This window comes from Coenobita brevimanus, chromosome 89 (assembly GCF_032717465.1).
Source record: "Coenobita brevimanus isolate Jiangsu-jjx chromosome 89, ASM3271746v2, whole genome shotgun sequence".
Lineage (NCBI taxonomy): Eukaryota > Metazoa > Arthropoda > Malacostraca > Decapoda > Coenobitidae > Coenobita > Coenobita brevimanus.
The window spans coordinates 31,129,279-31,244,278 of NC_137042.1; the positions used below are offsets into that span (position 1 = coordinate 31,129,279).

Consider the following 115,000-nt stretch of genomic DNA (forward strand, 5'->3'; position numbering starts at 1 on the left):
GTCCTGCCAGCCCTGTCCTGCCCTGCCATGCCTTACCTGCACTGCCATGCCTTACCTGCCCTGCTGTTCCTGCCATCTGTCCTGTCCTGTCACCCCTGCCCTGTCCTACCATCTCTTATGTTCCTTGCTGTCCCTCTCCTGTCCTTCCATCACTGTCCTGCCAATCCCATCAAGCCATCTCTTACTTTCCGTGCACCCTTGCTATGCCCTGTCCTGTCCTGCACATTTACTTTGCCCTGCTATTCTTGCCTTGCTGTGTCCTGCCCTGCCATCTTTGGTCTGCTCTGCTGCTGTTGCCTTGCTGTGACCTTCGCTGCCATCTCTGCTATGTTCTGTTCTTCCCTTGTGTCCTTCCCTGCCCTCTCTGCTATGTTCTTCTGTTCTTGCCTTGCTGTGTCCTGCCCTGTCATCTCTGTTATATACTGCTGTTCTTGCCTTGCTGTGTCCTGCCCTGTCATCTGTGCTGTGTACTGCTGTTCTTGCCCTGCTGTGTCCTGCCCTGCCATACTCACCTTCATCTGCTGTGTTCTTCCTGTTAAGTTTTGTTTCATGTTTTTCAAAGTCTAGTTAGTGTAAAAATTTTTTTATTTGCATAGCTTTATATATCTATATAAATATATTATGTAGTACAAAGTAATGTGTATAATGTAATGTGTACAAAATGTGGACTTTGAAAAAATATCAAAGAATAATACCAAGACATATATGAATAGTACTCCTTTGTACTATTCATATGTGTCTTGGTATTATTCTTTGATATTTTTTCAAAGTCCACATTTTAATATATAAGTAAAAAAAATGTATATGTGAAGAAAAGGTATACTAAAGGTATATAGTAAAGACATAGTAATAATACATTGGTTTTATTTCCACTGGATGTACACAAGAGTGGTGGAGGAGTAGCAAAAAGAACCTATCTCGATAAATCGGCCAAGAAAATACGCATTGGTAACCGAAAGGGTTGCCAGTCCGTATTTTCGTGGCCGATTTATCGAGATAGGTTCTGTGCCCAACCCCAAGATGCTTCCAAGAGCGTGCCCTTCAAATCACTGTGTAGATGCCATGTCTTGTATTGCTCTGCCCAGCTAATGCCAGGCAGAGCTATACAAGAACACATGGCATACAACAGAGTGATCAAAAGGGCTACTTAACATGCATTGCTAAACACTGTGTGCACCACGCAACGTGTGTTTGCTAAGGCATGTTAAACAGGAAGCAATGCACCATTAGTCAACATGGCATACAGTATACCAAAGACATGAGCCAATTAACCCCTTCAGTATGAGGACATTTTATTCCTGCTGATGCCACACGATTTTATTCAGCTTGGGTGACATACTGGACGAGACAAGGCAAGAACAGTAGTTATAGGAGGGCAGTGACATACTGGTTAGGCAGGGTAGGTATGGGAGAGCATGGCTGGGTATAACAAGGGGGCAGGGGTGGTACGTAAAATCCTTTCTTAGCTGAATAAAATAGTATGGCAGCAGCAATAAGAAACCTGATTAAAATCTGGGATGTGGCAACAATAAACTGAGAACAGTCATCACCGTACTAAAGGGGTTTAAAGATACTAACATGTACTGGTTGTGATGCATGTTAAAAATCCGTCAACAAAATCACATTGCACTGTAGGTAACAATTTTATACCCTTCACTAACTTGGCCCAATTTTTCGTTTTTCTCCAGCTGGTTCACAAAGAAACTCAAGGCGTAGAAAGACAATGCAATAGCTAAAAATCCGTTTCATAGCATGTGACTATCATCATTTTTTAATAATCTACTGTTACAACTAATTCAGGCTGGAAAAATTAATATTTTAGGCCAAGCTCAAGTTCAAAGTATAATCACAGAGCACAGAGCAAACAACTAAAACTTAAAATGTTTTACTCGTGGCCATATTAATGAGGAAAAGGTGTGGACAGGCTATCTGCCTAAAATGAGACCCCTTAATCCTGTAGGGGTACAAATCGCCTCCCTGTCCCCTGTTAATCTGCTGCTCGACTTCCACCCACCTCTCATATACCTCTTCACTCCATCTCGTCTTCGGCCTCCCACCCCGCCACCTCAATCATAATACTTTCCTAGTTAGTCTCTTACTCTCCATTCCCCCTGCTTACATCCCCCAACTATCATATACCTCCCCACTTCATCCCTCTCTCACCCCCTGCCTCTCCCCCATCCTCACATACACTTTCCTAATTAGTCACTCACCATCCCCCCTCCTCCCAACTTACACCCTCGTCTCTCATATACTTTTCCACTCACACTCGCCTAATCTAAATTCCGTTCACCCACCTTACACCCCCCCTCTCTAATGTACCTCTCCACTCCATTCCTCAGTCTCCCCCTGCCTCTTCTCTCCCTTTCACCTCACTCTACATACACTCCAAGTTAGTCTCATTCTCCATCCCCCTCCCCCAGCTTACATCATCCTCTCCTAAACCTCTACTACATCCCTCCATCTCATCCTCGGTCTCCTCCTCCACCTCACTCACTCACTCCTAGTTAATTCTCTCACTCTCCGTAATCTCCATGCTTCCATCTCATCCTTTATCTCCCAGTTCTAATTTTTGGAGTGAAAGACAACAGAATGGCCTATTTCTGACTGGACTAAGAAGTGGAATGCCGGCATAACATATCTAACAGACCTTCCTTAAACAAACACCTTCACTCCGGTTTTAATATGGCCACAAGTTATGGAGCAACATTTCTCACCTTTAAGACTTCGTTCCCTAAAAAAATAAAATGGCTTATTAACAGCCTCCAACAGCTTACATCACTTATTTTCGTGATCTAAATCGAAGCGGGCTGAAGTTTAAATTTATCACTCATGGTCTGGTGCAAGTAGGCAACTAATAAAGTATATTATAAAAGTATGCTGTTCCTGGCCTACCCAGCCATTTCATATCCATGCAACTGGTCTTTGATTAAGTCCAACGTGATAGATGAACATTATAGTAGCTAATTTTTAGGCAATGTTGTTCCAAGAACGATTTAAACAAAATTTTTAGTGCAAGGAAGAAGGAACCAACTGCTAGAAGCCTGAAAGATTTTTCCCTCCAACAAAAAATTTAAAGTTAAGAGCTAAAGTCAAGATCCGTTAATTTCGAGATGCCTGGACACAAAGTGTTTAAAAGACTGGAGGGTCATAGACAATAGGAAATGAAGAGGAAAGCAGCTCCAGAGTCGACTTGTTGCATAATTGAAGGACTGGGAATAATGATCAAGTCTTGCACTAGACAGTCGGATAGAAAAGGTACGAGAGTTTCCTACTAAACAGGTGCTATGCACATGCTGTATTGGAGGGATGCAAGCATACAGTTAAGAGGGGCAGTGATCATTGGCGCAGCAATGAAAATGAGAAAAAGATGCAACAGTTGTAGTCAGAGGGAGTAAAAAATGGCAAACTGCATCACTGCGACAAAAATGTTTAGTTTAAAATATTTTTGTGCACCAGGAGCATGAATTTTAAGCTGCAGTTCTCGGGTTACGTGTTTTGAATTTTAAGATTCGCAAAAATACTTCGCCCATGAGCAAAACAACTGATGTAAGATTTTAAAAAGCAACATTAGACTACCTCCAATATATCAGATTTCTGCGACTAGTTTGTCAAAAGCTGTTTTTCATATTCCGATAGTCTTAAAGGAGAAAAAATTGTGTACTACACTAGATAAATTATTCAAACATTTATAATAAAAATAAATAATTTATTGGAATAGACAAAATATTTCATGGTCAGCACATAAATGTTTAAGTGATGGATGTGAGATCATGAGGGCCGCAATATACTGAATTCTACAAGAGTGAAGAACTGATGTAAAATCAAAGGGTCTAACTGACTGACTGGCCTCCTCATGAGATGTTCGCACATCCACTAATACATAAGCAGTGCATATACAGATGTCCTCGTTTAAAGTCACAGATATGGCCTAAATACATTATTCCTTCCATACAGCTGGTTATGAAAATTTTCCAACCTACTTAACAAGCTCTATAGGTACAGCCTCCTAACAAAACTGGAAAAAAAAATAAAAATAAAACGTGGTTGCAGTTAATAATCCCTACTTCAGGTATGAATTAGTCTCCTTGGTTACTTAGTTTCATTTGTAAAGGTTCCAGTATGCTTGCACGAGTCGGCCTTGGTCATCTAATGGCTGCTTTCCAACAGCCTCCCTGTTCAGGCCCTCATCCCTATGACTTAATCTTTGATCTTTTTTGGTCTGCCTCTCAACTGTTCCCTCAACATTCACACCCAGCTGTCATCTTCCATCCTCTCCACATACCCATACCATCTCAGTCTATCCCTCCTCATCACTACACCAATACATTCAAGTCCCATCCTTCCTCACCCTATGACTTCAACTGATTTTTTTTTTTTTCTGACTCTCAACTGTACCCTCAACATTTACGCCTCCCACCCTCCACACCCAGCTGTCATCTTCCATCCTCTCCATATACCCAAACCATCTCAGTCTATCCCTCCTCATAAATACACCAATACATTCAAATCCCATCCTTCCTCTGAACTTTTCAATCGCAGTCCTAACACCTTCCCAGGCCTGTCATTCAAGGATGCACCACACAATTATCTATCAGTCATTTCTGTACTTTTGAGCCTACGAAGATCCTCTTCCTTTACACTCCTAACAAATGCTGCATACAAAGATCCCTTAGCACAGCGGAAAGCCCTCTCAGTGGCAGGATGCAACAGCTCCCTGAACTTCCTCCAACCACTCCTTACCCTAGCCAAAGACCTAGCTCCAGCCCCACCTCCAGCATATAACTTGTCCCACCCAAAACAAAACTCCTCCACACACTCAAACTCTTAAGCATGTCCAATCCTTCCTTTCACGCCTGACAGTCTCCACATGCTCTCCCCTAAACACCACACACACGAAACCAGCATTCTCTCTCAGTCTACCTCTAATACATCTCTTATGTACACACGTTGCAGTCACTGCACAAGATGGAGTTACTTCCCACATCCATGTGGTAAACCGCACACGGCCACACTCCCTGTACTTTGACAGTACAGCCACCATCCCTAGATACCATCACTTTTGTTCGCCAGTCATAACTCTCCAGTCTGACTACACACTGCCATCAAATAAGAGAAGAGGGAACGGGGATCTGTCAGATATGAAAACATGTTACAACCATGGGACTTTATGGGCTATGAAGAGGGCTGCCTTCATGAGGTGGTAGTGTCTTTTGTTACCAGGCATTATCAATGTGGTATAGCAGCAAGACTTTACAGGCACAGGAGACTGGCTTTCACTAGTCGTCTTGGTTACTAGTCCCTCAGGTGGTAGGTGGTTGTGACTATCATCCGCTCACTTTATGAAGTACTGCCTACTTCTTTCTTCACCTCTATAATTCTGTTTCTTTGTCTGTCCTCCCATCTTCCTACTTCTCCCTTTCCTTCTTGTCACCTTTTATAACTGTTCGTTTAACTTCAGGTGGCTATACACTATGTGCCAAGCCTGAAGTTTTTTGCAACCCACGAAACCATTTAGAAATTGCTGGGTGGTAACCATATAATCAAATAACGGAGTGATGTGGAGCCCCAGGTGGTGGTACCCCCGTTAAATAGGTGGACAGACGCAAATGCAGCATCCATCCGGGAAACAAACCTCCACACATTGCCCCATATCTAGCTGCTGCGGGGCGCTGTAAGCAGCAGGGGAACATTCGATCCATGTGTTGGGATGGCCCTGCAAAGGACTGTCGTTTGCCTGTGATTCATGGGTCTGTTTTGCCGGACAGACTGGGGCTGACCAACAGCTAGTCCCTCAATTCAAAATTCCATTAAACAAAACGGCCCTCAATTCCCTCCCTATCTTCCCTACGGATAGTGGTGGACTACAGAAGTCTCATACATTGGGGTGGCCCTGCAAGGGGCTGGTGCTTGGCTGACGTTGATGAGTCTACTTTGCCAGACAGGCTGGGTCTAATCAATAACTACTGTAGTTCAATTCAAAATCCCATTATACGAAACTTCCCTTAATTCCCTCCCTATCCTCCCTGAGGATACTGGCGAACCACAAGAGTCTCATTGTTACTTGTCATAACCCAATTTATAGGCACTGGGGAGGGTTGCCTTAAGTCTCCTTGATTACTAGTCTCATGTTTTCCTGTCCTCTCAAAGGATAATGGTGGACTGCAGGTAAAGGTCAACTTCAGCCTCCAGATCACCGTGTTCATGCTCAGATAAGCCTGGTGACAATTTCGCATGTCATGTCTAGCATGTAAACAAGCCCGCTGACAAAAAAAAAAAAAAAAAAAAAAAAAAAAAAAAACAGGTAAACGAGGACTTTCTGTACATACAGCTGCAATTCCTTCGCCCTAACTTTTCACAGCACTTCATGATTAGCACAAACGACTTTCTGTATATACATCTACAGTTCTTTCGCTTTAACCTGGCCAAAATTTATCCTTTAACAGCTCAGTTCAGTAGACAATGACAGCAACGACACTACATCCTTTCCACAGTACTTCTTTGTGACTAGCATGATAATTTTAATCTGTCATAGCCAAATGCTTAAGATTCGAGGACAGTGATTTTTGGTCAGTTAAATTATCTCAACAGCACTTCTTCGTGACTAGCATAATCATTTTAGGCCAAGTTAAAGCAAAAATAGAGATACATTTAACACATTACCAATCTTCTTGGAATCTATGGGATTTTCCTTTACACAGCTGGGTTGATCTTGCTATCTTGCTGTGATCTTCAGCCATCTTCCTGGAAGTCAGTTCGCCCCCTGCAAATATAGATATTAACATTAATTGGGGTGGTAGATGGTGGCGACTCACTTGATGTAGTGCCGCCTACTTCTTCACCTTTATCATTCTCTTTCTGTGTCTGCCCTCCTCTCTTCCTATTTCTCTCATCCCTCCTGTCACATTTTATTAATCTTGACCTTTTCGGGTGGGTTTACACTGAATGACAAGCCTAATGGTTTCCTGTAAGCCAGGAAACCATTTACAACGCTGGGTGGTAACCATATAACACATACGCTTTCCCTACGTGTCAACAAGTTGGCTGGTGTTGTGTTAATGTCCATCCCCGTAAAACTAACTCAAAGACAAACGGCCACCCCTTACGGGATTATGGCATCTGGCTATACATAGACAGACACTGATTTGTTTGTTTTCATCTGATGGAACTGAAGCACTCTCAAAACAAATACTTAGCTGTGGTTGCTGAAGCACCAGTCACCCAAACCCACTAGGCCACCAGGTACCCTACCACCACCACCAATCACCTAAACTGACTAGGCCACCAGGGACAACCCACTGGACCTCCAGGCATCCAAACCCTCAAGGCCACCAGGCACCCAGACACACTAAAATAATCTAAACACACACCAACCCACTGAACATTCAAACACCTGCCAACTGGATCATCTGAAGATCAGAAGTTTTAATTTCATACCTAAAAAAACACTAAATATTCCAAAGTAAATCTAGCCTTGACCACCAGGCATCTACAGTAAATAAGACACAAGCAAACATACCCACTTTAATTCCAAACATCAGCCAATTGGAGCACCTTAACCCACTAAACGACGACGACATGGCCACATTTTAAACGGTAATACATCTAAGGTGATCCACCATACTACCTATGTGCTTTATGTATGTATGTATGTATCTATCTATCTACCTATATATATATGTCGAAGTAATCCTGGGACAGTTTGTATTACACGAGATAGCTAGATCAGTAAAAAAAAACAAATCTAAGTCAAGTTCCATTCACTGAAACATGCCTGGACATCGCATTTAAAGAGAGTCACAGCAAGAAGGAGAAAGTCACAGACAGTAGGAGAAACAGTCACAGACAGCAAGAGAAACAGTCACAGACAGCAAGAGAAACAGTCACAGACAGTAAGAGAAACAGTCACAGACAGTAAGAGAAACAGTCACAGACAGTAAGAGAAACGAAAACCATACGTTAAACTCCACTAAGCCCATCAATGGTTATTTCAACAAACTGGCCTCTAGAAGATTAAGTACCTATTACACATTTATGAGTACTCATCATTTAGTATTCAGCTGAGCTGCTCCCCCATATCAATCGTGGTGGTGGTGACACTTGTGAAAGTCTACCACCAGACACCATACCAGCAGGGGTGGCCTCTGCTACCAAGCTGCCCCTGCCCTCCAACTGTCCTTAAGTACAAATGCTCTAGAACTCATTAACCTTTTAACTATAATAAAGTGCTACCTCAACGCTAGTTACATTTTACGAAGGACAATTGAAGGCTATATCTAACCCATCGATCTCAAGGAGTCTCTCTGTTAATATTCTTGCTATGCATGTGCTTATCTATCCCTCAAAAGGAGGATGGCGGACTGCAGAAGAGAAATTTCAGCCTCAAGTCCCCCAGATTCATGTGCCGATAAACATGAACCCACAACTGAGTTATGGGCTCTAGAAAACAAGTTTTCAGTCAAAAGTAAAAAAAAAAACTTGCATAGTAACCAATGGAACTTTTCTTACATAGTATACTGTAATGCTACTTTTCTATTAAAGTTAATGCAAAAATAAATGAACTATCTAGTGACAATCTTAATTTTCTTTCATCTCGATCTTTTCCATCTAAGGATGGGGTGAGGCAGGGTATAAAAGCAAGAACAGAGAAAATACAATAAGGGGAGTAGTTATATCTATATCATCTCAGCCTCTTTACTCACCTATGAATGTGATGAGGCACGATTCAGAAAAAAGGGGAGAATTAGCCAACATTTCCTTCATTTGTTCATTCATAAAGGCTCCAAGATCCTTGAATATATCGGCCTAAGTCACCTAATGGCAGCTCTCCATGTTGCATGATCTCTAGCATTTTCACTATTCAGCCCCTTATCCCTGAGGTCACACTATGAACATCCCAAGCGTTTTTCAATCTCCCTATCAACTCTACCCTCAGCATTCAAACATCTCACCTTTTGCACCCAGGCCACCTAATGTTGCATGATCTCTAGCACCTTTATTTAGCCCCTTATCCCTGAGGTCACACTATGAACATTCCAAGTTTTTTCCGATCTCCCTCTCACAACTCTGCCCTCAGCATTCACACACACCACGCTCTGCACCCACCTATCCTCCATCACCTCCACATTCCCAAACCATCTCAATCTATCCCTTCTCATCACAGCAATACTTTCAAGTCCCATCGTTCCTCCCAAACCAACGCAATCTACCCCTTCCTATCAGCTCTACCTTCAACTTTCACACCTCTCACCATCCATTGTTATCCTCCATCCTCTTCACATACCCAGTGAAACTGACCACATTTTCTATTACTGCATCTATATTTTACCTCTGCTCTCATCCATATTGGATAAAACAGTTAGGTCTCAAAGTTTCAATCAACCTTCTTACATGGTCTACTGTATGTTAACTTTTAACATCAGCACCTAAATAAATGATGAGATTAAAAATTATGCTATTCAAAGAAGTGCCATGGCAAAGGTATATAGCCAAGGCAGTGACATTTTGGCATTAAGCTATATTAATCAACAAAAAACAAAAATCTACAACAAAAATCTAGCTCAATCTCATTTTGATTTCTCAGCCGCATGAAAAATTCTTACCATTAGAAAATTCATACCTTATGGAACTGGTCCACCCCCACAACTTTAATACACAATAGACTGCACAAAATTTCATTAACTTCATAGTTAGGGAGATGGGAATGAGTCTCCTTGGTTATTATAACCAGTTCGTTTTCACTGGCCTGAACTGATCCTATTTCAGTACAGTGTGATTGCTTGATTTCAGGTATCTGTCTAACGCCTGACACCTTAATCAGATATGGCGTGGCTACAAACAACTTGCCTCCACATTACCCTGTCCTTTGCCATTTGGCTGCGCTTCCTCAAACTCAAACCCTCCTCTCCCATCTCTCTCCACTCCATCCTTCCATATCATCCTTGGTTATAATGTAGGAGTGAGAGTCCTGGGTCAATTCAGTCTTCCATAATTACCCAACTAAACTAACAGCTGAAAATGCTAAGGGAAGTTATCAGGTTAAAACAACTGCGTTACAGTACTGTACTTATCCGAACAGTCTTCTGCCCCTCTCCTCTTAGCAGTCAAGGCCCCTCGCTACTTTAGTTCTCCAGGGAGTCTCCCATCGCTACTCCTGAACAAGAATCAGGCTGCCCTCTCTGGAACCAGGATATGTTGATACTCTTCGTTTTCATCCACAGGAACGCAGGTCCGCCAGAGGAACACCACTGCAATGATTGCAGAAATATAGTACAAATTTCTTACATTCAGAGTAGGCAATCATATAGCAGATACTACTACTACTACCTTCTATTTGCTCTTAATTTTGCCTTACACAGACCAATTCGCACAGTTCACTGGCAGAACACGATAATGCTACAACTAGTTTTCCTTTTCACAGCATCTATTCGTGACCATTTTCTAGTATTCATCTACTGTTACAACTCATAATTCAAGTTAGTCATTTTACACCAAGTTATAGTGACGAACATAGATTCACATTCTAGTAAGTTTTTGTTACAGCTAAGTATTCAAAGTTGGGGGTAATTGCTCAGATCTACACCCGGTATTTCTGACAATGGGTCACTCCCACAAAAAATACGATGTTGCATGGACTTTGATAAGCCGTAGTTCTGAGTTAGGAATGAGTGATTACCATACTGCTTTTACTCTAGCTTGGCCTAACATAGTCTCTCTATCTTCAGTGCCAAGTTTTAATACTTGATTAATACAAGAATACATTAGTCATGAAGTGTTAAGGGAAGAATGTAGAGACATTCCATTGCCTTCCTGCCTATGAGCTAAGAGAAATGTTACGTATGAATGAAAATCAGAGTCAAATTATTGTGAAAGACCTGTAGTCAAAATTACCCTCCCAGTCTGACTACTACTGGCCATGAACGAACTGAAAAGGAGCTGAGGATCTTTACGAAGTCTTGGTCATGTTACGAATGCCTTCCTGGTTAATCAAAACCATCCCATTATGACTACATTTGGCCAAACTGACAAAACGGATTAGGGATCACAGACGAGAGACTTCACATACTTTACGATTTTTAGACTGTGAAAATTAATGCCCTAATCCTCCAGAAAAGCCACGTGGAAGTAGCAAGCATAATAATGACCTGAAAAAGCTTTAGAGTACTCACCAAATCAGTATCCAATGAAAAGCTCCCTCCAAAGTAATGGTTGTGGCTGCGCTAATAGTGGTTGTGGTATCTGTGGTAGCCCTGAACACTGAAATGACTTGAAATCCGAAAGGCTGGCCACATTGTTCACCTCCATGACATGCTGTTTTTCGACATGCTGAAAAAAAAAAAATCGTTATAAGTCATCACACCAATAACCCCGTAAAAACATCAACACTAAAATATCCATTAACACTGAAAACTAAAATTCCACACTCACAACCTGAACTTCACACCGACCCCAAACTCCACACACATTCCTCTCCACACAGCTCTGTTGCCAGCTATTACTATTTCAATTACCTAAGCAAGCTTTAAAACTACTCAGGAGTGTTTACAATACATAATAAAATCAATATCATTACCGTAAAAGCAATTAATGGGATGAAAATGGAGGAAAATCTTACCAAAATCGTTGGAACCTTCACCAGCCAGAGTTCAGGGCAGAATGACCAAAAGCCGGCGAATTCCACCCCGTCCCTCCCTCCCTCCCTCCCCCCCCACTAGTTATCCCCCCCTCTTCACTGGCCTGCCTGTTTCCACCACCTCCCTCCCTCCTCCTCCCCTCCTTTCCTCTAACCCCTTTCCTCCTCTCTCTTTTTTTTTCCTCTTTTCCCTCAATTTCCTTTCCTCCCTTTAACATTTTTGTCCCTCCACCTCCTGTCTTTCTCCTTCTCTCTACCTCTTCCTCCTCCCTCAACAGCACGCTTTCTCCATACCCTCCTCCCCCTCCATTCCCTCGCTCTTCTCCATCCCCCTTACCCCATCCCTCTTTTCTATATCCCCCTCCTCCCTCCCCTCCATATCCACTCCTCGGTCCTCTCTCCCCTGCATCCCTCGTCTCTTCCTCCCTCCCCTCCAACCCCTCAATTCTCTCCCCCTCTCGTCCTTCCAATCTCTATGGCTTTCTATAACATTCGATATTATAATGACTTGTAAATTTGCACACACACACACACACACACACACACACACACACACACACACACACACACACCGACACACACACACACACACACACACACACACACACACACACACACACACACACACACACACACACGGCAGTATTCCAAAACATTTCCTTCCCTTGTAGAAGCATGGGAAGGAAATCCGTAGATGAACTGGTATTCTTTAACAATTCCTTCCCTTCGTGCGGTCTCAAATTAATGATATTAATGACTTTTCCTTCGTGCAGTATCAGAAAATTATTGGAACTTCAAGGATTTTTTGGCCTGTCTCCGAAAAATTCCTTCCCAATTTTTCTGCGTTGTGTTGTGGCTCAATGTCTACTAAAATCTTGAAAAAATGAAAGGAAGTTACTGTATAACTGTATTAATGCAATTTACAAAACTATACAGCAGTAATATTTAAAAGAGGTTACCCATGACTCACACCTAGCTCAGTAAAATCATTTGACGTTAAATTAACTGAATGTTAGAGTAGTAACTATTAATTTTATCAGGTAGGTAGGCAGGAAGGTAGGTAGGTAGGTAGGTAAGTAGACAGGTAGGCAATGTGGCAGACAAGTAGGTATGAAGGTAGGGAAGTAGGCACTCTAGCGGCTAGGTAGGTAGGAAGGAAAGTATGTAGGTACAACACTGTGCTAGCAAGGTAGGTAAGTATAACACTGTGGTAGGTAGGCAGGTAGGAAGCCACTGTAGTAGGTAATTAGGCACTGTGGGAGATAGGTGAGTAGGCACTGTGGGAAATGGGTAGGTAGGTGGGTAAGGACTGTGGGAGGGAGGTAGGTAGTTAGGTATTTTGGTAGGTAAGTAGGTAAGCACTGTGGGAGACTGGTGGGGAAGCAGGTAGGCACTGTGGTGGGCAGGTGGACAGGTAGGTGGGTAGACAGATACATGGGCACTATGGTAGGTGGGTAGGTAGCTACGTGGGCACAGTGGTATGTTAGTAGCTATGTAGTAGGCAGGTAGGTAGGGTGGTAGATAGCAGGGCACTACATAAGACTGGTGTAGAGTACCCTCCTTACGAGGTGTAGGGGCCTGAGGGTAGGCTAGGCTACTGTGGTCCAGTACATTTATGGGTAGCTGACCAACCTCCTCCCCTTTGTGACATTCACCACCACCACTAGGTGTGCCCTCTTTACCTGTTCTAAGCACAGTTCTTTGCAACATAACCTCTAAACAGTTCAAAGAACATAACCTACATAAATGCCCGAGTTTATCCCAGACATCAAGAAATGGCCCTGTGGCCGCACTACTGACCTAAATATAACCCAAAGAACACAAGCCGCAAATCATAAAAATTTTATACTGGAAAATAAATACGGATAATTACCAAAAATGTGCCTGCCGATATATTATTTATATTGTCAATCAATATTTATGAAAAATAGAAGTCTGTCAAGGTTGGCTGGTGATCTAAATGCGAATTTCCATTAACTTTAGCAGGTTTTAGCTCTGAATCCTGATTTTTTAAATTACTAGTTAATTTAATTTTTTTTAAACCAGATTTCTGGTAATTCGGTAACTCGTCGCACGTACTGTACATACCGTACATTGCCTGTCTAGGCTATACCTCAGACTATAATTCAAAGTAAGCCCACTATTACCTGTTTAGCATCACGAGTCACGAACTTTGCACTTTCTTTTTATACGTGACAGCAGTTTCGAAAACGTCCATTCTGTGTCATTAAGATACAAAGATCATTAGAGGGACGGAAGGAATACTGTGCCAGTTACCCAACGTATCAAAGTAACTCCGAAAAGCGTAAGAGAAAATGACTACCCGAGAAGGATCACTATTGCAATCTTCATTTTCTGTCTTCGAGAGAAGTGATGTCTGTGAATGTACGGTGAGACTGGATGAGGAGGAAATGGAAAATGTGAGTACGTTTAAGTACTTAGGTAGTGTGATGAGTAAGGTTGGATGTTTGGAGGGTGAAGTGCTTGAAAGGGTACGACAAGGAAGAAAGGTTGCTGGTTCCTTGAAAGCAGTGATAAGAAACGGGGAAGTGTGCATGGAAGTGCAAAGGTTACTACATGACAGTACTGTGATACCAAATTTAAAGTATGGAAGTGAAGCTTGGACTTTGTTGGAGGGACACAAGTCAAGAGTGAGTGTGGAAATAAGCCATTTGAGAGGAGCATGTGGAGTCAAATGGAGAGACAGACTGACAAATGATGATGTGAAGGAGCGTTGTGGTGTGGATGTGGATGCGATAGGAAGCGTTAGGAGAAACACACTGAGGTGGTTTGGCCATGTGGAGAGGATGGAGAGTGAGGGACTGACGAGGAGAGTGTATGTGAGTGAGATGGAGGGGGAGAGGGGGAGGCGGAGGCCAAGGATGAGATGGAGGGATGGAGTGGAGAGGTATAAGAGAGAGGGGGTTATGAGCTGGGAGCGGGGCAGTGAAATGGCGGGAGACAGGGCGACATGGAGACGATCTGTTTGTGGCCACCCCTATGGGATTAAGACATCTGGCAATAGATAGATAGATTTTCTGTCTATCAAGAGGCATTTAACATTTTATGCTTGATACAGTCTAGCCATTCTTGCTGAACGGCATCGACATCGTTCCACAAAGTAATGGGTTCCAGCCAGATCGAGAATTATTACTAATTTGGTTCTGATACATTACCTTCATGCTTCTTTTACTTCTATTGTATGATGACGGCTTATATGTATTATCATCATGCTATCACAAGATGATTATATTTTGCCCAGGAGAAACTTTCTAAACTGCAGGTGCTCCTATCCTTTTTACCACAAGAGGTCTATCCTAAGCTGACGTATAACTGTTCGTGAGTCGAATGAATATAGGAGAAATATCGTCTTCGCTGTGAAGGGACTGAATCTGACTTATTCACAGGTAAAAATCTTTTTCCAGCGTCATTATGTTCTTTTCCCTTTTCGTCTGCGTAAATGGCGGAAGATCACGCATAGTGCTTATTCTATCCTGATGTTATTACGATTTTAGGCTTGAGTAACCAAAAGGGCTTTTCCTGTTAAAGCCTACAACACCCTGGGCAATACTAGTCTTAGTCATCTTATATTTTTCTTTATTCTCTCTCTCTCTCTCTCCCTCTCATTGTTCGTGCATTCCCAGACCATATTAATCCCAGCCCATGCAGCCGGGCCTCATTAATTATACCGGCAAAAGAAAAGGAGAGCCTTCCGAAATATATTTAAAAATTATTCGACATTAAGGAAAACGGGGCGCATTCTTCCAGGCAAAAAAGAGAATTATTAAATGAGGCTTCTCATGGTAGGGGTAACTCTAGTATTCGTTATTCGGCTGAGAGTGAGTCACAGGAGCCTGAAAGTGTAAATACCGTCACCATTAACCCCTCTAAGATCGGAATAACTTTAGCGATCATTTCCAGCTGACACCAGACAACCTTCTTCAGCTGAGAGTCATAGGAGCCTGTGTTAAAAATCAAACGCTATATGAAACAATATTTATACTCTAAAGACCATACATGTATCCGCTGACGAAGCTCCATGAACGCCCCCATTTTCCTCTGGTTTGACAACACCGCTGAAACCAAAGCTATCTGTCTATCTATCTGTCTCTAACCAGAAGCCTTCATCGCGGAATGGGTGGTCAGTTGGTCACACACGATCAGCTTTCATGTCACCCTGTCCTTTGACATCAGGCTGCCTTCTTTCCAACTCACACCCCCTCCCTCACATACCAATTAACTTCTGATAATCAATGGGGAATATTAACCGTGGGGTATCTAGCGAGACGTCGAGGGAGACAGGACCCGCCTCCCCCTCCTTTATTTAATATGTAGTGACTGTTTTTCCTGCAACAAGTTCACAGAATTATTGAATCAAAATTGTAATACATGTTTGAAAGTTCCAAGTAGTAGATTACGACTCTGTTGAGGAACTCACGTAATTCATGGTTATAACTGAACTGTGATAATGCAGGTTGTTCCATGTTGATACTCTAAGTTAGAAATACATGACTGAAGTACAGGGGCAAAAGAGAGAGAGGTTTGAGCCTCAGCTTTAAACAACTTTTGGATCCGTCCCTTATAACACTCTATTTAGTGTTTTCCATGAATGGGAATAAATGAACAAAGTTCTATCATTTCCAAATGATCTGCATTAAAAAAAGCCTGTTTTTGCTTTCCACTGGGTTGTAAACAAACGTGTAAAACCGATATTTAATTGTCTGAGGTCAGAGCAACTTTAAGAGCTTGGGTAAGGTTATGGAAAATGATTAATATTCTGTTTTAACTATTATGATTTACTGGAAAGCTAACCAGGTTCCATGAATTAATTATTGAAATGAAACTCTGGCTACCGACACACGATTTAATTCAGTTTATGCGATACCAATGCTGGTGAATGGGGTAAGGTCAGAGAGCAATATTCACTCGTATACACGTCAACCGATGTCAAAAACATGTATTACTACTGACAGTTTCACACAAGAAAAGCTAGTCTCTGGTACTGCTATACTAGCTCCTTGAAACCCTTAGTGCCGTATAATATAATAAACACAGGCTACTACTCCCCTTGTGTACCATCGATTAAAAAGAAAATTACGGAAACAAATACTTTAAGGTAAAACGAACCTTCTCTTAACTTTCTAAACCTTAAATAATTTGCTTTTTGATACCGCCAGACGTTACTGTTCAGCAAAGTTATGGACTGTCCTTGTCTAATAACTTAAGAAAAAAAAAAAGATTATATGGAGTAGCGACTGACTGATTATTATTTAAAGTGCTATCGATTTTGCCGGACATCCCTTGATAAACTATGCATCACGTGAATACAAACTTATATTCATTTAGTTATTTTTACATACTAAATTGTTCGAGCACTTGTATTTATCCTGCGTCCATACTCACTGTACAGCATCATTTTAGTAAGCCCCTCAGTGTGAAGGTCTCTGAGCTGAATATATTCCCTGGCAATAGCTAGAATGAAATAAGCAAAACGCCACGTTCACTGATGTGATTTACTAATGCAAACAGCTTCTACCCTCGCCAAAAGGTGAGGTGTCTCCTAAATGCAGAAAATACTCTGGCAACAGAAAGAAAAGAACTTCATCGCAAAGAAATGTGGCATGAATATATTAGCCAGAGAACTAAATCAAAATCACTGTTACGAAAAATACTTCTGTGAGTTAAAATACAAATATTGTTTGACTTGATGTTACCAGCCTTGTTTTACTCATATCAAACTACTTTTTTCTGAGGCGCCTGAGTTTATTTATTCATGGGACAATGAATGAGATGATAAGGTCAGTGTGTTTGTTAACGACTTGGAGAGGAATTGGTTGACATTTCCTTAAAGGTCGTCTGCCTTAAAAGACCGACATGGAATGAGACTCATGATTCAGTACCTGATATGTTTGTTAGTCAATGCACTCGTGATCACAAGAGGCCGGAGGTGCGTGAGGTATGGTGTACAAGGCAGAAATGCTTTTGTGAGTGAAGTGGATGTGATTTTATGGGTGTGGATGGAATGGGTGTCGCTTTGTAGGTGTCGGTGTGGATGAAGTGAGAATGGATGTTCTGGCTGTGGGTGTAATGGATGCATATGAGGTTGGTGTGTTTGTACTTGGTAAGAGCTAAGGTGTACGTGTTGATGTGATCATGTGTGTGTGTGTATGGACAATCAAAACTCAGCACCTGCCATACAAGCACAGTTTCTACCTTGTCACATCACACCGGCCTCAGATCTGTGCCAGGGTCTTACTTCCCGGCCAAGCTGAGGAATCAATACTGCTCAGTTCTCTTCAGCTTAGGCGGTATCGATTTCCCTCCTGAATTTACAGTCTCGTGAAATCGATAACTGTGAAAACATTAAAAGCAGAAAATAAACGTAACTAAATTAAAAACATCTACTCCTTATTTTGAGAAAACTGATGGAAGAAAATGTTGAAATAAACTGTGCTATAAACTGAGGAAGATCTGTGTCCTTGCGTCTGCGTAAAGTAATACTGTAAACTATTGGAAATAAATACTAATATCTCACCTAGCTTCTTGACATAATATACGATTTTTTTTCCAAATTATATATAGCAGTTTGTATTAAAGATGAAAGAAGTACGTGTTGCAATATTTATCAGGCTCCTACTCTACACATTTTTATTTGGATACTCTCTTATGCCCCACAAAGTATTTCACGATTCTATACAACGTTACATCTTCCACTGTCTGCGAGGCGGGAGGGCACCAGTAATAGGCTAGAGCAGTGAGGTGGGGTGGGGGCCGCAGTGAGGTGGTATGGGTACAACAGTGGAGTGTGGAGAGTACAGACGGGGTAAGTACGATAATGAGTTGGGATACAGCAGTGAGGTGGGGTGGGTACAGCAGTGAGGTGGGTGGGTACAGCATTGAAGTAGGGACTGGGTGGGCACAGCAAGAGGTGGAGAGGGTTCAGCACTGCGATGGGGTGGGTGATACAAGATTGATATGGAGAGGATTCAACAGTGAGGTGGAGTGGGAATAACAGTGGGGTGGGGTGGGTACAACAGTGGGGAGGTCAGGGCTTGTCAGAATACAGAGACAACAGAATAATGCGTTTTCTTTATATGCAAACAATTCATATCACTGTGTAAGCTTGACACTAATTTATGGATCACCTGTCAACATCGTAAAGCGGAACTACGCGAGCATACACGATCCTAGTATGATGTGCAATGCAATAGAGATATAAACCTTCGCATCGTTAACTTTACCACCGCTGTCTGTGTGAGAATAATGCTATATGTAAATTCCTAATGCAATTTTACCTTACATGCTTTATCTCGCTTTATTAGTATTGCTTGAAGTTATGATAATACAAACGAATTTATTTTAGGATTTTTATGTAATTTCTGCTACGGTAGTAATAGGTGAATGTACTGGACTATACATGAATTAGGTATACATACTCTCATTCTCCATGAATGTGCATTTACTAAACGGCTACTATAACAACATACGAAATAAGTAGCATGTTTTACTTATACAGAATTAAAGACGATAAATGAGATTTAAGTACGTATCTCATCTAACTCAGGTAATTAATAATAACTAATGAAACAAAGCATAACTATTTTCCTTCCCAAAACATTAGTATGCAAAGAATATTCCTGTAAGTGAAAAAAGTTAAATATATTGTGATCTGGCCATGCAAATAATATGGTCATTCGCCTTGACCTCCGATCGGGCAGAAATACGGTGCATAAACTTGTGAGCCTGCCTCCGTTCGTGAATCCGAGCATTATCATTACAGCACTTAACGGCTTAGGACAATGGAACGGAGAGAGAGCGAGAGCTAGAGTGGGAGAGACAGACTGAGACATACAGACAGACGGACAGCTAGGTAAACAGAAAGATAAAGAATGATAAACAGAGACAGACAGATACAGAGGGGGAGATTAGAAAGACAGACAAAGGAGATAGATAGCGAAAGAGACAGACATAATCAGGAAGATTAATCAGATAGACAGACAGGTAAACAGACAGACAGAGATAGGCAGAGTAATGACATTAAGTATAAGGCTGGTAATTCTCACACATGGTAAGGTTTCCTACAACTGAGTTGTTGTTGCTTTTATTACTTAACTTCGGTCTGTCTAGTCGAGCAGACCCGGCTAGAATTGAGCAAAGTCGTTTGGCGTTAACTAAAACAAATACCTATCTATCATTCTATCTATCTGTCTACCTATGTGTCTATCTATATCTGCCAAAATAAACGGCATTTTCGTTAGTTTGTTTCCTTGAATATAATATTCCCTCACACCCAGACAATTCACCTCATGTGTAAAGTTAAGAATATATTCCACGTGTACCATTTGATTTTTCATTTAATGAAAACAATGAGCACTACATTAGCCATACATACCGCATAACCTACCCTACTCAGTACTTTGATTATCTTCACGGTTGAGAGGAGGGGTAAACACTGCAGTTGATGTGAGATACAGTCCACTGCACTGGAAATCCATGGGGGGTTGTGATGTATGAATGGGGGAGGGATTCGGGGGGAAAATGGGGGGAAGAGAAGGGATTCGGGGTGTAGGGGTGCGTGGGGAGGGACTTCCGGGTGTAACAGGTGTGTGGGGAGGGAGTTCGGGGTATAGAGGTGTGTCGGGAGGGAGTTTGGGGTGTACGGAGGGTGTGGGGAGGGAGTTCAAGGGGGTAGGGTGATTGGTTGAGTGAGCTGGTATAGAGGTAAGATAGCCAAAGCGTAAACACGGCGTTGTGGACATCATTTTGGTACAATATATTCCCGCACTTCTTTAAAACGGGGGAGCAGGCGATGCATGTTTTAAAGGCGGATTGAACCAATGAATATAGGTTCTCTGCAATAATGACCCTTTTGCAATCGACAGGCAAAAAAAGAAAAAACTAAATTTTTCTCTCATTCTAAGATTCATTACTTAGCAATTTTACAATCCGTTCTTGACCCATATACGCTACTTGAAGTTAATATTACACTCGTTCAACCTTTCCCAAACCAGATTTCGAGGATAATGTCCATTCACAACACAGGCTTTCACTGGTCTATTTTTATCGCGGCCTAGCTTACCTCGCATTATTTTAACTGAGGACAGGAAATTGAACTGCCAGCTGCTCTTAGGGCATATAATCGAAAATTGATTAGGGTCCTCGTCCAGCTGTATTTATTCCCTGAGACAACGAATATGTACTTTAGCAACATATAACATATACCACAGAGGAAGCATGTAAATTTTCATAGCAAAGGCCTTGTCATCTTCAGTTACCTCATCCCTGTGATACGGCCGCTCCCTAGCTGCCTAAACTGAATAAATCGTTTGTCTGTATTAAGACTAAAAGACTTTGGTGAGGATTTCTAACCTTCCGAAAAAGCCAGATGAGTAGAAAGTGTCCTATAATGCAATACCTACTGCTTTGAACCAACGTCCTTGATTGATAAAATGCGTTAGGGTTTTGTGCTTGGTTGTATAAAATCTTTTGTTGCTATGGTCGCAGTTTAGTATCATATTCAGGCCAACACGAGATAAGTTTGCTTAGCTCAAGGCAAATCCTGTCACAGTGTTTTATGATACACTGAGCTCGTGTGTGTGTGTGTGTGTGTGTGTGTGTGTGTGTGTGTGTGTGTGTGTGTGTGTGTGTGTGTGTAACATGTCCCTTACAGCTGACAGGATCCGAGGCGAAAATAGGTCAGAAACCAATATTATCCGCGGACAAACGTACCGAATGTCAACTCTCATCTAATAACCAGGGAAGGTAAGATCGGATGGCCATAATGCTGAGCCTGTAATTCCGGTAACGCAAATGCGAATTCCAGTTCAGGCAACCCAGCGTTTTTTTGGGGAATTACTTTTATTGGGCTGTTTTAACTAAGGTCGGTACTTTTACGACTACAGAAACCCATCAGTATGTCCGAATGCTTTCATGGTCAAGATAAAACTAGTATTTTGTATAATCTTACAAAAATATATTTAATCATTATCAATATCAGTCTATATATGTAAGTATGTATGTATGTATGTATGTATATCTACACATTTTGAATGTGTGTGTGTGTGTGTGTGTGTGTGTGTGTGTGTGTGTGTGTGTGTGTGTGTGTGTGTGTGTGTGTGTGTGTGTGTGTGTGTCTTGTAAGTATACTGTATGTACAGTCACTAATGGAAGCTATAAATCCATGTAGCAGTATAAGTAGGTAAAAAAAATTCATGAATTTTTATGGGAAAGCACTAGTATCAGTTGCATGATTTGCTGGTAGAGAAATACATAGTGAGTTACAGTTTTGAAATCTACTTACCTGTTAGAAGACGAGGGAAGATACTGCGTTTGACGCACTTCGAATCCTTGTCACTTAAAAAAACAAATAAATAAATAACTAGCGCTGCAGCCTCTTGGGAGTCTGGGGATATATGGGAGCTAATCACTCATCCCCTCTCAGCGATGCTCTAGTAGTTCAGCACTTCCCGAACCCACCAGCCGTGATGCTCCGACCTGGGCGAAAAGAGACAGCTTCACTATTTGTTTCATCCCCGGCTGGTCTATTTAGCCCATCTCGTCCTGTGTATCTGCCGTTATGATTTTTTTTTTAATGGACAGTAGATCCACTATCTACCAATATATGTAGGTTACGATTGCTCCATAGGTTAAATTACTTGATTAATCTGTCGGTTAATGATGATAGGCTCACGAAAGGATTCTGTTAGGTATCGGAAACTAGTAATATAAGCATATAAGGTAGCATTAGGTTTTTGATTATAAGGATTGTTGCAGCTGAATATTCTGATGAAAAGTTTTCCATTTTGTCATGAACTAATCGGACACCCATACAGATGCTTGTGTCGTGTAAGGTAGCTACTTTACTATGAAAGGTTCCTACTTTTCCCCCTCTGGCGCCTCTTTCTTGTTCACTTCTAGATTCCGAACAAATGAAGCAAAAGTACAACCTGTTTTATTTTTGCTGATAATATTTAGTGAGATGTAACTAACTGGGTTTTGTTATGGTTTTGAAGAAGAACAATAGGAACCTAGTGCCAAAATCCAGCACAAAGCCGGATCATCGGCTACAAGTTGTGTACGTTAGGTGGGGGACGGTCAAGAAAATATCGAACGAAGCTCCGTCTACCAAGAGTCCGCTTTTGAAGAGGAAATGAAGGTGCTTATGGCAGAGCAGTGATGCTGTGGGAGGTTTACGTTCGTTTGTTTTTGTGTGAATTCATATCTTACAGTTTTCCAAAATAACTGTCCAAGTCATTACTTTTAGCATAAAAAAGATGTTTGATTCAACAGTAAATAATACACACGACTGGAAATGCACAGTATAAGTTCAACAGATCCATACACAGTGAGTTAATAAAATACGATTATCAAGTCTATTACTGCCCTGTGGTCTGGCTCTGAGAGATTATTTTATGCATAGCTAATGCAAAACAAATATTCATGGCTAAACTGGTAATATGAATACATTTCGATACGCAGTGCCTTCCTTCCAAATGTGCCCCACTAATAGCGTATAAATATGATAGTAATTATCACAACCTTTTCTTAAATGTTAGAAAGTGGAAAAAAAATGTCTACATTTTAGCGTCTCCAATTCGAATATCATGAAGAATACTTTGTCTGTCTATAGCCAGACGCCATAATCCCTTAAGGGGTGGCCATTTGTCTGAGTTAGTTGTTTTACAGGGATAGGCACTTACCGTTACTCCAGTCCATCATGTATGCAACAGGTCAACTCTGGAATCGTCTTCCTCTGAATTTCCCACTGTCTATGACCTCCAATCTTTCAAATGCAGTGTGTCCAGGCATCTCCAAATGAATGGATCTTGAATTTGGCTCTTTTATCTTGATATTATTTTTTTCTTGGAGGGAACATTCTCGCAGGCTTCTGGTCTTTGATTTCTTCATCCTTGCACAAAAACAAATCCTCCTCCAACCCACTTGCTGACAGGCAGGGAACACGTATGGGTTGGTTATATGGTTACCACCCAGCGTTGGCAATGGTTTCCTGGCTTACAGGAAACCATTAGGCTTGTCACTCAATGTAAAGCCACCTAAAGGGGGATGAAGACCAGTAAAATGTGACAGGAAAGATGAAATAGGAAGAGAGGAGAGCAGACAGAAAAGAATGATAAAGATGGAGTGAGTGAATGAAATCCAAGTGCCAGACAGCGAAGATCATATGGCACTAAGTTATGATCTGATGATATAGTAAGCAGTAGGGAGGACACGGCAGAGGATAATTAGAAACTAAAGGGGGGATTTTAGATTATATGAAGGATATGGAACACCAATGGAAAGTTACTATTCATGTCATGAAACCAAATGTGTAACCTGATAGGAGTAGAGGGAAAATAAAGGCCGGTATAAACACAGAAATATCAAGAAGAGAGGTAGGACAGAAGAAATGAAAAGGGCAGTAAGGAGAGAAAGATGGGAGATTAAAGGGCCCCTTTTAGTCGCCTCTTACGACAAGCAGGGATACTGGGGGAAGTATTCTTTCCCCCCTTCCCCAGGGGGATAAAGGAAAGGTAAAGGAAGAAGTAGGCAGCACTGCACCAAGTGAATGGATGATGGTCGCCACCATCTACCGCCTAGAATTTTGTCATTCAGTGTATAAGCTCTAGAACAAATCTAACTCGGCTTAAAATAATATGAGACTAGATCACAAAGCCAGTGTCAGTGGAGTACAGGATAGGTTTCAAGGAATTACATGGTTAGGATACGTTTCACTCTTGCTTCTCTGTGAAAATAGCTTCTTCACCACCTGCATGTATTGATTTCAGGGGGAATGAAACACAACTAACATCAAAGTATATTATTCATCAGATAAACTTTAGAAAAATACAAAAACTACTCTGGCTCCTCACCTACCGACACTCCCACAGTCCTGGTTGACCCCTTCAGTTCGAGGACCTCATTTTTACTTTTTTTTTTTTTGTCCTTGAAGACAATTATATTCAGTTCAGTAGAGCCTTTTCGAACTGGAAGAACTATACTTTACACTAATACTTCCACTGCTACGTCGCTCGCCTAGACTGACTAAAATCATCTGGGCGCTGCAGGAACACAATAAAAATGACGTCCGCGCGCTGAAGGGGTTAGGTATGGCTTGTTTTGTTATTAATGAATGACCACAATGCTTCTGCCGCGACCTCAGGCCTTTAACCCCTTCCCTACGGTGACCTTTTTTTTTTTAATCTTTAACCGCAACACATTTTATTCAGCTTAGGAGACAGCTTTAGAAATGGAGGGATTAATGAAGGTAAGGAAGGCTATAGCTAACCCCGCAGTTCAAAGTCTCTTATGTGCTGAATAAAATCGTCCGAAGGTAGCAAGGCGTAATCAGACTGAAGGCGTTGAAACCCTGGGCTGTATTCTCTTCAGTTTAGGAGGCTCCCTATTATTTCATTATCATCTTCCTTCTGTATCTGACATGTTGGCATTTTCATGTAATGTTATTACCTTTTATTATGCAAATGACACGTTAACATTGTATTGTATGTTATTAATCCATTCTAACTTGATGACAAGAAGACAGAGATAACCCACAAGAGAGTACTAATCACTGAAATACGACGTCGCCTCCTATACTTCATTCTTGCTATGTCCACACGATTTTATTTACTTTTGTCGAGACGCGTGGAAGTGGACGTGCTTGGTATGGCTTCCATCGATTCCTTCAATACGAGCAGCTCTCCGAAACTGAATATAATCCTCTGGTGTCAACAAGAATGAAACAGCACACGGCGCCATCGCAGTGAAAGGGTTAAAACAATGAACTATTTTCACGTCCTCATTAGGGTGTCACATAATAATCATCCTCGCAACCGAGAGAGTTATAATCAACAGAGGAAGATTTCGTGTTCAGACAGAGGTGAAAGGAAATCATCAGTCACCTTGAATACGAGTGGTCCGTCCTGATTTAAATCGCCTCGGAGTACCCAGAATAAAAAGGAAACTAAGGCATCCCAGTGAAGGAGTCGAGATGTTTACCACTTCAATCAAAAAACGTTTTTTTTAACCTTGCTACTTTCAGACGACGTTATTCAGTTCTCTTGTAGTGAAGGGGTTAATGAGGGCTACGTCTAACCCCCCCAGTTCGAAATTAAAAGCATGAAGGTAGGAAGGGAGAGAGAAGAATAACACGTCGTCAGATTGAAGGACTCGTCATTGCCTGATTGGAAAAATACTTGTGAAAAAAGCAGCATCCCACCCGAAGAGTTTATATACTGGTTACTGTAAAGCTACGGTTGCGGACAAAAATAATGATCCACTCCAGAATAGCAAATAACAAACTTTTTAAAGAATAATTCATAAGAGTTTCATATATTAGACTAAATTCTGGAACGATATTTTTGTCCGGAACTGTACAATGGGAACTCGGAAAAAAAGAAAGAAAATGCTAGGCTTCACTGAGCATGGGAAGTGCGAGTTGAGTATATCAACCTTTTCACTACGATGACTTTTTATTATAATTTTTCTAACTTGCAGAGGCTTTTATTCAGTTAATGGGAGACTTTTCGAGCAGGTGGTGTAGCTTCCATTAACCCCTTCTGTGAGAAAGGCCTTTGTCTAACATGAATTCAATTGCCTGGAGTAGCAAGAAAAAAATAAAAATAGATTCTTTTTATTCTTCTGCCATCCGAAGATCTTACTGAGCTATGGATGAAGCTGTAGTTGTAAAAGGGTTAATGATGGCTGTATCTGACCCCTGGAATTCGAAATATCTCCCATGAACTTAAAATAATCGTCTGGAGATAGTAAGAATATATTAAACGTCATCACAGTAAAAGGGCTAATTTCGGCCATCCTCATTTAAAAAAAAAATCTGAGCATAGAGTATTTTTATCTCATAAGTTTCCTCCAAATTTTAGTTAAGCATAATAGGGTGTTAATTTTATCATGGGAAGTTTGGAATTCAAATTCCATGTCTGAAACTAATATTGAGGTTTTGCAGATAAGACAACCTTACAGTACTCGAAAAATATTCCAATTCTGCGACTTATACAATTTTCATTATATAGCGTCCATGCCAAAACATGGAGAATATTGGTACTGAGACCTTTTTGTGTCGGTGGAATAAAATCCTTGCCTCTTGGAGATCACCATATTGCTACGCTACTTAAGCAAATCACAGAATACACTGGAAAATGGACAGTTTGCTCTGATGGCTGACACCAACAGCAAAACTACTTTTTAAGAAAGGCACTTCGCGACCTTAGCGCTGGGGCTGAAAGTGGTTTGGGGGGAGGAGGCGGTGTGTTGCTGGCTGTTGTGGTAAATGTGGTGGTGAAACTGGTTGCTTCGCTGGGACAAACGCCAGGATGAGCCACTTCCCGCACCACCCCATTGGAGATGTGTACGGTGGTGACGGTGGGCAGGAGGGTGTCGTGGCTGGAGGAGTTGGTTTTAGGGGAGGAAGCAACTGACTCGCCTGATTGCGAGCCCGTTGGATGTCAGGACTCCAGCATGTGTGCCACTTCACGAAACCCACCCAGGAACTTGGCACTCCCGCTGCAGCTCTCTAGGCCTAAGAAGACGGAAAAAAAAAGGAAAAACGTCAATATAGCTACATATCTCTTGGCATCTCATCACATGAAAAGCACGTTTGATAAAAGTAAGTTAAAACAGCCCTATCCCTACTCAGCAAGGGGATACATAGACAGGAAAATGTACAAGAATGTTTTCAATTGTGAAGGGCCACAAAACATTGGGAAATTTGGTTTAGAATCTATGCTGTTCTGCAAATGCATTTAATTATTTCATTCAGGAGAGAAACAGGTGATTTATACAGCAGATGGATAATCTATCCGTCAAAGGGTTAATGAACTGGACGGACACACTGTAATAATAATTTCTTCGGGGCGGGAGGGGCAACTTACATGAAGACAGTGACCCAGGGGAAGAACCTTCACCTTCGTACGCGTAGTTCCTCAAATCATCCGCCGTGGGAGTGGTGCCAGTGCCGCCCTTCGTGCTGCCCCCGACCTTCTGCTTCACTGCCTTCACGGCCGCCCCTATCTTGGTGTCTTTCTCCATGTCCGGCGAGGGTGTGGTTGCCAGCCGAGGACGACGCTGCTGCTCCTCCATGCTGCTCGTCTCGGAGGTGGCGTCCACTTGTAGTACATCCACGTCTGACACAAGGGAATCAGATTTATTGTTATTACTATAATTATTATTATCATTATTATTATTATCAGTATTATCATTCTCATCATCATCATCATCATCACCAACAACACAACAACATAGCCCGGTCGCCACTTTATGAAAAAATGTCTGCCCGGGCTCCATAACAACGTAGCAGCGAATGATGAACACTGCCAGGGATCTTTTGCGCAGAGTAAATCATGACAACAATACAGAGTGACGGTCTCGAGTGCTCAGTGTTGTGACAATAGGCCCAACCCCTTCAATCCGGTAACGTGTTTTGTTTACTTGTTTATGTCATTTCAAGACGTTCTGCTTTAGAGATACTTCTTGCAGTGAATGGGTTACCTGCGATATTTGGGTTCTTGGCCCAGGCAGGCTGACCATTGGCTTTGGGGGGCTTCAGCAGCTGAAGCTCGAGCAGGTTGGGTGTGTGGTTGGGGGGCGGCGACCCCTGGCCCTTGCAGTCCACGGTGCCGCCCTTCACGTCAGCCAGGCTCTTGCGTAATGCGGCGCGGCGATGGTGCTGGTGCAGGAGGAAGGCGCACACCAGCACTGCGAAGGGTAGGGAGAAGGGGGTCACTGTAATGCTTCTAAAGTTAGGTTCGGTTGGGCTAAGTTGTTAGGCTTGATTGGTTGGATTAGGTTTAATTATGTTGGTTTGGCATGGATTGGATTGGGATGAGCTAGGTTGGGATCGGTTTGGTTGGACTCGGTTGGGTTGGGTTGGATTGGGTTGGTTTGGGATGGGCAGGAAAGAACTGGGTTGGGATAGGCTGGAATGGACTGGGATGAGATTGTTTGAGTTACATTATATTAAGGTTAGGCTTGAGGAGGAAAATTAAAATAAGCTAGACGGAAAGAAGACTCAACACACTGACCAAATAAATAATCACGCTTACTCTAACGATAATAATACGCTGGTCAAATTACAGTGTAATAACCAGAAAACAACTTGGCAAATTGTAACATAGCGTCCTCTTCTCGTCAGCTTAAAGAGAATCGTTAATTTGTATCTCCAAATTACCAGCTTATTACTACATATGGAATGTAATTTTGCCCTCTGTACATTATTTATGCTGAGGTAAACTAAAGACAAAAATATAGGAACATATTAAGGTCAATTCTGGAAAATAAACAGCTGTGGAAGATATGCTAGTGTCGTTCCTAGTGATGCAGTTTACCTATTAAAAAAATAGAAGAGAAAATGGCAACTCGTAATATACAAATTGATCTTTGAGGAGGGGTGTTTGGGACCTTCCTATGTATAGTGATTATGTCGATAAGTATATAAAATATCTAAATAGCAGAAAGTTTAACAGAAGGGAGTATGATGCACAAACCGCTAAGGAGGATATGTCAGGAAGTTACCTCTTCCTGCAAACTGTATATACAAGAGGAAAAGGTAGGAAAAAGAGGCAGGATGATGATGATGATGATGATAATGATGTACTGAGTGAAATCGGTGAAGAGGAGGTGTCTGGGAGTCTCCTACGCCAATGAGAATATGGGCCAGGGAAGGTACAGGGAGCGTAGGGAAGACACTGACGCAGGAGGAAGGTGCACCAGACCAGGATGGCGACGAGGGCTGGAAGGGACAGCTTGAGGGATGTTTCGCCCCCGACGGCCGGAAGGTGGCAGTGCTGTCCGCTGAACCCCGCAGGACACCCACACACGTACCCTGCACACCAATACACACACAATACACTAGGCATTAATAATATTTTTTTCATGAAGATTTTATTGTTAACCATTTCATCCCAAAGACGTCATATTGAACTTATTACTATCAAGCTATTTTATGCAGCTTAGGGAAGCATTCTGGTAAGAAGGAAGGTTAATGAAGATTATGTCTAATCACACCATTTCGAAAAATCTCCCCTAGGCTGTATAAAACTGTTCGGAGATAGTAAGATAACTAAAAAGACGTCCTCGTGTTGAGCTGGTATACCATGGTGACTCAAATGGGACTATGATATGTGGATATACGTGCCCACAAAACTATAAGGTACTTACCGAATGCCTGTCATATCAAACAAAGGATCCTGAGGTCTGGGTGAAAACTGATGAAAACGGGTCGAGAATATAGCATACACTCGGATATTTTTGGGACACTCCATACACGCAAGAGAAGACGCACTTTTGGTTTGTGGCATTATAAAACTGGCGCGGGTGTCAATCAGGGAGCATGTCATCGACCATTTATATACCATACTTCGCTCTCTCCCTCTGTCTATCCGCCGGTCTATCTTCTTGCCTACCTATCTACCTGTTTCTTTTCCTTCTGCTTCTATTGTCTGTCGAAACCTTTACCAGGGTGAATGTTTAAGCTGATCCCACATCCATTACTTATCTCGCTTTCTCCCTGTCTACCCACGTGTATACAGTATCTGCTAGCATGCCTACCTACCATTATTTCTTTCTACTGTGCCTATTCTCTGTCGAAGAGTTTATCTGGTTGCCTGATGAAACAGGTTCCACAACAACTACATGCCTCGCCGTCTCCTGTCCACCTGCTTACCTACATCTATCTCTTCCTTCTATTTATGTTCTGCTGAAGTGTTTACCTGGCTGAGTATTGAAGCAGGTTCCTCCGCTGAGACAAGGCTGCCAGGCACACTCGTCCTCATCCTCACACGCTGTTCTACTACCACTCAACACACGACCCTCACCGCACCTGTAGGAGACAGACAGAGCCATCACTAACCTCTTCACTACTAAAAATTTCCTCTCAGCTGCATCAATTCGTCTATTCGGAAGTCACAAGAAAAGCTGCTGTAAAAGTAAAAGGGGAGTGCAGAAAAAGAGACCTACAGCCCAACCCGAAAACGTCCCATACTCCAGTACATCTGTTCTGAGTGTGGAGAGCTATATTTGTGAGTGCAATGAAAGCTGGGACAAACACAGGTGTACTGAGAATACAATATATACCTTCTGTTATACCACCATGTCATTCATCAGTCAGACAGTCTATATTTCTTCTCAGTCCAGAAAAGAATGTTCCAAAGGCAAAAACGGAGGGGAAAACATGCTTAGGAGTAATATGGTGAAGACTGTCGCCTTCTATGGTGTGTTTTTGTAATACAGTTATCTGAGATAGTCCGCCTTTTCCATAATAATCTAATCTACATTTTCTTTATCAACCAGTCTTACGTTTTCTCAATATACCAGTCTATATTTTCCTTTACTCTTCCTTTATATATCAGTCTACATTTTTCTTATACATTAGTCTAGATTTTTTTCCCTATCAGTCAATACCGTATATTTTTAAAATCTATCAGATGGTACTTCCCTTTGTGTAATCCGTCCATGGAAGTAATTCCTTTTTCCTTTGTGCATCAGATCCGGTTTCCTTTTACACACACGGCCTACATTTTCTTTTATCCTGTATGCCCTCCAGCTGTCACGGATGAAAGATTTTGTGCACTATTTTTCAACGAGAGGAAGAGAACGACCTGACCAGCTTTATGGCTCGTGGGGGTTCCCGGCTCAGGGTATTGCTTGTCTGCTTGCTTACTTACCCTGTCACATTCTTTAACCATTTACGCTTTATGAAGTGACTCTTTCATTTTTTCCACTTTATCTGGTAAAAAGTCTCACTTACGGTTTTGGTTACTCAACTGTCGCATTTTCTGATTCAATTAAGGTACTGGGTGCTCTCTTGCTACACTTTATGAAGGAACACTCATTCTTTCATTTCATTTAGTAAAAAAGAAAAAAGTATTGGTTACTCTACTGTCACATATCACGAAGGAAGATTTCCATTTTTTCACTTCATCTGGCAAGAAGGGAAATTAAAGGAATCTGGGCTCTCTATTCCTACATTTTATGAAGGGAGACTTTCATCTTTCCACTTCATCTAGTAAAAGGACTTGTTAATCTCATGAAGAAAGGGGGCAGTGCTACAGTGAAAATCCTGAAATAATTCTGTGTTTGTAACTATATACTTGCGTTCATAATTTAGGTCTTCATACAATTACAGTATCAACAGTGTTTAGTATTAGTGTAAACTGATATAACAGCTAGTAAATAAGAAGTGCAATACTCTCGATAAAAGCCACATAATCATCACTGTAGAGTTTCATAATATAGAACACGACTGTCATATGTTACTAGGGTAGTTTCCTTTGATGCGCTCGTAATGAAACAATTGCTCACTGATTTGTGTTTAGGACCGTTATGAAATGCGACCGAAATGACTGGAGACTGAAGTTATGACGGAAGCATGTTCTGACTCTTTAAAATGTGCTGTCGGATTTATTTTTGATTAGATGCGATCGTAAGTTAGGCAAAGCTTAAGACCACAAGTTACTATTAAGGTATCTTATTACACAAACAACTGGTACCAACTATCATAACTCATTTTCAAGCAAAATAAGCCCATTCTCCTGTCAGGGAACATAATCATCAACATTCATTTATACTACATACTTAACTTCTCGTATAACACTTCTTAATTTACCCAGCGGCTCAAAAATCACTCTTAACACTGTATCTAGATATTTCTGTCACCCCACACCATGAACCATCTCTATCCAAGGTCACCCATGTGGGACGCTCATCAATTTTTAACTAGTTCGCTGTGTCAGGTGGATATTGACGGTAGGAGGAATAACACACAATATTCAGGGCCGTATTGTCAAAACCGAGAGGTAGAAAAATTGTTGGTCTGTCAAATTTAGTTACACACCTGAGGGGCAGAACTATTCCTGTCCTCTGTTCGAGCTGAAAATTTAGACGACTTCATTTAGCTTTAAGTGAGTTAGAGAAGGCTGAGAGTGTTAATCCTACCATTATCACGCTCGGATTAACTGTAGCGTTATATTTCCTCTAACACCAGACGATTTTATTTCGCTAAGGGTGAGTAGGGAGAGTTGAAATTTTTGATAGTTGTTTGCGTCCAGTACCTTTTTTTCTCTTTTACCTTTCTCCATTGTGTCCCCCCCCCCTTTTTTTTTCCTTAATATCTTCAATGTTTTCTTAACTTTCTGTATCAGCTCTAACCTTCATTCGATTTTATTTTCTATTTTATTCTCTCCACCTCCTTTACTGGCCTCTTTTTCACATTCTTCACAATTTCCCGTTTATTTTGCCATCACCCTTTATCTTATTCCCGAGTATTCTGCGCACCACATTTCTGCACCTTGCTCTATTCCTTTCCTTCCTCCTAATTTTCCCCTTTCCGTCTCTCGTGTTCCTTCCAATTGTCTTTTTATTAGCTTCTTGTCGTCCTGGCCTCATCTCGCCGGCTCGTTCTGTTCAGGGCAGTGCGTTTGTTGCCTCTTTGTCGACACTATAACAGTCTCATCAGTACGTCACATCTATCATCAACATACCAGCCCTAGATTAACCTCAGCCTTTTCAGCCTTAACCCTTCAGCATTTCGTACAAAACTAAAAATAGGTGATTTTGTTGTGCTGAAAGAAATCACTGCAGTCACGGCCGTTAATTATGTCGGGCAAGATCTCCCTCAGCTGAATAACATCACCGCAACCAGAATATAAAAGACAGGTGACGTCTTGCCCTAGAAAATGTTAACTGAGATAGCTTGCAAGGCTTTATTTAGCAGGTGTCTCCCTTACCTGAGTGCAACTGCCTGGAGGGAACCATAACTTTAACCATTTGCTGGGAATGACCTATTTTGCCTTTTATTTAGGTTAGCTACTGACGGTTTTCCTAAGTACAAGAGAAGGCTAAGGCACTCAGTATGTTTAGCACTGCCACGATCAAAGCATTAGCAGAGTATTAAGAATTTCGTGTTTTATTCCAACTCAGAACGGACGATTCTCTGTCTCTGTCTGTCTGTCTGTCTCAGAATCTCACCGCAGTCAAAGGAATATTAAAAGGTGATGTCTCGTCGAGTAAAGGTACAAATAACTATCTCTATTATAACTATTCCTGGTAGAGTCACATTTTAGTCTTTCATTCAGGTGAGCACAAGATGAATTTGGCCACTCGGCAAAAATTCAAGCAGCCATAGAATTACAACCAAGATTATTCTATTACATGAGATTAATTCAAGAACGAGCTTTTTATCACTTAGGCTTTTCAGTATAAAGTTGATTAGCGCTTAAAGTTTATCGTAAAATTCTGGTATATTTACATTCCTTCCCTGTTTTTCCCGCCGACAATTTGAATTCCAAATTTAATCAAGGCTACTAAATACGTCTAATATATTCGAATTTAAACAAGTATGGGAGAATTTTCCTCGATGTAAAATCACCCTACAAACTTTAATTACGGGACTATAATAACTCTGGGACTTTTCATTACTTACTGGGAGCTTGGACAAACCTTTTTTTTTTTTTTTTTTTTTTTTTTTTTTGATGTTCAGGTGAGACGGAAACCCTGCTGTCAAATCCATAAACCTTTCATTTCGAGTACTTTTTCTGTAGTCTAATGTTTCTGTTGCCTCTGTGTTTTACTTTATTTACTTATTCTTTAAGCTAGAGAGGATTCACGTAGCCTTTGAAGACCCTTTCACAGCTTGAGGTCCTCAGGTTAAAAACTGCACAGGAGGAAATATGATGGGAGAAAGAGAATACCAAGGCCGAAGTTGGTGGATATAAACGATACAATAGAGAGGTAGGCGTGGACTGGCTAGAGGAAGTGGAGATGATGGGTGATAAAGGAACTCATGGGGATTTTTATCAGGGCCATCATGAATATATTATGGAATGAGAGAGAGAGAGAGAGAGAGAGAGAGAGAGAGAGAGAGAGAGAGAGAGAGAGAGAGAGAGAGAGAGAGATTCAGATATATGTTGATGGGCTGTTTTTCGTATAATTCTTCTACGATTTTTTTTCGCAATGAACCTACATCAAAAGGCCCAATATTGCTTCTATCAACCACTTATTAACCGGGACTAATTGGCTGTAACTAGACTATATTTTATTTCACTCTCTCTCATCTGTAAATAATAACTTCCAAAACTTTCCAGCCATAATATGCTAAGTGACTGAAAATAGGCTAACTCACCTGGCCAAATTCCCGCTAGGTTACATGATTTCCCTTCCATAGCGAATCTGTGTGCTTATTACACCTTAATATTTTCTCGTTTGTTATTTATATATTCTTTGGTACGAGAAATTGCCTCTATAAATAAGTTTTAGCACTGCGAAAATAAGTATTAAAAAGAAAACTGATGTGCCAGTAAAAAAAATAAAAATGGAAGTGGGTGATGTTCGTCTACATGTTTCAGTACGTTTGGAAATTCTGAACAACATCAAAAGTTTGACTCATAGCAAATTATTACGCGTCAATAAAGACACAAAATGCAAAACAATAAATGGACGATGAAAAAGGATATTAATTACGCTCCAGTATTTTGGCACAACTGAATGGGGGAAGTTCTTTTTTTTTTTTTTTTTTATCAGATCTTTCATTCGTAGTTCTTCTTTTTTTATTACATTAAAAATATTAAACAGTAAAGCACAGCCAATCTAACAATGACTTTCTGTCAGTGTTTTGTCTTCCAGGTTTGTCAGTCTTTCTCGTTTGTCTGCCTGTTTGTCTGTCTTTCCTGTGTGTGTGTGTGTGTGTGTGTGTGTGTGTGTGTGTGTGTTTCCTCTCAACTAACCCGCAGTGGTAGGATCTCCATGTGTCGATGCAGGAGAGCGGGGCCTTGCAGGAGACGTTGGTGCAGGCGGAGGGGGCGTCGCACCCCGTCTCCACGCCCTTGAAGGTGCTCGCCTGGCCCCACGCCGTGTTGTTGTCTCCGGGGGGCAGCGGCACACTCCGTCCGGATATCCGTAGGTCGTCAATGCAACCTGGAAGCGTTATATTGAAGTCTTTAAACTCTCCCACCAGAGTGTGTCCACATATACACACACACATCAAAAAAAGATGAAAGTAGTAACAGCTCACCTGCTTACCCGAAACACTTTGTGGACTTTCAGGACTGGCTCTGAGCTTTGACTCCATAAATACATATTTTAATTCAAATATATTACACATGCATACAATAACTGTTCACGTACTTTCCCTAAAATCATTGTGGACTTTCAGCTTGGTGCGGGTGATGTACTCCGGCAGACCCCCGACCCTGACGCCGCCCTGGCCGTCCATCCGCAGCAGCTGACTCCCCTCCAGCACCACCGAGGCGTTGTATAGGTCACCGTCACCTTCGTCCACTGACAGGAATGTTGCTGACCCGTACCTGTCCAGTAACTTCGTGAATTAAACAGTTCGGTGGTTGAAAGAATGAAAAAAAAAAAAAAAAAAAAAAAGGCATCGGACTGAAGAAGCTAAGGTTTTCAAAGCATCTTACTTGCTTTCGCTATAATGGGGTCATTCATTTATTTTTTTTGTTGTATTTTCCTAGGGAAAGGGCTTATGTACTGAACGGTTTATAACTAATGTATCTCACGATGCATATAAAAGAGATGATCAGTATAATGAAAGAGTTTATGAGCAATACCTCTAAGCCCTTCTTTGAGAGAGCTTTATGTAGGCGACAACTGCTTATTTATTGCATTTTTGTCCCAAATGGAAAAAGTGTTAATTTTAACAACAGCCATATCCATACCAGCTGACCTAAAACCCTCGTTTCACAGGGTATAGCATCCTTGTCCTATCCCACCTCCCACCCTCATCCCGGCATTGCCAACCCATCGCCCTCCTCCTACCCCAATTTTTGTATACCCCGCCCCCCCAGTTCAAATTTTAAAGGGAAATTTGTTTTCACTGTCAGTGCTGCTCCTACTATACAGTCCATTTTCACACGGTGTGCTAGAACTGTCCTGTTCCACAATTCATCATCATCCCCGGCCACCCCTCTCCATCCTCCTCGCACTTTTTGCACCAGCATCAAACTTTCAAGAGAGATCTGTCCCCACTACCAACGTCACCCCTCATACAACGTCCATCTTAATACAGTGTGCATTTCCATCCCGCCATCCAACACCATTTTAGCCCATCCAACTCATGACTCACACTCCTTTTCGCCCAGCTAACCCATCTTTTGCTCTTACACCTGACTTGCATCTTACCAGCCTACCTACAATACTCCTCTTTACAGCATAAACTTCCTCGTCATGCCTTGCCACCTCCACCTCAAAATCTTCCTGCTTACATCCGCACGCTCCCCACCCGCTGTTCTGACGCGGTGAATATCAGTATCAATGAATGCCTCAACTACCAACCGATCATAAGTGCCCAATACTCAAAAGGCTATACTTCTCCGGTCACGCCACCCATTTTCAACCTAGACCATCCCATTCACTCGTCTCTGCCCACCTCTCTCAGCCATGGAAAAATCACAGTCGACATATCAGAAACTATCGTATAGATAGGGTGAAAAGATCAAACTGTGAGGTGATAGGGGTCGGTGGAAGTAACAAACAGTGAGCTGAAAGATGACATATAGGAACACACTGTGGGGCAGCAGATGACAGTGTATTGAACTGACAGAGGTGGACGAGAACAGTGAAAAGGAACAGACATTTAAGTGGGGAAAGGCCATCAGAATGAACAGACGGAAAAGGGAGGGAAATGTGAAAGGAACAGACGGTCAGGTGGGAGGGGACAGTGAAATGAATGACTGACTTGGGAGGGGACAGTGAATGAAACAAACAGATAGATGAGAGGAAATAGGGGAAAGAACGGATTCGAGATAGAAGGGGACGGTGGAAGGAAAAAAATGGTGCAGAAATGGAATTCAAGTGAAGGACGCCATTTATTTGGTACCTGGTGACCTATCGAAGGAAGCAGGGAATAGTGGAGTGGAAATTTGAAGAGGAAGCAATATTTCAGGAGAGGGAAGTGAAAGGAACGGAGAGGCAGAGGAAGATGCAAATGGTGAGAAAGTGAAGAGCATGTGAAGGATACCAACTGGATAAGCATACCTAGTGGCCTGTAGGTGGTGCCAGCGACCGTCTGAGAGCGAGATCCGCGTGAGGCAGAGTGAGGACTGTGGCTGAGTGTGTAGGTGCAGAACGGCACAGAGACGCCCACCTACCAGCTGCACCGACCAGCTGTCCCGCCCGTGCTGCGACGACAATACCACCAGCTCCCCGCGCCGCCTCCACGTGCGAAACCTGTCAGATGTGCGTCGTAGGTGCTAAAAAGAACAGGGATCAGGTTCACAAGCAAACTTCCAGACACATCCCTCTAACATGGAAGATTTGTGGTGGCAGGAAAAGACAAGGGAAGGAAAAGGCAGAATCTTCCCGTATAATTCATTCTTCCTGCAACATCGATTAGCTACGAGAGGAAATTATTACCTCCAAGTGCGAGATCTATCAGACGGACATTTTAGAAACCGTCAACGGCTGAGACTCACAAAAGACTGTCTTAGGGTTAGTTCCTTCTGTAAGGAGTTATTAGTTCATCCCTCTGACGCAGTATATTGTATTTTACTCTTGGTACCGCCAGATAATTTTACTTTAGTTTCTGGGAGACCTTTCGAACTGGACGGGTTAGTTGTCACTTTCTTAAAACCCTTTCACTAAGCCACGTCTTCCGTAACTGAATAAAAAGGTTTGGAAGTAGAAAGAAAAAGCTACGTTACTGGATTGAAGAGCCTAAGATTTCAAAACATCTTAATAGCCAATTCCTCGCCGTAACTGAAATTTGTTTTTGCAGCGTTATATTTTTTTCTTCGACCCCTAACGTATGCATCTTAATCATCACCCTAACCCTATTTCTTACTCAAAAATTAACGATTTTCATTTCTGTTAAATTATTTTCCCTAAAGCACACCGTCTATATATTGCAATCCGTCTCTACTCTCACAAAATATAATATGCTACCGGGGTTACGTAAAGGGGCTGCTGGTGACAGAAGCAATTAATTTTTTCTCCATTTTTTTTCGAGTTGGCACATTTTCGCACCTGAGTGTGATGGAGGTGGTGTATGCGAGGGGCGTGAAGGAGAGGGCCAGTTTGATGTAGCTGTTGGACAGGAAGGTGGTGGGCGTGGTGGCCGCGTCACAGCCCGGACCCGCCCACCCCGGCTCACACTCACACCGCAAAGAACCAGGCGAACCTTCACACCTGTAAGTAGACAATGATAATCAGGTGATAGATAAAATATTACCCTTACACTCACCGCAGAGAACTAGGAGAACCTTCACATCTGCAAGTATATTGTGATGATTAAGTGACAGATACAACTTAAGACTTTAAATCGTAGTCCACTCCGGTTCACACTCGCACCGATGAGAACCAGGAGAACCTCCATACCTGCAGAGGTCAGTGATATATAGCTGACAGATACAAAATTATTATATTCTTAATTCCAGGTAGCACTCACACCGCAGCTCACTGGGTGACCTTTAACACCTGTAATTTCCTTGTGGTATTTGGCTAACCAATGCCACTTGACATTTACTTATATCCTGACCACATGGCTCAGAACGACGCACCGCATGTCAGCAGATGACCTTCATTACCTGCACGTGGGCAGTGATATTTAGCTGAAAGATTCACCTAGACCTTAACTCTTAGACACCTAAACAGAGACTTTGTATTTCACTTGGGTAATGTCGGACAGTGTCATTCAGCTCAGAGGAACGCACCGCACATCCTAAGGCGTCCTTGACAAATGAAGTTGGCAGTAAAATTTAGCTGATAGATAAAACAATATTTCCTCCCAAAACATCCAACTCATGGCCATCCTCCTCCTCCTAACCCCTTCCCACTGATGAAAGGAAAGTGTAGAATCCGACAAGAGGAACAGAAAAGCATAACAACAGAACTATCTCCACAACGCCCAGTGAAATAGTCCCTACATTCATTCACCCAATATTCATCTGACATTTCTAGGTACTCATTATCTCTGATTTCATCATGTATATTTTTACGTGATTTATGAAGAATTACATCGTGATCGATGAAGTCATTATTTTTTATTTCCAGTAATTAGGTATAATCAAGGAATGTCGTACGTAAGACAGACGCAATCATGGAACAAAATACTTCATCAGAAAACTGTCTTTTAATCAGACCAAGTTAATTAGAACCACATGATTCCGTGAAACTAATTCCATGTTTTCTCGGGAAAAAAAAAAAAAAACTGAATAAAGGGGAAAATAAAAGTAGTACAGTGTCGCCAGTATTAAAAAAACGAAAATAAAAAGAAGGAAAATGTGGAGAGGGAAAAGAGAAGTACGGGTTGTGCCGCGAGGGTGGAGGCGGCAGTGGGAGTGGGAGGTGACGCCTGAGGAACACGATGGACATAAACAAACCCGGGCAACAACCCAGGCGTGGACCTGCTTAATTTATCTTGAGGGAGAGGCAATTTTGTTCCCAGAGACCACAGCTGGGGTTCTTAAAATTACTTACGATAATTTTCCTCTCGTAGCTATGAAAGATTTATTTTTTCTATACCAGGGAAACAGGAAAATTTCTATGATCTTCCTGCAATACAAATTTTCGTTATCAATGGGAACTAATGTCACGAGGACCTGGTTACCTCACAAAGGGAAGGTCCTGCACTCTATGTCCGTCCTGTAAAAAAAACAACGCATCTTTCATAAAAATAGGGAGTGACAAGGCATGGGCGTGCTTAATTAACAGGGGATGAGGGAAGGATGCATTCGTTCGTGAGGGATCTGGACTGAGATTCATAAAATACCTTACGACGATATTCCTGTTGTCAGTAACTAAATATTTTCTTTCTCTTTTCTTCTGTCTGTCTGTCTATCTCTCTCTTCAAGAACATAGGACATGAGAAGCTTTTGCTTTCCCCCTAAATTTACTTCCTACAAGAGTAAATCTTAGTTATGCCAGAAATGATCGTGCTTTGGTGCTTGAACGTGCTGGCAGAATATGTGTGAATGTGTGTGTGTGGGGGGGGGGGGCGCTTCATTACAGACGAGACTGTTCCTGGCACGCTGAAAGAGCAGGCGACAAGAGGAGGGAAGGGGGTGGAATGAAGTGGAGGGGAGAGCACAGAGTAGAGATGAGTGGAGGGGAGTGAGAGGGCCGAGGAGCAAAACGCGTTCCATAAATTTACTTCCTGGCATATCCGGAGTTGTCTCACTTATGGCCATATTCAGTGACACAGGGGGGCTTCGTAACACTTTTTCTCTTGCGATTTTCTTTATGCATTGCATGGTGCTAATACTGCCACCACTGTCATCAACGTCCCTCTCATGGTTGGAATATTTTAAAATCCATTACAGTGAACGTCAGATGATTTCATTCAACTGACAGTGCGTGCAGGAGTCATTTTTTAAAATATCGACAAAGTCTGCACCAGTAACACACAAGAGGACATTAAGGTGTATTATGCAAAACAATTCGCCAAGGAAAAGTGTTACGAGTTCCCCTGTACCAACGACGGTACATCTCTCTTTGCCTACAGTGTTCTCTTATGTTATTGAATTTCTCCCCCCCGGTTGAGAGGTTAGCTTTCTTTTTCCTTTCTTTTTTTTTTTCTTTTTTTTTCGGCACGACGGTCACGCAGCACCAACTGAGAGTTCTGTCTGGTCGTCACGTCCCTTGGTAATTGCCCGTAGGGTGCCTTACATGACGTGGATCCTGTCCCGATAACATCCCCAAAAAAGACAGCTTGGTTGGGCCGTGGCGTGAATTAATTATACCTTGTGAAGATCGTGAGGGTGTAATAAATCATCCCATATCTGGCCTGGCGAATTCAGATTTTACACTGTCTTTCAAAATCACTTCTTACACGTCATGATAATAGATTTAGTAAAAGATAACACACTAGATGCCAAGGAAGGTAACATGATCTTCCTTTATCAAGAGATGATACAAGGATGACAGCCACCTGGGAAAATTCTCTACCGAATATTCTTTGTGAGGACGGAAAGGGAAGTATTAACCTCGGTATTACCTCCACTGGGCCAGAATCGATAAACTGATATTCATGTGTAGAACATAATATGGCCAATTTGCTGGGCACTGTGATGGACGATGCGCTTATTCAAGTCTCCGATAATATTCTTCCTGGATCCTAACTACCTCAGGGATAATGATGGGGAAATGGGGTGAGGTGATTATGATGATAACGATACTTCGAGGTAATTTGATCTGTGGTATAAAAACATATTCTCTGGGAAGAAGAAATGACCAAGTAATACACAGTACAGCCTATATCCCGAGACAGTTTCATTCCTTTCACAAATGAACAGTCTGTGCTAGGAGAAATATAATCGAAGAGTGTCTGGCATCGATACGAACTTTTTTCAAGGATGTCTTTAAAAATGTGATGTTAATATACATATGTCGCTGGAGCACCTAATCGAAGGCAAGAGGGAATATTTCACGTGCAGGTGTTGAGAGGAAAGTAATCTTAAATTCTAAGTCCAACGTCCCTTTTAGGAAGACGTGCGTGAAAAAGATCATATTGGTTTGCCAGTTCGCGATGTCTTGGGTAGAAATTAACCTCTTATGAAAGATTACTCATTATCATCATCATCATCACCATTATTATTATTATCATTATTATTATTATTATTATTATTATCATCATTACAATTATTATGCTACTTCTAAACAATTTAATTCAGCTTATAATGTCTTTCTTGGTCGCCTACATACATTCATAAAACTCTTCGGTACCTTCGCTAAAAATTTCAGTAGGATGATATTTAAAAACTTGTCTTCTATCGCTAAACAATTTTACAGATCATAGGGAAGTCCTGGGAGGGTGAAAAAAAAAAAAGAATCTCATCTCATTTGCTTTCTCCTCAAATATAAAACATACAGAAACTTTTACACATAATCAAAAAAATGTAGTTTCGAATATTATTTAATTTCTTGAGATGGTTTGCGTAGTTCTGACAAAATTCTGTAATACTGAATCCCGGGAACTTTATCCTGGAAAATTACTCGTTTTTAAGCTGGTGTTCCGTCCTAAATATTAAACGAGAGAGAAGAATAACTCCTCCGCAACGCATCGCCACCACCACTGCCACAATATTAATGCCGATAAAAAGGCGTCGAAAAAGTTAACGCTCTGTCTTTTTCGCTAACTTTTCTCTCTCCCTCTCTCTCTCTCTCTTTTTCTTTCAGAGGGGGGGGGGAGTCGGTGGGGGCGGGTTGTGGTGCAGACTGAAAGGGAGCAAGAGGCGATGGGACATAATACTCTCTCCCCCATCACTGCAAAAAGCCTGTCTTTAATTGAATAACCTGTTTGCTGGTTGGAGGAGGGAAGGAGGCATAGTTCCTCACCCCTTCACCACGAGACATCTTTCCTGCGCTAAGTTTCTGCAGCAAGAGGAAAAAAAATGATAAAAAGACTTTCTCACATTGAAGCTGTTAATAAGATTGTTTTTAATCCCGCAAGAGATCTTTCCAGAACTGAAGGAAATTATCTGGTGGGAGCAAAAACATAACAAGAAATCATGGCACTGACTAGGCTATATTATGGAAACAACACAGAACAGGGATTGGGGTGGAAAAAATGGTAACCAATACTGAAATGGTCTCTGCTGTGTGTGTGTGTGTGTGTGTGTGTGTGTGTGTGAAAGAGCGAGAGCGAGAGAGAGAGAGAGAGAGAGAGAGAGAGAGAGAGAGAGAGAGAGAGAGAGAGAGAGAGAGCAACCTACTAAGCGGACGGTGTTAGTGGGTGAGTGGGGGTGTGAGTGGTGAAATTGAGGCGTGGTGTCGGTGTGGCCGCGTCCGGGTTATTGCCTGGCCCAGTGAAATATAGCCACTTTTCCCTCCTTGCTCCTCTCACCTCAACAGGGCTGGCGTGCGGCTGATACATTTCACCTCCCGAGATATTGTTGCGGCGTGGGATGAGTGAATTAGCACCCTCCCTGACAATACCCCTTCCCCCCAGTACCCTCCCTCCTACCCCCAGTGCCATTCCCCCTCCCCCTAATACCATTCCCCCTCCCCCAGCACCATTCTCCCTCCCACCTCACAACTCCCGTTCCCATCTCACAAACCCCCGCCCCTCCAACTTCAGACCCTCGCCCTCCCTCTCCTTACACATCCACGCTTCTCCTATTTCACAATTCTCCACTTCCATCTCCCACCCTCCTTTACAAACCTTCTGCCTCTCTTATCTCACAACCTCCTGTTCTTACCTCACAACCTCCCTCCCCTTGGCAACCCCCTTCCTACAACACCTACTACAAAACTCCTCCACAAATCACCTCCCCCTTCAGCTCACAACCCCCACCACACTCCACTTCAATCCTCCCAACTCACAACCTCTCGCCCTGCCCCCTTACAAACTTCCGCCGACCCCTCCATCCCCCCAAAAGAAATAGTTATGCCCTTCAGTTAATCTCACAGTGTCTTGCTGATTACAAACTATTTTTTCGACTTATGAAAGACCTTATATTTCAAGGAATATAGGCAAGCTAAATATAAGCCCCAGAAGTTCGAAAAATTCCACCTATGCTGTGCCAAATAATCCGTAAATAGGAATGACTAAACGTACGTCACTGGATATCAGGAGTTGAATACTGTAGATACTGCACTGAAACATGTTATATATTACAAATCGCATATGATACAGTTTCGGTCATGTAGTTAAAGAGCACGTGCCTCCTTTATATATGTATATCCTCCTCTCTCTCTGCCGAAACCCCAATATTTACCGTTAGAAACTTTTACGGCTGTTTTAACTTAAATAATGCACTATGGCGTTCAAATCGATGCCGTTAGTAATGTAAAATTGTTCTTTACTTTTTAGTGAGCCAGCCAATTACTGACACTGTCCCTGATATTTAAATACTTGTACCGTAAAGCTGTCATCTACCTGAACCCAGGGTAAATCACAATACCCTTTATAAAATGCGAATACTTATGTAACGAATCCCTATATCCGCAGTTCCTTGGTTTGAAAATTGGCACTAACCTTTCCCCCACTTCCTCCTTAACAAAATTCTTCTTTGTGTCAGACGCTGGAGCCAATTAGAGTTTCGGGTGAAGTATTATTGTATTGTAAATATTGCTGCGGCGTGCGATGAACGAATTAACCGTCGACAAAAAGCACGCCATGTTTTCATATATACTGTATATAAATGGCTCTCCTGATACTACTGACCCCTGCACAAAGACGGCATGTTTCATACGTTATTATTATTTTTAGACGATATGTACTGCGCTTGGGAGTGACTTACTGCAGTCAAGACATTCAGTATGGGAGTTATTTCTTATGGTGAATGAAAGTGTGGGAACAAAAATTAACAAATCGTTAAAAAAAAAAAATCATCGTACTGAGAGGAATAGAAGAATCACATTTGGCACTGAGGAAGAATATGTCTTATTATCTATATCTATCTACCTACCTATCTGTATATACCTGCCTATCCTTTACTGCCAGTCGTCTCATCCAGTGAGGGATGGTCTAGAATAAAGGACCTCAGGCATATCTACCCCTACTGAGCAACGATCATTTCTCCCACGACACACCACCGAATGTAACTTCTGAAACCTCAACGCCACATCACTATTATGTTCTTGATTACACTACAGTCTCCACCTGCCTTATCACTACACTTTTATTGCTCCTCTGCTGCTGTCTCTCCACCACACCCTTACACCAGCTGATGGCATTTGTATGGGAGTTTTAAATCACTTTCTTACTCCCATTTCTTCTTTTCCAGTCTCACTACCGACCACTCCAATCTTTACTTACCTCATCGTCGCATCCCCACAGATTCCCTAACACCATCTCCCCCCAACCCCATCCCCTTTCAACTCTTCCTTCATTCGCCCCTCCCTCCCCTCTCCGCCTGCCTCTACCCCCCTCCCCCAAAGCGAGATGAAGACTCTGGGAGGGAGTAATTAACCGCGTGGTGACGTCAACAACAAAAGCCAACATATTTTGGGGCCAGGTCAAACACACACAGACACACACACACACACACACACACACACACACACACACACACACACACACACACACACACTCCAGTTGGCTAAGAGGCTGACCCCAGCTTTCCCTCGCTCCCTCATGTTCTCCCTTCCCTCGCATCTCCTCACTCTCAGCCTGTTATGTGTGTGTGTGTGTGTGTGTGTGTGTGTGAGAGAGAGAGAGAGAGAGAGAGAGAGAGAGAGAGAGAGAGAGAGAGAGAGAGAGAGAGAGAGAGAGAGAGAAGGTGCATGCAGAATTAAATGAGGATATTAAAGTATAACGAGATGGAAGTGAATTCACCTTGTAATCTCTATGTGCATATAATTTCACAGATTCATTAAATTCCAAGGAAAAAGAAAACACTGAACACAGACATCAACTCCAGATGGGAACTGTTAATGAGAGCGCCTCCCACCTGAAACCCTGAAACCTGATGCTGAAATAACAAACATTCTTCCAGGATATGTAATTTTCTTCACAATTTTTAGTCCTGGAAAAGTTTTAAATTTAAACTGATTTCCTGTACAGAATAGATGATCCTTGAAGCTTAATACCGAAGTTATTGGGAGGTCAGATGATGCCTGGAATACACGAGTGCCAAGGCTACTTCAATTCTGGATTTCATTTCCTGAAAAAGGTTGGTTCTGAATTAAGCTCTTCCATTTCCTCACTCCCTCGCATTTCTGTTTTTTTCTGTCCCTCTTCCCCCCATCCCAGGTGTGATCCGCGGCAGTGCATTACAATTTCACATTATTCTGAAGGGTGATCTATGTATTCTGTACTTACATCGTACGCTAGTTATCTACTATTTCCCAATGACTTTTTTTCCCCATGCAACAGACTTAAGGAGTTAACAGACAAATGACAGTCTAGGGAATAGCTGGGGTGACGATCGTGTCTTATGGGCAAAGGTTTGTATACTGACGTGACTGGATCTCTCTCTCTCTCTCTCTCTCTTGTAAAATAGCACCAAGAGTGTAGGATGGTCTGTTCTAAAGTTTTCAGGACTAAGGAAGCCAAGCTGCTGACTTCACGCCCCAAACGAGGTATTCTGAGATTGGTTCTCCCCGCAGTTTTTACTCATGATTAGGAGCATTTTTTCACAAATTTATCTTTCGTATCAGCTATTATTTTCACTGTCAGCATTTCAAATCTGTGTATGCGTTCAATGTCGTTAATTGTTCATAACCGGCTCTTTCCGAGCACTGCAGTTCTTTCCCGACAAGACGGCCTTATGTCGATATTAACATCCAGATCCCTAAGGCTTATTTTCATCTGAGTAAATGCGTTTGATGGTAGCCTACACAGAATACCAAAGTTAACGCGGTCATGAGGGAGGGATAAAGATATAGAAATAACGTTGCAGAGAATACTGGGATCTAATATGCTAGGTAAATCGGTAAAGAACAGGTGTAAATGAAAATCCCACGAGAGTACGGGCCCTGACGACTTCAATTGAGCTACTTTTACGGGCGAGATGAGAGTCGGTATCTGCGTCCATTAGTTAATCAGTCTAGTGGTATTACAGTTCCCAGGCCATATGCTTTTTTTTTTTTAGATCAACAGCCTTAGCCCCGGACACATTTTAACACCCAAGCCCCGTAGCCCAGGGTATTACATGTGGCTCGGACTCTTTTTGTCGGGCTGGCTGCTATACGTATATCCACTACCTAATCTAGCCCAGCCTACCCTAACCTAACCTAACCTAGACCTGACTCTTATGGACTAACCAACCTAACCTAACCTAGACCTTCCTTTGGTGTGCAAACGTGTGCCCAGAACATTTTCAGTTATTTTATCTGCCGCCAGATGATTTTCTTCTGCTTAGAAATCGCTTTTTATACGAGAGAGGTTAAATATGATAATCTGCAATGTTCCTTTCAATACAAGAGGTCTTCTTTATGGTAGTATAGGGAGTATGCGTCCCGAAACTATCTGAACTATCACGTGGGCGAACTGAAAGTCACCATTTGCGAATTATGGGTGTACATAATGACAACGAAACATACATATAAAATTTTCTCCCCAATAAGTTAGACACACTGACCTTCTTGAAAGATCATATTGGCAGACAAACAAACTGACAGAAGTTTCCCTCAACTGAAGTCAGACACATGATATACTGTATGTGTGCTGACCTGTTGTGATAGGTGTCTGGCAATAACTAGACGGATGTAAACAAAATTTTCCTTCTTTTTTAACAGAAAAAAAGAGAATTTTCCTTCACTTAGGTTAGAAGTAAGAAACTGCCATATCCGTGTGTTTACCCGGCGATAGATATATCGGAATACAGATAGATTTTCCACTTCCTTCAAACTCGACATCACGATATATGTGCGCCGACTTCGAAATTGATACAGACATAAAGATTTTCCTTCTCTCGCGACTCCCTGTCTGTGCATACCTTGCGTGGAGTCCGCAGTGGATACCGGCGGTGAGGCAGTCAGCGGAGGGACACCCTGGGGAGCTGGCACGACTCAGCACACCCTCACCCAGATCCACCAGCTGAGGACAGACGAATCGGATTATTAATGCACTAAATGATGATAACGCTATTAACTATATTACAGTATACACTAATGCGTATTCATGTCTGTTTTCTCCCTAATATCAGGAATAACAGAATGGATACTATTAAACCTCTAGATACTTGCAGTAGCGTATATTGCGAAGGTGTAATCGCTAGATATTAGAAAGTGGTAATACCTGATCTATCAGAAGGGCGAAGGTCCGAATCTGTGAATATGAAGTTAATTGAAGGATTCGCAGGTACACGTGGAATAACTATGTGGCTTTTAAATGTATGGATAAGCAAGTATTGTTTATATCAATTGACGAATTCAGAGTATTAGTGAAAATGTTGTGGAGGATGTAGCAGTAATTTCACCATAGTAGATTCGCCAGATTCGCCTCACTCGAGTAATTCATTAGGCAGTGGGAGGCCTGGCAGAGTATGACTGGCTACGGAATTCACCTTGCACCGCCAATTAATTATTAGATATACCTGTCTGTACTAGTATTACCACAGCAAAGGTTCGCCACAATCCACTGCAAGCGTTGTGTCCTGCCTTAAATATTGCTCATTCATCCCCGAACTTCAGAAGTATCCCTCCTTCTCATACCCTTTTACTGTGTTTCGTTTGACCGTTGCAAAAGCATTGAAAGCCTCTCTGTTCACAATTTGAACCGGAACAGGACCATGGATTTGTAAATGGACGGTTGGGTGTTGTAGTTAAGTAGAATGTTGTTGGGAGGTTTCCTTGCATAGACACAGCCAGGAGGTAACTGCAGGCGAACTTTTGATCATGACAGTGCATCCGCTAATTCCTTCAATAACTGTTTCATGAGGACAATACGGAGGATGTAGTACTCAAGACAGTGACAAAGATAAGCTTTAATCAAGACAAGGATTAGCATTACTTATTACAGTATGTTTAAGTGTTATTCAAGACAATAGGGAGCATAAGTATTACTCAAACCAATAAGAAGGTCAGGTGTTAAATCAATAAGGATGATAACTAAGGACAATAAGGCTAATAAGTGTTACTCACCTGTCCATTGACCCTGAGGTTCCTGACGCAGCCATGCAGGTGTGGGGCGTCAGCAGGCGGCGTGAGGGCGACAGAGGGGTGAGCCACGCCGCCCACTTCCAGCACCCCAGCCGTGTTCAGGATGCGAGCACTTCTCGGGAGTCTGGCTGCTCCCCGGCAAGTATGGGCATCGGGTAGCGTGGGCGGCACTGTCTCGTTGTGGGCGGACAGCGGGGGTGGAGTGGGCGGCGTCTCTGTACTGCCGCCAGAACACAGGTCCACGATCATCTCCACCAACTGGGAGTGGCAGGGGTCAACACCATTCAGCACAATCTTCTTAAGCATTGCTGCACACTTAGTATTAAAACAGCGTTCCTTACTAAGTTAGTATCTAACGCAGCACAAAGCATCCTGAAGTGTAACTAGTACTGTACCTCAACCAAACAATTTCGCATTCTCAACAGAGGTTAACCCACGACAACAGCGTCTCATTCAGCTACGCAGCGTACACTACACTTGTGCCACATCTCGTATTCCATTTGTGAAAGCTTGATCTTTTGAGCAACAGTTCACTTACTAGTCCTTACCTCGTCCTTCCATATGAGGTCTATCCTGTGCCAGGTGTTGTCTGCGAGTGAGTATGATGCGTTGAGTGCCAGTGTGACAGGTCCACCACCAAGGTCCAGCAGTAGGTGGGGCCGCCCCTGCCGCAACTGCAGCAGCAGCTGGTCGCTGATGGGTCCCTGGGGCGTCGCCCCCCCGTTGGCACCAGAGTAAAGAAGCGTGGCCTCCCAGGACTCCGTCAGTACCTCAAGGCTGATGTGCACCTCGGCGCAGGGCGGGATGGGCGGCACCCACGCCCACCCGCCCCCCGAACTTCCCCCGCCCCCGCCACCATCGAAATGCCTCATCAGCACTTTGCATCGCGAACCCCACGTCCCGTGTGGGCAGATGCACCTGCATAGAAACACGTAAGAGAACTAGTGTGTCAGTGAGACACGGTTCCTGGAAACTGTTTAGAATATTACTTGACACAATACACCTGATATGCGTTAGCAGTTATCAGCCACTACAGCCTTCAGCGGTCTGTGAGTCGTTCAGTCGCGAACTTCACTGAGACACACGTCCTGAGTTTGTTATTGTGCAGTAAGCAACATAGCACGGTGGCATAATCGTTGTACATTATAAAAGGTGTTATTTTTTTTTCCAGCGATTAAGGGAACAGAAACTAGTACAGAGGTCAATTTTGTAATCTGTATGGTAAAGTAAATGTTAGGGTGGGGTGAGACACCATGAAGTGATCAGCAATGATGCTTATAACCGTATCTTAAACAAATAGGTTAGATTTCCATTCTCAGTCCCTACAGTAATAACCATAGGAATGATGAAAATACACAAAGTTGCACTTGGTAGATGGGAGCCAGGACTGCTTCTGTGTATAGATGGCAGTGACTAATCAATCTGCTCCAGTTTAGAGTTTTACTCTTGCTTCCATCAAACGATTTCATTCAGCTGTGATAAACTTCCACCACTCAAAGGGTTCCTTCCCTACGATGAGCCTCCATTAAGCTGAATAATATTGGTTGGAGTTTCCTAGAAATAAATGTAAAAAATGTAATTGTACTGAAGGGGCTAAAAGAGAGTTTTTAACCCCTTCACTACAAAGGTGTCGTCTAACCTGAAAATAATCGTCTGATCTTAGCAAGAATTAACATCTTTCAATCCAACGACTTACTTTTTATTTTATTTCTGTTATCGTCAGACATTTACATTTTTCGTAAGAGAGACCTCTCGTAAAGAAGGAGGGAAATGAAGGCTATATCTAACCCCTCCAGTGAATAAAGTCGTCTGTAGGTAGCAACATAAAAATTACGTCATTGGGTTGGAAGGGCTGAAAGGGTTAGAGAGCTACTCACCTGGTGCCAGTAGACGTTGACAGACACCTGCCGCCGTTAAGACAGGTGTAAGGTGTGCATGTGGCGTTGAGAGAAGGTGTGGTGCTGAGGGCAGGTGTGGCGTTGTCAAGTGTGTTAGTGAGGCAGCCACACCCACTCAGCACCTGCACGCGAGGCCCCACCACTGCTGAGGTACTGGCGTCTAGCACCGTGAAGTCGTCGGTCAGCACCGCCTGTCGCCAGCACCCGCCCTCACACCCCTCACCCTCCTCGCACACACCCACACCAATGCTTTCCACCTCCACGCCTAAAATCTGACTCAGCTGCTCGGGAAAAATACGAAAAGCTTATGTACCTTTCACTTATAGCACTATCGGTATTAATCATCATCATCATCATCATCATCATCATGCAGACCTCCTTTCCCATCCCAAGATGAGGTGAGGTAAAGTCTGTAGAAACTAAAGAAAGAAATAATGAGATACTAACCACCAAGTCTGTCCAAGTGAATGAGCCGCACTCCCCATCGATGTTAATGCCTACTCCAGTCTTAAAAATTCAAAGCAGAATCGTCTCTTTGCGTCTGCTTGTGTAACACCAATCACGCCTAAACTACGAAGCCGACTGCCACCAAAGTTGACAGTGAATTGGGCCTCGGACCTACTTCGTTATGGTCTCCTGAATGCAAATCTGGATATGTGCAGAACTATTTCATATTATACAGTATTCGGTCAATTCAGCCAAAGTTGACACATCAGTTAAGCTGGGCGTCCTGGTGCTCTTAGGCTCCTGGGTGCGTTACTGCATATATACAAAACTATTTTCTTCATCCTTTGATTTAGAATTATTAGTTGTTGTAGCGATAATAACGGTAGTGACGATAGTGGTGGCTGTGGCTGCAGTATTGATGAAATGGCTGAGAACAGGCGACGTGGAAGCGATTTGTTTGTGGCCACTCCTTACGGGAATATGGTGTTTTGTGATAGATAGGCAGATAGACAGAATTGTACAGCGTTTGTCCTACTATTCCCACAACGTCGGGTACGTCCGCTAGTTTTATATAACTCATCAGTCTCCATTCTTACCAGGTTCTCGCTTTTGCATATCATGAAAATTTAAACTGATATTTACATCACAATGAAACACTGCATTTTGAATTAGAGCGCGTTATGCCTTTTTAACGCCGCCACTACCAAGAAATCTTTTACATATTATTTTTTATATTTCCAGACGATTTTATGCAGCTGAGGAGAGTCTTATAGAAATGAAGGGGTTAGATATAGCCCTTAAGATAATACTTCTGCCTAAAATTGGCTCCAATTTTTATCCTTTTGCAGCATATTTCATAGAGCTCAGTGGCAAAGTAAGAGAATGCTACAGCTCTACATCCTTTCTCTAGTGCTATTAGATGACTAGCACGTACCAATTTAGTGATATAACGCAGCATTCAAGGTTGGAAGGGAAATTTTAGGCCAAGTTTGTGTAAAAAAGCATAGCCTTAACCAGGGTTGAGTAAAATTGCTCTGTATTAGCCTGAATAAAATACGTATGTCCTATGCCGGAAGGAGTTATAAGCAAAGTCACTGTCTCTTTGCTATCACGAGGGTTTGTTTAAATAAATATAAGTACACCCAAGGGAACAACTATATGTCTGGTTTCGTCTGAAGAATATTTACAATTGCCGAAATTGAGTGAAAACCTTATCTCTAATAGTGCGGTTTCTGAGGGTTCAATTTTTCCGCTATGTGTTCATCAGACTTGAAGAAGATACTTGCCTCTCTCTAATTCACCTGTGTCTGTGTACTTAGTGAGGGTTAATACTATTCAGGGGAAGATACTTAAGTCTCTGTATTTCACCTGTCTCTTTTAATTTCACGGGACTGAAGGTAAAGCTAATCATACTCCACGCTGTGTTCAAAACGTGGCAATGCAGCTGTTTTTATGCCAGGTGTTGTGCTGTGAGTTTTTGGCTGAGAGCGGATCTACCCCTAAAGAAGTTCAGTAATTGCTCGTTAGCGTCACTGCTCTCCAGCTGCCATTGTCTTGTGTTTGAGGGGGTGAGAATAACAAGACATCACACCCGTTGATGATGAAGTCCTTTGCCCCCTCCTCTTACATCCATTATCAACGCCATTCAGTCTCTCTCTTCAATTAGCATTATTTATTGTTCCCGTCTTCATTTGTTATCACTATTCACCTTTATTGTCATCGCCATTTACCATCGTTCATTATTTCCAACGTAATCATCGTTCACCATGACCCATGTCATCTATTACTGTCATCCATTATCGCCATCATCACTGATAATCATCATTCATCAGTATTACCACTATCATCGTTTAATATGATTCAATATTACCATCATTTATGATAATTCATCTTTAATATCATCATCATCATCACCATCGTCATCCAAACTTTATTTTCCACTACTGTATTATAGAAGGAGTGGACAAAACAGTAACAAGAAAGGGAAGGCAAAAAGGCAGAGGAAATAATCAATAAAGAGCAGATGAAATGGACAATACTTCCACTTACTCATCATCCATGCCTTCATAAACAGACTCACCAAATTCTTTAAGTGCGTTTCTTTTAACTATCTGCTTCACTTTTTTATTTTCATCCCTGTCTCACGGCTTCTCCACACCTTCCCCCTCGTATTTAATATTTCCGTACATCTTTTCTCGTTTCTTATCTTAACTTTAATCTTCCTCTTTTCCTATTCCCTACTCTCATTTCTCCTTACGCGCATCATCTATCTATCCCCTTCTACCTCACTCTTACTCCCATTACAACAGCTTAAATACAGTACCATCTTGAATGCATACCTTGCAACAAAGAGCCTCGTAAGAATCAATAGGTCTGCTGCTGATTGGTTTCTATTGAATTCCTTTGTACTCCTTCCACACTCGCCTCCCTCTCCAACATCTCCACTCCCCACTCCCTCCCCCTTTATTTAATTCCCCCTCCCACTTTCTTCTCTCCCTCATCTACATGTACACTTTAATATTCGTTCCCTTTTCCCTTCCTTTCTCTCTTCCCCCTCCCTTGCATTCCCTTTCCTTTAATAGTGTATACCTCCATACCTCTCAACGCCTCTCTTTTCTCCCTCGCCTTTCTCTTCGTTCAATATACAATACCTTCATACTTCCCTCACTAGTCTCGCATTCCTTCACGTCCCCGTTCACTCTCGTATTTTTCTACACCTCGCTTCATTTCTCGTATCTTTATCTACCTGACTCCCTTCTCACTTTAATATTCTTCCCCATGTCTTCCTCCTTTCTATTTCCTTGCATTCCTTCTCACAATAATATTCCTGCTCCTCGTTTCTCATATTTCTTCCTCCCTGGACACACTTCTAAACAGTGATACTCCTTTTCATCTCAAGTCACCTCTTTCACTTCTCACTTTGATCTTTCTCTCCCTGACTCTCCTCGAATACTATTAATATTGCTCTTCACTTCACGTGACCTCACTCACTAGCTCACCACGCCCTCATACGCTTCCCTTACGTAATTCTTCTTCTCTGTCTCACCTTATTTCACCCATCTCACTCTTTGCACCCTCGATTCCTTCAATACCCTCATTTCCTCCCCCGTCCCATCCCACTCTCTCATTTACTTCTCTCTCTTCCTTCATCTACTTTCCCTCACTTCTCGCTCTCTCGCACTCTCACCTCCCTCCCCCTCATCACGCACATCCAGTTTCCTTGCCACCTCATTTCCCCTCACCTTTTTTTTCTCTCTCTCTTGATTCCCTTCACTATTTTCCTCACGCTCCTTGGAAAAAAAAAACTAATTAATGGGTAAGAAAACAAAAAGCTCTTTTATTACATTCCTTACTTAAATATCCCTCTCCATCTCACCTCATCTATCTTTCCATCCTCGTCTTCCTTACCACCCCAACCCACCCCTTCTCTCTTTTATTTCTACCTCACATTTCCCTCGATTCCCTCCTCACCCATTTGACTCCCTCACTTCCCCTTCCCTTCCCCTCACATATCTCCCCTTTTCTCAACCTCTGCGTCTCTCGCCCCTTTTCTCCCTCCCCCCCCTCACTTACTCTGGCCTCCTCTCTCCCTATTCACTCTCGTCCCCTTCTACCCCTCTCTCTCTCTCTCTCTCTCTCTCTCTCTCAGCCCCTCTGGTTTAATCATGACTCCACGCGGCCGTAAAAACACCCGCGAATTTTGCCTCCTATTATTCTTACTTCTTCCTCACAATACTTCCAGCCTCCTCAAGATTTGTTTTTTGCGGGCAGACGGAAAACCTGAGAACTACACAGCTTATTATCATGCCCCGGGGAGACTATTAACTCGGCCTGGCAATGAGGAAACAACACTGAAAATGGGATGACTGATGGAGGGAAAATGCGGCCTTTTTATGGCACTTTTCTTCACTGTGTTATCTGAAAGGCCTTGATATTCCTTTACTGTGTGCGAGGCTTTATATTTCCACAATTATTTGTCCTTTATTATCCCCCTGGTGCCTAGGGGCCTTAATAAAGGACGGAAGCAGGCATTTTCAGAAACCGATAAAGGGGAGACCACAAATGTAAGGACCTATGAGCTTCGCGACTATGATCAGATAGGTGGGAGGCGGCGGTACGTTAAGTTCCCTTCCAGCAAAATCCCACGCACAGGAACCCATGGCAGTAATGGGCTAATGGAGTGGACTGTGCTCTCGAACCAGAACGTCAAAGCGTGTATGCTTTTCCAGTGCTTTTCTTCACGCTGTTACCCGATGGAACTTGCTGCTGGTAAAGTACATGCGCTTTTTTTTTTTTTTTTTTTTACTATATCCATAGCATTTTCCTCCCTGATATTATAACTGGCCTTGTTCTCTCTCCGAAAAAAGGGAGTAGGCCTAATCTGTTTCTCGAGTATTACCCAGCGCGCCTTGCTATTGCTTTATTGCGAGCTAAGTTTTAAATCCAAACTTTATCTAATAATGGAAAAACAGTGTTCGTACGCTTGAAAGTCATGGTCCTCTTGGGTTTTCCTGTTGTTTTTTTTCGTAATCTTATATGCTGAGAGTGGCTAGTCCGTTAATGTGCGCCAAGTTTTGAAATCCACGCTTTTTTCTTTCCTAATGGAATAAACAGTGATTCTAACCCGGAGACACACACAAGGTTCCACGGAGAATAAAAATAACACAGTAAAAGGCAGACTGCAGCAATATAAATGCAAATCCAGCCATAAATGCTCATTTCTCCTAAAGTTGCGTTAACACCAGCGTTTGATTAATCTTTTGTGCGTCAGCTCTGGGCAAATTAAACATATTTTTGTCGCTGAGTCTAAGAGAGAAGCCTGACGCCTTTAGCCCGAGGACGACTCTTCTCGGCTGAAGGAAAGAACATCGTTGCTCTTTCCACGTAATTTGGCAAGAATAAGAATAACACACACACACACACACACACACACACACACACACACACACACACACACACACACACACATACCTCTCTCCTCCTGTACAGCAGCACATGGTCGAGGTTTGTGATGCCTGGCGTGACCAACCACACTCTGGCCCTGGAGTTGGTAGGGGATGTGTGTCGAGGGACTGTCTCTTCCTCATCAGGGGCCTCCTCCACCCACAACGCCCTCACGCCCACGCCCCCACGCTCCTCCACCCACGCACTCACGGTCTCTTCTATGAGCCTCAGTAGCGACCTGCCTCCCTGCAGTGAATGAATAACATAATTTTAGCACCATTTTCCAGCAAATAAATACTTTTTCTCTCAGTTTAAATACTAACCTGTTTATCCGCAGCCTAAATAACTCAAAAAATCGTTTGAAGGCAGTCGGAAGAGAACAGAAATCGTCTAAAGATAGAATACATAAAAATCGGCATTTGGTTGTCGGAAAGACAAGTCTGATCACAGAATATAAAAGAGTGTTACTTATAGTCAGACCCGGGGTAGAAATAATATGGTTGTCAGGATTGCCCTCAGTCAAAAAATAAACTAAAGAACAACGGCGTATTGAAAGGGTAAAAAATATATATGGAGGCTTCGGTACAATACCTGGCGATCCCTGACGAGGCCGTAAGGATCAGCCAGAAGTGTGAGGGGTGTGGCGTGTGTAACATCGTCAGGGCTTAGTGTTGTTACATCCACAGTTACGTTGGCCCTCACTCCGTACTGACCCTGGCTTGCGTCGTTCACTTTCAGGCTCAGCTCGTACCTAAAATACATAAAAACCAAATACACGAATAAGTCCCAGTATCTGCATTTAACTTTCTGAATACCTGGATTTCTTTTTGCTCAACTTTATCATCTACTGTATAATTTTGTAAAGGGGAAAGGGTATACTCTATTAACTCTCTCTCCTAGGAATTTTCTTCCTAAACAAAATCCTCTCTCATTTAAAAAGCCGTACCTACCTTCCATCGGGCGTCGCTGCAGCCATGGTGAGGCGTCCGGTAGTGGCGTCTAAGAAGAAGCCAGACTGGGGGCGTCGCCAGGCGTAGGTCTTGGAGTCGGCATCCCAGTCGTCAGGGTCCTTCACGTACACTCTCCCTAAGGGTACCGCCGCGCCTTGACGCTGAGGGGATGCAAAGAATCAAATTTAATCCTTCGACAACGATGAACCACTACCAGGCTGGGTTTAATCGTCTCACGGTATCAAGAATAAAACTGCTACTCCTTCAACACAATGACCTTTTATTATTATCGAACTACCATCGGGTAATTTTATTCACTGAGAAAGTTCTTAGGTACTGGATAATGAAGGCCCGATCCAATTTCTCCAGTTCGAAAAGTTTCTCCAAAAATGAAAAAAATGTCTGGTAGCAACATGAATGCAGACGTCGCCATAATGAAGTGGTTAAAGGCTGCTGATGGACACTACTTCATTTCGTTACATTACTGGAAGAGAAGTACCCTTTTGCCTTGAACCCAGTCTTTCATATGTGTCCTGGAGTTCGAGAGATAACAGATTTTGACCAGATTAAGTTTGTCTAACTCTCTACGAAATTAACAACGTTCGTGGGATAACAGAACTGGCTTCCGTCTTACTGTATGAAAAATGGAGAGAGAAGAGGGAAGACAATTCTGGCGGAAAAATGTCATGAAAAGCACCACAAACACAGCTTAATAACAAAGTGTAAAAAGTGCACGTTGATCGAAGTACTGGAGGGCAACAGGTCAAGATCTGGCTGAGCCACACCAAGTGAACGCTCCCACTATGACTCTCGTCTCACATTTGTGGCCCATGAAGAGCGTGGACAGCAACTTTTCCTGTTGCTGGGAGCATGTGAATTGTGCTAGGAAACCAAACACCTACAGCAGGTGGTAATCTTCAGTTCCAGTTTCGATTGTGCAAACTATGTGACAATGTTTAAACATTAGTAACTACTGAGGTGAGGCGTGTTATCCGCGAAAAGCCTGATGACCATTGGTGGTTACTGACCTGCAGTGTGTGGACGGTGACGGTCTTGGCGGCGGGCGACATGGGGTTGTCGTTGAGGTCGGCGACGTGGACGGTGAGAGTGACGGTGGCAGAGAGTGACGGCCACCCGGCGTCTGCCACCACCAGCGGCACCAGCAGGGCGCGGCGCTCCTCCCTGTCCAGCGCCGTGGTAGTCCAAACCACGCCCACACCACGACCATCATCGCCTCCTGACGACCATACCACACATCCATCGACATCATCATACCACATACTGTACTCTACTACTTACCACACAACGCCTGCACCACGACCGCCATCACCATCTGAAGCAGTACCACCGTACACCATCTCATATACCACTCCAGATACCACACCATACCCACTCCATGACCATCGCCATCTCCTGTACCATCAAACATCACAACCACCAGCATCACCATATCACACCACACCATACACTACTTCACACAGCATACCACACAGCAGCTACACCATGACCGTTGTACCTCCTGAAGCATCAACAACATATATCACATACCCTACCACACTCACACCACGATCGTCATCATTCCTTCACCACACACCACCATCAACATCAATACTACATTATGCCCCATGTCGTCCCATGACAACCACACTATGACCACCAGCTTGACACACACACACACACACACACACACACACAATATCTTGTTACCCAGCAGTCTTCACTCATGTAAACTCATCATGTGCTCATTATAAACCATGAAGCAGCAGAAGACGTGCGCTCCTCAGGGCAACCCTAACAAAATCACATTTATTGTTAAGGTCACGCACCCTGGGACCACTCCTGTGACATCTCATGCAGAAGGGAGGCCCGTAAATAGCACTTCACCAGAAATGTGCATGGTAATATCTTGTGTGTTGCGGGGATGGCTCAGTCGGCTAGTGTGGGCGTTGCTGTTGCAGTAAGAGTACGAAATGAGTAGCTGACGCAGGGTAAATTTTGATACACTGATTTGAGCTGTTCCCACAACACACGAGAAATCGCAAACGTAATATATGGAGGCATGCTTTGTTTTGCTTTTTCTATCACGTGACGATCTTATTTAGCTTAGGGAAACCATTCATATTGGAGAAGCTTTAATAAAGGCTGTTTCTAATCTCACTGCTGTGATTAGAAAAAGCTACTTAGGAAAAAGATACCACGGTAACCATGATGTAAGCTCGAAAAAAGATCACTGCTAAGCCAAGGGATGTGTGTGATGTCTGTGTGTCTCGTTTCACAGCGATCAAATTTCCAAACAGATGAATTAAGGAAATATACTAGAACTGCGTTTATAGTGACGATACTCCTGTCTCATTTCTTCCTGGGTCTCCTTCAGGTATGAAAAGAGATAGTGGCTCTTTCTGAAAAAGTGGAAGAGGGGTGAGGAAAGGGATGCAAAAGTAAGTACTGTATACAGTCGAGGACAAAATTTCGCCTCAGATTTCACCTCTTCTGCTACTCATTTTCATCTGCTGGGTAACTTTTCCAAGACGAAAGACGCTGGATACATAGCTTATGACTATAGATGATTATCTTTGATATTATGTATCAGGAAGGAATGTGACGGGTATGCCCTTACTATGAAATAAACGCGAAAGATTAGCAGGCAAACTAACTCAAGGTAGCATAATTAAAGACTTACTCTTGTCCAGCGTAACTTTGGCACTGTTGATGACGTGGGGTGGCGCCCTAGGGTCAAGAGCTATGGTGAAGGGGGGGCCGTGACCCTGCCGCCAGTCATCGGGGTCACCCAGCTTGACCCGCGCCACCACCTGAGGCTCGCTGTTCTCCGTTACCTCTACGTCTCGCGGCTCCGCCAGGAAGGGGGGGTTGTCGTTCACGTCGGTCACGTCCACCTGAGGCACCAAAACATGAGGCTGCCAATAACCTTCAGGGATACCCTCAATTTATGATAATTATATGGCTTTGTATTTTGTATGTTTTTAAGTGGGTCGACATAATCGCTAACATCTCCCTTTTACAGCACAGAGGAGATACGTGGGCAGTGTTCTTTCTCCTCTGCCCACAGGGGTATACTGTCAGTTATGGACTTTCTTTGGTTAAGTTTCGAAAGTGAAATGTCACTGGTGTCATTCCCGGCAGGGTTAATGAATGATATATATCTTATAGAAGTTACCGTTGAAAAGCCATGAGTATAAGGACAAACTTTTTCTTAAAGAGCGGAAGATGATACATATACTGTAAAGTATGTATAAACATTGGCATTACGTAAAAATTCAACATTTTACAAAATATATTTAGTAATGTCAGGAATAAACAGCCAACAAATGCATAATGCTGATGTACGAGGGAAATATGGCTTTGAAGACTATTATTCAAAAGATGTGGACCGGTTGTAGTTGTCCTAGGTAATCCTGCACGTGAAGCATTTTACTACTGCATGGACGCTACTAAAGTATTTTTGATGCACTGCTGGTTCACTGTCCTACAACATAATCATAACCATACATAAAGTGATGAGTGACGAAGTACTTTATGTAGAAATTGCTGCTACAATGTCCTACCAAAAAAGCATACATAAATTAGCGTCCTAGTGTACTGTATAAGCCATTCTCTTACACTGGCTGACCCCGCAACCCCATATGACTTACCGTGAGTGTGGCCGTGGCTGTCCTGGGTGGGGTCCCCTGGTCCACCGCCCACACCATTACAATGTGGGCGGCCGCCGTCTCCCTGTCCAACCCGCCCACTAGCCGTACCGCCCCGCCCTCGTCCACGCCGAACTGCCTCCTAGGGTCGCTCTCCTCCGCTATGCTGTACCGCACCCGACTGTGGCCGCCCTGGGGAAGGCAGCTTTGATTTACGAGCCAACTTCTCCTGCCGTGACAGCGTTAAGAGAGGAATTGCCCGCATCGCTGGGAATATTATTTTCCGTTGCTCCCTTCCGTGATTGCTTGACGTTTATATTCTCTGTCAGTATTATGGCTTGTGTTACTACTTCCGGGTTTTATAGCTTTTCTTATTATGGGAGGGACGTATTAGAGAAACTGCAACATAAACGATTTACCTGACTTATTTATCTGATGACTCGTACTTTTGATATCACTTGAATATCCCTGACGAGATGAAAGTGATAAAATATACTATCATTCATAAATTTCGAGAAGACTTTAGTTAGAAGTTGGTTGTAATAGTCAGAACCGGAAATTTTTTTTATAGCATATATTATGTTATCTTCTTTATATATATTTGTATCTGAAATACTCTTGACGTTACTAGGGTAGCAATCCTTGGGGTAAGCGGACAGGGAAGCAATGAAAACAGGGAAGAAGCAAAATTCGGCCAAAATGACTCCATGCGATACAAGCAAAATGGAAAAAACAAATAAAATTCAGGTTTTATTACATACACACAGCTTAATAATGAACAAGCATATTTCATCATTTAGCTGAGCTTATAATGGCCTGTCAGAATGTTGGTACCTATGATGATCAAAATTACGGTGTTTACATAATAAGTTAATTAGTTACTCGTATGTTACAAATTTGGATAGTTTGTGTTGCTGCATAATAATTTGGGTTATCACTTGTGTCTCCATAAACCTACTGCAAATGGAGGTAATTATATATCCACGGTGCTCTCCCACATTCACACTTGCACCACATTCAGATACCCTACACACACACACACACACACACACACACACACACACACACTGAGAAACCTTATACATCTCACACTCAAACACCCTGCAATTCACTCTCAGACACTCCACACATCACACGCTCAGACACCCGACACATTCAAACTGACATTTTATACACCTCACATTCAGACACCCTATCTACCCCACGCTCAGTCACCGTACACACCTCACACTCAGACACCCTACCTATCCGACACATTCAGACACACTACTCGCTCCACACAGACACGCTACTAACCACACACACTCAGGCATCCTACACACTGACACCTTACCTAGCAAACCACACGCTCAGACATCCAGTTTAACATATCCGAACTCACATTCACCTCCCATTCTTCACATACTCATTCCCCATCACTCATCACATACTCACCCCTCATCGCTCATCACATACTCACCCCTCATCACTCATTATCCATCCTGTACTCACCCCATCGAGGTCTTTGGCACTGAAGGTGGTGAGGAGGGTGCCAATGGGCGTGTCCTCCGGCAGGGTTAGACGGGCGTGACGACTGGCGAAGGTGGGAGAGTTGTCGTTGTCGTCCACTAAGCGAAGGTTGACCCAGGCGCCGTCCACGTGATACTTGTCGTCCCAGCCGCTCTTGCCCTGCGTGTCGTCCAGTTTTGAGATATATGTATGGTACTCATTGTTGTTCCTATCATGGTCTGGAGTGTACTAGTATTCTATCTTAGTTAACTCTAGATGACATTCCAACCTTCAACTCTATACATTCCTTCCCACTATATTCTTTGTTATTATTAATGAGATGCATCCAAAGCCAAGTTCGTGTCTTTTATTACAAGGCTGACTAACAAATGAGGTACGATTGACGCTCAGCAAATCAAGAAGAGAGAGGATTTTTATCACAGAACGCAACTGCATCAGGAACTTCACATTGGCTTAGTGCTAGTTTTCTATATTTCCAGGCTACAGCACTTTCCATTTCATTATCCTCGCTCCATATCTTCAGGCGACACTCACGCTCCCATTCCTAACCTTGTTCTGTTTCTACATCCAATTTTTTCCCCGTGGTCTAAATACTCAGATAATGCTCACACTTCCTTCCTAACCTTGTTCTGCTTTTACATCTAAACCTTTTTCCTCAAACTTTCTGTATCTTCAGGTTAAGCTTACACTCCCTTTCCTAATCGTGCTCAGTTACTATTTGAACATTTTTTTTCTTCGTGTTCTAAATATTCAGGATGCACTTACACTCCATTCCTAACCGTGTTGTTTTTACATGAACAGTTTATTTTTCCTAGTCCTGCTGTGTAATATGTTTGACTATAAACTGCCTCACGCCGTAGTGCAAAAGTTATTCTGAAGTGGATGCGACAAAATGACCTCCACTCCTACGCGACCTCATTCCCGATTCAGCTCACTGTTTTTCTGTTTAATATAAAAATCCTCTCTCTCTCTCTCCCGTTTTACTACAATTTCTGTAATTACAGTATGTTTTGCTCTTAACATTAAAGCCTGACAACAGAGTAAGAGTTATAAGGTCTGCGTATCTAGGAAATTCCCCCCCCCTTCCCTCCCTTTCTCTCTCTCTCTCTCTCTCTCTCTCTCTCTCTCTCTCTCTCTCTCACTCAATTTCCTTAACACCGGAGAACACAGACTCCCACCCCATCCGCCTGAGCCCATCACCTACTCGCTCTCGATCCACAAATAACCAAAACTACGCCGTGAGAGAGAGAGAGAGAGAGAGAGAGAGAGAGAGAGAGAGAGAGAGAGAGAGAGAGAGAGAGAGAGAGAGTGGTGTGTGTGTGTGTGTGTGTGTGTGTGTGTGTGTGTGTGTGTGTGTGTGTGTGTGTGTGTGTGTGTGTGTGTGTGTGTGTGTGTGTGTGTGTGTGTGTGTGTGTGTGTGTGTGTGTGCATAATTGACGCTGGGTCGATGTGACGGTGTCGTGGAGAGAGAGAGAGAGAGAGAGAGAGAGAGAGAGAGAGAGAGAGAGAGAGAGAGAGAGAGAGAGAATGTTAGCCTATTTTTCCCACTTAGCTATGTCAAAGAGTTTTACAACAGTTTTTCCCTTTTATGTTACTGGATTCTACCAACCCCCGTTATAATCATCATCATCATCTTCATCATCATCATCATCACCGTATTCACAACGTTATCATCCAAACCCCGTAACCATATCAGCATCACAGCCATTATACAAACTCTTTTCCACTTTTATATTTATGAAAAGGTTATGACAAAGATGAAGATACTTATGATTCATGATTATGCGTGTTGGATTCATCTATATGAATGGGTCATAGGGATAATATATTCCTTTGATGATAGATACATTTCTTTGATGGTGATGGTGCTGCTGCTGCTGATGATGATGATGCTGATGACTATAATTCTTTGGCAGTTGCCCATTTGCCATCCAATATTCTGAACAGAGAAAGCGCATTTTTTTCTATGGATATGTTCCAAAACCAATTTACAGTAATTAAAAAAAAGCCAAAATCAGCCAGGAAAAAGATTAGAGAATCGTCAAAAATTCTCTGTCATCATTAATTCCGCGACAGTTGTTGATACCCCACCCAAATTAAAGTTCGAACACTGTTATTTCCTTTTGTCCTTCAGCATGTATATATATTTGAAAGCACAGAGCTCTCGGATCCGAACTGGCTGTGGCCTACGCGCTACGGTTTGACTCTCTAATATGGCCAGAATTTATTTATGTCTATTTATTTATCTATTTTTGCAATCGTGTAAGCGGTTCGGGGTGTGCCTTGGTCTCCCTTAACCCCTTCTCTCCGATGGCGCGGTTTTATATTTCAGTCTTGCTACCCCCAGACCATCTCAATTATCCTAGGACAGACCTCTCGTTGGGAAGGGGTTAATGAAAACTGTCTTACTGTAGTTCCATAACTCTCTCCAAAGCTGTCCTTAATAGCCTGGTGCTTGAGGAAAAATGATGAAATATACGTCATCGGTTTGAATGGGTTAACGTCCTGGACTACCGTAGCCTAGCCTCAGCTTCCCACGCTCAGGAAGGGGCAAAACGGAACGGGACTTTTAATATGTATGAGCCGTGTAAGTTAATTAAAGTCAATAAATTTAAGTATCAACACTGTCATTTCCTGTCTCTACCCCACCTCAATTGCTACTGACATGTGACGTGAAACTGTTTACGTTAGTTTATTAATGTTTGAAGTGTACTTGGTAAGGAATACAGGTTGACCCTCTTACGGTCCGGGCAGCTCTAGTATTCTCTTCAAGCTAACACCAACGTTGTTTTTAAACGGAGTACCCCTTCTTAATTGATATTTGCTGTGAAACTGTTTACGTTAGTTTATTAATGCATGAAGTGTAAATGGAAGGGGATATAGGCTGACCCTCTTATGGTCCGGGCAACTCCAGTACCCCATTCCAGCTAAGCCAGGGATTTAGTTAAACCTTGAGTGAGTCGTAGGAGCCCGAGAGTGTTAATTCTACGTAACAGCACTTCCATTAGCCAATCTCCCTCCGCCCTATCCAAACTGCAGCCAAGATTGTTCGTCAAGCTGTTTAAACTCGCTAAATAATATATCAGCTGTAAAAGGAAAAACATAAGGTATGCCTTGCATGGTCGATTCAAGTCGAGCATTGTGTTCCAGCTACGCAACAAGCTGGTATTCAGCTGCGACTGAACATAGAGCCTGGGAGTATTAATAATGTATGAGTTCTGAAGAGAAGGTAATATGGGTTAATGGTACTAAGTAACCACGCTCTTATTGATTCCCTTTACCTAATGTTGGTGCTGGGGAGGAGCCCACACGTGGTGACTTTATGAACTTGGATGGAGCAGCTGCAGCGTCCACCCGGGAGCCAGCTCTCCATATATGTCCCTGCACCTCGCCATGAGGACCTGGTCTTATTAGTCAAGGGTCTGGCTACCATAAGATGGTGCCAGTTCCCTGCACAATGTACTGACAGACTGTACATGTAGAATGGCTTCACAAAGGCAGTTGCTTACCTGTGGGCGACAGGTCTGCTCGGCCAGAAAGACTGTGGTTAAACAACAACAGCAACCACAACAACCCTACCGCAAGTCTACCGTTATTATGTGCAAGTGATTATAATAGCGTTACATGTGCAGCCAAGGATGAAATTTTAATTCATTCTGGATAAACACAAGCGATTTCATTCAGTTTAGGAAAACTTCCTCAAGCAAAATAGAAAAATTAAATATATATATATATATATATATATATATATATATATATATATATATATATATATATATATATATATATATATACTGTATATGATTTGTGTATCGTTGGTAATACAGGTATATAAGTAGCAATGTTGCTTCTTTTACCTCCCCCTACCACATATTTTATGCCGCCAAAATTACATATTATGATGCTGCAACCCCGCCCTCAAGTCTCGCCAGCGTGACGGTGATGCGCTTCCCTCCGCCCCGTGCAAGATGGATTTTATGAAGTGGGCGGCAAAGTTAAAATTGACGACAGGGCAAAGTAAAGCAAAGAATTCCCGGACTCTTAACTACAAATTTTCCCCTCGCCAAATAAAGCTGGGAGCCCAATATTATACTCGTGTGTGTGTGTGTGTGTGTGTGTGTGTGTGTGTGTGTGTGTGTGTGTGTGTGTGTGTGTGTGTGTGTGTGATGGGGTAACTGTAAAGCCAGGACTGGGGTATTGTTTGTTTTTTATTGTTTATTTAGCGTTAGTGTATTTTCTCATTTCCTTGTAGTCTGACACTTTTGTTTCTTTCAGCAGTTTCAGTTAAAGTAGGGTGCTTATGTCGATTCCATTAAATAATGCAGATCAGTTGTATTTTACGATGATTATGTAACCCACTATAAATGAAAATATAATAGCTAATTAGGATGATGAAACACATACCTGTATACTTGATGACCCGTTGGAAAGCGCTACCATGCGTGGCGTGTTTAATGGACGTGGTTATGCTACGAGTAATATTAACTGCACTGACAAATTTTAACCAGCCATTATTTTCATCACAGCATCAAAACATACATTCATTTAAGAGTAACTATAATCTGTTCACTTTACCTTGGCCAAGATTTGTATCCCTTTGCAGCCAATATTTCACAGCTCCGTGGCAGAATAAGATAATACTACAACTCTGCGATCTTTCCACAGCACTGTTTCATACTCAGCACAATGAAATAGTGCTATTCTCTTGCTACAGCTCAGAATTTAAGACAGAGATACGGTAATTCGAGGCCATGTAAAGTGAACAGGGTATAGTGTTGTAGCCAGGTAGAATGGTATCAAATATCAATATGTGTGTCACTATACGAAAGCGAAAGCAACATCTAGGCCTACCGTTAACTTACAATGCGTGGCTTTCATCGCAATGTCAGCTTTAACCCCCGACGGTCACACTCCCACACGGCGGCCTGCGTTTACTAAGCCTGTGAGTTTACATCCCCATTAAATTTACGCAGATTAGATGCACGAGGCCTTAGATATACGCTTGTGAGTGGCGGCAGCTGTGATCATGCTGTGGCCGGCCCTGCATAACGAGCCTGACTAATATCGGTAAAGCTGTAAGTGTGTAATTTTAGAGATACACAAGAGTAAATCCAAGTTAGCCAGGAGAAAAAATATCCCTAAGCATCGCTGTCGCCACTCAGTATTCCCCTTCCCCCTCCTTCCGTGACTTTATTTAATGATGCACTTAGTTCAAGAAGACAAAAATGCCTTCCAGTATCACTCTCACCTCACTCTTACGTTATTTGTTTAGACAGACACCATCTACGTATCCTTCTCATCATTCATCACTAATTCAGACCATCACTTCACTTAACATTTTAATCTTCTAACAAAATCTTCGAGTAATCATCGCTCTTCTCTTTTCTCATTTCATTTAGAGAAACACCCTCTAGATATCCATCTCATCACTCATCATTTCTCCTTCCCACCACGTCATTTAGCACGTCATCTTTTAACTAAATCTCCTACTACTCATCACCACTCCCTTTCCTCACTTCATTCAGAGATTTATCCTCTAAACATCTCATTACTCATCACCACTTCCTTCCATCTTCCAACACTTTACTTAGGAGTACACACTATCTCTTACCGCCCCCTATCAATCGCCACAGTAGCTCCATTAAGAGATATATCCTACATCTCTGATCACTCTTCATGAATCCCTTCTGCCACCATATACAGGGACACACCCATCAGTCCTTTCGATCATATCATTTAGAGATATCCTTTAAGTTTTCTCTCTCTCTCTCCCTCTTCCACCAATTTGTTTACAAACGCAACTTAAACTCTGAATTCACCGATACTGATCGCAACACAAAATCCCTCTGTATCTCTATCACCACTTGCCACAACTACTCCTTTCTGGCACTTCAGTCTGAGATGGGGGTCAATTCCAAATGAAGCCACGACGAATATGACAAAAATTGTTCCAGGTCTCCTTTTTTCCATCAACGAATTAACTTATAATGGTCGTGAGAAAAATTCTGCCGCCAAGTACCCATCACCATTTTTCAAGATTGATACTATTTTATTTTGGGAGCAGCAGGTCATCGTATGAATACTGTCAGGCACTATTTTCAGAGCGGTCAAGGGCTGACCATATCGGTCGCTTCGAAGCTTAAAAAAAAAAAAAAGACATATCGCCCAGTTTTTGCAGAAATGTAATTTTTCCAGGATGCTATCAGAAGCCTCGCTGCGGACTGACCATATATCTTACTTGAAGGTTAAACAAAAGCAAAATGGTGTGATGTTTAGTTTTCACAGCCATAATTGCCCCTAGGTGCTATCAGAGAACTCATATTTCACATCTGCCAAGGATTCGCCATCTCTCGCTGTTGATGGTTCAACAAGGACGAACTGCTATGATACTAAGTTTTTGCAGAATTTTTCCTGGACGCTATTATAGAAGTCATATTTCAGAAATGCTGTAGGTACCCCATATTTCTCACTTAAAACCTAAACCAGAGCGCTAGGTGTATTTGCAGAAATATAACAGTGTTTTCTGCATGATGCCTCCGATACACCACAGCTCAGAGCTACAAAACAAAGGAAAAATCGTGTTCAGTACATGCTTAATAATCGTCGAAACCAAACTTTTCTCTTTCTGCCGTATTTTCAACACCGGGAAGAAGAGTGCACTTGTAGGCTCCAGTATCTGACGCTTATTTATGGAACAAGTGTGATCATAGTTTAATATGGATTTCACACATGACTCTGATATGAATGATTTCCACATCCTCACTTTTGATATTAAGAATACTGCTCTTGGTTTTCGCAAAAATATAATCTTTCCGGGATACTGCCAGAGACATACTACTTCAGAGATATGAAAGCAATAACAGTCTTTCCTGGATACTGCCAATGACCTAATATTTCAGAAGTACGGAGGACTTACCATATCTGTCACCTGGACCTTAAATCGGAAGCCTCTCCTGTGACTGGGGTTCTCGTAGTCCAGGGGTATGAGCGCCACCAGATCCCCCCCTGGGCTGCCTCGTCGCCGCCCCTCCAGCCGAAACATCTGCCATCCCCGCCCGCTGCCTGGCACCACCTGCACCACACATCACGAGAAAACGGAATATTATGGCAAGAAATTTTACATCTTATAAAAAGATATAGTTAGTAATGGCATTTCTTATAAAATATTGCCTCAAGAAAACCAGTAGGTAATAATAATGTTCTTGCTTGCTTTTCCTCGAACTCCACCACCTGTATCAGAAAAATGGTTTTACGGTACATGCATAGTATCATTGTTTGAATTAAATCTATATACATAAATAATACATACATACAAACATATATACATAATTTTACACACACACACACACACACACACACACACACATATCTATCTACCTATGTCTATCTATATCTATCTATCTGTCTATCTATCTATATCTATATATTTGCATGCTCAAGAAATTGAAACAACGTGAACGAAAAGAAGAAAGGGGGAGAAAACGAGTGAACGAAAGACGGACAGTATGAGAATCTACCAATGGAGGGTATGGCGAGAAAGAACGGATGAATCAAAGGAAGGGAGGGGGAGAGCAAGAGAGGAGTCAAAGCAAAGGAAGAGATGGAAAAGTGGGACGAGAGTCTGAGGGAGAGAGGTGATGGAAAAATCGATATGCATTACTCGAGTGTACGAGCACTCAAGGCTTCGATACCAATCCAGCAAGAGGTCATATTATGGAAAGTTTGTAAGGGTCAGGTGCCGCAGTATTGAGCCTTGGTTATTTAGGGCCAGAGGGGGTACCGTATAACAGGATCCCAGTAGCTAAGGTAGGTTAGGTTAGGGTAGGGTAGATAAGGTTAGCTTTGGTTAGGTTAGGATAAGTTGGACTAAAGTTCTGATTAAGTAAGGTTAAGTTTGGTTAGATTAGGTCAGTTTAGGTTTGACTAGATTAAATTACTTTAGATTCGGTTGGTTTAATTTGGGTTCGGTTAGTTTAGGCTTAATTTACGTTTGTTTAGGTTAGGTTGAAGTTAAAATGGCTCAGAGTTTAGATTATGTTGTATCAGGTTAGGTGTTTGAGATGGGTCAGGAAAGATTTAGTTACGCCAAAGTTAGGACACCGTGGTTAGGAGAGACTAGATTAGTTTAGTTTGCTTGCTTTGAAATTGGTTAATGACTAGATTATGTTAGGATTATGATTATTTAGATCAGTTCACTTAGGCTTGGTTACTTTAAATGGGCATAAAGATTAAAGTAAATTAAATTAGGTTAGGTTTGGTTAGGTTAGGTGTTAAAGGGAGAAAAAAGTGACATTCCAGTTATTAATATTTTTTTCCTATGCTTCTTGCAGTGACTGACCCTGAAGGCAAAGTCGTTGGTGACATCCTGATCGACGACGGTGAGGGTGGCGAGGACCTGGTCGGTTTTGGAGGTGAGGCTCTCTGACACGTCCAGCGTCCACTCCGGCCGGGAGAACCTCGGGGGCACGTCATTCACATCCTGCACGTCCACCACAACCGTACCCGTGCCTGTGGGGATGGAAGGAACGTGCCTGTATCTATCTCATTTATCTATTGTACTGTATAACTCACATCCCGCAGGTCCACCACAACCGTACCCGTGCCTGTGGGGGAAGGAGAGAGGGGCGTTCTTTTAACTGCTTATCTAGTCATCCATCTAATTTTTTCTTCATCTGTCTCATCATCTTTCGTATGTATATGTCTAACCAATTACTAAATATCTCTCGATCCATCCATCATCATCAACATCATCCATAATACCCTTGTACCCACTTTTAAAGGCCCTGTTACTCACTCTTAAAGCCCTTGTACTGTACTCACTAACAAGCTCCTGTTACTCACCCTTAAGCCCACATTACTCACTCTTAAGTCCCTTTTACTCACCTTTAAGGCCGCCTCCGTCTGTAGCCACCACCTGTACGGCGTATCGCTGAGTCTTCTCCCGGTCGAGGCAACAGAGCGCCGTCGTGATAAGGCCGCGCTGGCTGTCGATGGCGAAGATGGGACTCCCGCTGCTCTCGTCGATCACGTTCTTCTCCAGCGAGTAGACAAGGCGAGCGTTGTTGCCCTCCAGGGGGTCGTCGTGGTCGGTGGCTTCCATGTGTGCTACCACCGTCCCTGCACCAGCACAAAGCGCATTAGATGAATCAGTCTATCCCTGTCTGTCTCTGTATATGCCACCGTCCCAGCACCAAAATAACACATTAACTGGATCCATCTTCCACTCTTTTTGTCTTTGCAGGCCTGTCTCTGTGTCTGCATCTCTGATTCTTTATGTGTCTCCGTCTCTGTCTGTATCCCTTCCTGTGCCTCTTTCTCTGTCTGTGTCTTTATTTCTGTCAGTGTCTGTCTGCAACTGTGTCTCTGTTTCTGTCTATCAGCTTTGTGTGTAAAACGCTGTGGTCTGCGCTTCATTGCGATCCACCACCTTCCCTTCAGCAGCACGAACACGCATGAATTGGATCAGTCTATAAATCACTAAGCCTGTGTGTGTCTCTCTCTGTTTCTGTGCCTGTGTGTATGTGTCTGTCAGTGCTACCATTTGCAGACACACACACACAGCTACTGCTAAGCATCACGAGCTCAAAATAAAACCGTTTCGTTATATTGCCTAAAAGTTTATGACCTTCGGTATGTGAACGCTGGTCTTAAAACTTGCTCGATATGGTGTGAAAAAAAAACAAGTATTTAAGATCTTCAGCAGGTGCATATTTAGCCTACTATAACATTAAGGAAATGTTCTTTCTAAAGTGTTTAAAGACTTTTGTGGATGAATCTACGTACTGAATGACGTAAATACATGTCGATATGGTACCCAAAGCACTGAAGGTCTTATGCAGGTGAACGTGTAAACTAAAACCACTTACATAATTGATTAATAACGCAGATGATTTACGATAAGCGAATTTATAATCTGAAACCATTCCAATGTGGCGTTTCAGACACGCAACATCTTCGAAGGGCAACACATCCTTGTCAGGCCAGTGAATTGCGAGGCGAGACTTGATGCTTTTAGGCAAATTGACGATATTCCCAGTTCTACGAGGGCTTCCTACACATATTTCGTTTTTTATTAACCTCAAAGTACGAGACATTTATCAATACTGAATGTATGAAACAGACCATAAAAATGTGTTTGTGTGAGGAGGCTAAATAATTTTTCCCGCAGCACCATCCTCACATACCTGGGACTGACCTAAGTGCATATTATTAAAGCTTACCAGTACTTTGAAAACCCATTACGTAACTTAAATTTCCTGTTACATACGTACCTGGTTACAAAAAGTCTGATCCAAGTTCGTTTAACACATCCAAAGATATTGTTATCCAGTTATGTCGTGTTATTATCTCATCATCATCATCATCATCTTGCTCACTTCCAGCAAAAATATTTAATCAGCATTTTGAGAGAAGTTTGGGAGAGAGGTGTGAAATAAGGAGAGACATATACAGCTGAAAGCATATAAAAGCTTCAACAGGTGAATACAGTGTAAAATTATGGCCTTGTGTTAAGTAAAACGTTCAAGGATATATGTAGGCATTAGTTTACACTTTTATCAATATTCCTGTGAAGTTTAAGTGCTCATCCACCACCTCCATCAACATCATCATCATCTTTTGCACTATTATCATCAGTCTCTTAACCTTCCTTGCTTTTAATGTACAGAGTGGGCAGGAATCGAGAAGTAGGAAAAGTGCAAAACAAAAATGTTAACATCAACCACCAGATAACCCTACAGTGAAGCGTGCCACACCTCCCCTCTCACTGAAATCTGTGTGACAAACTAGTAGGCAATACCTCACCCTCTGTTGAGTGACACATCTGGCCACATTCTTTACCTTTGTTTCTTTGCAGTAGAGGAAATGATATTTTTTCTCTTTTCACAAGTCATAGGCTTAAAAGATTTTCCAGCACCCACAGAGACAAGATGATACAACTTTGGTACTAGAGTTGCAGAAGGTAATTAATTCTACATCTATAAACCTTAGTTCGAATAATATGAAGCTCAATTAGTTTGTCTGGGATGGCAGAAATGGAGAAAATATATATACGTCTTCAGAGTAATGGGTTTTAGCGACCGACTAAGTATGGCAGAGGAGGCCTTTTATTACCCTGCAGCACAGAATCAATGTCCTTATTTTCTTGCCACCTTCAGACTATTTTGGTAAATGTAGGAGAGAATATTCCAACTGGTGAGGTTGTACAGTAGCCTTCATTAATCCATTCATTACAAGTAATTCTTTTAATTTATCTTGACTATTTTAGTAAACGCAGGAGAGGCTTTTCAAACTGGGGAGATCATATGTAAAACCCCCATTGATTCTTCCACCACTAGAGATCCTTCTAAAAGTTGAATGAAATCGTTTGGTGATGGTCCAACTGAAAATGGAAAACAGGTCAGGGCAGAGAAGGTTGTAATGCACTTAGGCAATTGGTTTCGCTTTAGTGGTGTTTTCTGTCAGTGATGTGCACTTCCGCGAAATTAACCTGATACGAAAGAGAAGAAGAATGCTTTTAACTCATTACATTTGGGATTGCAAGCAGTCCACGTGTGGCTGAAGGCAAACTCCATAAAACTAGTAATACTCAAATTTATCACAATTTCGGATTCAGTGGCACGTAATTGAGCTGCTGATGGACACTAACATATACGGTAACAAGAGCACCTAATCCGTAATGCCTCCTTCACAACGTTGGGGCCCAAGGCTAGGCTACCTTAACGTTAGTGCTTTTAAGGGTAAGTGACTGACCTGCCTCCTAGGTTGTGTTATAATGATAGGAAATCCTCAAGTAGCCTCGGGGGACTCAAACCACTGTGCATCAGACGACCAGGCGCCTAAAACTTCTTCACTGATGGTAACAGTAAAAAGAAAAAAATAATTGCAGTTAACTCATTCTCACGTCGTATTCTGTTACTGGAACTCCACTTACTACCACGAATTCACTCATAAAACGCGAAGAATACGTGGAAGTCAACGTGATACGGTAAGAACACTGATTTAATTATGCGACAGACACACACATATACACCCGAAGCATCTTGCATCACCGTTCCCAGGCACCGACATCCATCAACGCGTTAGGCACGTTTTCACTAAGTTTTCCTTTTCGCAGCTGAGCAACACGAAGCCTGGGACAACAAAGGGGGCGTCAGCGTTCTCCTCACCAGGTCAGACACGCCCCATAAACCACTATGGATTCCAGGGTTCTAAAAACATTTGCATAATGGTGAAGGGCTGGAGAAAAATGAAGCTGCGAGGGGGATGTGGTGCCGACAAGCTGACTGGTAATGGCGGACAGAGGCGAGGCGAGTGGAAGAGGTAAAGAGGGGGAGCTTGACGGACGAGTGCAGTAAAAGGGCGAACCAAGATCAAGGAAAATTCTTTATGATAATAATTCGACAATGGAATGACGGTTAGTACGGCAGGTGAGGGGTTGGATGTGTTGTGTGTGGAGATGAGGTGTGACAGGGAGATTTTGAAAGTATTTACTATGGCTATAACAGATGATTTTTTTCAGGGCAAAAAGTATAACAATAATCGGATACAGAGAGAAAAATATAGACAGACAGACGGATAGACAGATAGATAGATATTTTCCAGCACCTCTAGTAAGAGAGGATGGTAGAGGACTCAGGTCGCCTGAAGTGCACACTAAAGTTCAGAGATGCATGGCCAAAGCTACAATGACAGACTCCCTCATTTGTCAACCTAAAATACCCCCCCCCCAAAAAAAAAAAAAAAAAAAATCGAAAAGCGAATCTCTGCTTGCCAAAAATAAAATGCTCGGAGAAGGGAGGATTACCTTACTATACTGGTTCCACTCTAACTTAGCCTATTACTCCGTCTTGGATGCTGAGTTGTAACAGGAGATTAGAATACGGTACTATTCACAAAGAAGTGCTACGTAAAGGATGTAGTGCCGTACTGCTGTCTTTTTCTACCACTACGCAACATGAAAAAAGTTGCAAAATGGCGAAAATATGGGCCAAGTTAATGTTAAAGAACTATATATATAAAAAAAAACACCACTACTCTCTTTTCACCTTAACTTGGCCCACTTCAAGCAGCTCAGTGGCAAAATAAGACATTACTACAGCTCACATGGTTTCCACGGCACTTCCTCGTGACTAGCATAATTTACTTGTATTATTCTGTTTTTACATTTCAGCATTCAAGGTATGGAGACGGCAATGTTAGAGTAAAAGGAGTATACCCTTAGGAGTTCTCATGATATAAACAATGAATCGTAGGCACGTATTCTAAGTGGCACTGGAGGCTTCGTAGTGCCTGTTCACTTGTGATTTATTCTGTATAGGTCTTGATCACAACTACGACAATCCTCCAAAACGTGTACCCTGCTTACAAAGAGGCAGTTTTATTCTTCGGTTATTTCAAGTGTCTGAGACGTACTGCACACGTCAGCAGGCTCAGTTCTGCCTCATTATACTCACTTTGAAAGAGAGAGAGAGAGAGAGAGAGAGAGAGAGAGAGAGAGAGAGAGAGAGAGAGAGAGAGAGAGAGAGAGAAATGTTTCACAGGCTTTTATAAATATCGAAATGGAGGTCGCAGATGTAATGACAGGCATAACTTTGGAATTTCAAAGCTGTTCCCACGCCTGGCTCAATACAGTAAGTTATCTTAGGTGCGGCATATCGCGTTTACGTGAAGAAAATAAACCTTGCAGTATTATGCTGTAATATAAACGAATGGCAATTTCTGTCATAGGAGTGTTGATTGATAAGATTAAAGTAGATAACAGTAACAAGCCTGTTGTGTTGCAGGATTGCAAGAAAAAAATGCAATGCACGACTTTCTTTTTTATATCGCCCTGCTTTTATGGTCACTGCTAATAATAATACAGAGAATATTCGTTGTGGCTAAGCACTGTCTCAACGACAGCGCAGCCAGAAAAGTTATAAATGTAAATTTTGTTAATATGGCGTCCATCAGGACATTGCCTTTCCGTAATGTGCTTAAGGAGTTACTGCGTCTCCTGGGAGAAGGGGGTAATGAGTGAAAGTGAAAGTAAGAGAGAAAGAAGAAGGATGCTCTGAATTTAATTAACCGACAGGTTCCCAGTGGAACACCCTTCCCTCAAAGTTTGTGAGAAAGGACACTGTAAACATGTATAATGAGACAAAAGTAATCGTATCGGGTGAAATAAGTCTGGGAAAAATTATATTTCCTTTTGTGATGAACTTGGGGATAATTACATCCTGACTATATTTGGAGTTTTTTTTTTCTTTCTTTCTTTTTTTTTTTTTTTACCTTTTGGTGTGTCCTCGGAGACTGTGGCTAGTGTGGTGGGTGAGGGGAAGTAGGGGGCGTTGTCGTTGACATCCTTTAGATTAACACGGACGTCTGTGTGTGCTTCCAGCTCCCCGTCAGAGGCAGTCACCCGCAGCCGCCACTGAGCCCTCCCATGTGGAGGGTCACGGTCCAGAGGCTGTGATGGAAACATACATGGGGTTGTTGTTGTTAATGGCGATGAACAACAAGGGACATAAAATGGGTTTTTGCTGGTAATGGTGCTGAAGAATTCGGAATATACAAGACGTTAGTGTTGCTTAGAATGCAAAGTGAAAAACTTGTTAATGGAGCTGAAGAATGAGAGACATAAAAGGGGTTGCTGTTGTTAATGGTGTTGAGAAACGCGAAACATAAGGATGAGGAGGATGGGCACAGATGCGAGGGTACAAGAGGGGAGGTAAATATTCCGAGTAATCGAGGAGGAGCATTCTGGATACTAAGTAGAAATGTTGGCAAGGGAGAAGCAAATGGTGGAGGCGCGAGCACACATAGACAAGGCTTAATGCATTTGGTGAATGAGCGGGGAGCGACCTGTGCACTTACTGGAAATGCAGGCAGTGCTGAGAGGGGGCGTAAGATGTGGGCGCTTGATGCTAGCTCGCCTCGCAATTGTACAGTAACCAGAGAACGGTCTTAATGTAGGCAGTAAACGAGGAGGAGGAGATTGCCCATCCCGCGAATGTAGGGGAGAATGTGAGAGGATTTAGTAGCCTGCGAATGTGAGGGGAGTGGCTGGAAGGGGCGATTCAACCCGGTAATCTGGAGGCAAAAACGTGGAGTCTGGTGCCGCTAGTGCCGTCTGTTATAGCCACGACCAGAATGAGCCATCTAATATAAGTGCTAGGGCGAGTATGGGGCTCATAAAAAGGGCTTGGGTCTGATGGCTTCTCCGAGGCCAATAAAGGAGGCAGGTGTGCGGTGGAACTCGTCTTGGGAGGAGTGGCCCGGATTTTTAGAGGAGTGAAAATGGGATCACTTCCAGGGTTTTGTTCTGCGTGTAATAAGGAATGGAATGATAAGTTGAGGTTTATAGCACCCTGAACCGTGCGTTTATAATCAGACTTTAGTACTGACTGAGTAACGACAGATTACAGTATATAGGTAAATTATGAGCTATCATCATCATCATCACCCTAACCCTAGTTCATACACCTTAATATGATGCGTGAGATCCGAAGAAACGGAAAATCACAAAGTAAGAGAAAGTAGTATAACATCTCCAGTCGGGTTAACATGACTCGCTACTTCCTGCACATTAATGAAGGATATATCTAATTCCTCCACTTAGAAAAGCTTCTCCTTAGCTACATAAAATCTTCTGGAGGAAGTAAGAATAGACTCCAGAAGACGACACCGTATTCTAGGAGATCAAGAAAGCTAATAATTAACTTAGAAAAAAAAAATCAATGAGCAAGATCCCCAGGCAAAGCATTCATGAAACGTGGACAAGACAATCAGCTAACAAACACGAACAGGAGAGAAAATAAACGGCAGGAAGAATGCCACTCACACCAGCATTCCCAGCCTGCCACCAGAAATTCACGACTCTGCACACTGGCTACTTAACTCCCGTCCGTTCCAACACTTCTCTTTTAATCGCCGTTCATTACCGCTTCAGCCACCCAGTCCAACACTTGCCTTTAATCACTACGCATTACCACTTCAGCCGCCACCCATTAGAGCTGCCCACTAATGCACTTCGCGACCATTACCACATAGGGAGGTCTGTTTCTCTCACTCCCTGCCAACGTATGGGGTGTGGAAATCTATTGGCGGAGGGAGCTTTGGGGTGAAGGGTCTATTAGTGGAGAGATTTTGGGTGAAGGGAGGAGGATGTTGAGGAATGGAATGATGACAAAGCTGGAAAGGTCTACGGGAAAGTGCATGACACATTCACCCTCGTCAGATGTTTTGTATGGCACCAGTGGATGGGTCTAGGGCAAAAAAGTATAGAAGAGCTAAAAATGTCAATGGCAAACAAACTATCTAACTCACTGACTCACCCTGAACAAAATAATGGCACCGATGGATGAGTGTACAACAAAGGATTATGACACAGTTGGAAAAGCCCATGGGAAAGGGTCTAACTAACTCACCCTTAGGAGACGTATGGCACTTGTCGATACGTTTAGGGAATAAACGTATGACACCACTCTGCATTACGTATGACACCACTAACAGTGCCACAGGGTCTGACTCTCTCACTGACTCACCCTCAACAGTCGTATGGCCCCGGTTTCAGGGTCTATGGCGAACGCGACCCTGGACTCCTCGACATCCACCCCATCCCCTGAAAGGCTGTAGGTGAGGCGGCCATAGTCACCAGCGTCACCGTCAGTCGCCGTCACCTGCTGTATAATCAAGGAAGAAATACTGGAGTCATTTTACCTTCTTCAAAATAAGTAAAGAGGTACAGAAATAAGTAAGTAAATTAGAAAATGCCTCAATGAATAAATGTAAATAATTAAATCAGTAAATACCAGGTGTCACATACGTTATACTGCTAGTGCTATGAAACTACATAGATTTTTTTGAGGTTATATTACTCATTTCCATATCAAAACAAAATCCTTGTCTGTCTTATACTTTAACCCTTTCCATACGATTGGCTCTCATATTCTTGTTACCTTCAAAAAATTTTTACTTCTGTCTAGGCGAGAATGATTGAAGTAGAGAGATAAAAATCTAGTTTTCATCAATCCCACCATTACATGCAACATCCTCTCTGAAAGATTAAATGTATGATAATTTGGTATTTGTTTTTGCGGTTAAAATTTTCTACAACGTTACCTGAGCAACGAACTTAAATCTTTCGTGAAAACTGAGGGATGGAGATTGATGAAAATATACTCGCCTCTATCCTGTCAATTATCTTTACTGTACTTGGTTATCGAATATAAAAATGTTTGGTTTGGGGGCCTTATGAAGTCTGTTTATAACCCATTCACCCCCAGGGGCCGCTCATGTAGGGAAAAATTAAGTACGTCCCCCAGATGAAGGTGTTAATGGGGGCTGTTTCCATAACATCTCAAAGCTAATAATATCTCAGTTCGCTGGCCAAAATAAACTATTTCCTTCATCTAATGGCTAAGGGGTCACGCCTATGCTTATTACAACTCACTAGAGGCAGAAGGAAAAGCTGAAATACGTCACTGTACTTAATCTCCTCAGCCTAGTGACGCTATTTTTCCAATTTTCTGGCTATTAACAAACTATTAAATTTAGCTTATCAGGGATTTATCGAACTGGTGTGGCTAGATTTAAAATTCATCGATCCCTTTCATCCTGTAAGTTAAAATCGTCTGGAGGTATCAAGAAACACACACACACACACACACACACACACACACACACACACACACACACACACACACACACACAATCATCGAACTGGAGGGATTAAGGGGATGAGCATCCCCTGTGAAAAAAAAATCAGCTTTGACACAGTTTGGAGAAAGCATGAGGGAAGTTTATTAAAAATGCACGTAAAACTTTCCCCGCGGCAAGGCGAAGACGGCAAAAACGAAGAAAGAAAAGAGAGAAAAATGCAGGAGGAAAAAGCAAGAGGGAAAAATGCAGTTAGCCATAAAGAAAGGACGGAACGCTGCATCCTTTCGATATCCACTATCAATATGCAAAGGAGGAGGAGAAAATTTGAAAGTATAAAAGGAGGAGGGAATATACACTGAGGTAGACAGCGGCGGCCGAAGGGATATGGAGGCAAAGCTAGGTAGGTTATATAAAAAAAAAAAAAAGGGTACTGAATGGGTTAACGAAGGCTGTATTTAAAACACCTCTAGGTTGTAAAGTCTCTCCTCTGCTGAATAAAACAGTTTAGTGGTAACAGGAATAATGGAACAACAGTAATCAGGCTGATGGAGTTAGCGTCTGGCCTCTCCAGAGAATACAAGTAGTAATACTAAGAACTTTCCGCTCAGAATGTCACCGGAAGAATAGTTTTGAACTAATTCTGATAGCAAAAATTAAAAGAAACAGGAAGGGGTTTTCGGATAATCTCTAACGTAGGTACAATAGTTCACTCCAACAGAAAAGAGAAAGAAATCTCCACCTATTAAAGTAACAGACGACGCTCCGTGACAATGGTCCTGGGGAGGTGCCTGTCGTCTAAAAGGAGAGAGAGAATATTGGGAATGATAGTAATGATCACAAACGTACAATAAGTCACAGAAATGGGTTCCGGAGATGAGTCAGTGTACATAAAATAAAAAAAATACAATAGCTCTACCTACTCGAGTGCTCGTAGATGCTCACCGTGAGAATGGTCTTTGGGAGGTGCCTGTCGTCCTCCTCTGTGATCTGTGTCTCGTGCAGGGAGGTGGGGAAAACCGGGGCGTGGTCGTTCTGGTCCACCACTCGCACCACCACCGTTGCCTCGCTCGCTGCCTCGCCCGCCCGCGCCTCCACCAGCAGGAAATACTGTGAAATAAGAGGGTAGAGGCAGATTCGTATGTTTCCCTGTTAAACCCTTCAGTCCAGTGACGTATTCGTGTTATTATTTCCATCAGGCGATTTAATTCACTTCAGGAATGATCTATATCTGAGGGTTTAACAAGGCTGTGTCTGATTTACCCTGCTGGAAAAATGTCTCTTTGCTGAATAAAATCGTCTGAAGGTAGAAAAAAAATGTATCCAGCGTGAAGAGGTTAAACACTTACATACATACACACAACATCTACATTTACACACTCACATACAACTACATGCAATCAAGTACAATCACATTCAGCACAAGCATTAACCCATCATTATCCTGGGACAACATACTTAATTTTTCCCTGGACTAATGCCGGACGAATTTCTTGTCCATTGAGAAACCTCACGATGGCTCAGGGTTCAGAAACTTCCTGGATTTAAACCCTTCACTACCAGACATGCTTCCTAAGATCAATATTATCGTCTGATGGCTGGAAGAATAAAACAAAACAGAAATAATTGTAGTAAGAAATTTAATACCGTCCATTATTGTCCCTTCAGTTATGGAGACAATTACTGAGCAAAAGAAGACTACCTGGAGTTTGCAACATGAGAGTAAATGATAAATATAGATAAAAAATGAATAAATTGATTAACAAAATGGCATAGTGAAGGGATTAAAAACATGCCCACACACACTATACAGAAATACAAAGATACAGACACCCCACACTCACGCCTCCACTCCAGAATCGTGAGGAACGCAAAATGCCACTTCTCTTTCTCCACTCCACTCTCGCCCACACCCACCCTCGTCCACCATCTCCTCGGTCAGCACAAAACTAGTACTGACGAGGCACCAGGGAGGGATAGAATCTGGTTACACACACACACACACACACACACACACACACACACACACACACACACACACACACACACACAATGACAGCAGGTACAAACACATCAAATTATTCCTGGCCACACACACCCAAATTATATCATCCTCGACTGCACACACACACACACACACACACACACACACACACACACACACACACACACACACACACACACACAATGCACAATAGCCCTCGGCATTCATACAGCATCCACAAATGAATCTTTTTTTTAAATGAAGGAATAATCATGCAGCATTCATTGTGTCGTGTTCGATAATGACAACAGGAGTGGTACGACCTCTTTTGGGACGAGTATAATGATGGCTTTTTTAATACTCGTTTCTTACACGTCATTAGTGTCATCATTGTCTTATGCATTCTCATCATCACCATCATCACTCTCACTATCGTATTAGAGTCAGTTTTACAGGTATCATTACTTTTACCACAATATAACTCCTGATCAATTGCTCTGACATCATCATCATCATCATAAACATCATCATCATCACCACCATAACCATAAACATACTTTCTAAATCATGTGGCGACAGCTGAAATAATGTCCCTTATTTAACCCGACCTTAAGTGAGTTAAAGTTGACAGTCCTCTCTCAGGCTTCTGTGATTCTCTCTCTCTCTTTCTCTCAGTAGACTATAATCATCTTGTGCTGGCTGAAATAGAATACCAGATTTTTCCCCACTAAGAGAGAGTTAAACACAGCTCCAGCACATGCATAATTCGTCCCCTAATATCTGCCCCAAGCACTCCCTCCATTCAGATACGGGGAAAAAATGTGACTCTTGTCATAGTATGTAACTGTGAGCAGGAGAAAAACATCGCATTTCTGGGTTATTCCGGATTTTATTGTGTTTTCCCCTTGTTCTGCTTTAGGATCGAACCCCCCATGTTCATAATAAATAGGAGTGACATGATGCTGATGAATAATGACGGCAAATTGAAGCACCTACACATGTACTGGAATTTTTACGATATCCAGCACTGTGAATTAAACACACTTAGGGTTAGACTAGCAAGATATTCGCCCCTGAAGATAAAAACATACAGATCGGATAAGAAACTTTGATTATTCTTTTGCGTTTTGAATCAACACTCGTTTACTGCAAATTTCAGTCCGATATCATATTTTCCATTACCATCACGCCACCGCCAAAAGTTTTTATTTTTTATGTTAGCTTAAACAGAATTTATGGCATTAAAATGGTAAAAGATGGCTGTCGATAACCTAACCAATTCGAATATTATCTACAAGGGTAAATAAAAAATAGTCTGGAGAAAGCATGAATTAAAAATAAAATAAAAAATGGAAAATATACGTCGCAGGGGTGACTCAGTTAATGGGGGCTTCCTCGATTGTCATTTCTTTCCCTGATGAATATAAATGAGAGACGCAATGATGCTTTCGCAGGCATCATTAATTAACCAGACAAAATGAATATGAGAGAAGAAGAAAGACGGCTTCGTTAGGCAGCATTTCTTTCAACTGGAAAAGAAAAGAGACGAAAAAATAATATTGCACAGAAAAGAGGGTAAAAGGAGTAATGATGAATAGAAAAGAAGAAACGAGTAATAGCACTCAGAAAAGGGAGAGTAATGTTGCACAGAAGAAAAAGAGTAACTGTGCACAGAAAAAGAAGTAAACTGTAATGTTGCACAGGAGAAAGAGTGATGTTGCACAGGAAAAAGTGTAATACTGTATAGTAAAGAGGCAAAAAGAGTAATGCTTTACAGACTGTTGGTGACACTTTCTATTTACTGTTGAAAATATCTATATAAATGTGAGAGGAATAGTAATGCTTTGCCTGGAATTCAGACGACTCTTTGCCCCTTGCATCACCTGAATTTAGAGGGATTCTGGGAGAAATTGACTCCATTGCTTTTAAATCCGTTTATAATTTCACTCTGAAGTACGTTCTTTATGAGTCTGCCTACCTAGGTACAGTTTCCCTCTACTCCGTAATTCCACTCCACTCCTTTCCACTCCACGCTTCTTCATTCCGTTCCTCACCACTCCATACTTCTCCATTCCTTTCCTCTCTACTGTATCTTTCTCAATTCTATTCCTTTCTACTCTAGTCCTCTCCACTCCATTCATCTCCACTACATTTCTCTTCACTCCATACAATTTCAGTCCTTTCTTCACCGTTCCTTTCCCCCCCATTCCATTTTTCTTCATTCCATTCCTCTCCACTCCACAAAACAGCTTGATTCCTCTCTTCTCCTAATAAACCCACCTACTTCACCGAGATATCAGTCTCACTTTATGACCCCATTCCTCCTTGTAGTTCACCCCACTCCACTCCATGCCTGACGACCCAGCCAACATAACCCTTATTTCACTCTGCACGACATCACTACTCCATTGAATTCCTCCCCTAACAAGTCTACTCACCTATCTGCAGTTCACTCCTCTCCATGTCACTTCGTTTCAAACTTCACCAGCCTATCAAGTCACAATTTCGTCCCACTCCACAACAAGGAACACCAGCTCCAGTCCCTCCCCCTCCCCCCAGTCCTGACCAAGTTATCTACCAAACTGCAGCTTCATCCCATTTTATACCCGTCAGCTCCACCTTAGAACTGATCAACCTAAGTATTTTGTCTGTTACATTCCGCTCCACACTACTGTACATCTAAGTAACCTAACCACTGAGTCACTGTTATCACACTCCACCAATCTCCACAGCACCCTAATCGCTTGACAACAACTTTACCCAACACCACAACATCACCTCATTCCATAGCACCACCTCACTTTTGTCGAATGTACCTACACCCACTCCGATCACCATTCCATCTTGTTACTTCACAAGCTACACCCTACCTCCACTCCGTTAAGCCACATTTCAAGCCCAGACATCACAAACTCGCAGCGGAAAAAAAGGAAGAATATAGCGTCGCCAAATCATAAATAGAGATAAGCCTCAGAGCGGCACAGGAAGGCTTTGGTGTGTCGCAATTCAACATCATTTGGGAGGCTCGTTCTCACCGGGAGGGAGGGACGGGGTATGGTAGGGAGGATGGTGGTGGTGGCGTTTGGGGGCAGACTCCGACTCCCAAATCATTTTCTTGTCTCGTATGTTCATATCAGAGGCCGGGGGATGCGAAATAAGTAAAACTATATTGTTGTCGTTGGAACTCGCTTTGCACTGTGACAAACCCTTGTGCCCGCGCTGTGCTGCCTGGCATTTGTTTCGGCAGCTGAGTTTGTGGCGTCCTGGATAAGTTAATTTGAAATTCTTGTTTATTCAGTTTCTTCAAACATATCTGGGTGGACTGCAAAGCTGTGTATTCCTTAGATTAAAAATTAAATAAATAAATCCGAAGTAAAGTTGCCTATCATATCAAATTCCATGAACTATTCATAAGTACGTGATTTATTTATTCATTTTCTTTTACATAAGACGAGCAACAGGATTACGTATTCAGTCAGCCATTATCACTCCTGAAATTTTCATGGCCGAACCTTGTTTTTCCTTTTCTCTCTTTTCCGTCGCTATTTTTACTCGGTCAACTAATGCCTGGAAATCCCGCCATTGTGTCTAGGAACTGAATGCTCCTCTGATCTGCTTAGCTCTATTCTCGCGGCATGGAAGTATCATTGAGCCTTGTCCTCGCTCCCGGGCTTCTGCTTAGAGAGAGAACCACACACGGCCGGCACCACCACCACCACCAACATGCTCTCCCGGCCCACTTGGAGCTGATATTGGTTCTAATGGTTCCACAAATAACGTTCTGTTCCCAATATCAGGTGGATTTTTGGCACATTGCTTGAATATTGCCGAAGTTCTCGTTGATAATTTAGGTGCCAATTGTCCCCCCGGGGCTGTGCAATGCTGGGAGCTGGAGCATGTAAAAAAAGAGAGAGAGAGGAAAAAAAGAGAGAGACGAGGATCAGGGAGGAAAAATGGAGCATTTACATTTCAGAAGGAGGGTTCAGTTCTAATATGCAGGATATTGCACGCGGGTGTGGCGAAAATGTGGTAAAGACTTCATCTTCTTACTGAAAGGCTTAATTACTTCATTCTGAGGACATACGAGTATTTCTTTTTATATTTCTCGTTACCAGTAGACCTATTTTTCCAGCTTAGGGGGTATGTCTTGCAGTGAAGGGATTAATGTCGCCTGTATCTATCTCCTCCAGTTTGAAAAATTTATTCTAGAGTAAAATCAACTGGAGATAACAGGCGCAAACTGAAAAAACACGTCATTGGACTGATTAAAGAAGACACCAATAATATGGTGTATGGATTAGTTGTTTTTATTCAATTGTCTTCCCTTCCTCTGTCCTGTTATAAAAAAAAAATACAATCAAGTATAGGTGTCACTGCTCTGAGGAAAAGGTGCTTACGAACTGATACTATTGTTATTTTCTGGTTCTAAGGCGCTAGTGAAGTGTTCTGACCTGACGCTCTGTAAAAACAAAAAGGTCTGCCCGTTTTGTTGCTGTTGCATGATTGGAGGTGATGGTCATAACGTGTAATTTATGCATTCGTCAAGCTCATAAACAATGCAGTAGTACATGTAAGCCTTCCTCAGATGTTTACGGCAGGGATGAATTTACTTCCCTAGAGCTGTCTGTTGGGAATCATGTATATCTTAAGCGATGCTGGACGGCTGCAATATTCAAACCTTCAAATTAATCCCTTCCGTTTGTACAATTAGCTCACCTTTATTTGGTGGATTTTCGTTCTTTTCCAGCTTATTTCCCGTCCGTCAATGACAGATTGTGAGAGCATCATGTCTCTTCATCCTTTCCATAGCACTTCTTCGTGATTAGCATGGCATTGCTACAGCTTAGAGAAAAAAAAAAAAAACGAAGACACCAACCACGACAATGATGACGGTGACGGCGACGAAGACGACGACAAAGAGTATTACTGGCTTAAAAATGAACCTCCAACATTCCGTCCAGCTGCCCTCAAGACTCCCATCACATCCCCCTCACAGCGCCATGGAAAACGCCTCCTCACATTTTAAACTTGGAGTCCTGGCAAATAGTTTGTTTTCCCCGAGTTGTTGGGACGTGGACGCTAAGCTGAAATCTGGGCTGAGCAATATGCGCGCGCGCGCGCACACACACACACACACACACACACACACACACACACACAGTCGAGGAATGTACAACTGCAGTCACATTTTCTACTTAACGTCTGGGATTCCAAATTAATGAAGCGAGATTCCAACTACCTTGATTCATACGAATTATTTATATATTTTTTCTAGGTTTTAAGGAAAGAAAAAAATATATAATGGATAAACACTGATTATCTAGGAATATTATGGGGAATTATATGATACACGAAACAGGTACCCTTAATATTTTAATCTCACTCGCACAGTAAATAATGCAGAATATTTGGACCTGTAGGGTCGCGAGTTCAAACAGCGGCTGTTACAGAGGAAAATGTGAAGGGGTGACTTTCCCTACGACACTGCTCTTTCATATGACCAACCGACACTTCGTAATGCTTCCCAGATAAAACCATCACTCTACTCGTACACTCTGTTTACTTTAACATGGTCTAAAATTGCCATCTTTCCATCTTGAAAGTTAAAATGTAAAAGATTAACCATAGAGTAAGATGCAAGTCACAAAGATGTAGCTATGGGAAGGATATAGACTAGCACTGTCTTTTTCTGCCACTGAGCTACGTGAAATAAGCTGCAAAAGGAAGAAAACTGAATCAGCTTAAGATGGAAAGAGAATAGTTTGAATAAGGTATCCGTAACAAACAGTCATAGTGATGGTGGGTATTAGTGGTAGGCTAGTGAGGCTTTACAGCTGCCTAGAGCTGACCCACGCGTTGGAGTGTAGTAAGTGTGATGCTGGACCTCGAGAATGGGCTATATCGGGAGTCAGATGCATAATTAGGACAGCAATGCACAGACACGACTGCAGTTACAACGTCGGGGCCACACCAAGGCACAGTCACATACATGCATCCAGTCACCAATGCATAACTGTTGTTGCAAAAATATACATGTGTAATACCAGACAAAAGCACATTATTGCAAAGACACCGGCACATGCATTCAGTAGTGTCTAGTGATAAAAAAGAATTAGATATATAGATATAATAATACACAGGCGAACATAAAGATAGAAAATAAATATACAGGCAGTTAGTAGACAGACAGATAGACCAACACGTTACGCCTCTCTCTCTCTCTCTCTCTCTCTCTCTCTCTCACACACACACACACACACACACACACACACACACACACACACACATTTACGAAAAAATCTAATTACAAACATGAGCTCCAACCTCACATAAAATAATCTGTGCACACAAAATCCTTCAAACACAAATTTCCGCAGAGAGATACAGACACACGTACAAGGGCAGACAAGAGCCCAAGCCCGCCAGATGACAGGTGTTGGGACGCATTCAAGTGTTGCTCGTGCAGGCAGTCACTGAAACCTACACACACACATACACACTATCATGCATACTTGAACACACACACACACACACACACCTAGCACGTCCACAAACACTACAAGCACTCTCTCTCACACACACACACACACACACACACACACACACACACACACACACACACACACACACACACACCACCCACGCGCGAACAAATGTATTCAAATGTGGAAACACAAAGCAGAAATCTGAAATTCAGAATAGGCAGAGCCGTGCATTAGTAACTCTTTCTTTAATTATGAAGAGTATCAGATCGACACAGAAATCTCCAGCATTACATCCAGTGGTTATATACCTGTAGTACTGGAAACTCTAGCATCTCTGGCATAGCAATTTATTTCAGCACTTGATACGCTAAATTTGACTTTTATATGACGTACGAAAATTGTCTCTATTAAAAAAAGGATAGTCTATGAATATTATGCTAAGCTTCTTTTGTATGTAACATGATTTTAGTGCCCCTATAATATAACGGAATCGCCTAAGAATATTGAAGTTTTATATACAGAAACGAAGTGACTAACAAGAGGTGCTGGGTAGGGTGACTATATATTATACTAGGCCTATTAATATTCTCTTGAATATTAGTTACTTAACCTTTATCGATATGAAAATCATACGAACAGCATTCAGAGGAATATTATCCTTCAATATCGCAGAAATAAACTGGTGAGGGAGAGGTGCCGGGGGAAATCGATGAGGGTGATATGTCTTTTATTTTTCAACTTTTTTTCACTCCCTCTCTGTCCCTCTCGCCCTCCTGACTGAATGCTCTCCATCAGAGGTCACTGCCACGGCTCGCTCCCCAACCCCTACATTCATGATTGCGTTAAAAACTACTTTTGGTATGGCCCCCAACGCGCCATTCTCTTTGGGTTTGGGCTGTTTCCGTGCCGAAGGTTTTTTCTCTCCCCTGCACCGCCCGACTGCTACCACCTCTATACAGATTCGCTTTTTTTTTTTTTTTCGCCTACACACTGAGACCTGCCCCCCTATCTGTTGTTGGATATCTCTCTGCCTGGCCAACTCTGAATGCGAGCCGGAGTGGGTTGACTCAAACCTGCGGAATATCACCGCCACACTCCCTCACCTTCACGTCAAACTAACCTTGCAACTCATGGCGATAGGCCGTTCAGGGGAAAACCTTTTTGTGTGCAAGTTTTTACCTGAAGTGCAATGAAATGCTAACCTATCCTTTTTTTAATGTAGAGTAAGTTTTATGATAATGATGATGATGATGATAATGGTGATGGTGATGATGATGATGATGATGATACGTAGGCATCACAGTTTTTTTACAACATTAAGAGCAAAGCAAAATTTACAGTAAATACATGATACAAATTTTCGTCGAGAACAGGATTAGAATGATGATGATGGTATTGCAATAATGGTAACTCATCAAAAATGTTGGTAGCATACATTTTTTCGCGTTAATTATATTCTGACAGCAGCTCATCAACGCCAGTCATATTATTTACCAGTATCTATCACCTACTACATAAGGTTGCAAGGTATACGAGGGAGGGATGTTTTTGGTGTCAGGAGAGAGTGGTGATGAACTGTGGTAGAGGGCCTTGGAGGTCAATTTGTAGTGACTGTCTTGAGTAAGCTATAAGATTTGGTAGATATCGCATGTTCAGAGCTCCCTGGCGTTGAAGCGGGACTCCTTCACGCGGTGTCGCCAATGCACCTGTGTGAAGGACCTGCGCGTATGTACAAACGTCCCTCAACTTTCCTTCCCCCTATCTCCCAAAAGACGGATGGTGGATTGCAACATTGATATCGTGCGGTCCACGGGGTTCACTTCGAGAGAGCATGAGGTTACATCTACTTATGTTACTACTAAAGGCTCCCCGACACAACACCATGTGTCTGTAGATCAGTCGGTATGAGGTTCACAGTACGACCGGACCCTCTCCTCAAAGGTAGAGTGACAGCTAAAAGCAAGCGATGTTGGCCAGTCAGGAAGCGGTCCCTGCAGTGAGAGCGATGCACGTGAAAGTCGAAATGTACTGGCTATGTCGGTGTATATCAGAGTCTGTAAATGTCATCCATATGAGCCAAAAGGGTGCATATCCTAGCGTATGAAAGAATTTGTTAAAGCAAAAAGAAAGAGCCAAATGTTAAGGTTTCCACAGAATGCTGAACAAAAGAAAGTCCACAGCAAGATCCATTCGTACCTAAATCCCTTGGCATGTTCTATTAAGCTGAGCGGACGGATTAGCTACAGGGAAAGACAGACTTAGGGATGACAGTTTCAGATTTGACCAGCTGTGTACATGGAAGAATAGGAATACCAATTAACTTTTGCATTTGAGAAATGGGCAGAAACAAAAAAGGTGAGTGTAACTCGTCGGTTTTGTGTGCCTGCCTTAATGGGAGAGAATGCAAGTATGGTTATGTAAAGCAGTGACCACTGAAACAACAACAGTACAGAGAACGAGATGAAAGACTGGAGGGAAGAGAGGGAGAGAGCCAGAGAGGCTAAAGTGAGACAATGAGAGGAGGGGAGTTACTGAAACGGAAAACCCTCAGCTTAACCCTCTTTAGACACACTGTATTCATACATTAGTGATACACTCCACAAATAAAGGACGCTGTTCAGAGCTGGCTGATACGCAGGGTGAAAGAAGGTATGGGGTCGGACCAACACACTCAGCCTCTAGGAAGTTGAGGTCGTTAGAGAAGTAATGTGATGTTACTAAAATAGATCACAAATAAGCAAAAACGCCGAAAATCTTTTTGAAGAACAGGAGATACTTATGTGGAAGTCTGCGGCAAGTTGTAATAGAGGAATTAAGTTTTTCTTGCCTCAGTCCTGTTTAACAGAAAAAAAAGCCAAGTGTGCCACACCCTCACCTCGTGACTGATAGTGACTGTTGTGTTGGTACTGTGAAATACGGGTGAAAAAAGTGAATGCTGGAGCTATCAGTGCATGTGCAGAGAGGAGTAGCTGTGCAGCTCAATGGACAAATCTAGTACAGTAGAGTTCAGAATGATACCGATGAACAGGAGAGTTTGCAAAATGAAAGAATCCAGCAGCCAGTTTCATTGTACATCACTCAGGGCGTACTTATGTCAAAAATGAACGCAGTGCCAATGAGCCGCCGTGGACCAACTCAACCACTAAAATACAATGAAGTAGTGGGGCATGGGGGAGGGGAGAAGGAGGCGGTTTGGAGTGACGAGAAGTGGCACAGAGGTATTTTCATGGTGGCTGGTTTAGGTGAAATCTGGGGTATAACTTTCAGGCTCACTCACGTATCACTATTGATATTTAGGCCTAGCCTCCAGCCGCCCTTACGTGACTCCCACGTGCGGACCTCGCACAGAAAATCAAATCTACATAACAAGTTTATATCGTCGACCTCAGACTATTTTACATAACAAGCTACATCCACATATCAAGTTCGATACACACACACACACACACACACACACGTCAAATCCATCACAACCATATATGTACAGTACATATCTATATATCTATCTATCTACAGTATATATATTTTAACATTGACACATATTTGTATTTGTATATATATATATATATATATATATATATATATATATATATATATATATATATATATATATATATATATATATATATATATATATATATATGCACACTCCAGAATACAGGTATATACCATGTCCCAACCAACAAATGTAAAACTCAACAGACAATAGCACAAATATACGTATTCAGATTTATTTGCAAAACACATCTGCATGCACAGTTGTCATTTGAACGCGCCATGCACACATACAGACCAGCACTCACACGCATCCACACTTATCAATAAAACTCCCTGCACAAACACGCACACATATCCAAGTTGACACCTGCACAAACGTGAACCTAAAACTCTCTCTCTCTCTCTCTCTCTCTCTCTCTCACACACACACACACACACACACACACACACACACACACACACACACACCACCTGCCTCACCTCATCCTGTGTCTCGTAGTCCAGAGGGGTGCGTAGGGCGAGGCGACCTGAGTTAGGGTGGATCCAGAAGTGACCTGACTCGTTGCCCTGCAGTATACGGTACAGCACGGGGATACCTGCCGGAGATGGGGAAGAGAAGAGATATTATTTTAGATACAGAAAACCAGGTAACACGATAACTTAAGCAGAGAGAGGTACAGACAGAGTACATGGATTTAGACAGACACAATTATTTAGATACAAAGGATACATGATTTTAAATACAGAAAATAACGATTATGATACAAAAGACAAAAGTTAGATACAGAAGACGGTACTTGAGAAAGAGCTGATCCAGAAGTGGCCTGATTCGTTTCTTGCTGGATCCGGTACAGTACAGAGTGACTGCAGACAAACATTTATTTATCTATCTACCTGTCTGTCTGTCCATCAGATTCAGAGGACACAATGATTAAAACAAAAAAAGTCAACGCTTTCTGATACAAAATACAATACAGTTTACATACAGATGTCAATATTTTACACTAGGGGGATACAGGATTTTAGATTCACACGAGCCTTTTAGGCACAGGGAGACAATGGGGTTTAGGTGTACAGGTACGGGATGAAAAACGCTTAACAAACGACATATGACAGTTTTATGGACATGACATTTAAAAGACAAAAATGCAAAGTTTCTAATACCCAGAACAGGAAATTTTTGACGTTTGCCGTCTCTTAATACATTGGATGACAGCTGGGCCTAAGGTTGCCCTCTAGGAATGTAATATATAAAAATCTAAAATAGCTGAAAAGATGAGATGTTTAGTATAATTTGAGTGATATCAGGTATTTCTTCGGCTTAGGATAACCTTCCTGTAGTGAATGGGTTAATGAAGACTGTGTAAGCCCTCAGAGTTCTAACAGTCTCTCCTGCACTGATTAAAATCATCTAAAAATCCCGCCCCTCCACCCCCCCCCCCGGAAAAAAAGGAAGAAAAAAAAAGATGTCATCGCTAAGTCAGATTCTCAACCAAGACTTACAACCCCATCACCACCACCACGACTCTCAAGACACACACAGGCTCATATTCCTCACAGGCCCTCCACAACACAGATGGCGGCGAGGCAAAGGCAGAGAAGGGGCCCCGATATTTACCCGGGAAAATTGCTTCATCCAGTCGCACCTCCCTGCTTCAAGGAAATTTGTGTCTCGATGCATGACACTGTTGGTAAAGTCTACAGCTCGCAGGGACTGACAAGAGAGAAGCACGCAATATCCGGGATTAAGAGGTCGTGACTGAGAGACAGAGTGAGTGGGAGGGAGAACTGAGGACGGAGCTGCGAAGGTGGTGAGAGGGTGTGAGAATCGAGGCTCTTATGTCCTGACTGTAACGAGGTTTTAATCTCATGGCGCTCTCTCTCGCGGCTTTGCGGGTTCTGTTGACTTTGTTCCCTGTGTTGGCTATTGTTATCTGTGTATTACCGTAAGAGCTTCGCAAAGCTTAATCGGAGAAAAAATGATGGCATGCCCCTTTTGCTGGCTATTGTTTTCTGTGTTACTGTGGGAGGTTCGCCGACTTGATTGGCGGGGGAATGAAAGTGTGCGCCTTTTATTCCATGTATTTGTTGTTATTATCTGTGTGTTACTCAGAGGATATCGCAGGCTTGATAGGCGAGTGTGTGAAAGTGTACCACGTTCTTTGTGCATTCTGTTAAATGCACGTGAGATCTGACTGTTTTCAGTTTCTGGTTTCTGAAGTCAACGAACCCCAAATGTGACAAAGAAAGACGGTACTGAACGATAAGTGTGATGATGATGATGATGATGATGATGACGGTGTTGATCACTATTCTTGTATATGATATTTATGCAGTTTACGTCTATACTGAAAAAAGATACAATTGTAAAAACAAAGAAAAAGAGCATATTAAGAATATGAAAAAAATAAAAAGGCATAAGGATGAGGTGTTAGAATGTCTCCCAAGGCCACAAGAATATGAAAATCAGTTATTAAAAAAGCATCTAAAGTTTCTAATTCTATTTTCGAGTCAATAAAATTATACAGGGTGGTCAATAAATTATGCATCCTATTCTTGTGTTCTGTAGAGGCAGCTCAGTCATCATTACCAGTGTCAACCCTACATTATACCTGCCACAACCCGCCTGGGGCCTTACACTGTCCTCATTTATACGCCCAGTGGCTGCATAGCTGAAGAGAAATTTCACGAAGAACCAAAATACATCCACTCCTTACTCCACCAGACTCAGCCGTCTCCGCAACACGTAAGAATTCCGATACGTAATGTGTAGATCACCGTGTTTCTTCTTTATCTTCATCTTCTTCTCTTTCTTTCTTCTTCTTTGGCTGTCGACAGTTCTAAAGGTAGATATTTTTTTTTTGTTATTGTCACCTCTGAGTCGAAGTGAGTTACCATAGTTTTTTTTGTTTTGTTTTAATATGTCGTTTGTCACCTTTACTTTGAGTTAAAATAATTATATTACTGTGGTTGACCATAACTTCTACGGCTGGGTCCTTTGATATCTTAATTTCGAAGATAAAGTTGATATTCATTTGCTTCCGAGGGACCAGGGCATCGAAACCCATCTCAGATTGCCATAAAAATCATTAAATAATCTTAATCCCTTCCGAGAATTAATTCGGAGCCCCGCTATTCCTGTCAAGTGTATATTATATGAAAAATGTTACTGCCGCGTACCTGCCGACATAATGGTAAAGTATCGGACGAGAGAGCAGGTTTAAAGACGACCTAGGGAAAGAATATCCTGCCATAGGGTCGCATTCTAGCTGGGAAAATGAGACCGTAGCACCTCCTTCCTGGCGATCTATTTTGCATATTACTCTCCTGACCCTCCTGTGGGATGCTAGAACTATAAGAACAATAAGAAAGAGCATGTTAAGGTAGAATAGGCAAAACAAATCGCAAGCAAACAGGTGTTCTGAAACCTCCTATGCGGCCTAAAATATCACGTCATGGTTTCCTTACCCACACCCAATGTCACCCGGGCTTTCCACTTCAATTGTGCTCAGTTCCCAGCCACACGCACACATTCACGCACTCTATTCTCTAAGTTTTGGAAGACTGAGCTCAACAGTGACTAACCCAATCAATATGGACGTCAAACACACTTATAATAATCTGGCTTTTGGAAGACGAAGATTTACAGATTATTTTCCGATCTATTGACCTTTTTATTTTTTACCACCTTGTAATTACTTCATTCAGCTCAACACAGTCGGTCTGACGGATCCCATACAAGCTGAATGACATGAGATGAAAATGAAAGTCGTCTTCTAACTTAAACGATTAGTTAGGCCTGCTTCCATGACTGAGTCCCTCCTAGTACAGAAGTTAGACACAAACTCTACTAACATCAGTACAATGATACCAATTCCCAACATTCTCTAGCTACTTCGAGGGTATTCTGTTCTACTTAGGGGAGACAACCTATAGCGAAGGGCTCTAGTTGTAGAGTTGGGTGCGGGAATGTGAGTGAGAGTGGCGGTGGGTACCAGGAAATGCAAATTAAAATGAGCTGACGAGAGTTGGAGGTGGGGACGGCGTGCGGGAGGCGACGTATGAGGTGAAGGGAAAGAGCTGGCAGGACAGGAGGGACTGGGAGCCATGAAAGGAATGCGGCGATAAAGGTGAGAGAGAAAGAGGAAGAAGGAAAAGGTGAGGAGTGGTATGAGCCGGTAAGTGGGATTGAAAAGAGAAAAGGAACAGGGAGAACGAAAGAAATGTGTTAGTAAAGAATACTAATATGTGTGTGTGTGTGAGAGAGAGAGAGAGAGAGAGAGAGAGAGAGAGATAATTAATTATTGTTAGAGGTAGGGGCCAATGAAACTAGGAAGAATATCAATATCAGTGTAGCCTTTTTGCTCTCTCTCTCTCTCTCTCTCTCTCTCTCTCTCTCACACACACACACACACACACACACACACACACACACACACACACACACAAAATTTCAATAACTCCTTCAGTACGCTGACACATTTCTTTTTTCCATACCGATTCTTCCGTCAAACTATTCTCTTGCGCTTGAGAGACTTCCTGTAGTGAAAGAGTTGAGCTTGCGCTGAATAATATGCTTGCCTCCTCTTTTCCCTTCCAGCACCAATACTGCTTGGTATTCAGTACCGTTCGTACCCCACCAAGCCTGTATCCATCCACCCTCTTCTCTGTTATCTAGCCCTATCTTTTATTTCTCCAACATTTTCTTACTAGTCTTTTGCATACTACCTCTCTTCACACATTTCTTTTCTCATCTTCAACCTGCCAATCATCCTGCTATCTCTGAACCATTTCATTAAGCTTTCGAGACGTGTAATAGTGGATAAGCCTGACTTGGAAAACCTGGCCAAATCTGGTTGCGTTTATTCATTTTTTTTCCCCCAACCAGCTCCAATATTGCTTGGTATTCAGTAGCGTCCTTACCCCTCCATCCCTGTACCAGCCACCTATTCTCTCTTATCCCTCCCTATCCTCTATATCTCATACATCTTTCCTAAGCTATCAGTCTTTTCCATGTACTCTTTTTTCACACATTCTTTTTTCATCTCATTCCAACTCGCCTATTTTCTGCTACTGTCAGACCATTCTATGAAGCATGAGAGAGAATTCTTGCGGTATCCATTTGCTACCCATCTTGTTCTTTGTTATACAGTCCTGTCCACTATATTTTCTGCATTTTCTTTAGTTTCCTGTCTTTCACATACACCTTTTCACATATTTAAAATCTCCAGTATGCTTATATTTCTATTATTTTCAAGCAATATTAATCAGGTTACGGCAGTCTTTTATTTATTTATTTATTTTAGTGAAAGTATTAACCCTGAGTTGGGAATTTGCCCTTTTTTTTTCGCAGAGCTGCTTGGTATTAATTAGTGTTCGTATCTCACTATCCACCCAATTTTTTGTTAACCAATCCTAGCCTCTATTTTCCCATTACCATCCACTCGTTTCTCTACCATCAATCCTATTTCTCTGTCTCTCATACATTTTTTTCTAAGCGACCTCATTTCAGATATTCGTTTAATTATATTCTTTATTCTCTAACACATTTTTATTCCTGTTACTTTCGAGTCATATTCCTATTTCCACAATATCCTCCTCATTTTCCCCAGCATCCTTTATAATACATACAGTACGTCCAATTTACATATGCTCCTTTTTTTACCCCTAATTCGCCTATATTCCTGCTTTCTTCAGGCCATTTTCCTAATTTCTATATCTTTCACACTCTATTCTCTTAGCACCCTGTCTTTTATATTTCTTTTCACGCATTTCTCTCATCTTCATCCTGCTTATATTCCTGCAGCTTCAGGCCAATTTCCTGATCCCTATTTTTTGTACATCCTCAAATCCTTTATTTTTTCCTAAGTACTCTTTTTTTGCATGCAGTCTATTTTCACGCAGTATTTAATTCTTTCTATTTTCTTCTCTTTCTCCTCCCTTTTTTTTTTCTCTCTAACCATCCTTGACTAATAGAGCTAAAGGTTTGAAAACATTCTGCCTTTTATTTCGACTGCCTCATCCCAGCACAGTTTTCTCCATTCACGGGAAAAATACGAGAGGGATGTGCTTGCCGCCTGAAATGGAATCTTCAGCGCGGGCCAAAACATCGTCATTTGTTTTTTAACGACGCCATGCCTGTTAGTGCTCGCCGAAAGAAAAAAGAAAAAAACTCTCTGTACGATAGCATTTTATTTTTTTATTTTTTAAAGTTTCTGGTTATATCCGACTGGATTCAGTCAATTTAGGAAGGACCTAAAATTAGAGAACTATTAAAGGTACCGGTAAACAAATTTGTCTTTATAGAGGGAAACTAAAATTGCATAAAGAAAAAAGTACGTCCCTGGAGTTAAGGAGTGAAAAGAGGTTTGATCACGATAGCCATGACGCGATTTTCTTTTATTTTTTCATCCTTGCTGTTTGTGGGTGGTTGCTAAAATAAAACAGGAAAGACCTCCACAGGCTGAAGGGATTAATTTTAGGAGATACACATTGCTGTAGCCAAACCTTCTGCTCTCTTTTTTATTTCTGACGAGAGGCTGGCACACTGCGATTTAGTTCTGGTTACTGTCAGTCGGTTACCAGGTCATCAACAGACAATTTCACTGGGTTGAGAGAAACACTTCGTCCTAAACTTTCCCATGGTCGGGACAACCCTAGAATTCTAATGTAGTGAACCAGACGATTTTATTCAGCTACAAGTAAAGATGTCTATTTCAATTAACGTCAGACGAGGTTATTTACCTGAGGTACTAACAGGAATGAATGATATATAGATTGCACACTATTTACACATGCGCCCGCAGTACTGCTGCGGAAAAATTGTACCGTTCGGTGTGTGTGTGTGTGTGTGTGTGTGTGTGTGTGTGTGTGTCTACGTGCACGTGTGTATAAAGACATCATTGTGTCTGAGTGGGGTTGGTGTGTGTCTAACCTTTTTTTTTTTCTCCGTTTGCACATTTCCCTTTTTATGTAAATTTTCATTGCCCTTTTCTGTCTGGTGCCCCTTTCCTTTCCTTTTCTTTACACTCCTTTTCTCTCTTTGGCATCCAGGCTCTCACTTAAGGAATTCCCGCCTCCTCTTTTTCCTAGACAACTTCCATCACTCATCTCTTTTTATCACCCCATTTTTCCTCCACCTCTCTTTAATTGCGTCTTTACGTTCAATGGTCATCCTTCTATATTTTCCCTATTCAAGTCCTCTTCCTGCCTCCTCCTCACTTTCCTTACTCACATTTCCTTTTCCAGCCTCCTCTTCATTTTTCTCATTCGCATCTTTTCCAAACTCATAATTTTCCCCACTCGAACCTTCTTTCCCAGCTTCCTCCTCATTTTCCTCTCTCGCATCTTCTTCCCCTCCATTCACTTCACCACTATTCCTTTTTTTGTGTTTGTGTTTCTCATTATGTACTGTGTTTCTGACTGCGTTCACTCCAGTTTCTGATGTAGCTACGTAACTTAGCTGTTTTACTTCATCTTAACCTAAAACTCTCATTTCTCTATCTTCAGTGCTGAGTTGTAGCGGTAGATTAGCACTTGGATATGATGCTATCTCGAAGAAGTGCTATGGAACGGACGTAAGGTTGTAGTCTTTTTTTTTTTCTTTTCCAATAAACTACAAGAAATATCCTGGAACAGTCGAAAATCTGGGCCAAGTTAAGGTGAAAAGGATATTGTTTATCCTTTCACCTCTGGTCGTCTCTCATAAACTATATACCTGATATCGCCTGTTCGACATCCTATAATATAAACTATGTTCTCAGACTGACGGTGTTAAAGATTTTTTGTTATTATCAGAGGAAATTCTCTTACTCTCAGTGTAATCATGTTTCGTTAGTAAGAATGAAATGCAAAAATGTACTTGGGCTGAAATGGTGACTGGTCCCTTCTACCCGTGGGATTTATCTTTTCATGAATAAAATCGTCTAGTGTTATTTGGAAAAAAAAAAAAAAGTATCTACCGTGGCGAGAGGGCTTAAGTTCCAATTCGTTTCTTCACTTTCTGGTCCGTATTTTTTTATTTCTTTTCTTTTTTTCTGATTGCTTTTTGCACGACTTTTTTTCTGCTTCTTATCTACTTGGCTGTGTCTTCTTCGCTTTATTTACGCTTCCAAAATATCTTTCAACTTTTCTCTTTGACATTTTTCCTTCTCAAGCATCAGTCTTTCTTTTTCGCTTGTTCGTCCTTCCACTCCAATACTTCTCGTTCTTTCCTTTTCGATTGTGTCTCTCCTTCCACTCAGTTTCTTATCTTTCGTTCGTGCTATTCACCTCCATTCCTCCAACTTTCTTGTCTCCTCACTTTTAATCTCATTTTTCTTCTCCCTCAATTTTCCCAATCCACAGTTTGCTGGGGGTGGGCAGGTGGCATCATTCCTCCAAGCGGATGGGGAAATTCTAAGTGGAAACGTTTCTCTGGCAACCGGGAATGTTACAGTAAACGATTTAGAGCTAACTATATAATTATCCACATTTCCCACCCACTCACATTTTACAGATTCCTTGTATCAATCTTTTCTCCTTTCATCGATTATTTCCTCTACGTCTTCTCTTTCTTCCCCTCTTTCTTCGTCAGTCATCCTTTCCTTCTCCTTCTCCCCTTTCCCCCCTCCTTTCTCTATCAGTCATCTTTTCCCTTCGCTTCCCCTCCATCCTTCTCCCACTCCTCTCGTCTCCCATTGGCTCTCCTTCTAACTTTTCTCCTTCCACCCTCCTTCAGTTATTTTATGCGTCTTTCGCCCTCCCACCCTTATTCAGTCTTTTGGGCTTCTCCCTGCGTTTGCCTTCATTCTATTGTTGTCCTCTCTCTCTCTCTCTCTCTCAAAACTTTGAATATAAAAACCAAGATATGTTCACTTCAATTTGTAAGAACCTTGTAAGACCGTCTTTGGAGGATGCTGATCAGTTTTGGGACTCGCACTTGAACAAGGATATTTTGAGACTGCAAGCCATTTGGAAAGGCAAACCCAAATCAATTCTCTCTTAGAGCTTAAGTATATATAAGTCTGCCCATAAAAAGGGGAGACTTAGATACGATACGCTGTGTGAATTTATATTTTTCTTTCGTCAGAGTATTTACATACGTCGAGGGAGACAATACGTTTACATTTACACATGTCCTACACACGAGGTTTCTTTGAGTAAAACCAATGGGTTGCACACACAGCCTTGACGCCATATTCTTTCACGTATATTCTTTACAGCAGAGTGGATGACACAAACCCCACTTCATTAAATACGTCATTAACGGCTCACTTGAAAATTATAGCATGAAACACTTTGGATTTTTCTTCTTAATCGTTTACGCACCCATAAGCGGTCAGACTGTAGAAGAAACGTTTCACTAAGATTAACGTGAGCGCTTTCGAGCAGTTTTCTTGGCAATAAATGCATAAATATATTGTCTGATTAATAGGATACAAATGACTTGATTTTAATAATGAAAATGCTGTATCAAATTTAAGTTTTAGACGAATTCCATGAAAAGATAAATATATGAAATTGACCAACCGTATTACTTGCAAAGTATTATGATAGCTTCATTTTTAGTCAACTTTCTGAAGACCAATTAAAATTTCTATCAAGTATTTTGGCCACGTACTGCGTGTCTTTAACCTATTTTCCCAGCATAGCCAATAGTAGAAGTGTCTGGCGAGTGAAAATCTTATTTGTTCTTTTACTCTGAAGATCCTTTAATTAGAAAGTTTTTTTTTTTATGGATGCTAAGACCGGACCATCTAGAAAGGATTGTAAGGTCTGTGTGATGTATGTGTCTGTGTAACTCGTTTTAATTATGTAACTTTTCCTTCCACATCTCTAATTTTTTTCTCTCACCCAACTTTCTGCAGATTCCTTTCTTCCTTCCATCCTTCGTTTTTTATTTTCTTCTTTCCTTCCTTCCGTCCATTCTTTTCTTCCTTCTTTCTCTCCGACTACCACCCTTCCCTATCGCCTCCTCACTTCTTTTTCTATCCTTCCCTCCATCTCTTCTGATCCCCTTTACATTCCTTTTCAATCTCCCAATCATATCAGCTGCATCCTTTCATTTTTCTCCCTCCCTCTCGCCTCTTTTTTTTCTCTCTCTCTCCCTCCTCTCTTTTACCTTTGTTTTTCGTTTCTTATCTTCTTTCCCTCATTCTCGTCCCTTGTCTTATCTTTTTTCCTTCTGTCGTTCATTATCCTGAATGTCTCTCCCCTTCCCATTTTTGTTTTTTCCTACTCTTTCGCTCTTCTTCCTGTAATTTTGTTGCTTTCTTTCTTTCTCGTTCTTTCCCTTCATCCTCTCTTTCTCCTCTTTCTCTGTTCACCTTTTCTCTTCTTTGTTCTTTTCACCTCTTTCTTTCTCTACTCACTTTTTTCCTCTTTTGTTCTCCTTCTACTCTTTTACTTTTCCTTTCTCCCCCCTCCATCTTTTCTCTCCTATTCTCCTCTCTTTAATTTCTAATATATATCTTCCCGCCCCCCCCCTCTCTCTGTTCTTCCTTCTCCCTTTCCTTTATCTTCCTGTTTCATTTTCTTCCTCCATCCGTTCTTCCCTCTTCCTCTCCTCCTGTTTCAAACCCTTCCTCTCTCTCTCTCTCTCTCTCCTTCCAGCATCGCATTTCACCGTTTCAGCTCTCTTACGTTTTCGATTTCTTTCCTCCCTCTCTTATCAGTTCTTTTATCAAGGTCTATGTCACTTCCCACGTGTCTTCCTCATTTCTTTCCTCCTTGCTCCCAACTCAGTCAATATTTCTTTTCTTAATATTCCCCATTTCTCAACCTTGTCATTACTCTTACCTACTCTCCTCTTTCACTCGTATATCCTACCTTCTTCTTTCCTTCTTCTTTTTCTCCATCACATATCCTATTTTGGTCATAACTCTCTCCATAGCTCACTTTTTTTTTTTATTCTTACAGTCCCTCTTTACTCTTTTCCTTCTTCTTTCCTTCCTTCCAGTTTTCTTCCCTATTTTCTCCCATGGTTATCATTCTCCTCATATCCCATTTCCATATTTCTTCCACACTCCTTTTATTCATTTTCCCTCCTTTCTGCTTCCTGCCTTTATTTTTCCTTCCTCATCATTATTATTCTCCCTGTAATTTAGATCTTTCTTCCACTCTCTCACCCTTCCTTTCCCCCGACCGCCTTCCGTCCCTCCTTCCTTCCTTCTTTCCTTCCTCCCTTCCAACCCTCTTCGTCCTTCTTTCACATATTCCTCTCCTTCCTTCCCTCCTTCCTTCCTTCTTTCCATCCTCCCTTCCAGCCTTCTTTCACATATTCCTCTCCTTCCTTCCTTCTTTCCATCCTCCCTTCCAGCCTTCTTTCACATATTCCTCTCCTTCCTTCCTTCTTTCCATCCTCCCTTCCAGCCTTCTTTCACATATTCCTCTCCTTCCTTCCCTCCTTCCTTCCTCCTTTCCATCCTCCCTTCCAGCTTTCTCGTTCCTTCTTTGACATCTTACTCTCCTTCTCCTTCTCCTTCTTCCCGCTCACAACTACATTCTTCCTTCCTGTATTCAAATCTCTTTCCTTTCCTCTCCATTCACTTTCGTCTCATCTCATTCAGCTTTCTGCCTCTTTATGTCGTCTCGTACTCAGTCTTCTCTCTCTTTCTTCCTTTCTTCTCTCTTATTTATTCCTTCTTCTCTCTTCTTTCCTCTCCATTAATTTCTTCTTTAACAATTCCTTCAACTTTCTTGTTTCCCATAATTTTTTTTTGTATCGGGTCTTTCATCATATACAGTTTTCTCTCTTTTTCTCCTCTCTTTTTCTGCTTATCTCTTTTTTTCATTTCTTTTTCTTCTTGTATTACTGTATCTTCTCTCTCTCTTGCATTTGTGCTTCTGTTTCCTCTCTTCTTTCCTTTCAGGTTTCTCTTTTCCCTTTTCTTTCTCTCCTCTTTTTTTTCTTCCTCTCAGTATTACCATTTCCTTATTGCTTCAACTCTATCACATCCATCACCCAACCTTCCTCCTTCCTCCAATCTTGTTGTAGCAGTCCTTCTCACTTTCCATCTCTTTCCTCCTTTTGCTAACTTTCTTCCTTTTCTCCCTCCTCTTCCTCCTTTCCCATCCTTGATCTTACATCCTCACCTCCCTCCCCCCCCCTCTCTCTCTCTCTCTCCACGGCTTCCTGTCCTTCCTGAACCATCTTGCATCCCGTCTTTCCTCAAGCTTTAAGTATTTTTAGTCTAGTCTTAAGTCTCGCTATTTTTCGTTCCCCTTTCCTGTTTCTCCCCTCCTCTTCTTTCCTCTAACACAATCACCTACAGCCTCCCCTGTCCCTCCTCCTCCTTCACCTCCTCCTCCTCCTCCTCCTCCTCCTCTCCACTCTACTTCTTTCCTCCTCCCTTCGTCCCTAAACCTACTATTATTTATGATTCTCCCGTGCATCGTCGTTCATTTCTCTCTCATTGCTCTTCTACTCCTTTTTCTGTCTCTAACGCTCTCCTCATTCTAAGTCCTATAGCCCCCCCCCCTTCTCTCTCTCTCTCTCTCTCTCTCTCCTTCCATGTTATCCCCTACCTCCTTCCCTCTCCTTCCTTCCTTCCTTCCTTCCTGCAGACATTCCCCGCACCGACCCAAGCGTAGAGTCATGATGTCTGAGTCCAACAGGGGGTGGGGAGCGACACACAATAGCACCAGGAGACAGACTCAGCGCTTCCCTAACCCGATGTAGCTCAACCCAGCAGATATATATGACAATGAACGTGCCTCCAACTTACCAAGATATTCCGCTTTTTGTTCCCCTTTTTCTATTTTGGAGAGTGACACGAGGGGAGGTGATGAAAGAAGGAGCTGGGAAGATGATTAGGGGAGAGGTGATTCGAGCGACAGGATAAAGGAGATGATAGGGAGATGACTGGTAAATACTGATAGGAACGACACAAGAGGAGGAAGAGAGGACAGGGAAATGACAAGGAAAACGCTGGGGGAGGTTGTGGGGGTAGAGGAAGGAGCCACATACACAATAGACCCGGGAGACAGACTCAGCATTTCCCTAACCTGATGTAGTCCCATCCAGGAGATATAGGGCACTGAGCGTACTTCCAACGTCCCTAGTTATTCTGTTTTTTATTCCCCATTTTCTTTTTAAAGCATGGTAGAAAGAGGTTGGTGAATGGAACAGCTGGCACGACAATCAAGGAATGGAGGCGAGTGTCATGGAGATAAATAATTAGTAGACAACCTGACCTGGAGATGAGGAAGAAGGTGGTGATGTGAGCGACAGGGAAGCAGTGATGAAGGGAATATCTAGACAGGAATATAAATGTGACAAAGGGGGACTATGGAGCTGCACAGAACAGCAGTGGAGATAAAGACTCAGCGATTCCCTAACCTAATGGAGTTCCCTCAGGAGAAATACGGCACTAGAGATACTTCCACGTCCTGAGTTTTTTTTTCTTATTTTTCTAGGTGATGAAAGAAAGTAGAATGACAAGAAGAACTGTCACAAAAATGGTGTGGGAGGACGAGTGCTGATTGGTGCATCCTGCAAAGTAGGATGGTATCGTTGCCAGTGAATCGCCCTACACTGTCCCAAGAGATTCTCCATGTTTGTGTGTCTGTCTGTGTGGCTATGTATTAACTCCTCCTGGGCTACCTGATGAATCTGAATGAAAGTTCAAAGGTGAGTTAGTGTGGGTACTCCTAAGCTCTTCCACTGTACACAATTTTCCAACAATGACTTTTAGAAGGGACAGCTCACACACACACACACACACACACACACACACACACACACACACACACACACACACACACACACACACACACACTCGCACCCCCCACCTCCACACATCCACCCCCACACAAAAAAGCACCGGGGAGACATACTCGGCACTTACCAAATCTGACGTAGTTCACCCAGGCGGGATGTGGCACTAAGCATATTACCTCGTCCCCAGAAATATCTTGCGTCTCTTTACAACTGGTGGTAAGAGTAACAAGGAAAGCGATTATGGAAGGGAGAGCTGATAGGGTAGCGAGAAGCATGTTGGTGACAGGCGTGATTGGAAAAGGAGTGATGAAGAAAATGAGCAGACAGGGAAACGAGGAAAAGGGAGAGGTGATGAAGGAAGGAGTTGACAGAGAGAAAGGGTGACAGGGAACTGATAATGAAAAATGAGGGGGAAGCGACATGAGAGAAGTGATGATAGAATGAGTTGACAGGGAGATAAGAATGGTGAAGAGAACGGCAGACACGGGTGAACAAACTCAAACCTAATGTTCCCCCACAGCTTCCGGAGAAATGTAGCACTAAATGTACTCTCAGTGTCCCCAGAGATTCCCTGGTTTTAATGGAAAGGTGGGAAAAGGCAGAGCGACTGGAGGAATTGTCAAGAGAATGGTATGGGATGATAAGATGGGTTTTGTGGTGTGTATAAGGAGATCCATAATTTCAAGAGGATTTGACAAAGAGGACACAAAGAAGATAATGTTGAAGACAGCATTATACAGGGATATAGTCTCAGCACTTCCAAAATTACTTCCGTCGTCTTCAGAGATTTCATTTTCCTTTTGAGATGACATGCCACGAAGAAAGGGGAGCGACAAGAACAGCAGCGGGAGTACGAGTCAATTCTGGCTGAGAGAGAGACGGAAGATGAGAGTCGATTAAGGGGAGAGGTGAGAGGGGGAAGTTAAACGACATGGCGGTAAAAAAAAGTCGACAAAGTTATGGTGACGAGAGCGACAAGAACAGCAACATATAGCAGAAAAGCTGACAGGGAGACGACGGGAAAAAGAGTGATCAGAAAGAGATGTAATTCGTAAAAAAATGAAGAAGCAGCAAACAATAGCATCAAAGAGATATACTTAGCTTTTCCCTCACCTGTTACTGAAAGAGACAAAGACTTATGGCAAAAGTGGCTGGGAAAAGGGAGATTAAAAAAAAAAAAAAAAAGGTTTGGCAGGGAAACGACAAAGAAAGTTAATGAAGAAAACCAGGTAAGATCAGTAATTTGATGTGACGAAAAGAAGATAGTTAGGAACACGGGGGATGGAGGTGAAGCCACTACAGAAGGGGTGATGAAATACGAATAATTAGCGGTGGGAATGACACGAGAGAGAGAGAGAGAGAGAGAGAGAGAGAGAGAGAGAGAGAGAGAGAACAGGAAATCGACAATACAAAAAAAAATATATTCGATGTCATATAAAAAAATCCACAATAATATGAAGAGGTCTCGGGAGATGGCCTTAAGACTTATTGGAATAGAAAAATGAGGCAAAAGATGAAAGTGGATAGGATCGAGGTAAGACGATAAGAGAATTCAATATCTCGTTCCATAACTTACAATGAGGAGAAAAAAAATGACAGCTAAGTTTAGAAAGTCTCCGTACAGAATGAAGGTAAGCCAACAAAGCATTCTATATGGCGTCTTATACAGCAACGCAAGAAAAGAGAAAAGAATGAGTGAGTTCTGGAAAAAATTAAACGAACTGAGAGAAAATGAAAACGTGGAAGCAGAACTTGTGTGGAAGGGAACGTATAAAGAAAAAAAATATATAATCAGGTTAAACTACGGGAGATGTAAATACTGAATCACATAACCTTTGATAACGCCGATAACCAATAAGGACAGATAAGCAGGTTTGTGGTTAACCTCTTGAGTCCAATGTATCTTCTGTTTAATTCTTGCTACCTTCAGACGATTTTATTAAGCTTAGGATTGAATGCTTTATCTAACTCCTCCAGCATAAAAAAAAAAAATATTCTCAGAGCTTAAATTAAGTGTATGAAGGTACCAAGAATAAAAGGAAGGGTTAGATGATGGAGAGCAAGAAGAAAATAAAAATAAAAGTATGTGGGACGAGTTCGGAATACACAGTAGAGTAAGACGCTTGGGGGAGGCAAGCTGAGAGAGGGGGCAGAAAAAGTTAGGGAAATGGAAAGGGCGTGGAGAGGCGAAGGGGTTAGGAAGGATAAGCTGAAGAAGTGGAGAGCTGGGTGACTGGTTAGGTGTGTGTGTGTGTGTGTGTGTGTGTGTGTGTGTGTGTGTGTGTGTGTGTGTGTGTGTGTGTGTGTGTGTGTGTGTGTGTGTGTGTGTGTGTGTGTGTGTGTGTGTGTGTGTGTGTGTGTGTGTGTGTGTGTGTGTGTGTGTGTGATGCAAAAATGATGCAAGCAGCGTGAGGATAAAAAAAAAATGCTGATGAAAATACTAAGGAACTGCAGGGGGTGACTGGCTCGGGATGAAAGGATACGATAGGAACACTGGGACGCCACGAGGAAGAAAAGAAAATGAAGAGAGAGAGAGAGAGAGAGAGAGAGAGAGAGAGAGAGAGAGAGAGAGAGAGAGAGAGAGAGAGAGAGAAATAGCACCTGAGATGTCCTGCCACCTAACACCACGAGACTGAACACTAACTGTTTCCAAAGTGGCTTCACTGAAAGACACCAGTCCAATACCCGTGGCACCCTGATCGGATTTTCTTGTACTGCATCATTATTGCTATTTTTTCATGCAAGGAAGAAGGAAGCAACTATTATTTCCACAAGCGTTTTCGATCTATTTTTAGACGTATACCTGATAGGCAGACAGATGAAAAAGAGGCAACAGGGCGCGTCATGAAGGAAGTTGGGTGTATCTGTCACTCTTGTTATCTAACTGGCTTTTCATTCAGCGCGGTTTTTTGTCATTTTCACAGGAGCATTAGGTTCCCCCTGAGGTATAATTCTGATGTACAGAGCGATAAAACTGGAAATGAGGTATGTACTGGTCAACAAATTATCTATCACCATCTTTACTCATTTATTTTTCTCTGTGTGGTACCCTTCATACTGCATTTTTTTTTTACAGGAAGATATTCAATCCACACCGAACTGGATTTCTGATAGGCAGGAATTCAGAGGCAAGACACGTTCTGGTGCGAATCAGACCCTTTTTCTTCTCTCTTTTTTTTTTTTTTTTTTTTTTTGCTGTTACGGTCTCCCTTTTGCACCACACTCTCCATTTTTATTTCGAAAAGCACACTCAATCACCACTGCTACTGGAAGTCTGACTGGCATAGGGACGGACACGGACAAGGCACGTTCTTGGCGTGAAATAAAGTGTGTCTTGGAACGGAGGCCAATTGTAGCTTTGCTCCCCCGTGTTTCTCGCCATGTTCGCCCAATCGACTTTTCTTGCACTACTTCCTTACTGCACTGACCATTTTTACCTGTGTCCCAGCGCACCAGGTTTGAGAGCGGTTCGTGCTTAGTTTCTTGTTGGTGCTTTTGTAGAAAGCTGTTATCTAATCATTCACCACGCCTACACCACCCAATTAATGATGCCCAACTGAACGGTTCAATATTATCCCTACTTTTTTCCACCGTGCCATTCCAACATTGCCCACAACCCTCTGAACTTTTCCTACCTCACTAACTCACCACAACGAATGTCCAGGAGAAATAAGTGGCATAAACGTTCTCTCCGTCAGCACCAACTAAGGAACTCCCGACCTCACAAGATATCCACCTCCCTCTCTGCTGATCCCCCTCTATCATCCCAACTTATCCTGCCTACTCCATTCTGCCCACCCAACCCACCTTTGCCTCCCTCCCCGTTGATTTCCCAAGAAAAATCTTTCCCATCTAACTTACAATATCCTCTCCTCCCGCCCCGGTCCATCAGCCACAACCATCTAAGTCCATTCCTTCCAGTCCTCGCTACCTACCCCAATCGTTTCTCAGCCCCTCACCCTCTCTCAAAAGTCGGAGGAAAATCTTTGACTCCAGCTTTACTGACTGTTATATAATGTCATTTTCAAGGCTTACATCTCACCGTTGTGTCTCACCACATATCTGTATCCTATCCCTTCCCTCTCGTTGTCATAAGCATCTCCCGTATAAAAATATAAAATGACAAGTCCAACTCGTAGGGTGTTCCTATTATTTAACGTACAAAAAGGCACATATTACGGCAATTTTTTATCTATACATCAAACTCAAGCCAGAGAAATCAGTGGGTGTAAATTAAAGTCTCATTCTAAGCAACTTTTCTTCCATACACATACCCTGGACAAAATTTAAACTTTCGTAGAATATGAGTTGGTTAGGTGATTATAACAGAAGTACTTATAGCAGCAGCATGACGCGGCTAGGTCTCATGGAGGTAGAAGGCCGGTATGAGGTGAAATGGTTAATTGCTACCTCCTTGCAGTGCTATGACGTCGTTGAATAGGTTTCTCTTGTTACCTCATGGCGATTATATTCAACTTAAGAACGACCTTTTGCAGTTATGAGCTCATGGGGTCAGTGTCTATATCAAAATCCTCCTGTTCGAAAACTCTCAAATAGCTAAGAAAATCCTCTAGGGGGAAAATAATAAACTTCAAATGACGTTCTCAAGACTGACAGTGCTATTACGACATCTATAAGCTGCCCTATATTGAATCTCACTACAAATGGTCTGCCGACAAAGTTTTCAAGAAAACGGGCTGGAATTGTCAACTGGGTTAGGCAAAAGGAGATCACGACGAAAAGTCCCATATAATGAACGGAGCAGGTAGGCCAAAGCCAACTGGGTAGAGAGAGGGGGTAATTGGGTGTATATATATATATATATATATAACGAATTACCATCATTACTAAAGAATGAGAAATAGTGCTATTTGTCATTTTACTTCGAAGTTTTAAAAGAAATATGCTCTCTCTCTTACAGACTGTGAATTTGAAAAAAAAAAAAAAATGATAAAGGCAACACGTCTGCTTGTAACATTAATGATCTGAGGTACGATAATCACCGTTTCCTGGCGGTGCAAAAAATGGGGCCATCTGATGCCCAGTCTTCGAATTCCACATTTTCTAATCTCTTGAGTCAAGTGACGTATTTTATTTTAATCATCTTACTATTACCTGGCGATTTTATCCAACTTACGGAAGGTCTCTCGTGTTGAAGCGGTTAATGAAGGCCTTATCTAATACCTCCGGGGGGGGAAGTCTTGCCTAACGTGAACAAAATCGTCAGGAGACAACATGAAGATACTAATATTATACACCATCTGATCCCGCAGATTACACGTGCGTGACAAAAGGCATCTTTAATTCCGTACCCCCATGGATGAGTTAAAACAAATCCACATAACTTCACATAACTTTACTTAATAATTTCATAAGCAGTTATTAGACGCCATCCAACACACGTCCCCCATTGCCATTGCACCATAACAATTCCCGCCTGAGTGCTCACCTAGTTCATAAACACAAGAAATTAAACAACACGACTCCCGCGGCCGGGGGTAAAATTAACATAGGCGGAATGCTGGACGTTTCTGGCGTGGAAGTCAGCGATATGGAAGAAAATTTACCATTATTAAATGCATAATGAAATACGCGCTGCCTACCTAGTGAAGATATGACTCGTTGTGTAAATGTGCAAACAATTCTCGCAATAAACAAGGTAAAGGAATGCCGTGCTCGTTTCCGTACAGGACTTCACTATTGTGTGGGGCGGCTGGGATGAAAGGAGTGTCCCCCCTCCCCCCGGCCATCTCCCCAGCCTTCTCATTCCTACTGTGCAGGCAAATACTGAAGTCCTTTTGGTTCTCCCGTTTCTCTCATCGCTGGAGTCATAGATGCCTGAATGAAACAAAGTGGACAAAGAGGCATATTATCACCTTAGTCCACTACGTTATGTTCAAACGTCTGTGAATCCAGCACCGAAAGGAGGCTGGAGAGCGGAACCGACTTTTGCGATTGACTGAACCTCTCCAAGTCCCAATCTCTCCCCCCCGCCCCCCTACCCCGCAATCCACATCCCCTGCTCTCTCTCCATCTTTCCGCTCCCTCGCTCCTCCCTCCTCCCTAGGCGACCCCCTTCCGCTACCTCTGCACCATGAAGTCAAGCCAGCGTCTGCAGAGCTTGTGAGGTAGAGAGGCAGCATTTTAGTCCGCCAACTTCACTTCCTGGCCTGTCTGTCTGGACGTATTGAGGGTACAGTCGACATTAAAAATTCTGTCGCCTCTCCTATTTTTCTCTCCTTGAACTTTGGACATCAGTGTTGAGAATCTGTAGCAATCGACATCTAATTCATTTTTGGCCACAGACCAGTGTCATCAGCGTCGGTCGCTGGGAGTTTACCATCATGGAGAGAAAAGCAGGAGAGGCGACAGGACTTTTGATGCAGATTCTACGACGCTGATTCTCCACCAAGTACCTAGAGGATGTCCTTTGATATTTGGCATTCCCTACTTAAGAATTTATTACTTCATTTAGCACAGTTATATTTGTTTATTTCATTCCTGCTCTCAAAAGACAACTGAACTCATCTCAGGACAGAGTTCCTCGGACTGAAGGGATGAATCAGGGAAAACATTCGTATTGTCCAGTTTAGTGTGTGGGGATGCACGGTTTCGCTGTGCATTTTTCAGTGAACTTAAACTGAATAAAATATACACTGTTCAGTGATGCAATCAAAAGGAGGACCAGAACCCTACTCTCAGAACAAAAGTCACATCCCCCCTGAACTGTTTCGTGGTAGTTCAGGTAAAGCAGTCTGATAGTTTGGACAATTCCCAACTGCATGAGAAAGAAAGAGGGAAATAAAAAAAGCAGAAAACATTTACTAACAATTCCCAAACAAAGTTGCGGCTGCGACCATGATTCCGTAAAACCCAGCGGCAGCAGACACCACCTGGCTGCATGGAGACACCAAGACAGAAGCTGACGAGCTCAAAAGTTTGTGTCACATTTTGTTTCCTTTCCCGAGGGGCGGGAGGGGGGGAGAACACAAAGGCTAAGCTGGGCCCCTGTGCTTGACGTCGACTTGCACCGCGTACAAAGGGTCTCTCTCCACAGCCCCCTCCCCAACCTCCTCTTCCACGGTTCTGCTCCACTCATAGTCCCCACTACCTCCTCGTACCCTCCTCAGTACTCCTCCTCCTCCTGCAGTCCCCTTCCCCCCACCCTTCCATACCACGATCCTGCTCCTCCTCCTCCTCCTCCTCCTCCCATGAGCTTTTCACTCTGTTCGTTCTTGTTACTCGTCTTTTCTTCCCCCCTTGTATTCTACTTTGCCCTTCCTATCCCTTAGTTTCTTTACCTCTCCCTATCACTGTATTATCTCCTCCTTCTTCCCTCTTTAGTTCCTCCCTCCCCCCTTCTTCCTTCATCTCTCCTTCTTTCATTTATTCATCTATCTCCTCTTCATTTCCCTCCTTACCATATCACTCCCTCCTTCGTGTACCCTTCCATCCTTCTGTACCGCTCCTCCTCCTTCTCCACACTTTCTCAGTCTTCTTCATTCCTCTCCCTCCTTCCTTGACCCTCTTTCCTTGGACTTTCTGTCATTTCCTACTCCTCTGCCTTTCCCTCCCACACTCCCATCTCTTCTTTCATTTTCTTCCCTACCGCGTTCTTCTCTATCCTTCCTCTTTTTATTTGCATTCCTCATACTTCATTCTTCATCCTTCTTTCCTCCTTCATTCATACCTCTTCCTCCTCTAACGCTTCTCCTCTCTTCTCCCTCTCTCCCTTCTCATCCACCAACACTTCCTCCTCCCTCCTGTCTCTCCGTTGTTCCCCTTATCACTTTTCCTTTATCCCCTTTTCCTAAATTTTTTTCTTCCCTCAGTAGCTCCCTCTTCTCCCTCCTTGTTTCTCTACTTCCCATCCTCTGTCTCATGTTATTCCCCTTACGTCTCCAATCCCCTCTTTCCATCTCTCACTTCTACTGTCCTACTTCTCCCTCTTATCTACAGTCTCCCTTCCCTATCTCTCGATTTCTCTCTTCTCTCCTTCGCTTCTTTATTAGTTCCCATCCCTCTCTTTACTCTCTATTCTTCTCTTCCACCTGAAAAAGAATTGTTTATAAGTTAGTCGGCATTCGTTTGCAGTCTACTGAAGCATTCTTATTTCGGTCCAGTTATAAGTCCAGTGGAACACGAGGTCTTGCAAGATTTGACAACACCACGAAATGTATTTTGATCTTTTATTTTGGTGACGATAGCTTTTATTTTAGATGAGTCTGTTTTATTCACCTTTGAAGAATCCTCCCTATTAGTGTAGGATTTAATGAAAGCTGTATAATTATATAACCCTTTGGTAAGAAAAATTTCCTATCGGTTAAGTATAATCATCAAGACAATACAAAAAGACAATATAAAAACGTCCCCGGAATGAAGGGGTTAAAAATCACACTGACAAGTATCTAATTCCAAAAACTAAGCTAAAGGTAATTATGTCAGAATAACTAACTTTAATTTTCACCATAATTTGCAAAACCAATCCCGCCTCTGCTATATTTTCACTTTTGTTTTCTCAAAGTTGTCAAGGACACTCCGGAAAACAGACCTGGCAGTATCGCAATTATTTTATTCTTCTCTTAACAGGCTTATGATAGAACAGCCTTTATTTGCCGCTCGATCTTTCCTAAATTCGTGGTAGTATTTCTGTGCTGCACGGAGACCTTCATCGTTTCTTGTTGATATCGTTTGACATGCCTGGCGTGTGGGGGAAGTCTTTTGCTTTAATCTTCTTTCCTTACTCTTAATCACGTCTTAGTCATACCCTTTCTATAGGTCATTTTTATTCCTTTTTCCTTAACCCAAAAGCATACTTTTCTTATACACTTTCTATAAGAAAGCAACCTCACATGATCATAATATTCTTTGTTGATTCTTATTCTATTACATTTACTCTTCTCCACCTTCAATTGCCCCATTTTCTTTCTTCTTCTATTTGCAGTTTCTTATTTCTTAGTCCATTCTCTCTTATTCTCTCACTTCTGTCGCACCCCTCTTTTTCTCTCTCTACCCCTTCCTCTCTCCCTTCCTCCCATTGTCCAACCCTTCCCCTCCTTCACATCGTCTTCTAGCACACTCCTCCTCCTCTTCGTCTCTCTTCCACCCCCCTGATTCATTTTCATCTGGCCTCCTCCAATGTCTCCTTCTTCACTCTTTTT

At 42.3% G+C, this 115,000-nt stretch overlaps 1 protein-coding gene across 1 annotated transcript; it reads right to left on the reverse strand.

Annotated features, from left to right (window-relative positions):
* Window positions 1-26,945: 26,945 nt before the first annotated feature.
* On the reverse strand, window positions 26,946-85,045 carry LOC145411372 (neural-cadherin-like). The gene is made up of 26 exons (XM_080281404.1): window positions 85,031-85,045; window positions 79,057-79,110; window positions 76,802-76,979; window positions 71,414-71,647; window positions 70,869-71,038; window positions 69,447-69,602; window positions 62,513-62,689; window positions 61,025-61,213; window positions 60,055-60,268; window positions 58,403-58,611; window positions 57,375-57,535; window positions 57,016-57,175; window positions 56,452-56,670; window positions 51,013-51,314; window positions 49,684-50,053; window positions 49,118-49,393; window positions 47,971-48,071; window positions 38,615-38,776; window positions 37,628-37,819; window positions 35,762-35,940; window positions 35,362-35,551; window positions 30,352-30,461; window positions 29,334-29,465; window positions 28,133-28,339; window positions 27,517-27,768; window positions 26,946-27,164 (listed from the first exon to the last, which is right to left on the reverse strand). Exons 1-26 carry the CDS (start codon window positions 85,043-85,045, stop codon window positions 27,091-27,093), a joined length of 4,683 nt encoding a protein of 1,560 aa, XP_080137530.1. The 3' UTR covers window positions 26,946-27,090.
* Window positions 85,046-115,000: the final 29,955 nt, after the last annotated feature.

What these genes read in the sequence shown, in the direction of transcription:
- LOC145411372 (XM_080281404.1), bottom strand. An exon ending in CACCACCTACAGGCCACTAG is followed by an intron (nt 35,941 to 37,627) that starts GTATGCTTATCC and finishes GTTACTGGACAG; the next exon opens with GTACGGGTCAGCAACATTCC. An exon ending in CTGGTGCACCTTCCTCCTGC is followed by an intron (nt 28,340 to 29,333) that starts GTCAGTGTCTTC and finishes TACCCTTCGCAG; the next exon opens with TGCTGGTGTGCGCCTTCCTC.